Source organism: Grampus griseus (assembly GCF_964374135.1).
Source record: "Grampus griseus genome assembly, chromosome: 14".
Classification (NCBI taxonomy): Eukaryota; Metazoa; Chordata; class Mammalia; order Artiodactyla; family Delphinidae; genus Grampus; species Grampus griseus.
Window position 1 is genome coordinate 37984929 of NC_139008.1, and position 137341 is coordinate 38122269.

General features: G+C 56.4%; 7 protein-coding genes across 7 annotated transcripts; 4 read left to right on the forward strand and 3 right to left on the reverse strand.

Moving 5' to 3' along the window:
* The first annotated feature begins 276 nt into the window (after positions 1-276).
* Positions 277-70817, forward strand: IFT140 (intraflagellar transport 140). The gene is made up of 31 exons (XM_082670544.1): positions 277-310; positions 1072-1130; positions 3914-4091; positions 6472-6693; positions 12846-12967; positions 13099-13241; positions 14786-14961; positions 15869-15960; positions 16550-16656; positions 17340-17485; positions 20687-20890; positions 21024-21096; positions 23001-23092; positions 27947-28074; positions 29635-29752; positions 32084-32214; positions 32613-32781; positions 34100-34231; positions 37922-38121; positions 56946-57123; positions 57692-57882; positions 58172-58267; positions 58468-58600; positions 58676-58819; positions 59179-59307; positions 59386-59568; positions 62784-62990; positions 63170-63382; positions 63454-63620; positions 64935-65076; positions 70318-70817. Exons 3-31 carry the CDS (start codon positions 3945-3947, stop codon positions 70522-70524), a joined length of 4392 nt encoding a protein of 1463 aa, XP_082526670.1. The 5' UTR covers positions 277-310; positions 1072-1130; positions 3914-3944; the 3' UTR covers positions 70525-70817.
* Positions 40183-54146, reverse strand: TMEM204 (transmembrane protein 204). Its single transcript, XM_082670285.1, has 3 exons — positions 53337-54146; positions 48516-48671; positions 40183-40898 (listed from the first exon to the last, which is right to left on the reverse strand). Exons 1-3 carry the CDS (start codon positions 53611-53613, stop codon positions 40654-40656), a joined length of 678 nt encoding a protein of 225 aa, XP_082526411.1. The 5' UTR covers positions 53614-54146; the 3' UTR covers positions 40183-40653.
* Positions 70818-70929: 112 nt separating the features above from the next.
* Positions 70930-84063, reverse strand: TELO2 (telomere maintenance 2). The gene is made up of 21 exons (XM_082670823.1): positions 83945-84063; positions 82921-83256; positions 82130-82407; positions 80097-80165; positions 79754-79901; positions 78274-78376; positions 78035-78103; positions 77709-77850; positions 77483-77619; positions 76908-76987; positions 76586-76687; positions 76280-76368; positions 76096-76187; positions 75783-75899; positions 75601-75672; positions 74243-74407; positions 73703-73794; positions 72997-73096; positions 72755-72819; positions 72422-72537; positions 70930-71647 (listed from the first exon to the last, which is right to left on the reverse strand). The coding sequence occupies exons 2-21, from the start codon at positions 83253-83255 to the stop codon at positions 71541-71543; spliced, it is 2478 nt and encodes an 825-aa protein (XP_082526949.1). The 5' UTR covers position 83256; positions 83945-84063; the 3' UTR covers positions 70930-71540.
* A 5544-nt stretch (positions 84064-89607) lies between these two features.
* PTX4 (pentraxin 4) lies at positions 89608-93207 on the forward strand (the record flags this gene model as incomplete). Its single annotated transcript, XM_082670971.1, is given in 7 exon segments — positions 89608-89748; positions 90378-90467; positions 90469-90688; positions 90691-90881; positions 90883-91015; positions 92565-92624; positions 92627-93207. Coding segments are annotated over 7 exon segments (1416 nt in total).
* A 4531-nt stretch (positions 93208-97738) lies between these two features.
* CLCN7 (chloride voltage-gated channel 7) lies at positions 97739-122293 on the forward strand. The gene is made up of 25 exons (XM_082671546.1): positions 97739-97899; positions 105455-105526; positions 108695-108766; positions 108861-108926; positions 109317-109449; positions 109682-109791; positions 110441-110521; positions 111393-111455; positions 111570-111653; positions 112161-112254; positions 112519-112583; positions 112977-113093; positions 113779-113833; positions 114171-114231; positions 114826-114964; positions 115771-115864; positions 116997-117166; positions 118654-118705; positions 118943-119070; positions 119257-119342; positions 119587-119716; positions 120286-120345; positions 120447-120623; positions 120885-120965; positions 121115-122293. The coding sequence occupies exons 1-25, from the start codon at positions 97747-97749 to the stop codon at positions 121199-121201; spliced, it is 2430 nt and encodes an 809-aa protein (XP_082527672.1). The 5' UTR covers positions 97739-97746; the 3' UTR covers positions 121202-122293.
* A 1668-nt stretch (positions 122294-123961) lies between these two features.
* Positions 123962-131800, forward strand: CCDC154 (coiled-coil domain containing 154; the record flags this gene model as incomplete). Its single annotated transcript, XM_082670698.1, is given in 19 exon segments — positions 123962-123971; positions 124086-124305; positions 124394-124568; positions 124756-124802; positions 125129-125224; positions 125575-125698; positions 127625-127726; positions 127799-127927; positions 128007-128131; positions 128481-128607; positions 128686-128688; positions 128692-128823; positions 129846-129965; positions 130040-130116; positions 130489-130606; positions 131039-131122; positions 131413-131472; positions 131474-131601; positions 131719-131800. Coding segments are annotated over 19 exon segments (1959 nt in total).
* A 714-nt stretch (positions 131801-132514) lies between these two features.
* On the reverse strand, positions 132515-133312 carry PERCC1 (proline and glutamate rich with coiled coil 1; the record flags this gene model as incomplete). Its single annotated transcript, XM_082669837.1, has 1 exon — positions 132515-133312. The coding sequence occupies one exon, from the start codon at positions 133310-133312 to the stop codon at positions 132515-132517; it is 798 nt and encodes a 265-aa protein (XP_082525963.1).
* Positions 133313-137341: the final 4029 nt, after the last annotated feature.

The following is a 137341-nucleotide window of genomic DNA, read 5'->3' on the forward strand; positions in this document are numbered from 1 at the left end:
TTATCAGCTTCCCTTCTCTGCTTAGAAAGGCATATCTGGCCTCTTGACCCCCCTCTAGAGCTAGCTTTTTTAAGTCTAGACAGCGGCTGCGAAGGGTGTAAATTGCCCTGCAGCACCGCGGAGCTCGCCACCCGCTGGAGGAATCCTGCCCTCGGCTCCGCACGAACATTCCCGATCGTCTTCGGCTCTTTCCGGCCTCTCGTGGAGTTTCGGGCGGCCTCGGCGTCCGCTAGCTCAGCTTCGGCTGTATCCGCCTTGGGCTCGCAGCCGTTGTCCCGGTAACGCGCGGCGGCGCTGCGACCAAACCAAGGTGAGTGCGGTCCCCGGCCCCGGGCCCAGGAGCAGAGGGTCTGGGGGCCGGGAGCCGGGGAGGAGGGCGACGACGAGGCGGGGCCGGGGAGGGGCTCGGGAGGCCGGGGCGGCTCGCGGTGTCGGGCGGTTCCGGGGGCCCGGAGCCTGGGGCCGGGAGGAGGGCAACGTCGAAGTGCGCGGGACTTCCTTCGCGCGGCCTCCCGGATTATTTTCGTCCAGAAATCCTGCTTGGGCCGAGCGCCCGAGCGCGTGGCTGGTCAGGCTGAGGCTTCGGGGTGCGGGGCGGGCGTCCGAACGGTCAGCGCGAGACAAGGGCCACCTCCGGCGCAGACAGGTCTGACTGAGGGCCGCGTGGCTACTTGAGGCACGGGGGAGCTGACCCGGTGGCGAGGAGGCGGTGCCGGAGGCGCTCGCGGTAACGCTGGGCCTGGGAGGGAATCAGAAAACCACCTTTCTGCGCTGTCAGTACTGCGGCCCGGGGAACCGCACGCATGGTCCAAACCAGAGATGGCGTTCCTTCTTGTCCATGGGATGCAGCTATGACCCTCCACTGCCGAGGCCCCGGGGGCTGTGGTGGGGGCGGTGGTGAGGCTTTTCGGGGTGGCCCCTAGTGCCTGCCCCTACACCTCTCCACTCTGCCGCCATTGCCTCTAAGTCCTCTGGTTCCCTCCCGCAGCATCTCCAAGCAGTAATGCAACTGAAGTTATCCTTAGTACCACGAGCCGCGCAGTTGAAAGACCGTAACATTTTCTTTCCCAGAAGGTGGTTTAACGGAGGCGTAAAGACCTTGCACCGCTGGAGGTGAGAGGATCAAATCGGTGAGAATAAATGAAATTTTTTCTTTCCCCCAAAATTTATATATTGCCAAATCGCCTTATGTTCTAGAGACCCTGAGGTTTTTTTTTTTGTTTTTTTTGTTTGTTTGTTTTTGTTTTTGCGGTACGCGGACCTCTCACTGTTGTGGCCTCTCCCGTTGCGGAGGACAGGCTCCGGACGCGCAGGCTCAGCGGCCATGGCTCACGGGCCCAGCCGCTCCGCGGCATGTGGGATCTTCCCGGACCGGGGCACGAACCCGTGTCCCCTGCATCGGCAGGCGGACTCTCAACCGCTGCGCCACCAGGGAAGCCCTAACCCCCTTTTTACAACTGTTCCAGGGCTGGGGATGCTCCAATGGCCCCTCACCCTGTGGGGCAGATAATCTGGTAGGGAGTGGAGGATGGTCAGTCAAACACACATTTACAGTAAACTCTGAATGCAGCAGTGGACAAATGCAGGGTTCTATGAGGACTCTGGGCAGAAGCACTAGACAACGTAGAAATCAAGTCCAAGAGCTCAATGGTGGAAAAGAGGCTTCTTGAGTACCCAAAGCAGGGGTGTCGGGGAGAGAGCTTCTGGGAAAGCCCCAGGCAGGAAGAAAGTAATTTAAAGATCTTTCAGCATACTTTCTTATTACAAAGTTATGTTTGAAATAAAAGATAGAGGAAATCAGGTTTAACTTTTTCAAGTGCTATTATAATTCTTTCTCTATCATTACAACAAAATTAATATGTTATTCATTTTTCCAAGGCATATTTTTAGAAAGTAAACTTGTTAAACATGAATAAGAATTTCCCATAGCCCAGAATGTAGACCCTTGATTGGATGCAACACATTAAAACTCACTTTAAAATGTTTCCTTGCTGCATTAGACTGACCAGTTTTTAACCTGATATGTCTCATTGTCAGTGGCTCTGTGTGAACATTTGCATGAAGTCTTTACTCAAGGAAGCCAGAGCCCTGACCAGTGTGCATATCCCCTAAGTGATGTGTGCAGGACCCAGTTCCTGCCCTCTCCCCTGACTCCAGCCCCACATCCCCCTGCTCCTCTGGCCAGTGTCCAGCTACTCTGCTAGGAGTCCTGAATGGGTTGCTCTTCAGCTTGTGGTGGGTATATATTCATAAGATAAACATTTGAAATGTGACTGTTCATTTCTACCCACCTGCCTTCTAGCTTCTGGAAGAACAGGGTTTCCCTCTCTAGACCCAATCTGAGCCTTCATGGCTTCCTCTGATACAACTATTGTATTGCTAAAAGCAAATGGCATAGTCCATTCCCTACTCTAATGATAGAATTTTGCAGGTTCTGGATAACTTTTTTGCACAATTTTTTTCTTGTGGTTAAATATACATAATATAAGATTTACTATTTTAACTATTTGTAAGTATACAGTTCAGCAGCGGCATTAAGTACATTCACATTGTTGTGCAGTCATCACCACCATCCATCTCCAGAATTTTTTTCATCTTCCCAAACTGAAACCTTGTATACAATAAACTCTAATACCCCATCCCTGTCTGCAGCAGGCCTGTCAACTACCAGTCTACTTTCTGTCTCTATGAATTTGATGACTCTAAGTACATTATATAAGTGAATCATACAGTGTTTGTTCTTTTGTGTCTGGCTTATTTCACTTCTTCTAGGTTCATCTATGTTGTAACATGAGTCAGAATTTCATTCCATTTTAAGGCTAAATAATACTCCATTGTATGAATATACCACATTTTGTTTATTCATTCATTTGTTGATAGACATTTGGGTTGTGTCCACCTTTTCACTATGAATAATGCTGCTATGAATATTGTGTCTAAATATCTGTTCAAATCCCTGCTTTCAATTCTTTTAGGTATATATCCAGAACTGGAATTGCTGAATTATATGGTAATTCTATGTTTGATATTTAGAGACCCACCATACTGTTTTCCACAGCATCTGTACCATTTTACACTCCTACCAGCAACTCACAAGGGTTCCAATTGCTCCACATCCTCACCAAAACTTTTTACTTTCTGTTTTTCTGATAATAGCCATCCTAATGGGGATGAAGTTGAATAATTTTAAATGGTAGCAAACCAACTCACAAATAGGCTTTTCTCTGCTAGTTAGCTTCCCCAAACTGACTGTAGGATGTGAAAAAGTGGGCAGTAGTCAGACTGTCATTCCATTCACCTTCCTACCCCTCCCACAAAGGGACAATATGCACATCTTTTCCAGGAAAGAAAGAAAGATGTTAAGTTCATGTAACTGATCAAGTTCATCTTCTCCCCAGTTGCTCTGGCTTTGCTTGACTCCGTAGCAAATGAATCCTTTTGCTCCTGACACCTCAGAGGAAGGCAGGGACAGCCTTGGTTTTCTATCAGAAACTGGGTGCTACGTTTTTTTGTACTTTTCTCTTTTGTGAAGCAGTTTGCTTTTTTTGTTTGTTTGTTTGTTTGGAAATGTTGCTTAATGGGGAGCTATAGAAATATAAATTGTCCTTATTATGATTGGGATAAAAATGATCAAGGTTTACACATGTAGTCTAGTCCACGGGGCTTTTCTTTATTGTTTTGTTGGCAGTATGTGTTATTCCTTTCCATCTTTCAGGTCTAATCCCTTGCCTCTAATTGTATATTTTTCCTGTTAGAGACCTCTTCCGCATAAAATTGCCTGTTATTGGTCTGAAGGGGTGCTGATAAGTTGCCGAATGTCTTGTAGGTCTGTGATGCTTCTTTTTCCTAATTCTATATATAGTAGTTTTGTTTTGTTCAAGACCAACAGGACTTGGTTGTCTTTTCCCTCCAGGTTTCAGCCCTGACCAGGCCTGCGTTTCGTCATGGCCCTCTACTTTGACCACCGCATAGAAGCCCCAGATGCAGTTGGGTCTCCCTCCCACATCAGTTGGCACCCCGTTCACCCATTCCTGGCAGTCGCTTCCATTAGCACAGCCTCAGGAGGCAGTGTGGATATATATCGGGAGCAAGTGAGTGCGGAAAGCAGCAATTCTGACTGCAGTAGCTTCTGGCTCTTGTCTGTCTTTTGTTCGTGTGTGTGTGTGTGTGTGTGTGTGTGTGTGTGTGTTTCTCACTGAGGTCCAAACTCCCAATATTATAAAAGCCCTATTATGTGAATAACTCTTTTACCCCTGCTATTTAGTTTGGGGGACATATTTAGGAATGCTCAAGGCAGAATCCACAGTCAGTTCACGGTCACCAGCAGGGTTGTCTGTCCATCCCTCTCCAGCCTCCCGTTGGCCATTCGAAACTATTTGTTTCCTGGAGGTGCCATAACAAATTACCACAAATTGGGTGACTTAAAACAACAGAAATTTATTCTCTCATAGTTCTGGAGGCCGGAAGTCTCCAACAACAGGTTAGCAGGGCCCTGTCCTCTCTGAAGGCTCTAGTGGAGGATCTGTTCCATGCTTCATATTAGCTTCCAGTGTAGCCAGCAGTCCTTGGTGCTCCTCGGCTGGGACCTGTATCACTCCAGCCTCTCCCTCCATCCTCACACAGCCACCTGCTCTGTGTGGCCATGTCTCTTTCCTCCTCACATAAGGGCACCAGTCATACTGGACTAGGGCCCACTCTAATGACCTTGTCTTAACTTGATCATCTGCAAAGACCCTATTTTCAGATAAGGTCACATCACAAGTACCAGGGGTTAGGACCTGAACACATCTTTTTGGGGTGCCCAATTCAATTCATAACAGAAACTTTCTAGACGCTCCTCCTACTTCACCAAGAAAGATGGATTTCCTTTCCCACTCCCTGCTCTGCCCTCTGCAGTCTCGATGTCACCCCTGAAATTTCACCCAAGCAGCCACACTCATCAGCGATGGCTACATAACGTGTCCTGCTGTCCCTGCCCCCCCCCACATTCCACACTCTTGTAGGGTCCTCCGGAGAGCACACCTGAGGGTCTTCCTCGCCCGGCCCCCTTCATCCAGGCCACCCCCTTCCCCGCCGGGCCCTCCAGCCTTCCCCCCGTCCCAGACAGGCCTGCCGTTGGCCCCCCTCAGAGCACATCCAGGCCTCTTCTCCCTCTATTTCCTCCTCCTGGGGTTGCATTACCATCTATCAGTGGATGACTTACAAGCCTGTGGCTCCAGCCCACCACTCCCCCCCCAACCCCTGAGCAAGCCCTCCCCTCATGCTCCACAAAGGGCAAACCCTCCTGGTATGCTCATCTTGGTCTCATCCCAGGTATGGGTCAGTATTTGGCCCCAGTGCCAAGCACAGTGTCACCAACTATTTCAGAGTAGATGCCTCCCTTCTGGGAGTCAGACAACTCTCCAATATGTATCATAAAATTTTCTTTAGAGTAAGTATTATTAAATCCAAAATAATAGCAATTTTAGATTTTTTTTTTTCTGCACCGTGCAGCTTGTGGGATCTTAGTTCCCCAACCAGGGATTGAACCCGGGCCATGGCAGTGAAAGTGCCAAGTCCTAACCACTGGACCACCAGGGAATTCCCTAGATAAAATTTTAAATTTTAGAAAATTTAAAATATACTATTACAAAACAAAGTGTACTTCCTGTGTTTCTAATTGGCACAAGGAGACCATTAGGATTTCAAAATAATGATTTATTGGATGATAATGAGGTCACAGATGTAGCAGGTGTAACTGAGTTTACTAGGAAGAGCCCAGTAGAAGTACTGAGAACAAACTGAATTAATCTCTGAAAACACATTTATACCTTAAACCTACTGCCTTAGAAAATGCTAGAAAACACAAGAATATACCAGCACGTATTCAATTGGCTGTCACAGCAATGACATCATCACACATCACAGAGCTCCGGAAAACTGCACTGTACACTCATGAGAGAACGAGAGTTAACAGGGCAGATCATATCATCCTGAACATGACTTTGGCGTCACAGACCCCAAAAACGTTCTAGGGTCACCTCACTACACTTTGAGAACCTTGGGTCAACACACTTCACCCGCTGGCCCACTGCTTTTTGTAAATAAAGTTTTATTGAGCTCCCTGGCGGTCCAGTGGTTAGGACTCAGAGCTTCCACTTCAGGGGGCCCAGGTTTGATCCCTGGTCAGGGAACTAAGATCCCACAAGCCACACGGCGTGGCCAAAAAAATAAATAAAAATAAATGGAAAAACATTTTAAGTAAATAAAATTTTATTGATAAACTGGTCCATGGGGTCAGTTGAATGTTTACCTTACGCTTTCATAGTTCAGCTGAGGCAAGATGGGTGTTTCTATGAAAATTAAATAGAATATTTCCTTAACAAACTGCTCATTATGTCCTCTAGCTGATGTCATTCCATTGACGAGGCAGAAATTCTTAGAGTAGCGGCCACTCCCTATAAAATAAAGAATTTACCTCGTGTGTCACAGGGTGAGTGCGTGCCAGACACGCATATCGAGAGGTCGTTCCGGGTCACCTCCCTCTGCTGGCACCCGACGCGGCTGATCCTGGCTATTGGCTGGGAGACCGGAGAAGTGGTCGTGTTTAATAAGCAAGACAAGGAGCAGCATGTGGTCCCCCCTACGCAAACCGCCGACATCACCGTCCTCAACTGGAGCCCCAACGGGAACTGCCTGGTATCGGGGGATAGGGTGAGCAGACACGCTGAGACACTGACTTCAGATCTCTGCATTGCCCTGTACATGCTCTTAGGGACCAAATGATTAGAAACTTGCGGTTGCTGAGTTCAACTGATTTTGTCAGCTGTCATGGCAGATTTTGTTTTATATTGGGAGGAAGGTTTGAATGTTTTATTCTATCATCTCTGTGGCAAAAGTTTGTAATTTTTTAAATGAACATTTCTAGGTAAGTACATTCACAAAGATGGGGTGGTGCTTCATGTACCCCCAAACCCCACCTTCCCTGAGCACACCGCTTCATTGCCTAGGAGTCCCTGGTCCTGATCATCTGGCCCAGGGCTTCCTAAGCAGGTCAGTTTGCCCCCAGGGGACACTTTGCTGTGTCTGGGGAGATTTTTTGTTGTCACAGTGGTGGTGTTGGGGGTTCTTTCTACTGGCATCTGGTGGGTGGAGGCCAGAGATACTGCTCAACATCCTCCGATGCTCAGGGCAGACCCCACAGCAGAGAATTACCAGCTCTAGATCTGTTTGATTCAAAAATGACAGCAGAAATTGTACAATGTGTTTATTTATTTTACACATTTAAGGTAATACATTTACATGTTTCAAAGTTCAAAAAATACGAAAAGGTATATACTGTAAAGACTCTCCAGCCCCACCCCATCCACTACCTCCCCTTCCCTGCCCTCCAGCACCTACAGCTTCTTCAAGTCTCTCCAGTGCTCCTTCAGTACACACAGGAACACACAATGCATTCTCTCCCCAACTTCCAATTTTGAAAAATTTCAAACCTTTAGGGGAGTTGAAAGAATAGTACAAACAACACCCTTTTACCCTTCCCATGAATTCAGTAGCTGTTAATGTTTTGACACATCTGCTCTCTCTGTACATCTGTATTTTTTCCCCGTATATTTGAGAGTTTGTCACAGACATCATACTTCATCCGTAAATGCTTTGGCATCGATCTCCTAGGAGCGTGACCACGTGTGCTGTCACACTCAGGAGGGTGAAGCCCATGAACTGGTTTCCACTGCTGTGCCATCGGTGTGACAGCTTTTCCTGCTGTCCCAGTAATGTCTGTGCTGATTTTGTCCTTACCCAGAAGCCAGCCAAGCACCACGCTTTGTGTTTGGCCGTCATTTCTCTTTGGTCTCCTTTCATCAGAACTGGTCCATGGTCTTGTCTTTTCTTTCTTCTCTCTCATTTTTTTTTTTGGTCTTTCATGATATCAACATTTTGAGGGGTCCAGACTAGTTACCTTGTAGAATGTCCCTCGGTTTAGATCTGTGTGGTTGTCTCCTCATGACTGCCTTCAGGTTAAACATCTTGGCTGGGAGCTTCACACAGAGGGCGTCGTCTCTTTCCTATCTTCCTCGGTCCTTTTCACATGAGGGCAGTGCCCAGTGCACCCTGTTCTGTTTCTGGCTTTTCACCTGATGCTGCATCTTCCAGGTCTTTCCATGGTGGTGCACGGCGAACCTCCTTGCTCTCTTTTAACCTGCGCTTCATTACACCAACGTGTTATCATTTACTTCCCCAGCCTCTGTGGATAAACGGTCTCCAGTCCTTTGCTGGACAGTGACACAGTGGCTGGCCTCATGCTTTTGTCCTTTTGCACGTGTGAAAGTTTAGAGAAATTCCTGGAGGTGGGATCCAGGGCATGCGCTTGTGGTTTGGTGAGTGTCCCTACACCTCCCTCCATGGGGCTTGACCAGCTCCCACCAACCCACAAGCATGTCGTATCCAAGCTCAGAATTTTGCCTGGAAAAGTGCTATCTCGGTCGTGTTCTAGTTTGAGTTTCTCTTCCTCTTGAGGGTGAATATAACTTAGAAGAGCCATTTATACTTCCTTTCTGTTCATATCACTCATCCACTGTTCTATTTATCCTTTTGTCTGGATTTTTCTTCTATTTTTCTAGTCTATTCCCACCTAATGGCATTGCTCTGCCCCCAGATTCCTACTTCTTTGGTGATCTTTCCCACCTCCTTGCTCAGAAAATCCCCTAGAGGAATAAAAGAATTCAGGGTCATTGAATGCCATCATTCTCATCTTGCCTTTATTAAGAAGCAACTAACAGAGTAGATGACTGAGGCATGAAACAAAGCCCAGGTTGGTGCTGACCAAGTCTTGGAGTCAGGATTTAAGAACAGAAATACCTAGCACTTCTCTAAGAAAGTCTACAACTGTGCTGGTCCTAATTTCTTACTGGACTCAGGCAGGCAGAGAAGTAATAACAAATGAACAGACACACTCAGAGCACTAACCTCTGAGACACCTGCTCGCAGGCTTGGCCCAGGGTCTTTTCCACTCTCCCACCAGAGACCCAGTTTGATTACCATGAGACCGACCAAACCTGCTGAAGCAGGAAGACACACGTAATCTGCAGCCCTCAGAGTGCCCCACAGTCTCCAGGGACAGGAGCAGAGCTGGCTTCCGACATCCAGAACCACGAGTGAGGTGTCTGCTGCCAACATCCGCCTCTCAGGGCCTCTTCCTGCACAACCGTCTCTCTCCTGTGCCATCCGTCCAGGAGGCTGCTGGAAACAAAGGAATCTACCCGCTCCAGTTTCACCCCAGAGATGACCTGCCCTTCCTCCTCTGTCCCAAGTCCAGCTCGGGCCAGGTGCCCTCTGTGCAGCCACCCTTGGGCCTGGGGCAGTGGGGAGATCCCTGGAAGAGGGCACCAGGCGAACACTTGGTCGGTGAAGAAGCGGGGAGGACAATGCATGTCCAGGGCTCATCTCCCTCTCACTCTCCTGCTGGACAAGAGCTGAGGGCGAGGAGTAAGTGCACCTACACACAGGAAAGGGCAAGTCGCTTCCTGATCTCTGAGATAAACCATTAGTGAGCCAGCTGTGAAGTGACAACGTGTCCCGACAGTCGTATCTGAGCCCTAACTTCACACTAGTCCCTTAGTACGTTCACCTCCTGCTCTGCATGGGACTGGTTTCCCACCTGAGGGTGAGATGCTCTCACTTTTCTTTCAAGTCTTACTGGATAAAGTTATTTGAATGAAGTGACCTGGAAGGAATGGCAGCGAGTAAAGAGACCACTCTGAACACAAAGGATCCCCCCTCAGGAGTAGTAAGAGATGCAAAAACCACTTAGAATTTAGGGGCAATGAGCAGGAGGCCCCGAAGAGGCATCTGCTTTGCCATCTTCTACTTGGCGTCTGCGTGTCTATCTGGTTACAGGAGACCTGAGGTGACTTCCTGTGGCTTCCCCTTCTTGTGTGTGTGTGTGTGTGTCTCTCTGTCTGTCTGTCCTTGTATCAGAACAGGGGTCTGCAGTCATCTGAGCAGAAACCACTACTCCAGGAACTCCGGACATTTCCATCCTTCAACTTCTTCCCCAACTCAACAGTCGGGGGATCTGGACAGGCCGAGTGCTCATGTTTGTGTTCAGGTGCCTAATGAGCTGTCAGCTGGAAGCTCGTGTATACTAATAAAACAGAGTCATTTACTGTGTTAAAAATTAAGTGCTGGACAGGAGTTCCCTGGCAGTCCAGTGGTTAGGACTCGGCACTTTCACTGCAGGGTCCTGTGTTCAATCCCTGTTTGGAGAGCTAAGGTCCCGGAAGCTGCGCAGCCGGGCCAAAAAGAAAAAAGAAAAGAAAAATTAAGTGCTGGACGATTGTACTTGCAGGGCAGAGCAGAAGGCCATCTCCACAGGGGCCGTGTGTGCCTAAAACACACAGCAGGGCCCAACTTCTGGCTCCTCTAGGGAGGAGGCTAGGTGACGGGGAAGGAAGCCTTCCCATTTCTGCCCTTATGTGTGTTTCACTATGCAAGTATTCTTTTTTAAATTTTATTTTAAGAGTAATTTGTAAACACACAAAAAATAATGTTTTTATTTTTTTTTTATAAATTTATTTTATGTATTTATTTCTGGCTGTGTTGGGTCTTTGTTGCTGCGCGCAGGCTTTCTCTAATTGCGGCGAGCATGGGCTACTCTTCGTTGCAGTGCGCGGGCTTCTCACTGTGGTGGCTTCTCTCGTTGTGGAGCACGGGCTTTAGGCACACGGGCTTCAGTAGTTGTGGCACGCGGGCTCAGTAGTTGTGGCGCACAGGCTCAGTAGTTGTGGCGCACGCGCTTAGTTGCTCCACAGCATGTGGGATCTTCCCAGACCAGGGATCGAACCCGTGTCCCCTGCATTGGCAGGCGGATTCTCAATCCCTGCGCCACCAGGGAAGCCCCAATGTTTGTTTTGTTTTGTTTTGTTTTGTTTTGTTTTGTGGTACGCAGGCCTCTCACTGTTGTGGCCTCTCCCGTTGCAGAGCACAGGCTCTGGACGCGCAGGCTCAGCGGCCATGGCTCACGGGTCCAGCCGCTCCGTGGCATGTGGGATCTTCCCGGACCGGAGCACAAACCTGTGTCCCCTGCATCTGCAGGCAGACTCTCAACCACTGCGCCACCAGGGAAGCCCCCCAATGTTTTTATTCTTATCTTTATAAAGCTGGCAAAGTCAAGAAGAATCTGTATAATAATATAGGATTTGAATTCTATATATACTCATGTTACATACTATTTCTGATCTTATATACTTTTCTTAGAGGTCCACTGTACAAGTTGCTTTTTAAGGCCCACTTTTTTTTTTTTTTTTTGGCCGTGCCACACAGCATGCAGGATCTTAGTTCCCTGACCAGGGATCGAACCCGCGTCCCCTGCAGTGGAAACGTGGAGTCTTAACCACTGGGCTTCCAGGGACGTCCCAAGGCCCACATTATTTGAAAATCATATTCTTATATACAGTAAAGCAATGTTACACCCACTGACCGTGAGCAGGAAACAGACCTTGAGGACTGCTCGGGCAGCGCAGCAAAGCGGCCTCAGGGTTCGAGGGAAACACTGCCATTTGGCAAAGCTTAGCTTGTCCCAGCCAGAAGCCCTCCTGGAAAATTGCTCCTGGACCAAGTCGTCTTCCCCGCAACTTGAACTTTTCTAGCAGTTGTCTGAGCCATTAACTTGAGATTTTGATGACTTTGATGTTGAACATATAGTACACCTGGCACCCAGATCTTGGTTTCTTCCAATAAAATGAACCAGGGCTACTTGGAGAAATGGCTGATCCTCGGGCTGGGGCAGGATGGCAAGCCCGGAGGATCTGTAGGCCAGGACGTGAGGAGGTGCTCACAAACCCACAGCGACGGGTGCATTGAAGGGACAACAGAGCCTGAGGAAAGAGCTCCCGATGGCGGAGCTGGAACAATTTGAGTATCTAAACAAACAAGGGAATATTGGGTCATAACCCAGAGTAGAAAATAAATATTCATGGGTCCATCCGTGCGTCCATATTGATGTAAATCTATGATTTAATAAATCAGTAAATGGTGGACAAGAGGCATATCTCTCCAGATGATCTAGGAGGTGAGACATAACTCCCCTTCCTACGTGTGGGCTGTACACAGCGACTTCCTTCCAGGCAGGACAGGATGGAAGGAAGAAGAAACTCCCCAGTGAGGGAGGTCACAGACATGACCTCAGCAGACAGGTCACGCCAAGGACAGGGACCCCTGATCCGACATGTCGACAGCAGCACTTGACCTCTGGTCTTCCTCTCAAACCCACCACCCCGACAACAATGAGAAAAACATCAGGCAAATCCTGCCGGAGGGACATTCTACAAAACCCCTGATCGGTCTTCCTCAACACTGTCCAGGCGTCCAGAACAGGGGTGTCTGAGCCACCGTCCCAGCCCAGGGGGCCCAAGGAGACATGGCGACCAGATGTCTGTGGGGCCTGGACAGGGTCCCAGGGCAGGAAGAACTGAGGAGAGGTGAATGAAGTACCAACTTTAGTTAGTATCATGCGCCACAGTAATGTAGGGTCAGTAATAGGAGAAGCTAGTTGTGAGGTATGGAGCGTCTCTGAACTATCTTTGCCACTTTTCCTTAAATCTGAATCTATCCCAAAATTAAAGATTTGTTTTAAAAACTGAACATGTGACACTTGTTATCTCCAGGGAGTGAAGATGGGATGGGGCACAGAGAGGAGTTTCTGGTTCCTTCACTGAACACTAAAATTGTTTTGAGTTTTTCATGGTGCACATATAGTAGTAGTATAATTTTAAAAGAAAAAAAGGAGTAAGCCCATGCTCTGTTGCACAGTATCACCCTCACCCTCCACCAGTCACTTGCTAAGAATGTGACCTTGGGTTTTCCAGCTTGGTATCCTGCTCTTATGGAAGTTGGACCAAAGGGGTCGAGTACAAGGGGCACCGCTGCTGAAACACGAGTATGGAAAACACCTCACTCACTGCATCTTCCGGCTCCCCCCTCCCGGCGAGTAAGTAGAGCTTGGGTGGTGGCTGGCGGGGCCGGGGATGTGGCTCCTCCTGACACTGGAGGGGTCTCCTCTGTGGTTATACCACCTTCGTCCAGGGAGCAACAAGGAATCTCTGTCACATTTGCTCTTAGGGACCTCGTTCAGTTGGCGAAGGCAGCTGTGAGTGGTGATGAGAAAGCCCTGGACAAGTTTAACTGGAGGAAGTGTGGCTTTGGAAGTTTCCTGAAAATGGGACCTCAAGAGGGACTCTCATTCTTTGTCAGCTTGACCGATGGTAAGACACTCAGGTTGGGGTCTGGGGACACTGCAGTGTTTCGGAGTGTCTGGGAGATTATAAGCGAATGGATGGCGTTTCTGCATAAAATTGCAGGCTGTGCGCCATTCCCAGATGGATGCCTTAGCCGGCTTGTGCAGGTGTTTATCCAGAATCCAAAGGGTGGCTTCACCTTGACCTGATAGAAACAAATTGAGCTTTATTTGCATTTGAAGGTTTTTCAGGAGGAAGCTGTCCAGGATGTGCAGCCCAAGATGAATCGATGCCAGGGGCACCCGGCGTGGTCTCCAAGCCAGCAGCGGGGCTCAGCTCTGGGGTGGGTGTGACCGGGGCACGCTGGACCAGCAGCCCTGGCAGGGCTGGGCCGTCCGTGCTGATTTAACACGGCTCCCCCGCGGTGTGCTAGGAGGCAGGCGGCGGCCAATAGATGCAGTGTGAGGTTCAGAGAGATAGAGGGTCTCGTACACTCACGAGACATTCATGAGTGCCTTCTCCCATGGGAAAGGGGCCCTTCCTGGGGTGATGGGGTTCGAGGACGTGTGTGGCCAGGCAGCTTAACTGTGACAGGTGACAGCTGGGAGGGGCTGGGGCATTTGTCAGTTTAAAAGTAGAGAGACTTGGCATTTAAGGAGGGGAGTTGGAGGGACCCAATGTGGGCACTGTGGGGGCGGCGGGGGCCCTGAGGGAGGAAGGAGACGTGGCGACTGGAGGCCTGGCTCTGCAGGGGGTGTCAGTGCTGCCCCCGCCCAGCAGCCGTGCAACTGGGGCAGATGATCCCGTGTCTTTGTGCCTTAGCTTCCGAACATGTACAGTGGGGATCGGGATAGTACCTGCCTCCAGAGCCTCTGTACACGGAGCCCGCACACATCTGTGCTCAGTAAATACTAGTTACTGTTATGATTAGCCTCCAGACAACCTTGAACCTTTAAGCTTAATAAGAACTCAAGTTGTCCACTGGGAGTGAGATGGGAGGCGGCATGGAGGGTGAGGAGGCTCCCGAGAGCAGCAGAATGAACCCAATCCCGAGAACTCACAGGAGGTGCTGCCACCATGCTCAGAAGCCTGAAAGCAGAACCAGGAGACAGCTCGGGGGCAAGAGGAGGGTATCCAAGCTGGGAGGGGCCCTGGGGCCGACGCGAGGGCCTGGGGAAGGCAAGAGGGTGCAGGCCAGACGCCAGCCAGCGATACCCGGTACCCAGGATGGAGGGTGCAGGCCGAGGCTCCGGGGAGGGTCATAGTTAAGGCCCCGGCAGACGGGTGATGGACGTGTACCTAGGGGACTGAGATGACCAGAGCATGGAGGCTGTGCATCAGGAGGGTGGTCAGTGTGAGCACTGGACAGTGGTGGAGGGAGGATGGCAGACACAGGGGTCCTGGCTGGACTGACCCAGAGATGGCAGACACGGGGGTCATGTGCCAGTGTTTTTAAAATAGCTTATTTGTAAATGGTTATGATGAAGATGTTTACGTTGAAAGTGTCCCTAAGTAGGTAGAATGGCTTCCAGGGAGTGTCCAGCCTCCATGGACACATCGCTTTCCCGCAGGGACCGTGCACTACGTGGACGAGAAGGGCAGGACGGCCCAGGTGGCGTCCACGGACAGCTCCATTCAGACGCTGTTCTACCTGGAGGAGAGAGAGGTGCTGGTGGCAGTCACCGAGAGCCTGCTGCTGTGTCTGTTCACGGTGATGCCCGAGGGCACAGCCGAGGAGGTGATGAAGGTGAGGAGGTGATGGGGGGGTGCCCCAGGGGGTCTCCAGCCTCTCTTGCCCACCTCATACACCCCTTCGTTTTGGTTGAGGAGTCTGTGTTTCAGGGCCACCACCAGAGCTTTAGCACCTAATTTATTGTGCACCATTGCGGTCACAGGTGGGGGAGACACCAGGGGACGGGGCCTCCCAGAGCCACGGGAGGTACGGGGCTGTGGCGGGGACGCCTGGCTATGTGCAGACCTTGAGGGTTGTCACCAGTGTTCCCTCTGTGACACTACCGCTGGCCCACACATATGCATTGCTTTATCCGAGGGGTGTGTGATAATCACAACTCTGGACACCCTGCCATCCGCGTGGGTGCCTCGCCCCGGGCCAGGGCACTCACTCGCGGGAGGATGCCAGGAAGCCTGGGGCGTTGGTTGTTGGTCAGGCAGCGCGTGCAGCTCCCTGAGGACTGCATGCCACTCTCCTGCCACTTTGTTGGTTTACACCCAAGGATTCTATGGTTCTCAGAGTACTCCGAACCTTCCCTAAGATGCTCTGGTCGATGCAGAAAAGTCGGTGTTCAGGGGTCCTTTGTGCACCTCTGTCTACACAGCAGTTGAAATGTGGTCACTGAGTCCTGTGAACCTGGGTTCAAATCCCCCCTCAGCCCCTTGCTGGCAGGTTTTCTCTGAACACAGGCTGTGACAAGCTGCCTCACCCAACGCGGGGCACCCCTGTCATTAACTACATAGTGTGCAGTGGTCGCTGCTTTGGCCTGAAAGGCTGGGGCTGCCCTTCCAAGTGTCCACAGCCACCCTCACTTCCTCCGCTTGGTGAGTCTGCGGGGAGTCACTGCCAGAGAGTCCAGCTGCTGAACAGGGACCTGGTCTCGACAAGGGCGACGTGCTCCTTTCGGGTTGTTGTTGTGCAGGTAAAGCTGAGTGGAAATATGGGTCGCCAGGCAAACGTCGCCCTGATCAACAGCAGCCTTCTTGTGACCGCCACTGGGGAGGCGGTCCTCAGGTGAGATCCCGACTCTGCAGAGAGTGCTGGGGTTGAAAATTCTGTCCCATACAGTCTCTTGAGTACACTTTGTGTTGGAGTGTAACATACATATAGAAAAATGCACAAATTATGATGAAGTGTTACTAATTGGGCACATCCACGTAACCAGCCCTGAGATGGAAGAGCAGAACATATCAGAGACCCTAGGCATTCCGCCCGCCCCCGCAGGGGTCACACTGTCCTGACGTCTGCCTGCCTTTTTGATCCCCGGGTAGATGGAATCCCATGTTGTGTTCTCTTGGGTCCGGCTGCTTTAGCTCATGTGACATTCAGGGGTTCTCCCTGGTTGGGTGCTTGGAGTTCCCTTGTTCTCATCGTGACCCGGTGTCACACAGGAACCCTCTTTTATTAACAACTGCTCCCTTTGTTATGAACAAGACGTAACACAGGTAACGTAACAACGACATGCTTTTTTCCTCAGAGTCCAAAGGGCCATGTCTTTTTCCTGATTTTTAAAGTTTACTCTGCGAGTTGAACAAGACCCTCACAGCTGAGGGAAGCCCACTAACACAGTCCCCCCCGTGGGACTTTCCTCCTTGCCTTGTAGATTCTGGGATTTAGAACGAGGAGAGAATTACGTACTGAGTCCAGAGGAGAAGTTTGGTTTTGAAAAAGGAGAGAATATGAACTGTGTTTCTTACTGTAGAGTCAAAGGTGAGACTTCCCAGCGTCAGAGGGAGAGCCCACCTCAGGCTTTGCTCTGGGGTGTGCTGTCATGACATGGAACTCAGGGCTGTTCTAAGAACCATACCTCAGTTACAACTATGTCAGTCACTCGAGTACAGTCAGCCAAGAGCAAAAAAGAGGCAGGAAAGCTGTGTTGTCCCACGTAGTGGTCAAGGAGTTTGGTCAGGAATGTGACCAGCCTGGCTGCGTGAATTGGTGTCTGTTCCTCCTGAAACCTCAAGAAAAAGTCAGTGTGAGAAACATTAAATATATATGTGTACATGGATGTGCGTACGTGCACACACACGCACACACAAATATGACAGAAAGAATAGGCAATGCACCAGAGCAGCACTTCCGTGCCCGCTGAGTGCTAAGTGCTGTGTGGCATTGGGAAAGCAGCCCTGAACACAGGCAAGCAGGCTCCTCTCTCATGGGAGAAACCAGAGAGCAAGCAGCACCACTGCCCCAATCCCCCATCCACACATGTACACACTGTGTCACTGCGAGTAGCGAACTCCTGCTAAGGAAGACACGGCCAGGTACGAGGCTGGGCAGTTCCTGGACGGAGGGCCGACAGGCTGGTATTTTAGAGAGGGTGGTCAGAGAAGTGAGCTTGCTGCTGTTTTTATCCCTTTTCAACTCAACGTGAACTTTCTTTTTACCTACAGGTCTTCTGGCAGCAGGTACCGATAAAGGGCGCGTAGCCATGTGGAGAAAAGTGCCAGGCCCCCAGAGCAGCCAAGGGGTGGAGGGCAAAGACAGGTGGACCCTTCAGATCCCCACTGAGCTTGAAGGAAACATCACACAGATAAAGGTATGCCTCGACGGGGCGCTGGGTGCACTCATTTTCTGCAGAAGTGGAGGCAGTAATTGCTCTGAACCTATTTTTGTCAGTTATTCAAATTAAGATAAAAAATAACAACAGTAAAATATTTTTAAAGGCCTTTTGGGTTTCAGAACTACAGATAAGGGATTGTGGATCTGTAGTAATCTATATTTATCTTTTTAAATCTATCTACACGTCCATTTATCTCTATCATCTATTTGTCTTATTTAGTTATTTATTTGGCTGTGCCGCACGACTTGCAGAATCTTAGCTCCCCGACCAGGGATTGAATCTGCACCCCAGCAGTGGAAATACCAAGTCCTAACCACTGGACCGCCAGGGAATTCCCGCCCCAGCTTCCTCTTAATGCTCCAAAACTCCACTGTTTTCTGGTCATCCTGAGGCTTGAACTTGCCCCTATTCTGTTTCAAACAAAGTCATTCTGTTGGGGAGCTTGCTGTTCTTGTGGACTGCCTTTCCCCTCAGGAAAAGATTTCTGAGTCACTGCTCCACAGCCTGGTAGTGGGGAGAGTAGCTGGCTTTCTGGGGTGACACCCTGCTTTGGGAGCTGGGAGCTGGACACAGGAACCTCTGGTCCCGGATGGCCTCTCCCGGAGAGGAGCAAGCTGGGGCAAAGGCCTGGGGGCCCCATGTGGTCTGGCTCCCGCTCCAGATGCAGAGCCTCCCTCCGACCCACCTGGACCTGGCCTCTGTGCCGGAGCTGGGGGAGTGAGAGATGCTGGCAGCCGCCCCTCCCAGGAAAATGCCGGAGGAGAGGGAGCCCTGGTTTCTTGGCCAAACCTGCCTGCCGAGCTCACCTGCCACAGACTCTGCTCTTCTTACCAGACTTAGTAGATTTTCTTCAATAAGTCTTTCTTCATTTACTCTGTGCCCAATTCCCAGAGAAGTACATGGTTGTGTTTTCATAATTTTCACCAGTTATGCCTACTATGTCCTCGGGGCTCCTCACCTGCCTTTCTGGAACTTGCCTCTCAGATCTGCTCTGTGTGATTTTTTTTTTTTTTTTTTTTTTTTTTAATTTTTGGCTGCACCAAATGGTACGCAGGATCTTACTTAGTTCCCCGATCAGGGATCGAACCCACGCCCCTTACAGTGGAAGTGTGACATCTTAACCACTGGACCGCCAGGGAAGTCCCTGAATTTTTTAAGATAAAGTTTACTTAATCTATACTAATCAGGAAATGAAAACTTACATGGTAAACAGTTTATGGATACCTTAGAGCAATTTTGGGAATTACTTTTAGATCCTCATCTCAGGTCATAAATAAACATCGTTTCTGGATGAATTAACGAGTTAAATATTTTTAAAAGTTAGGTCAGGGACTTCCCTGGCGGTCCAGTGGTTAAGACTTCGCCTTCCAGTGGAGGGGGTGTGGGTTCGATCCCTGGTCGGGGAGCTGAGATCCCACATGCCTTGCAGCCAAAAAACCAAAACATAAAACAGAAGCAATATGGTCACAAATTCAATAAAGACTTTAAAAATGGTCCACCTGTTGAAAATAAAATTTTAAAAATTAAAAGTTGGGTCAGAATAACTGGCTAAAAACACAGAATATAATCAGATCTGTAGAGAAAGTGTAACTTTCTTAGATTTTAAGTAATAAAAGAAGTTGCAAAAGCAGAGGGACAAGGTTGAGTCCATAAGAACATGTCACACCGGGCAATGTGAACAGGAAGGCTGGGATGAAAGGAAAACTGAGCTGGGTAAAAATTCACTTTAAAAGGTTAATCTCTAAAACACCAAATTTTCCCAATTTTCAATGCATAATTTTTTTCTTCATTTGAATACCAATCCCAGTTGATGTGTACATTGAAAGTATTTTTGTTTTTTTGTGGGAGAAGAAAGGTGCTGTTTTAAACTGATGGCTCATCTTACCTTTAGTGATATCTTAGAATAATGGACGTGAAAAATACTCACATTTATAAGAAAAATATTAAGAATGCCAATGGAGGGAATTCCCTGGCGGTCCAGTGGTTAGGACTCAGTGCTTTCACTGTGGGAGCCCGGGTTCGATCCCTGGTTGGGGAACTAAGCCTGCATGCTGCACTGTGCGGCCAAAAAGAAAAGAATGTAAATGGATAAGTGATGAAGGAGAGTGCAGATAATTTACCTAAGGGTGGTTAGTAGAATCCATGGAAAACGTGTAACCTCAGTGGTAATGAAAGAAATGCCCATTTTAAATAATAGTAAGAGCCACACTAACTTTCTTGAAAGACGTAAAAGAAAAATTGACTCAGTAGACCATGTTCCTCAAAGAGAAGCCTCAATCTTGTAATTACCTGTCCCATCCATCGCTCTTTCCAAATAAATCTACAAATTACATGTTTATCCAGTGAAAATAAGGAGGTTTTTTTTTTTCCTGAGGGAATTCAACACAATAATTCTAAACTCATTTGGTAGAGCAAATGGCCGAGAAAAAATTTTAAAAAGAATCAGACCATTTCTGTATCCTATACCAGAATATATCTGAAAGGTATAGCAATTAACATGGCATGCTTACTAGGAATGGATAAATATATCAGTGGAGTAAAGTTGGAAATCCAGAAATGGATTTGTATGGATTTGGAAGTTTAATATGAAATTATGAAAGTGGTACTTGACATCACTAGAGGAAGTCTAGATAGTTCACTAGAGTGTGTAAATTTGCTTTCCGTTTATAAAACATAGACGCCCCTAAGTTCATGTCAGTAAAGTAAACTCTAGAAGATGCTCAACCAGTCAGGATAGACATGAGCGAGAACAACCACACAAGTTTACCCGCTGGATCTAAACTCTGAGTGTTGTTATTTTAAAGTTTTTCTACAAATTATACATTTTATACTTATAAATTTTTAAAATCATGTTTTTTTTTTTTTGCGGGACGCGGGCCTCTCACCGCTGTGGCCTCTCCCGTCGCGGAGCACAGGCTCCGGACGCGCAGGCTCAGCGGCCATGGCTCACAGGCGCAGCCGCTCCGCGGCATGTGGGATCTTCCCAGACCGGGGCACGAACCTGCGTCCCCTGCATTGGCAGGCGGACTCTCAACCACTGCGCCACCAGGGAAGCCCTAAAATCATGTTTTTAAACAAGAAGAAGAAATAGTGCTTGGAAATTGTTTATGAATCCTCGTACTTATAACATTGCCCTGACTGCACCTCTCCTTTCTGTCTCTCAACGTGGGAATGAAGTGGGGCTCCAGGAAGAGCCTCCTGGCAGTGAACAGCATCAGCTCCGTGCTCATCCTCCGCGAGCAGGCCATGTCGTCCCACTTCCACCAGCACGTGGCCGCGGTGCAGGTCTCCCCGAGCCTACTCAGCGTGTCCTTCCTGTCCACGGGGGTGACGCACAGCCTGCGCACAGACATGTACATCAGCGGAGTGTTCACCACCAAGGTCACTGCCAGGGTGACCATGGGCTTGGGCGGGATCATCGATACAGACGGAAGACCTGATCGGTTGTTAGGGTCATTCGGGACAACGAGGCCCAGACGGCCGGTTGCTTTTTAATTTCCGTGGTTCTTTGTAGGATGCTGTTGCCGTCTGGAATGGAAAACAGGTGGTGATCTTTGAGCCTTCTGGAGCCACATTACGAAGTGCAGGTAGGAGTCTTTTCAGCCCCACGAAGGGGACTCACATCTAATGCGGGTGGGTGCTGGTGCCTGTGAGGTGGGCAAAGGGCAGGCCCAGGGCCATGGGGAGACCCTTATGTCAGTTCTCGTGCCTGGGCCTGCGTTTCCAGAGCCGGTGCTGCCACTCTAGCCCTGTGCAACCAGGGCCTCCCCAGCCTCCCTACAGAAGCTAGTTGAGGTAGTTAAGTGCAGCCAGATCTGGGGCCAGCAGCCCTCCTGGGCTCCAGGACGATGAAACAGCTCAGAAATAAGTCGGCATGACTGTGAAGAACCACAGTGCTTTCCGGGGAAAGGGATGCTACACACCTGACTTCTGAACTTCCCAGAGCACGCACAGCAGTGAGCCCGTGGGGTCTCGACCAAGGCCAACCTCTGTCTGAAAATTTCAGGGTGGATCTTCAGAGCTGTTCCACCTGTCCCATCCATCGCTCCGACTCTCTGTTTCACTTTATCTTCTGCTCTTTAGCACATGTCTGTATGAGTTACGGGGCTGCTGTAACAAGGACCACAAAACGAGTGGCTGTTTAGGAGTTATTCTCTCACAGTTCTTGAGGCCAGATGTCCAAAATTAGTTGCACTGGCCAAAATCAAGGTGTTGACAGAGCCCCAGAGGCTCTAGGGAAGACTCTGCTCCTTGCTTCTTACAGCTTTTGGTGGCTGCCAGCAGTCCTTGGCTTGGGGTCACATCATTCCAGTCTCTGCCTCCACTGTCACATTGTTCCTGTCTAAAAATCTCCCTCCCTCTTAACAGGGACACTTGTGATTTCATTTGGGGCCCATTTGCATAATCCAAGATAATCTCCCCATCTCAAGACCTTAACATCTTTGGCCATATAAGCTAATATTCATGGGTTTCAGGGATTAGGACCTGATCTCTTTGGGGACATCTTCCCACCAAGCACAGTGACCATCAGGACGTGCTCCTCGGCAAGATCTCCTTCTGCACAGTTCTTGTCTTCACCCATCCTGACCTAGGCCCTCCTACCTCACAGGGGGATTCGTCATTGCACTGTTCCCAGGGTGATGCCCCCACGTGCTTGTTTGAATACCTCACACCTCCCTGGGGATGTTTTTCCACAGGTTATCAACTCTCTCCCTCATATTATTCCCTCACTTTTTTTTCCTCCTCTAACACTTTGTTGCCTAAAGTTCTCTTGGAACACTTTTCCCACCCTGCCCTGTATCGTGCTGATAATTCACGTCTTCGCCTCTCTTCTACCATAGACCCCTTGAGGGGCAAGGGTGAACTTATCCTCCCAAGAGGATAGCACAACAGGTGCTGAGCTATTTTCTGTTTTGTGTGTGTCATCATCTTCCTAACTAGATAAGAACCTGTCTAGAGCCAGAGACTAGAGCTTGTGGTCTCCAAAGTTCCACATAAGATAAGCAGATGCTTGAACAATCATGCTGTCATAGATGCTGTGCTACTGGAAGCACCACTGCTAGATGGGATAAAAGAGGAGAGACCATCAGTGACTGGTGAGGGCAGGGTGCCCAGCACTGAGTCCCCACACCTGGCCATCACCGGCAGCTGTGGCCCTGGCAGGTCCCTGTGTCTCAGAGCCTCACTTTCCTCATCTGCAAGATAAAGAAAACGCACCTTTCACAAGGCTATTGTGGGTGCCAAGGAAAATTAGGGAACACACATGAGAACACTTCTTGACTATACCGCAGCTCCACCCCTTCTACCCGTCTCACCGTGGTTCCTTCTTTATATCCTTAGTTGTAGAAGATCTTTTCTGCTAGGTTTCAGTCTTTCTCATCAATAGTTGCCCTACAAAAAATTCTAGTTTTAGTGTGAGAATGCTTCTTAAACTCTAAGGAGCTATGACGAGACTAGCTGCTGCTGTCCTGACCTTTATCTTTAATTTTAGGTACCTTCCTGTGTGAGTCTCCAGTGTTAGCCATGCACGAAGAAAACGTTTATACGGTGGAGCCAAACCGAGTCCAAGTTCGAACCTGGCAGGTAAATTGCTGCTCTAGAGTGAGTGGCCTGTGACGTTAAAGACAATTAGAACAGAGTTTAAAATGCCATCTCTAAATCAAGCCAGAGCCTGCTTAATGACTTCACTCAACCACATCAGATTGCCCCCACTGGGTGCTTGGTTGTAAAAATGGATTGTCGGATAGCCCCTCCATCGACAGCTCTTGTGACTTCAGAAGTCAGGAGGTGAGGCAGTGGCCTTTTGCAGTGAAAAGGACTACATGGCTGGACCTTGAGTGCATGGGGGTGTGAAATGGGAGGAAATTTTGCTGTGTTTAATGCGCATCTTGAGGACTGAGGGGTCATCAGTTCAGGACATATCTTTAGGCAGACCTTTTTCCCTGCATGTGTCTGAGGGTGAGGCCAGGATGGGAGCAATGTGTGCCTCCAGGATTACAGGCCTTTAACACACCATTCTGTTCCCTCCGGGTGGTGTGCAGTAAGGAAACCCTGCCCACATCCCGTGCACACTTGCTGGACCCCCAGGGCTGACATGGTGTATTAGTTTCCTGAGCCTGCCATAACCAATGACCACAAACTTATGGCTTAAAACAATAGAAATTTATTTTCTTTGCAGTTCAGGAGGCCAGAAGTCCTAAATCTAGGTGTGGGCAAGATTGGCTCCTTCTGAGGCTCTGAGGGTGAATTTGTCCCATGCCCCTTCCAGCTTTTGGTGTTGCCGGCATTCCTTGCGTTCCTCAGCCTGTAGACAGATCACTCCAGTCTTTGCCTCCATCTTTACGTGGCCTTCTCCCTGTGTCTTAGAAGGACACTTGTCCTTGGATTTAGGGTCCACCCTAATCCAGAGTTGTCTCCTTTTGAGATCCTTAATTATATCTGCAAAGACCCTTTTTCCAAGATACATCCAAATGGATGTATCTTTCAGGGGCTACCATTCAGCCCAGTACATGCAATAGTGTTCTGCATCATGGTTGAGGACATTTGTTATGGCACTGGTTTTAGCTCTCAGTATGACTGCTTTGTCCAGCTCTGAGTTCTTTCCTGGGGTCCAGCATTTGATTTCCCAGGGCTGCCATGTCCGTGTCCTTGTACCTCACAGCCTGCACGTCCACTCTTGCATTCAGCAATTCCTGAAAGAGCTTCCATGCAGTTCTACTTTCTAGCAGGAGGGTCAGACAGTAAAGGTGCACACTGAAGTGTGGAGGTGGGTGGGAAGTATTGCAGGGGGTGGCATTGGAATAGAGACCTGACAAGTCAGGGAAGCGCCCGCAGCCCCACTCGCCTCCTGGGGCAAAGTGCAGGTGGAAGGAGCTGGGGCCTGTTGAGATACCTGCCCTGCTTCAGGTCAAAAGGGAGGCAGAGAGGCTGGAGGGAAGGAGGGATGGGCCTTGCATACTGCTGATAGTTGTGTAGGGGCATCAGCTGTGGACATAAAGCCGAGGCAGGGAGGGGCCCTCCTAACAAAAGATGAGGGAGCAGCTGGGTTATCAGAGGAGTGATCTGCGGAGCTGGAGAGTGGAGGCATGCAAGGAAAGAAGGAAAGATCTTCAGGGAAGGGGCGAAAGGCGTACTGGGAAAGAAGGATAGGCCTGCTGGAAAATGGGGGAATGGCATACTGGGAAAGAATGATAGGTCTGATGGGAAGGTGCAAAGAGCATGCTGGGAAGGGGCAAGAGGCATACTGGGAAAGGGGCAAAAGGCATAATGGGAGAGAATGAAAGACGTGCTGGGAAAGGACGAAAGGCATGCTGGGAAAGAAGGATAGGCCTGCTGGAGAAGGGGGAAAGGCATACTGGGAAAGAATGATAGGCCTGATGGGAAGGAGCAAAAGGCATGATGGGAAAGGGGTGAAAAGCATACTGGGAAAGAATGATAGGCCTGTAGGAAGGGGTGAGATGCATACTGGGAAAGAAGAAAAGGCCTGCTGGGAAGGGGCAAAAGGCATACTGGGAAAGAATGATAGGCCTGCTGGGAAAGGGCGAAAGGCATGCTGGGAAAGGGGTGAAAGGCATACCGGGAAAGAATGATAGGCCTGCTGGGAAGAGGTGAAAGGCATACTGGGAAAGGGGTGAAAGGTTTGCTGGGGAAGGGGTGAAAAATCAGCTGGAGGGAACTTAGGAGCGTCTGACCACAGACAGTCTAGAGTTTAGACTTTTTAGTTGATTTTTAGGTTAAGGAATATGTGACCATGGTGATTAGTAAAGTAATGCCAGCCTGTGTAAGGAATCCATTAGCACCTCTCCTCTCGTTGGAAAGCTGGAGTGTGTCTCCAGACCTTTCTCCCTGCCCGTGCATCCATGACACACAAACTGCAGTTGTTGCTGGTTTGTGTGGTGATGGGACAGCCATTATGTACCTCATGGTTCTCGCAGAAGCTTCCTCCAGGCGGGAGCGCAGAGCCCCGCTGGTTCCCGTGCTTCCTGCCAGGCACTGCGAGGAGAGGCGGGAGCTGAGCGGGGGCTGGTGTCTGACAGACACCCGTGGAGGCAAAGCCTCGGGGGACCATGTGGAAGTTGGAAGGCAGGAGGTGTGGAGCCCGAGTAACACGGTGCGTTTTGGCTTGTTTTTTTCTTGGTTTTGTGTTTTCTTCCTAGAAGATCACTTCTGTGTGGGAAGGACTAGGGCAGCTGGTGAGCAGTGAAGGCAGATAGGAGAGGCCACAGGTGAGAGGTCCGGGGGCTTGGAGCGCGACAATGGGCAGGGAGCCAGGCCAGAGTCAGCAGTTAGGGGCGTGGTGAGCAACTGGTGTAGGAGGGAGGAACTGAGGACATTCTAGTTGTCTAGTTTGCGGGTCTGTGCTAATTGTGGAGCCTTAAGGTGGAACGTACAGAAGCAGAGCAGGGCTGGGGGGGAAGGGTGCAAGTGTGAGGTGCCTCGGACACCCTTCAGAGATGTCCCAGTGTTACCTGAAAACGAGGTTCGCCTCTCGGTGGATGTCAGCCAATAGACACAACCAAGCTAAGATCGGGAGAAGGAAGGATTTATTACTTGCAGCCAGGAAGGAGAACACGGGGGATCTTTCCCAAAACAGTGTCTCCTGAACAGCAAAATTGGGGAAGTTTTAAGCTAAGGGCACAAGCATATTCACAAAAGCATTTGAGCAGAGGAGAATTCAGGGTAGAATTGGGGCAAAGGTCAACAGAGTCCAGGCTGTGGATTGAAGTCGGTGGGAGCGTTACTTCCTGCAGAACTCAAAGGTGTATTATTATGTATATCCCTTGAGGAACCAGGACCTGCCCCAAGGCTGCTCCTCCCTTGTTTCTGCATTCCCTCCCTAAGATCATTAATTGCTGAGGCCTGTTCTAGGACCAGCACTGTGGCCAGGCTTAGATCACAAAATGGCTTAGGCTAAAATGGGTCCTCTTATGTCAAGAATACCAGTCCTGGTTTTCTTTCTCCAGGAACCCCCACCACCACCCCGCCCCAGCCTATATCCTTACACCAGAGCCAGCTGGAAACACTGCTCTGGAGGCAGGAGCCCAGGCCACGCTCTGAAACTGGGGTTGGGAATTGGGACATATCATTGAGGCAGTGTGGAAGGAGAGGAGGTCAGGTTTGCACTGCGTACGACGTGTCAGGAGCGGCAGAGGAGAGGTCGAGCAGAGGAGGCTGAGAGCCTCGCTCTGTCCTCACCAGTGAGCCTGTCCTCACCGTGAGCCATTGCCTGTGACTGTTGTTTGCTTGTTCCACAAACGTATACTAACCTCCCTACTGGGTGCATCAACATGAAGATCAGATTCCTCAGCTTGGAACTCACCCCCATGCTGTTTATCCCTCACTCTGAGTTTCCTGGACGGGTTATGCAGCTTCCTGGCCTGCTCCTCAAGTCTCTGTGCCTGGCACTAGGAGTCTACTAAGTTCTGTTGGAACGCCCCCCCATCCCCGGTCGTCCAGCCTGCTCCCCGCTACCCCTGCACTGGGACCAGGCCTCCACCTGCCGCCCACTCACTGTTGGGGTGCCCTGCTCCCAGCCCAGCACCATGCCACGCAGACACTTACTGGGCGCTGCTTGAATTGAGCCAGGAGCCTCTCTCAGCTCCAAGGACAAGGGTCGGTCCATGCACAAGACACACGAAAGCCTAAGCTCTGTGCAGGCCTGACTGTAGTCACTCTTTCCAAAATGCTCTTAAAGTAAGAGTGACACTTTAAAACCCTCCAGAGTCTTCCAACTTCACGTAGAACAAAATCTGGCTCTCCACCTTGGCCTGCACTGATTACCCACTTGGCCTCTGGTCACTGCCCACCTCGGGGGCCACCCCTTGGCCACCACATTCCTTCCTGCTGTGCTGGCTCCTCCTTGTCCTGGAAAGCCAGGCTCAGCTCTCCAATAGGTGGCTCCTTCTCCCCAGTCTCAGTTCAGGTTTGCCCCACAGACAAGACCTGTTTCTCAGGCATTTACTGACGTATGATGTACACACAGGAAAGCAAGCATGTTGTGTGTGCAGCTCAGTGAGTTTTCACAGATGGACGTATCCGTGACGCGACCACCATCCCTTCCACTCACGGCCTCCCCTGGATGTGACCACTTAGAGGACACTAGCCACACAGTCAGTTTCATTGGGGCTTTAACATAAGACCTTGCAGGCAGTACCTCCTGGACCAACCCAAGCAGGTGGAATTCAATGTCTCGCCACCTTGATAGTTTTGTTTTAGCATTCTGTCCGTCACCTGTCTACACTTGCTCAGGTTGAGTTATGTGCGTACTTGCTTGTTGACCTGGCTGCTACCTGTCTCCCCCTCTGAACGTAAGCATCAGGGATCCCCCCGGGGCAGGGCCCCGTCCTCCCCTCCCCGTGTGGGGTGAGACTCCAGCAGAGGGCAGGGCCCTGTGAATAAAGCCTCCCTGAATTCCCTGTTCCCTCCTTTTTTCTTCAGGGGACTGTGAAACAACTCCTGCCATTTTCCGAAACAGAGGGGAACCCATGCTTCTTTGACATCTGTGGAAATTTCCTGGTTGTAGGGACAGACTTGGCTCACTTTAAAAGCTTTGATCTATCCCGAAGGTACAGTGTTTGTCCAAATAAAAGTATTATATTTTTAAAATTAGTCAGGAGGTAGTGTGGTGGGTAGAAAATGGAGAGGAGGAAGCAAACTACTTATGTTCTCATTTCAACATTAATGTGCAGCTTACTTTTTTGAAATGTCTTATGTCTTGATTTAAATTCTTCATCTTTGCATGAAGGGTAAGGGACCAGCATCACTATGTGATGGACACATGACAGTGCCTTTGTCAAAATCCATAGAACTTTACAGCTCAAAGTGAGCCTTAATGTCTGCAAATTTAAAAAATCAGTTCAGGGGATCCCAGGATGGAATGCAGACGAGGCAGGACTACCCACCATTCGTGAGTGTGTGGAACTGCCTCCCTGGGAACCAGGTGCCGCCTGGGTCACCCTGGCACCGAGTGGGACCGTGAGACTAAGGGCTAAGGGGCCGCACGCGGCATGTGCTCTGCAGACGAAGTCAGTTCCCACGGGGCTCGGGGAGCAGTACCCACACTGCCATCCAGGCTGGACATGAGCAGCCGAGGGATGGGATGGGAGCCCGAGGGAGCCAGCTTCTCGCCTGGGTGGGAGGTTCCAGATCAGCAGGGGTGGAGGCTGGAGTGACCCCTGTGCTGGTGCATCCAAGGTGGAGATGTGAGTCTGAAGTAGAGTGCAGCTTCACGTAGACGCAGGTGGATGCGTATAAAGTTACCATGGCTACGAGGATACACACCAGTCAGTATACACACAGCCTTGCTCTGTCAGCCGTGGGGGCCTGAGGGCAATGACACCCCAAGAGCAACGAGCACATCCCGTGCCCAGATCTGGGTCTCTAAGTCCTGCAGTAAAGGGAACTGATCTCCTCGGAGAAATGATGCTGGGACTGATACTGGGACTGAAGCAGGAAATACACCAAATGAGCCTGGAGACTCTGTCCCAGCCCAGAGGGGCCCAGGGAGACGAGACAATTAAATGTCAAGTGGGGCCTGGACAGGGGGCCTAGGACAGACAGAGGACACTAGGAGAAAAGTAAGGAAATGTGAATAAAGCAAAAAAAATCATAATGAGATACCTATACAAGCCAGCGTTGTTTCTAATGGCAACAAACTGAAACAACTAAACAGGGAATTAATTAAATAAATTTTAGTTTGTCCACACAGCGGAAAAGCACACAGCTGTAATGAAGTATGGGCAGCAGAGACCCCGGCCAGCTGTGCTGTGGGGACGATGAAGCAGCCTTAATAAGCTGCTCCTGTGTGAGACAGGGACAAAATACGTGTTCGTGTTTGTTCACAGAAACAGAATTTTAAAACCTCACCCACCAAGTAGCAGATTGTTATGTTGTACAGCTGAAACTAAGATAACGTGTGTGTCAATTATACCTTGACAAAAAAAATGTAAAAATAAAAAATCACCCTATGTCTGAGCTCAGCCCATTTCCTGGGTCTCACATTACCGAAGTGAGAGCAGTTGGGCCCAAGTGGAGCTCAGTTCTCTGGGCCCAGGTTCCAGGCCGCAAGGAGAAGGGGCGCCTGCCATCCCACGGCGGTGCCACTGAGACCGCGTCCCTCCCCGCAGAGAGGCGAAGGTGCACTGCAGCTGCAAGAGCCTGGCAGGGCTGGTCCCGGGCGTTGGGGGCATGGCCTCCCTCAGGTGCAATGCCAGCGGCAGCAAGATCAGCATCCTCCTCAGCAAGGTGAGTCCGCTCGTGCGCACAGCTCCTCCCACCCCTCCAGCTGGCCCTTCTGTGCCCCACACCCCGCGCTCTTGACGTCCCCTCCTCCCTGGCCGGGCGGAGTGGTGGGGGAGCTTTCTGTCTGGCCTCTCCTCTTGCCTGGGGCCACCCTTCGCCTCCCCACCTTCCTTCACTCCCTGTTTCATCAGGAGCAGTGGTTTCTGCTTTGCAGAGACCCTCACCTCTTCCCTTTTCTGCCTCTTTCCATCACCCGACTAAATTCTCTGGGCACCAGGGGTGATGACTGTGGAAGGACCTTGGAGCCTCTTGCTTAGAGAAACACACGACATGGGTGTGAAGGAGGCAGGTGGCTGGGTTGCCTGTTCTGGAGGAGCTACTGCCTTCCCACCTGGCAGTATCTGTTCATGCTCTCCTCATGCATTCACTCACACGTTCATTTGCTCACTCATTCACTCACACATTCGCTCACTTATTTATTCACTCATTCTCTCACTCGTTCATTTAAGAGTGGATTGCTGGTTGCCCTCCATGTACCACACACTTTGCTGGCCACTGTAAACACAAACTGATCGGTTAAATCGGGGAATCGGCCCCTCCCCTCGGAGAAGCAGACTCGAGTAAATTTTTACATGGTGAGAGCTGAGAGGAGAGGTGAAGGGCTGGAGGTCAGTGGTAGGTGGAACAGCTCTCAAGAGTTCCGGAGGCTTCCAGGGGAGGTGGAGGTTGAGCCCAGGTGTGGGCTCGCCAGGTGGGCAAGTGATGGGGGCACAGCCCCACCAAGGCGTCAGAGTGCGACCCCGTGGCAGAAGCATGGCTTCACCAAGGTCTCTGGTCACTGGCAGAGGGGGAGGCCCAGGCTGAGTGGTCAGTGGGCTATCACAAGGTGGAAGATCCCTTGGGCCCCATCACAGCCATACTTGGCTGTAGGGCAGGGAAGGACAGGGTCTGAGAGGAGCTGGGTGAGGAGCCTTTGGGGGACGGAGGGGGATCCTGTCTGGTTGTTGAGTTAAGGGATTTGAAGGGCAGCCTGTGGGCAGTTAGACACAAGCCTGAGTCTCAGCCAGGAGGTCTGGCTGGAGGTGGGGGTCCTACCAGCCGGAGGCCAGGGTGGACCTGGGGAGGCTGAGGGAGGGGAAGCAGCTGAGCTGATGGGGAGAGACAGGCAGGCACCGCACACCAGGCAGTCCTGGGTCACTCATTCCTTCAGTGGCCAGGACACTGCCCGGGTATCCACACACAGGCAGGAGACACCCACACAGGAGGTAGGCAGGGTATCGGGACGTGGTGCTGGGCAGTCCCGGGAAGGGCATTTTCCTTGGTGCTGGGTGTGGACGCTGGTGAGAAGTGCGGACTGCTGAGTGACCATTGTCTCCGGAGGCCTGATTCTAAAGAGCAGAGCGAGCTTGAGGGAGCTCAACGCTCAGACCAGGGTCAGGAATGCTCGCCCTGGTGAAAGAAAAAAATCAAAGAAAGAAAAGTTGAGCTAGGTTGAGGGGGCTTGCAGTGAAAGATAGCTCCCCTGCCCCACTGGCACTCCCCAGGGGAGGAGAGGCTGGGAGAAGCAGGAGGAGGAGGATGGGATGAAGCCCCTCTCCTTGCAGACGGGGCAGGGTGGGCGTGGTGTCTGGGGTGGAGACTGAGTCCTGGACCATCTTACCGTGTCCCAGACACTTCGTTGTTTGTCATTTTGCTTAGGGAATTGTGATGACTAGAAGCTTGCGTTTTTATTTAGTCAAACCTATCGATGATTTTTAATTTGTGATTTCTTCCATTGCTTTTAAGCTTACAGTATTTTCTTTTGTCTAAGATATCGGTAATTTTTCATTTTCTTGCCTTTCTTTTCTTAAGTAAGCATGTCCCTTTACCGTCCCGGTATCCGTGGGGATAAAGGTTTAACAGTCTACATGAGTTCTTGGCATTTTGCCCCAACAACCAAGCTGGTTCCCTTTTCTCAGCTTTTCTAAAGCTTCTCTATGGTGTTTACTTCATTTTTACTCACTTGCGTGAGAATTCGTTTATCAGAATCTCGGTCCCTCCTTGTGCCCATGGTTAATCCACCTCAGGTAAGATGACATCACACTCACGTCTGTATTAAGAACAGCTAGACAGCCATAGTCGACCTGCACAGTCTGAGAATTTGTCTTCAGTTTTCTGAAATTAGAAAGTAGTAAATCCATAGCCATTTCAGCAGGATGAACGTAAGCTGACGTTCGAATTACGAATGCTGGAGGCCCGCTCATGGGAGCGGCTGGGTGGATGACCCGGGCATCTCTTCCAGGCGTGTGACTCTCAGTGGGCGGGTACCCTGAGCTCCAGCTCTCTCTTCCCCAGGCTGACAACAGCCCCGATTCCAGAATCTGCTTCTACGATGTGGAAATGGACACAGTGACCATCCTCGACTTCAAGAGGGGACAGATAGATCAGAGAGAGACGTTGTCCTTTAATGGACAGGAGACTAAGAAGTAAGATTGTGGTTTGGGAGGATTTTGTTGAAAAAAATGTTGAAAACGATGTTCAGTTACTTGTTGGCTTCGAGGCAGGTTGTCGCTAAGTTTACTTCACCCTTGGAAGAGCTCAGAGATCACGAGTGGTGGAAACCAGAGGTGAAATAGAAACAAACTCCCCTGGTCAGTCGGGGTGGACTTGAGTCTCTAATCTGTTTTCCAGGTTCTAAGGTTCTGGAGTCATGGGGTCGGAACTCGAGCTTCTGAAAGGGCTGCAACTCGAGTGTCCACAAGGGCAGCCTGAGTCTTGGGGCACAGAGGGCCCATCAGCATCTCTGTTGGCATGGAGAGTGTTTCTGAAAACACAGTGGGGCATTGATGTACCACGTGTGTGAGGGTCTGTCTCTCTCTTTCAGAAGCCAGGCCCTTGCAGATGAGAGGCTGACGAATCTTGTGCCTGTGAGCCACTTCTGGGATCAGAGTGAGCCCAGGCTGTTTGTGTGTGAAGCCTTGCAGGAAGTGCCGGGCGCCCCGCTGCAGCCAACGGACAGGAAGGCCCTGGACGAGGCCAGCACAGGCCCCACGGTACCACATGCTGTCGCCTTTGTGTTTAGATTGGTGGGGACGTGGCAGGCTCTGTCTTCCCAACATGGTCCACAGGGAAGTTCTGGGGAATGGATTCAGGAGAGCAAGCGCTCACCCCCAGGATGCCGGGGGACACCTATCCCCTCTGGGTTGACACTGAGGGCTGGCCCCACCCTCTGTCATGTGCCATTTTCTCTCGGCAGCTCAGAGCTCTTTATCAAAACAGTTAACGTGAACTTACCCCTTGATGTCAGCTCATCCTGTGGGGTCCAGTTACTGAGGCCGACTCCTCAGTCATCCCCCGAACAATTGGCCCCCTTGCCCCTGTCTCCACCCCAACCCCCGGCTTTGCAGGGCGTCCCTCCCCAAAACTGGTGACTCTCGGGCCCAGGACTCCAACACTTTCCAAGTCTTGGGTCCTGCAGGACACGCAGTGATCCCTGAGAAAGCCCGGGGGCTGCATGCGCCTCTCTGTGACCCAGAGGGATCTTTCGTAGGGTCCTCAGTAGGTCAGCAAAGGCCCGCCGGCCCTAGAGCTTCAGGTGACTTGTGTCCCTGCCAAAGGGACTTCCTTCCAGGATATGAGAGGCTGGATCCCCTGAGGCTACCAGCAGCGGGTTTCCACACCCTGATGTTTTCAGAAGCAAATCGGTCTCTGGGTCTGAAACATGAGTGGCGAGAGGGGCCCTGTTGGCATCTGTGTCACTGGAGTGGAGACTCGAAGATGAGAGAGAGGATCTAGTGACGAGCAAGTTGGGGGCACTTGCTCCCACTTGGAGGGTGGGGGCATGGCCGGCGAAGGGCTCCTGGTCTTGGGTGAAGTTGGTGAGGAGACGCAGGCACTCACACAGCAGGGCAGCCACCAGCCCCTCGGCCTCCGCGTCTCCTGGGCAGAAGGGTCTGCGGCCGAGTCCTGCAGGACAGGGTCCCGCCGAGCATCGGCCTCTCCACTGTCCCTGCCTGAGAGCAGAGCAGAGTCTCCATGTCAAAGTCAAGAAACTGAAGGGGCTACTCTTGAAGCTCCTGAGCTTCACTCACCAGCGCGGGTGGAAGGGTTAGTTTTCACCACAAGGTCAGCGAGATGGGTCTAGTGGCTCCCAGGCCTGACGAGGTGTGTCCTCCAGGAGGGGCGTCAGAGAATAGCGGAGCCTGGTGTCGTTGCTGTGTGCCCCTAGGAGGAAGGGGGTTATCTGTGTGCCTATGTGTTGGCCCCTCTACTTTCTTTGTGTTTTATGTAAATATCCCAGCAGTGAAAATGGGATTGGACGAGATTCAGGAAAGTTATTGCCAAACTAAGACAGAACGTCTCCCTCTGCAGGCAGACGTGCTGGTCCTGTCTTTCTTCGTCTCTGAAGAGCACGGCTTCCTGTTGCAGGACAGCTTCCTCCGGCCTCCCGTCTTCCAGGCGCTCCTGGGAATCCAAGTGCCCCATTATTACTTCATGAGAAAGGTGGGAGCCTCTATGTGTGCGGCCGTGTCTCAGGCCCTCCTCCCCACCGGGGCTCTTCCGTTAAACAAGCAAACCGTGTGCCCTGATTTGTCACCTGAGATTCCCGCAGATCCGAGTTTCTGTGTGGGGAAAGGCAGGCAGGCAGCAGTGCTGCTGAGGGTTGTCCCTTCTGGCGTCCCCCAAAGGCACCGTACCCTTCCACTTTCCTGTCTTCTTTTTAAAAATTCTAGCTGTTTTTTTAAAAGTACGTATTCCTATATTCACTGTAGGAAATTCAGAAGCTTCAAATAAAGAAATAAAGACCAAGGATGCTGCAAATCTCCGTGGTCGCAGCCCCCAGAGATGGTTGCTAGGAAAGGCTGGCGGGCAGCCTTTCAGGAGAGGTCTTGTCCTTTGCCCACGTGTGTGTGCGTTACATACACTGGTTGTTTTTATTTTTATTTATTTTTTTGATGTGGACCATTTTTAAAGTCTTCACTGAATTTGTTACACTGTTGCTTCTGTTTTATGTTTTGGTGTTTTGGCCCTGAGGCATGTGGGATCTTAGCTCTCCCACCACGGATCGAACCCGCACCCCCGCATTGGAAGGCGAAGTCCCAAACACTGGACCACCAGGGAAGTCCCACGGGTGTGTTTTTAAATTTTTGATCAAACAGGGTTGTTTTCAGCACACACCACCCACCCCCTCCCCCACCGCCAACAAGGGTATTTTGGATGAGTTATTTGCCTTCCCTGGAACCTGGTCTCCACGTCCCCACGGTCCCTCCTGGACCTGAAATCAGCCATCCTCTGCCCTGAGATGCCGTGCTGATCACGGGGGTGGGTGCATCTGGGAGGTAGGGGTGGCGGAATGTCCAGACGAGTTGAAACACTGGCTGAGCCACCTGTTCTCAGCCGGGCGCCAACACCGCCTGCACAGAGGAGGCGCGGCTGCGCTGGGACCTGAAGGCTGCAGCCTGTCGTTCGTGCCTTCCGTTCTGCAGGACTGTGAATGTGCTGGCCGCTGCTGCTCCTATTCTCGTAAAATCTGCAGACTCCTCCCCGTCGTCAGCTCTTTGGGCTCCCCTGCCGCGTCTTTCTTTACTGTTGTGTCAGAAGAAGGACTGAAGTATGTAGACTTTTACTTGGATATTTTTTGGCTCTTAGCGTAGGGTGATTTAAAATCAACCCTAACATGAACTCTGTATTTTTTGCTGTTAGCAAGTGTTCTTTTTTTAGCCAGGGGTAAGGGCAGACCCCAGAGGACCCCCAGAGATGGTGGACATGCCATCTGAGCTTGGCTATCTCTGCCAGCTCCAGAGCTGAGGCCCCTTGCCTGTGTGAACGGCTGTCTGCTCAGAAGCCAGGACGCAGGTCTCCCCGGGCCCCTCCCAGGGTTATTACTGACCTGAAGAGGTTTGGCAGGAAGGCCCAGGGTGGGCTCTCTGCTCTTTGTTCTGTGACTGTCATGGGCGAGCCGTGTGGGTCTGTGGGTCTCAGGCTGTGCTGAAGCCCTCGTGCAGCGTGCCCCCCTGAGACCACAGGCCAGGGTTGCCCCTGGGAACAGTATCCCCAGCCATCGAGGTCGGCAGCGAATAGTCTTTTCTGCACTTTGACTTGTGATCCGTTGCAGTGAACTTTGTGAGGCTGTGTGGTTTCGATTCCAGGACGCCCTGCGCTCCGTCCATGCAGGTTTTCTGAGTTTCCTCTTTTGAATAGACCAGTGCCTCCAGACCAGCATTTTTCTGAATTTCATTCTTATTTAGTGCTTTTATACGTTTTCATTTCTCTTTGATTTGAGACTCAAAACGTAGAGACAGCCTTTGAGCTCCTTCTCTTGGGCATCTCCCTTGTCTTCACGCCTGGGCTTGTTTCCCTCAGTCTGAGCACCATCCTCCCCTCCGCCAGCCCCTCAGCTCTCTTCCCCCCGAGCATCCACTTGGAGCTGTTGGCCCAGCAGAGGCCTGCGTGATGCTCCTCCCTGTTACCTGAGCTTTGCAGTTGCCCCAAGATGTGGTTTTCTTTGTTTTAAGCGACAGCTGTCTGTGTGCTGACACCTCCCACCTCACATGCTCCAGCTTTGTCAGGGGCCTGGCAGGGCATCAGCTCCTCGTTGGGGCAGCACGAACAGTCTTGTCTCCTAATGCTTGCGGTGAGGAAGTATTTCACTTACCTGTGTTTGCAACACAGGAAGTCTTATTCATTTGATCTCTCAGTGCGTGGGAGGAGGGGCCTACGCAGCCTATTTCCCTGAAGCGCCTGGCGTCCCGAGGTTCCTGTCCGCACACTCAAGGGTGTGGTGTCAGTCGAACAGCCCTGGGCCCCCAGCTCCCACATGTGTCCAGGGCAGGCGGCTCATCCCCTCGAGAGCAGAACCCAAGGTGAATGCAGGCAGGGGGCACCGTGAGCTGTGACCGTGGGTGCACTTGTTTCTGTGAGAATTCCTGCGTGTGCTTGTGGGGAGCAGGGCTCTAATGAGGATGGGGCATCAGACCCACAGCAAGGCTGACGGAGGTCAGGCTGCTGTCTCGTGATTTGTGACACCACAGCAGACAGCAAGTACCACCCCCCATGGTTTTTGTGTCCACGTTTTCTGAAGGTTTCCCACTCAGTGCAAAATCAGCCCAAACTTGAGGACTCAGCTTCCCGCCGGATGTGACCCCACCACTCGGCCACAAACCCTGACCAGGGCTGCTCTTGGCCTCTGCTTATGCTCTGCTCTGTGCCTGGAGGGTCTCCCCGTCCACACCTGGGTCTGATAAATCCTACCAGGGTTTCAAGGCCCAGATCAAGTGCCCCCAAAGTTGGGGGCTACAGTTGAACTTCAGAAGGATCCGTGACACAGGAGCTTCTGGGAACTGAGTCAGAGGCAGGTGGTGAAGGAGTCAGAGTCACAGCAGATACGAAACTGCCAGGGTAGGGGAGTGGGGTCCAAGGAGATGGATCATGAACTCTCTACACGGGGGAGCCTGTGTAATCAGACGAATGGACGCTGCAGAGAGAGAGCAAGCCAGGTGGGAGACCAAGGGGTGTGTGTGCGGATCCAGCCCAGGGGTGAGTGGAGGGCATGGAACCCCGTCTAGCTGGGAGGAGGGAAGTGGACTTGAGAAGGATTTGTGGCTGGAGCTGGTGCAGAAGGCATGGTCCAGACAGTGCACTAAACTGTGCTTGTGCTGGGACCACAGGATTTCCTTCCTCTGCCTGCATTGGGGGTGTGGCAGGGGTGGGGGGTGGGCTGCACTAGGTGAAGGTTCTGAGAAGCACCAGCAGAGGGCTCACCACCACTAATCCAGGTTACATTTTGGAAACTTCTACCTGCAGTGATGCTGGCGTCGATTTTAATACCCTCTGCACATGTACACAGATCTGACTTGATAGTAAAAGCTCTTTCTAGGAATTTTACAAACGGCCCTGGGAGGTAGGGATTTTCATGCCTGTTCACGGCTGTTGAGCAGCTGATGTTAGTGCCTTAGCGGCTGGCAGGTCCCTGTGCGTTGACAGCCTGCATCACCCGCTGTCTGAAGCCAGAGCCCCAAGTTCTGGTAACTTCAGGGGGCCTGCGGACGTGCGTTGTGTTTGCCGAGAGAATTGCTGAATATGGGGTCTGTGTGCAGAGGGTCCCCGCAGCTGACGAGTACCCCCAGGGAGAGGCCCGGGGTGGGCCCTGGCTTTACAGGGATCCACAAATAAACAGTGCCCTTTGTCGTTCAGCTGGGAGAAGTGGACCTCGAGGACCAGGTGGACTCTGGGTCCCAGCGCATCCCCCAGACGGTGGGCAGGAGGCCCCTGCGGGACTTCGTGGGGCTAGAAGACTGTGACAAGCCCACGCAGGACGCCATGCTCAACTTCACCTTCTTCCTGGCTGTCGGGGACATGGACGAAGCCTTCCGGTCCATCAAGCTCATCAAAAGGTGAGGGTTCTGCTCGCGAGGTGTGCCGCACCCAACTCCCTGTGACCCTCCTTCGGGTCTCTTCCCTCCCCACGAGTCTCATCGTCGCTGACTCTTCTTGGTGTTCCTGGTGTCTCATGGGTTTTCACTCAAGGGGATGCTGGTGCTGGTGGAAACCCGGTTGTATATGGGCACCTGGCTGGCCTCGCAATGCTCGGTGTCTCATGGGCTGTGATTTAGTTATTTTGATTTACTTTACAGTGGACACTTCCTAGTTGAAAGTTCTGCAGTTGCTAAATATTTATAACATCTGTCTGTCCAGGAATAATTGCACTAAACAGAAAAGTTTTTTTTGTTTTTTGTTTTTGGCTGCGTTGGGTCTTCGTTGCTGCGCACAGGCTTTCTCTAGTTGCGGTGAACGGGGGCTACTCTTCCTTGCGGTGCGTAGGCTTCTCATTGCAGTGGCTTCTCTTGTTGCGGAGCACGGGCTCTAGGCACCCGAGCTTCAGTAGTTGTGGCACACAGGCTCAGGAGTTGTGGCTCACAGGCTCTAGAGTGCAGGCTCGGTAGTTGTGGCACGCAGGGCTTAGTTGCTCCGCGGAATGTGGGATCTTCCCGGACCAGGGCTTGAACCCGTGTCCCCTGCATTGGCAGGCAGATTCTTAACCGCTGTGCCACGAGGGAAGCCCTAAACAGTAAAGGTTTTGATAGTAAACTCTCAAAACGGCAGGCAAAATGCAATTAAAATTGCTCTAAGTTGTCAATCAAGGGCTACCTATAAGCAGCTTCCTCTCTGTGCCTGTGAGAATTCAGAGCTTCTCAGGAGCATTTGACAGATTTTAATTGCCAAAGAGTAGAAAAACTATTGAAGGGTGAAATTCAAGTGGGAAGAGGAGGACGGGAGATAGGGCACCCCAGCAACCCTCGTCTGCAGTGATGGGTCTGTAACCCAGAAGCAGCCTGAGACCTGGTCTTGGTCCACAGCAGAGGGGCTTTTCCCTGCTGCAGGTGGGCAAGAGGCTTTTGATCAGGGAAGTGAAGAGTGGCTGGAGGCACTATCCGTTTCATAGGAACTCTATCACAGACCATAGGTAAGCACATGGCGCATGCAGTATACGTAGTCGTGTATGTAACACTGCTAAGACTGTACAGCTTGAGGTGCCCAGGGGAGGAAGGGCAGCCCTTTGGGTCCCCTAATGTGCCGACTGTACCTCTGCCCTGAGCTGCGCTTCTATCCGTGGTCAGCCCAGACGTGCTTTAAGTCATTCTCTGTTGCTTTATGTTTTTTTAAAGCAACAACCGGATCTACCTCTTGCTCTGACTAAAGACAAATTTCTGGGGCAGCGTGGCCTTCGAATTCCAGACTGGTCACCGCACATTGTCTGGGTAGCAAAGCTAAATGTTTCTTAAAGGGTTGGCCTAGCGTGGGGGCAGCAGCCAGACAGTGACCACCCCCACACCACGACCACGGACTTTGCACAGTGCTCACCACTGTCCCTCGTTTCCTGGGCTGGAAGATGCGCTTCGTGGCACGGGAACAAGCAGCTGCGCGCTCTCGGGGGACTGTCCTTGCGGGTGTGGCCGGGCAACCCAGCCCGGTCCCAGGGGACGTGGGCTGGTTTTGAGCCCCTGAGGCAGCTCTTAGGTGCTTGTGTTCAGCCTGGGGCTTAGTCCCTGCTACGGAGTCAGGTCCAGGGCTGCTGGCACCAGGCTGGTGCTGGGAAGGTCTTCTGTAGCCCACCAAGTTTGGCTGGATGCACTGAAGACTTTTCTAGGGAAAAAAGTGAATCAATCTCTGAAATTTTTTAAGCCAATAGACTTTTTCCTTCATACTGTGCCAACTGTGGACCTGCCGCTGTCCGGCCAGTGCTTAGGGTCTGTAGAAACGGGGACTTCTGAACGGAAACATGAGTGAGCCATGAGTGGTCCCCAGCGCTCTGCCCCCTGGCCTGTAAAATGTGTCAACCCTTCCTCTGACTGCTGACCCACAAAGCTACAGAAGAATAAGCTATATTCCTTCACCACGTGGCAGTGTAATGGATAAACACAAGTTTTAAACCGTGGTAAGAGGTTTGTGTTTTATTTTAACTTAGGAAGATAATCAGGAGTAAATGGACATCACTAACACAGTCCTGTTGTAAAGCCGTAACCATCTGACTGTAAATTCTGAGTCTCTGGAGGAAGATCACGGACAGTTCAGAACTATTCCCTGTGTTCTGCTTTATCAAAGTAAATATGACCCAGGACGCCCCTCTTGGCAGATACAGAATAAATTACTCCTGGGCCAGGGCAGAGAGCGAGGTGGCTGCCATCCCGGACGTGCCTCTCCGGAGCTGGTCTCCAGGACAGGACGTGCGCGAGCGTGAAGTGGGCCGTGGCGGGGTTGGGGGGGTGGGGGTGGGACGCAGCCAGTATGTGGTCACGCCCTGTGTTCGTGTATAACGTAGTGAATGCGTGTCATACATGTGCTCTCATGGGAAGCCGCGCAGGCAGCGCCCTGCTTCTCAGATGGTCCCTGCGGTGGACGGAGCCCCGAGCGGCCTCCCGCCTCCCTCAGCACGGCGACTCCACGTAGTCATTGTCCAGCCCGCGGCGGAAGCGTGCAGTCAGGGAGCGGCTGATGACGATGACGCGGGGGGCCATGCAGTCCTCCCTCCTGTGCAGGACGTTCCAGATGAGCATGGCCGCAGCCAGGGTGGCCAGCAGGCAGGCCCCGATGTTCAGGTAGCAAGACCAGGACAGGTTGGTGTACGGGCCGATTCTGTAGAACGTCACCAGCCCGATGACCAGAACAAAACCTGCGGACGAAGGACAGGGTGAGACAGGGAGCGGGGGAGGCCGCGGGTCCAGCCGTGGGGCCGCTCCCGCTTCTCCTCCCACCCAACCCTGTCCTCCTGGGGCTGAGAGCCCAGCTCCATTCGGTGCTGATGCCTTGGGGTCAAGCTGAATTTTATGGGACTTTTGGGTCTGGTGGCTGTTGCGGGGGCTGTCTACTCAATCCTGACCCTGGATGGTCATAGGGGCTCACGTGCTTCCTGTGACCTGGCAGGTGTCAGGCCACTTCCTTGGCCGCCCTCCCCATGGAGGTGACACTGACACCCACTTCCCCACCCCGAACAGTCCAGCGGTAACTCCGTGGAAGGTCCGCTCTGGCTTATCAACGCCTAATTCATTCAAAGTGAAAGCAAACGCAGATATTTTCTAAGTCTTACCTGGAAACAACTCAGATTTGTATTTAACTTAGTTTGAATTCCTGTTTTTAAGAGTCTTCTTATTCTTAGTGTTTGCTTCCAGAGGAAATATTTTCTTTCAAAACCTGAGACGGCGGAGGGCCTGCACATTCGGGGTGGGGGGAGTGGGGGGGGAGCTGAACTGTGGCTGAATAGACTCGGCTGGTTCTAGAATGTCCCCCTCACCCACCCAGTCCCCTGCGGGTCTCCCTCCGTCCCCTCCTCTCTCCAGGTGACACGGGGGGGTCCAGGACTGTGCACAGCGTCCTGTGTGGACTCAGTTAAGTCGGCCATGTCCCCTCTCGGTCAGCTGTTAATACCGTCACATCGTCATTTCCATAGTTGTATCTTTAAGGAGCTCCAAAGACTTGATTTTATTAGTTCTTACAATAGGAAAACCAGGATTTCGCACCCAAGATCTGTCAGCTAGGCTAACAGGGCACTGATGTTTGAAAGAGTTCAGGTCTGAATCTGGGCTGGAACCCCTGATGGCTGGGATGAGGCAGAGGCCTCACTCCCATCGCCCCATCCCACCCCGTCCTTCTGAGTCTTGTTGAAAGAAGGCACAACAAGCTCCCTGGCTGGCAAAAAATGCCCAAAGACATAGTGAAAACAAGGGAACACATAAAGTACTTTCATTTGCATTACACAAAACACAGGTCCTAACTCCTTCCCTCACTAACGCAAAACTTGGGGGGCACAAAATCGTGGGCAGAGGATGTATGTACTCCTAGCTGGGAGAGAGGAATGCCAAAAGTTTCTCTTTGCCAGTGTGCATGACAAACAGAATTAGTTATTTTTAACAGAAAGGAAGTATTGAGAAGCTTTCCATGTATAAAAAGCTCCACAAAGTACCATAGAGAATTAGCACAGGGATTAGTCACCATCACCATTGTTTAGGACACGACCGGGGCAGTTAAATGTTTAATTCATACTTTCTGGAAGGCGCAGAAATGCTTCCAGAATGCTTGTGTTTCTAGAAAACTCCAGCCTGTGCCCCAGCACTAAGTCATGACACAGCTATTAGAATCGTCAGCGGGCATCACTGCTGCCCTTTGCTCCGGGGCCACGCCAGGTCATACATGATCTGGTTTCCTGAGGAAAGCCAGGAAGCCACAGGGAGTGGGGGACCAGCATGAACAGATGTGCAGATGTCACAGTGCAGGGCAGGTGGAGGGGCTGTAGCGGGCAGTTCGGCCTGGCCAGAGCCCAGGGCAGGAGACGAGACAAGTCCAGGAGGGGCTGGGAGTCCTGTCTGGACCACGCTGGGCCCCCGAGGGCCTTTGTCCTCCTCAGGCATGTTGGGTTCCAAGAAATTGACTCACCCTGGTCACCACAGCAGAGGGTGGGGCTCCCTGGGCCACCTAGCCAAGGGGTTTGATGACTCGGGGGAGTGGGGTCGGAGGAGCAACAGGCCACATGGACCAGCCTCCTGGCCTCAGCACAGATCTGCAGCGTCGTCCATCAGAAGGGAACAGGCGAAGGAACTGGACTTCCGCACAGCCTCCAGGGCCATCGACTATCTGACATGGGGTTGGTTTGCGTCACTGAGAACAGAAGACCTTGAATTTACTGCAAGGCCGTCCAGTGGAGACTTGGGAATTGTGAGACCCCGACCTGGACAGGGCCTGACTGAGGAAAGCACGGGGCATGCCAGCAGGGCACACACATGGCCCTGGGACCCGCGACCCACTCCCAGGACTGCGCCCGAATGAGACCCTGCTTGTCACAGGTCACAGGAAACATGACCGGGACCCCACATCAGAGCATCTGAAATGCGCGTCCTTGGAGACGAGGTGCTGGGCCACGGGCCACGGGCCACGGGGGAGACACAGCTGCTCTGTGCTCGGTTCAGACAGGCCCAGCCAACGGGCGGCCACCACTGACCGGGGCTGGAGGCAGCGCACATGGGCTTCTCGGTGTCACTTGTGTGTCTCCTGAGTCCTTTGTACATAAGGTTCATAGTAAGGCACTTAGAATATTCTAGAAGTGCAACTAACTTTACAGTCTTCTATTAACAAGCACTTCCTAAAGCGTGTCACGACTCTGGCCACGTGCTTCTCGTTGCCACGTTCCCACGGCTGCGCTGGTCGCCCTGTGGAGGCCGTAGAGGACACGCTTTAGCGTCTCCTGGCCGTCAAGACACGCCTGGCCTTGAGTCTTCTCACGCTGCGTGCTGGTCCCCCTGCCTTTCCTGGCACCACCATCCTGAGCTCCATCTGCCTGGTGGGAGGGCGCCTCCCATCCTCCTGTCCTGGCCCCTGAGCGCTCAGTTGGGCAGTCACCCACCTGTTGATTCAGGCGCCCCTGTTTAGGATGAGGGCTGTGGGGGTGAGGGTGGGGGAGGCGCTGCTCCCTTCAGGTGGGGAACACCCACCCACTTGCCAGCGTCAGGGCTACTATGGTTCTTAAGATCACATCGTCCGTTTTTTTGGAAACGGGGCAGGCTGTTGCTTTGTTGCCGTTTTACTCAGCTTATTAACTTCCTCCGTATGTTCAGCTGTACGGCCTACAATGGAGAAGACTCTTTCTTATGTCACAAGATGAAAGAAGTATGAATTCACGTGTGAACAGACAGCCGGGCACAGCCGGGCACAGCCACCCACGTCTGCAAAACCAGCAGGAAGAGTGGTGGGGGTGACAGGCTGGGGGAGCGCGGAGCCTCTTGGAGGGACTTTTTTTTTTTTTGCGGTACGCGGGCCTCTCACTGTTGTGGCCTCTCCCGTTGTGGAGCACAGGCTCCAGACGCGCAGGCTCAGCGGCTATGGCTCACGGGCCCAGCTGCTCCGCAGCATGTGGGATCTTCCCGGACTGGGGCACGAACCCGTGTCCCCTGCATCGGCAGGCGGACTCTCAACCACTGCGCAACCAGGGAATCCCTTTTGCTTTATCTTAGTTCAACTTGGAACACGTACAGTCAGAGAAGGGATATGCTTCCCTAACATAAAAAAAAATACATTTATTCCTGCAGTAGGAAAATACAAAGAACTGACTGGAACAGTGGGCCCAGGGGCTGGGCCGTGGGTGGATGTCACAGTGGGGCTGGCTCAGGGACACGTGGACTCTGCCCTGGGCCAGTGGGGGCGGTGTGGCCTGAGCAGATGCATGGGATGTGGGGACCAAGCGTGTGCCACGCGGCAATGGCGGAAAGCCACAGAGACGCAGAGAGGTAATGGCTGCCTGCGCTGGCTGTGTGGGCACATCCTCCTGAAATCAAACTGGCCTTTTACTTTGATAAGTTTCTCTCGCCACCGCCAGCCTGAAGTGCAGTTTCTCCATTCTCCTGACGTTCAGGTCCCCTTTCTCCTGAATTTTTCAGTGACATCGCTGTTTGTACAGAAACGAATCTAAGGGGAGAGTTTTTAGCAAATGCACGGACTTCTGCACGTGGAGTCAATTCCGTCCTCATGAACTTGTTGTTTCCAAAGCAAACAGTCCCTTTCTGTGAGCCGGCGGCTGTGGCGCTGTAGTTCACAGCGCCCTCTCCTCTATTCCTTCCTGCCGGCTTCCCAGGGCTCCACTGGCGGTCACAGGCCTTCCTCTGGAGTGGCCATCAAGCACACGCAGGACCCACAGGTGGGAAGACCATGTGGCTGAGCCCTGAGCCCTCAAGCATCACACCTGCCTCAGCATCCACAGGGCAGCGCTGGCCAAGGCCCTGGAACATGTACAGAGCACTCGAGGCTCAGCTGTGAGCAGCAGAAGGTGGGGACAAGTGCCTCCCCCTTAGGGAGAGAATCTAGGGAAGGAGAAGGTGACACTCTCCCCAGGGTGCGGGGGCAGGACTGGGCTTGGGAAGTGGGCTCAGAAGACAGGAAAGCGAAGTGTCTGGCCCAAGCCAAGTGCTGCTTTATAGTAAAGCACAGAAAGTGGTACGTTCCTATGAGCAGGTTTGCAAGAACAGCATGATCTCCACCAGCTCACAAGTTGACAAGACAGACACCGTGCATCACCCCGACTGACCTTTGGGACGATAAAGTCAGCCTTCTCACGGCGCGGAGTAAGCGGCCCTTAGGGTGTAAGTTTTTCATCATACGAAAAAGTCTTAGGACTTCCAGAAGTGGAGAGAGAAAGCCTGCAGATGTGAAGCCCACAAGGTCCACGAAATGCCGCTCTTGAAATCGTCCTGCTGGGTCTGGGGGTGGTGGGCCAGGCTGGGGCTGGTGGACAGCTGCTGTGACCCCAGCGAACACAGTGCTTTCACAGGGTGTTCAGTTTATGGGTGGGGGTGGAATAAGGGACTGAAAGGACTTTTTTCAACTTTAAGGTAAATTAAAATCACACTCGGAAAATTCTGCAAAGAAATTGCAAACTATTGCATGCGGTGGCCTGAGTTCAGTAGAGCAAACCCGGTGAAACGGCTGGTAGTCACGCTGTTGCCCTGCAAGAGCAGCGTTTCCTGGGTTCTCCCTGGTGTCTGGGACAGCGTCCTTTGGAGCCACAGCCCTGAGAAGCGGGGGCCGCCCTTTCACAGACCCGGGCTGGGCATCACGCAAGCGTTGTGGAAACGGCCAGAAACGGCCGTGGGATGAATGGGCAAGCGGCCGGCCTCCTGTCTCCTCCCGCTGGGGTGTTGCTCTCCGGCTGGTCCCGGCCTCCTGGGGAATCCGTGTGCTTCCCCCCTTCATGAGCACCTCTCTCCCCCCGCCCACCCTCTGGCCCCAGCACTGGGGACTCAAGGTTCCCTTGCATAACAGGTACCAGCAGGCATTTCCCCCTCCTGGGACAGGATATCCTGGCGCCCTTCAGTCTCTCCCTGACTGTTTAAAACAGACCAGAGCACAGGAAAAAACCTAACTCTAAAATTAGCAGTGTGATAGAAGAAAGGCACAGAGCTATGTTCTGTACTGTTTGTCAATGAAACAAGTCTAAACAGGGCCAAATGCATTTCCTTTTTGGGCACAGCAGACCCACTGGGGGTAACCGTCGGACACCACGGGGAGAGGGGGCCTGCAGAGGCAGAGGGACCATCTGAAGTGCCACAGGTGCTGCTCGGGCCTTCTGGCTTTTTCCGTGGGCCTCTGCCTGTCTGACGGTTTTTGGACAGAACCTGGTCCAACCTTTCCAGAGGCTGTGCTGGCCTGGAAATACTCAGGAAAGCAGCATGTGCCCCCAGCCCCCACTTGGCCAGGACAGCCCCTGACCCCCAGACCTTTGGCAGTGCCCCCCAACCCCCACCGACTGATGCAAGACAGTTTGATTTTAGTTAATGGGGGTTCCCCTGTTTCCATTTTTTTTGTTGTGTTATTTGGAAACAATATTTTGTTCTGAAACAAGAGTTTACAGAAAGTAAGATGTCAGTTTTGACACCAAACCCACAATATTTTTTCTAATAATTCTGAATAAGTGTCTCAAAGAAGTTTCTTAAGAAATGCAATGACAGATTTGATCATCCTGCTAGGAGGAGTTACTTTCAGAATCAAGAGCTGTTACTTTTATTCCTTTAATGCCACTAAAATATCTGTTTCTAATCCAGCTTTTCCAATCACGTTGCAAAATCTTCCACTTCCTTCTTGAAGGGATGGAATTTCAGATGATCCCACGTGAGAGAGGTGGGTGGTTTCAGTGAGGCGAGGAAACTGCTTGATTTACAGCCCTAAGGTCAGCAGAGGGCAGGTGGGTGATTTTCCTACATGTGTGGCATTGGAATGTCCGTGTTTTTCCTCACAGTCCTAGAGGAGGGAGGAGGTGGAGGTCCGAGGTCCCGCTTCATGTACCTGGTTAACTCTCAGAATTGCCCCAGGCAGAGTGGGCATTACCCCATTTTGCAGTTGGGTGAACTGAGGTGTGGCTTTGCCCCGTTCACATGGCTGGTAAGCCGTAGGGCCGGACACAGTTCTGTTCTCCTGACATCAAAGCCTGCCCTCTTTCCTAGGCCTTGGCGACGCCCTCCGTCCTGCCTGGCCACAGGGAAGTGACTGGCCTTCTGTGAACAGGGCCTGTTTCCGAGTCCCACCCGGCACTTTCCAGCACGAGTGCTGCCAGCCTGTCAGCTGCATTCTGGAAATTGTGTTTCTCCAGGACGATGAGGGCCAGGATCCATTATTCCCCAAGTGATTCACTCGTATTTCCTGCCGTTCCTCCCGCCGCGTGTGTTGAAACTGCACCCTCATGGTTGGGACACTGCCTTCTCCACCGAGCCGGAGAGGCAGGCGGTGGGCTGGTGACGTCCTGGCCCTTCCTCTGTCCCATCAGCCACCCATCTGACCTTCCCCATAGGCAGCAGGAAACCTGAGCTCCCAGGTTGCCGTGATCGTTAAACCTGGGCCAGTGAGGCAGGCAGAGGGAGAGGGGAAACCAGCACAGACGCCCCTCCGCTCTCTGGGGTGCCGGGTGGACGCTTTGGGGCTTCCGTGGTCATTGTGCAGAGCCTCCTGGAACAGTTCCATTCATCATCCACGGCGCTGCTGCACTCGCCCTGTGAAGACTACAGTGTGCCCAGGCCCTGCCCCATTTCAGCCTGCAGTCGCCCCCAGAGGCCGAGGTGGCTTCTGGATTGTTTGCTGCTGGCCAAAGCCTCGCTGCTCTCCTCCACACTGCCCCCATCACGCTTTTCTGGCCCTAGTGTTGCATGTGCATCCCTGTGTGCTTGGCGGGGTCCTCCACGCTTTGTCTGTGCTTCTTACAGGAGGGCCCTGCTCACCCCAGCCGGGCCCCAGGAAGCTGCATTTATAACCGAGCATGCAGGTCGCCGGCTGGGAACCATGTGTGCCCAGAACTCCCCGTCTGCTAACCGTTAGCCAGGAAGGCCATGGAGGCAGGCAAGGGGTCAGAAGGGCGCCCCCCTCTGCCCATGTGCCCAAGTGCCTGCAGCAGGCTGCTGCACCCTCATGGGAGGAGCGTGAACCCAGGCTGCCTGCCACACAGGCTACAGAGGGGCAAAGAAAACACCAGATGCCGAAGACTTTGGAAAGCAAAGCAGGTCACCGTGAGCCTCAGCACCTTGTCTTAGATGGGAAGGGCCAGGAGGCCTTGAGCAAACAGACAGAAACCCATCTGGTTGCACCTCAGTGCTCCGCCCCTGTGTGTATTTCTGTTTTGCTGCTGCCCACAGTGACGGGTGGGATGGGAGCGTGACCCACAGGGGTCACCATGACTTTAGAAGCCACAGCCAACCTGCCAGCCCTGACAGGAGCTGGGGATGCGGCTGCTCAGCCTGGCCGGGACCCGGGTGAGGATACTTACTTGCCAGCTGGAACGCAGCGGCCATGGCCTCCTCCCAGCACTGGGAATCGGGTGACATCAGGGGCAGGCCCGTCAGCCCCAAGACGAAGGTGAGCTGGCCTGCGGCAAGTGCCGCCGTGGCCACCAGGTTGCAGGCTCGCATCATGTCGAACTGCACTGTGAGGGGCCGGAGGGAGAAAAGCAGGCGGTCAGCACGGGCGAGACCGCTCGAGACTGGGCTGCCTGCCCCTCCCGGGACTCCTCCCTCCGTCTCAGCGAGTCTCACCACTCCCTTCCCAGCCCCCACCTGCCCCTGGTCCTTGAGCAAGGCATTTGGAGGCTGTGCACACAGGGCAGAAGAAGGATGGGGCAGCCCAATGCTTGGACTGCAAAGGTGGGGGCCATGGAGGTATCATCAAGGGGCCATCAGGGGAGTCAATTTTCCCACCCATGTGCTGGAGGGCAAAGCCATCCACCATGAAGTCAGGCCCCTTCCCTGTGGTCCTTCCATGCTGTAAAAGTGCCCCCCGCCCCCCAGGCTTCAAGTGCAGCGCTGTCTGATTCATGCTCTGCGGGCAGGTGGCATTCACATTTAGCGCTTGTGGAGTCCAGAGTCTCGTGGGGGCGTTGTGCCGCTTCCTGCCACGGAGGGTCAGCTCCTCCTGCCCAGGGGTCTCGACCTGCTGCTTCCCGCTGGCCTCCCTCCTGCTGTCCGGAGCTTGAGGGGTTTCACCCTTCCCAGATCCCAGGCCTGGCTCTGGACTGTGGTGCAGGAGCCTCGGGCTGCTGCGAAGTCAGAGCAGCCCTGAGGGTGGAGGGGCAGAGGGCTTCTGGAAGGAGAGCCTGGCACTGAGGGCCAAGGAGCATTCCCAGGCAGACGGATGGACGGACGGCGCCTCTGCCAGGGCTTGACGCTGCCTGTGACACTCTCGCCTGCTCCTTGCGCGGCCGCACATGCTCCGTGGACCTCACTGCCGGGTGACCGAGCGCTCATGTTCTGGGTTCTGTAGTCTTCAAAGTTACCACAAAGCATAGCTGCAGTCGCTGGGAACCCTGACCCTTTAAAACTCAGGGAGACGAGGAGCCGGGGGTGGGCGGTGCAGCCTGGTGAGCGCAGGGCTTCTGGCAGTGGTGTGGCAGCAGCTCCGGAGCAACTCAAAGAAAGGACAGAGGCTGGGCCGGAGAACAAAGTGGGCTCCCCGCACACAGGCTCAGACCCCTCCTCTCCCCCAAGGCTGGGGCGGCAGGGCTGCTAGCGCTCGAGATTTACAGAAACCTTCCTGGCTGCTCATGAGGTCTCGCGTCCCCGTGACCACACGTGGGAGCAGGAGGACACACGGCTTCTCTGTCAGCACGGGGGCTCCGGTTGCTCGGGCCACAGACTCTGGAACACCAGCTGGCTTCCCATGGAGGCTGCTGTTCATCACACTCTTCCTGCCTTTTTCACGCTGTTTTCTTTGCAACAATTTTTACCCTTCAAACGCCCGTACAGAAGGTCCTGCTACTCTAAGAGGTCATAGAGTTTGGAAGTGGAGGTGGCCTCAGAGATGAGGGCTGTTAAAACGTGATGGGTGTTCACAACACAGGGCAGAACCTGGATCCATTCTGGGCCCAGGAATGTCCTTCCGGTTCCGGGGCCCAGCCTCACAGGCAAGGAAAGACGTGCACCAACGGGCTGGCCATGCTGGGAGTGTCTGCGCTGCAGTGTGTTGGTGCTGGCACCACGAGGCCCTGCCCTCCCGGTGGCCCCAGTGGCTCTGAGCACTCAGGCCCATGCCACACACCCTGGCAGCAATCCACCCTCCAAGCATTCGAGCTGGGCCGCTGCCTAGTACCCAGTTGCCCGAGGCTGTAAAGGCTGAGGTGGCAGACTCTCCCCTTGGCCATGCCCCCTTTCCCAGCCACCCAGAGGGGACCAGTCCTCACTAGCACCCACCAAGCCTGGACGTTTGACGGGTCCTCACACTTGCTGTGTGCACGGCCTGGGCAGCAGCACTGGGCTTTGAGGAGCCATGAGAACGTGGCCGTGAGTGTCTGCTGGCTGGACAGTCGCTGTGCCCCTTCCCACCCCAGTGCCCTGTGAGGCTGCCTCCCAGGAGACAGCAGCGGTCACCCCAGGAGATTTAATTACGTGTTTATTCACATCCCCCCTGGCTTCAGGGTAAGGACACAGGTGCCCGACAGAATACACAAAACTTAGAGAGATGAAAAGTGGCAGAGAGAACGGGGGCCAGAAAGCAAGACTGACCCCGTCCTGGGCTGTGAGGTACCTCCAGGCCCCCACCTGATGAGTAACAAAAAATCACAGCCGCCGCACACGCCCAGTGAGCCAGCGTGGGGAAGGGCCTTGTCCTCGAGGACGGGACCTGGCGTGACATGGGGGCAGCTGGAGGGCCTGACCCAGGGTCGTCCCCTGACCCAGCATGCTCGGGACACCCTCACTAGAGCTTGTTACATTGGGGGACGGTGGTGTTGGCCCAATGTGCCAAGTGGCTCTGGCTCAGCTCTGCGGGCTCTGCCAGGACTTGGGCACAGAGCCGGCAGGAGCATGGCTGCTGTCCCTGAGAGCTGCCCTGGCCACCTGCATCATGTCTGGAATTCTAGGGTGAAGCAACACGAGTCTCGCCCCCTCGGTACCCCCACACGGGGCTCGGGATGGACAGACGGAGGTGATTCCATGGTCGAGGCCACCCACTCCTTCTCCCTGTCCCTAGCCTGGCTGGAGGCTGGACCATCGGGGGCGAAGCCTGGGCTGGGGTTTTGCATGAGAGCTGATGAGACTGGGAGCTGGTTTGATTGAAGGGGGCAGCCCAGAAACCAGGCCAGAAGCCCCCAACTCTGGAACCCCCAGGGCAGCAGTGCTCCGTCCCTGGGAGTTGGTGAGACATCTGCCAGCCCCTCTCCCTGGTCTCAGCCTCGTTCACGAGAAGCTCCAAAGACATTTCCCTTGTTCTGGGAAAACCTCTGATGCTCAGGGCATCATTAAAGGTCAGCTGCCACAAATGCCGTGTTATGGCAGGAGGATGTTTTAAAAGTTGTTCAGGGGACTTATCAGGTGGTCAGGGAGGGACAGCAAACGAGGGCAGGTGAGCGGGGCGCTCGGAACATGCAGCAGGGTGGCTGTGCGGTCTGGAGGCAGAGAGCGTCCCGGCCTGTGTCTTCCTGGCCTGACCTGACCCGACGCGGCTCAACAAGGGGGCGGGGGGGACGGATGCCCGGAGGGGGCACCTGTGCGGCATTGGAGGCCTTGAGCCCAGGGCAGGGGCTGGGCTGACGTGGGGCCTCCCCCCGGGGTGGGGGGTTGCTCTGTGGCGGGGGGTGGGGGGCGTGCAGTGCACTTGTGGGGTGGGAGAGGCGTGGCCTGCGCGGAGCCCACGCTAGAGCCCCAGTCACTGGCTTTCACTGCTCCTCAGGACAGACCTAGAGCCCAGAGGGACCAGTCTGACCGGCAGGTCACAGCGACCCAAGTTCAGCTGACCTACCCAGCCCCCCACAGGCCCCTGATCTGAGAGCTCACAGAAGCTCATTGATTCATTCAGGCTCTTCGCCCTTTTTTGTTTGTTTTGTTTTGTTTTTTTGCGGTACGTGGGCCTCTCACTGTTGTGGCCTCTCCCATTGCGGAGGACAGGCTCCGGACGCGCAGGCTCAGCGGCCATGGCTCATGGGCCCAGCCGCTCCGCGGCATGTGGGATCTTCCCGGACCGGGGCACAAACCCGTGTCCCCTGCATCGGCAGGCGGACTCTCAACCACTGTGCCACCAGGGAAGCCCCGCCCTTTTTAAGGGAGGTTGTGGCTCTCTGCTTGCAAAGGGGGGGGGCGGGCTGGCAAGCCAGCCACTCCCGATGAAAGACACCCCCAGGCTGTGCTGCGAGGGGGTCCACGTGCAAAGATGGGTTCACATCCCCTCGGGGACCTGAACGGAGCCACACGCCTCCTGCAGCCTCAGTCTCTTTGCCTGTGAAGTGGAGGCAACATCCCCCCACTCCCATTCCCTCGTGGGTCAGGATTCTGAGGGCCATCACGCCTGAGTTGAGTGAGGCGTGCCCTCTGGAGCAGCCAGCAGAGGCCTGGCCAGAGCCACGTTTTCCTAAGGACAAGTGGTGTATTCAGAACAGGTGATGTGGTCTACATGTTAGACTCTTGTCTGCAGTTTTAAAGGGTCGTCACTGGGGAGACCTTTGCCCATCGGCTGCTGTTGCCATGTGTCTACACATTAGGTGACAAGCGTTTTCATATTTATGAACCTTCCTTCCCGTACACTCAAACCCTACCCCCCTTTCAAAGTCAAGTTCCCACCTTTCAGAGCTGTAATGGACCCTGTGCCGGATGTGACAAACCAGACAGGACCACTGGGCAGAAGGGAGCCAGGCCCCTGCTCGCAGGAGTCGGCTCTTCTCTGCCCTCTGAAGGCCATCAGTCTCCCAGTCTCTCCTGGGCATCCCACCTACAGGCGGTTCCTGGAGCGTCTCCCTCTATGCTGCCCACTGCATTAACGACCCTGACAACTGTGGAATGAAGTCCAAACCCAGCCGCATGTTTTTAAGCTTCTTGTTTATTTTACTCATTAACAATCTTTATTTTCCACCAGGAAAAACATATTTTCCTTGCTTTGGTTAATGTATCCGTACTGTAGCTATGCATGACGGCAGAGAGAAAGCCCCCTCCTGCACAGGAAGAATACTGTACCAAAGGGGCCGGAGCAGGGTGGGCTTGGAGCTTGGGGCTCGCTTGGGTCCCCAAGAGCCAAGGTTGCCCCTGTGAGCAGAGCACCCATCACCCGTCAGCAGATGTGCCTGCATCCACAGCCGCTTTAAAGGAGGAAGGAAAATAAGCAGACTTACGTTTGACGGTGCCTCGCGACTCCTGGAAGCCCGCCGCCTCGGAGCCCCAGCCCAGGGCCTCGCAGTCCCGCGCGTCCGCCTGCCCGGGCCTGGCCCCCAGGCTTGGCCCTCCCCTGGCCCTGTCCAGCCAGCAGGACCGCCACAGCCCCACGCTCCGCCTGCGCCCGTCCTCCAGCGTCTGGTACACCCAGTTGGGGGTGAAGGCCGCCGCGTTGTTGAGAATGAGAGAGACGAGGGCCACCAGCACGGCCGTGGCCACCACTTTCTGGACAGTCATTGCGGACTGCGGTGCCGTCCCCTTGTCGTGGAGAAAGTCCCAGTCGGTCAGCTGCTGTCACCAGGGGTGGCTAGAGGACATCACCGCTCATGCTTGGAGGTGTCAGGAAGGCCCATGCGACAGGTGCGGGGGCGCCCGCCTCGCGGCCCTCCTTACCCTCCTTCCTGCACCTGGAGCAGGGCCAGGCCTGAGCTGAAGCCTTCCGAGCTGCCCATCCCGGGGAGGAAGCAGGGGCACCAGCGAGAGTCCAGAGTCGTGAGCGCGCCGTCTTCCTGGGAGGAGGAGGAGGCGAAGAGAACAGAAATCACTTGCAAGGCAGGCAGCAACGCGGGGTGCCTGGGCCTCACTCTCAGGACCAGTGCGGAGCAGGGCTCTGAGCAGGGCCGCTGGGAGCAGCGCAAGTGAGCCACTGGGGCCTCCGCTGCCTGAGCCCCTTCCCGGTGCCTCCGCCACCCAACAGCTGGTCCTGGAAAGCAAACGGGTTGCTGCAGGGATGCGCGTGCGTGTGTGAGTGAGTGTGTGTGTGCCTCGCGCCTGCGTTTTCCCCCTGTCTCTCAGCAGAGAGGAAATGGTTGTTTTTGAGGCTGTTTTTGGTGAGCTGGAGGGCGTAGCCAACTGCAACAAATAGCAGCCAGACACTAACAGGATGTGTTTCCTGATAGGAAAGGCAGGGGGGCCTTCTTCTGGAGGCCTGCTCCGGGACCCTCCCCCGCCCTCCCCACCTTCCCTGAAAGTGGAGGCCAGGGATGCCGGCCTGGCAGGCCCACAGGCCCCGCTGTCTGCCTCGACCCGGTGGCTCGGGGCAGGCAGGGCGCTGGTGACCAGTCGCCCACCTTGGGGACTGGGCGTCCCCCAGCCATCGGTCACTCCCCCAGCATATGGGTGCCACGCACCCATAGGTGCACAGCAGAGAAGGGCCAGTGTGGTGGGGAGGCCCCCTGGACTCCTCCACCTCCCAGCTGAGACCCTCACCCATACTTGGAGACCCGCCAGAACAGGCCATCGTCCTTGAGGTGCAAGAGGCTGGGTTCTGGACGAGCCGTGCACCCGGCGAGGCCTGAGGGCCTGGGCCCTGTCTGCTGCTGACGGGGTGTGTGTGGGCAGCAAGGGCCCAGGTCCTGCACTGGGTGCCCTGCCCTGTGTTGCATAAGCCGTCAGGCTGAGGGGCGCTCAGAGAGATAGTCATCTGCTCTGCTCAAATCCTCTGGGCTGCGACTCATTCAGCCCGGGCCTGTGCTGAAACCAAACTGGTCGGCCCTGGAATTTCCCGCCCCAAGTTTACATTCCTAAAAGGCAGGGGGTCTTTGGAGAATCAAGGTTCTCAAGAAACATCTGTCCATCAGCTCCCGGAGGAATTTTATGTCCTTTGGATTTTTCCCACCAGAGCTTGTAGCAAACGTGTCAGCTGAGTTCTTGCCACTTTCCCTCTTCCCTCGGCTGTGCCAGAAGCGGGGTTGCCCCCCTGCTCCCCCTGCTCTCACTCCAGCCGCTCTGTGGGTGGGGAGGCATCTGGGGGTCTGTCAGCTCAGAAGACCCTGTGGGAGGGCACCCACTCTGAGGACTAGGGCTGGGGCTCCTGTGCACACAGTGCAGTAGATCGCCTCGAAAAGGAAGTTTTCCTCAAAGTTTCCATTAAAAGAGCGTTGATTTCCCTCCTTACTCATTAGAATCGCTTATCCTGAGCCAGTCTTTAAGTGGCTAATTTCCGTTGAAAAGCAAGCAGGGGGTTTCAGGAACTGTAGCCCCTGCTTTGCTTGTCCTGGGAACAGCCCTTGAGCCATCCAGCTCTCTCCCAGGCTGGGCGGGGAGCAGGCCGGGCCACCTGCTGGGGCTCCTATCGGACCAGCCCCCAGCCTCGGGCTTGGGTGGAGTGGACAGCTGGGCTGGGGAGGGGGAGGGTGGCCGGCCTGGGAGCAGACCTTGAGTCAGGATGACCGAGTCCTCCAAGGACCCCCTCATCCATCGTGTGCCACCCCAGGGGCCCTTCCTGTTCTCCGCGGTCCAGGTCTTTGGCCCTGTCAAGGCCTCCCCTGCTCCTTCACGCGGACCAGCAGCAGTGTTGTCTTAGAGCAGAGACACACGGGAGGTTTGGACACAGCGTGTGTGCCGCTTGGTGGGACGTGAAGCTGGGAGTAGTCAACCACTGCTCTGTCCCACCAGGGTCTCCACAGAGCAGCCCAAGAGGAGGGTCCTCTGGCTCGCTCTGGGAGCTCCTCAGAGGACAAGTCTTTCCCAAGCGTCGGGCCGCTCGGAGCCCATCTGCCCCTCACTTGACAGGGTGCAGACGCTACCAGACAGCAGGAAGCGCTCACAGCTCTGGCGGGGACTAGGCGGGTGTCCACATGGACTTTCGGTTGGATGCACAGACCCCAGGACTCACATGGGGTAAAGCTGCCCACGGAAAGGCTGTCGGGAGTGGCTGGCACCCTGCTTCCACGCTGCTCACCCAGGGGCTCCTTGAGAACGGACGGGTGGAGTCCGCAGTGACTCACGCATCCTGAGGGCCACCAGCCGCTCGCATCCCAGAAGTTACTTACTGGTCTGTTCTCAGGGCTCTGGGGTCATCAGGGGATGAAGCCCCAGGAGGAGGGGCCCCAGAGCATCCTCCCTCCTGCCAGCATCTTTTCTCAGGGAGGCCGTCCTGGGTCTGAGGTTGTCCTGGGACCTGCTAGGGGACAGGCAGGAGCCCCCATCAGCATTGGAGGGAGAGAGATGCTAGAAACCTCCAAACAAGGAAGGAAGAGCCCGGCCCAAGCCTGTGCCAGGGGTGTCAGAGGGCAGCTCTGCAGGTCCGCCCCCGGGCCCCCCGCCTCCATTCAGCACATGGCAAGGCCCACCTGGGTGTCATGCTTGTCCTTGGAGTTGGGGGACCCCACTCCCCGCCTGACCCAGGGGCTCTGTGTGAGGGTGGAGGGAGCACTAGGAGTTCAGCCTGGGACAGAGGTGCCAGGTGCCGGGGGGGAGAAGCAAGTGTTCACTGAGGGGCACGGTGGGGCCTGGCAGCCTGCACAAGACACTCTCCGGGGCCTTCATGGGACCCCTTGTGGCCGAGGGAGGGAGCCTGCTCAAGGAGCAGGCCCCAGGGCCAGCTGTGAGAGGTACACCAGCCCCTGCACCCCTGGGACACGGGTGTCTCACCCGTTTTCTTCCCGGGAGGCCATGTGGCCCCAGTTTGCCACGTTGCTCTGTGGGTGAAGCTGTTGGGCTCGCACACGGCCCCCTTCTCGGAGACCATGTGTCCAGCCAGGTCCCCGTGCTGCCTGGCACGGGTCTTGCTGGGGCCCGAGTCATGGGAGCGGCAGCTCATTGGAGCCACGTGTCCTTCACTGCAGCGAGGCTGTCTGGGAGAACATGGCGCGCATGTGCGTGAAGACTCAGCGGCTGGATGTTGCCAAGGTGTGCCTGGGGCACATGGGCCACGCGCGCGGAGCCCGAGCGCTGCGGGAGGCTGAGCAGGAGCCAGAGCCAGAGGCCAGGGTGGCCGTGTTGGCCATACAGCTGGGCATGCTGGTGAGTGGGCACCACCCCGATGGGCAGGCCAGCCTCCCACATACAGTGTGTGCTTGTCCAGGCCCTTGGGTTGCCGGGAACAGAAACCCCCTCAAACAAGCTGAGTCCAAAATGGGGGTGGGGGGGAGGGAGCCCCCTGCAGAGCCCCCGAGGCCACCCCACTCCCGCCGGTCCCCTTCCTGCCTCCTGCGTGTTTGCGGAGCTCACGGCCCCTTGTACCCCTGTGGCCCAGAGAGGCCGATGGAAGTCGCAGGAGATGCAGGCCGAGTGGCCGGGCACAGCTCACTGTCGGGCTGGGGACAGTCGGGAGCAGACACCCACAGGTCTGATGGGGTCTGGGTGGAGCTCAGACCCACTGGCTGACGGGCAGGCCTGCCCTCTCCAGTGTCGTCTTGACCATCCCCGCCCATGCCCCAAAGTGTCCATCCCACCCAGGGTGTGTTGTGGTCTCAGTCGTGGGCGGGTTGATGGCCTGGCCGCCCTGCCGCCTGCCACGGTGGATCCCTGGTGAATTTTGGCTGCCGTTGGGGGCATCGTCGGTGCCAACAGGCACACTTCCTTCCCTTAGGAGGACGCGGAGCATCTGTACAAGAAATGCGGGCGCTACGACCTCCTCAATAGGCTCCTGCAGGCAGAGGGCCAGTGGCAGAGGGCCATTGAGGTGGCTGAGCGACACGACCGCGTGCACCTGCGCACCACCTACTACAATTACGCCCGGCACCTGGAGGCCAGCGGGGACTGCAGCCTGGCCCTCAGCTAGTGAGCACGGGCGGGCAGCCAGGACCTCTTGCCTCTGCTGCCCCAGTGAGGGGGCCTTGGAGGTTCTCAGAGGAAGATCCGGACCAGCACCATCTCGGTGGGAGGGCTTTGGGGGGGCCTGAGCTCTGTGCTTTAGGAGGACCTGCCAGGCTCTGGGTCTCTAGGCCGCAGCGCTGGTCGGGCCTGTGCCCCCCGGACAGTGCTAGTGGTGGAGCTCTTAGTCGGGTGCACAGGCCATTGAGCTGCAAGCTGAACCAGGGAGTGAGCGGCGCTTTCTCTTCTCCCGCAGCTACGAGAAATCAGACACGCACCGCTTCGAGGTGCCACGGATGCTGGCGGAGGACCTGCAGGCCCTGGAGCTATACATCAACAAGATGAAGGACAAGTGAGTGGCTGGGCCTGGGAGGGCTTCCCCCCAGAACCTCACACGTGAGCTGGTCCCCAGGGCACCGGGCGGGGGCCTCCCCCAGGGACCTCACTCGGGCTCATCCACCCAGCGTCCATGTCTCCTGGCTGCTGGTGTGGGACCCAGGGCTCACTTCCGGCGGGAGAGGGGCCTGAGGGAGCGCATGCGGCTCTTCGCAGGACCCTGTGGAGGTGGTGGGCCCAGTACCTGGAGAGCCAGGCCGAGATGGATGCCGCACTTCGCTACTATGAGCTGGCGCACGACTACTTCTCTCTGGTCCGCGTTTACTGCTTCCAGGGCAATATCCAGAAGGTAGGAGCCCCGGAGGGAGGCGGGCTGCTTGGCAGAGGAGGCTGCACGCAAAACCCCTGTCCCTGGTGTCTCTAGGCCGCAGAGATAGCCAGCGAGACCGGGAACTGGGCGGCCTCCTACCACCTGGCCCGTCAGTACGAGAGCCAGGACGAGGTGCGGCAGGCCGTGCACTTCTACACACGCGCCCAGGCCTTCAACAATGCCATCCGCCTCTGTAAGGTGCGCGCCCAGCCCCTGCCAGCACCTCCGGGTGGGGGAGGCTGCTTCCCACCTTCTGTTGAGAGAGTTTCAAACAGAAAGTCAGAGACTCATGTCGTGAGTGTCATACCCCTACCCAGGCAGGTGTCTACGTCTCACGCCTCACTCTGCCCAAGTGCGCTCGGGGACGCTCCCTGCTATCCAGGCTCCTGAGCAGCAGGGAGGCTGTTCACGCCTCGTACTCAGTAGACCTACCTAGGAAGCCATCGGACGCTCTGCATCCATAAAAGTGTTCCAGCCCAGGGTCCCACTTCAAGAAAAGTCGAAAAGGCGGAGAGCCCTCATGTCAGGTAGTTCCCCAACGTTCTGTGCTCCCACAGGAGCACGGCCTGGATGACCAGCTTATGAATTTGGCCCTGCTGAGCTCCCCCAAGGACATGATCGAGGCCGCACGCTACTACGAGGAGAAGGGCGAGCAGATGGACCAGGCGGTCATGCTGTACCACAAGGTGAGGCCACCCGCTCCAGGCCCCGGGCACAGTGGGGCGCCCAGACGGTGCTGCTCAGAGCTCCCCCGCTGTCCACAGGCCGGCCACTTCTCCAAGGCCCTGGAGCTGGCCTTCGCCACACAGCAGTTTGTGGCCCTGCAGCTTGTGGCAGAGGACCTGGACGAGAAGTCAGACCCCGCCCTCCTGGCCCGCTGCTCCGATTTCTTCCTGGAGCACAGTCAGTACGAGAAGGCGGTGGAGCTGCTGCTAGCCGCCAAGAAGGTACGGGCCCTGCGGGCGGGCGGCCACCCTCACCAACCACGCTCACCAGGAAGTCCAGGCCGGCCTGTGCGGGACTCGCCGCCTGTTTCCAGTCATAGCTAAGGAGTCCACTTTCTTCTGTGTGTGTGTTGTAAAGAGCACATAACGTGAAAGTTACCATCTTAGGGGTTTTTGAGTGTACAACTCAGTGGTGTTAAGCACATTCACGTGTTCGTGCAGCTGATCTCCAAGACCCTACTGGTCTCGCAGAACTCAAACTCTTCCGGCCCCTGGCACGCACCCTCCGCCTTTCTGTCTCTCTGAGTGTGAGTCTAGGGACATGTGTCAGCGGAGCCGCTTGTCTTTGCGACTGGCTTTTCGCCCGAGCATAGAGTCCCCCAGGCCGTCCACGCTGCAGCGTGTGTTGGAAGGTCCCTGCTGTTTGAGACTGAACCGTATTCCTCTGCACGGACAGACCACACCTGGCTTGTCCAGCATCCACAGGTGGACGTTCGGGTTGCTTCTACCCTTTTTTTTTGGCCACACCAGCACAGCTTTTGGGATCTTAGTTCGCCAACTAGGGATGGAACCTGGGCCCTCGGCAGTGAGAGCGCAGCGTCCTAACCGCCAGGGAATTCTCTCTACCTTTTGACCGTTGTGAATGAGCATGAATGTGCGAACATCTCTTCAAGACCCTGCTTTCAGTTCTTTGGGGAATTTACCCAGAGAGGGAAGTGCTGGGTCACATGATAACTCTGCTCTAACATTCTGTGGAACTGCCACACTGTTTCCACGGCGGCTGAACCGTTTGATGCTCCCACCAGCAGAGCACCAGGGTCCCAGTTTCTCCACATCCTCCGCAACACTCCCTGTCTTCTAGTTTCTGATAGTAGCCGTCTTAATGGGTATGTGCACTAATCTTCCTTAAGGAGAAAAATTCCCCTTGATGGAAACTGAATGGAGATATAGAAAATGGTTAGTCACCCAGAATCAGCCTGTCCTAATTGGAAGATCTTTTTTCCTGCAGCCAGAATCACACGTGCAGTGTCGTCTCTCATTATGAGTGATAGGAGAATTCCTGAGCAAGTGAAAAGGCACACACACCACGTACTTGGTTAGAGAAACCTACTGACTGGCCTCCCTAAGGCCGCTTCAGACTGACTCTGACCCCAGGAAAAATACCACAGGGCTTCCTCTAGTTAGATAAGTGGATTCTGTAGTTTTACAGTGAAAACCAGATAAGCCAGAAGAGCCAAGAAAAATCTGGAAAGAAGAGTATAGCAAGAGGTGATTAAACCTCCCAGATCATAAACTATATCAGTGCTAGAATAATTGGGGTTTAGTGCGTGATCGGGCCTATAGATCAGTAGGAAATACTAGAAAATCCAGAAATAGAGCTACATACGGATGCACATTTACATGTGGTGAAGGAGCATCTCACAACAGTGGGGATGAGCCCTTCGGTGAATGGGGTTGACACAGCCAGGTGGCCACTTGGGAAAAGTGAAGTTAAACCCTTCTCACCTGCTGCGTCTGAGGAAACTGCAGGCAGGTCAGAGATCTAAGTGCATAGGGAGGCGGCCCAGTGCCACCAGAAGCCACATGTGTCTCGTATGACCTTGAAGGAGGGAAGGCATTTTCTAAATACAACTCAAAACCCAACAGCCATAGTGGGAAAGACTGATCAATTTGACCAAATACAGATTTGAAAATAGCACATGGAAAACACAGCATAAACAAAGCAAAGATGAATAATAAAATGGGAAAAAATGTATTCTACCTATATCCCGAAAGGCCAATCTTCTTAATATGTATAGAGTTTCTATAAACCAATAAGAAATCTACCAACAGCTCAAGAGGAAGGACAAAGAATATGGTCAGTTTGTTTTAAAAAAAGGAAATCTGGATGGTTCCTGAATGTCCGATACACAGCCTCACTCATATCAGGGGAATACAGATCAGACGTGAGGAGATGCCATTGTTTGTGAATTAGGCTAGTAAAGTAAAAAGGCTAGAAAACCCGCCAGGTTGTAGTGGGAAACAGTTGTGCTCAGGCTGCGGGTAGGAACATGGCAGTGGCGCCTGCCACAGGTGACAAGCACATCTTCCTTGGTCCAGTGCTTCCTATCGTCAGCAGTCATGCTAACAACACACTTATACACGAGTGAGTGGCATAGGCACAAGGACCTCCGCACCTGCAGGACCACCCCTCTGAGTCTGGGCAGGATGCCCTGCAGGTTCCCAGCACAGCCGTCAGCAGGGCAAATCATCTCCAAGATATAGTTCTTTTTCTTCCCAAGACACATTCTTTTTTATTAATCCACAATGGGCTGTTTTATTTTTTTTTTAATTTATTTTATTTTTGGCTGCGTTGAGTCTTCGTTGTTGCGCACGGTGTTTCTCTAGTTGGGCGAGCGGGGGCTACTCTTCGTTGCGGTGCGCAGGCTTTTCATTGCGGTGTCTTTGTTGAGGAGCATGGGCCTAGGCGCGCGGGCTTCAGTAGTTGTGGTTCGCGGGCTCTAGAGTGCTCGGGCTTCAGTAGTTGCAGCGCGTGGTCTCAGTAGTTGTGGCGCACGGGCTTAGTTGCTCCACGGCGTGTGGGATCTTCCCGGACCAGGGCTCGATCCCACGTCCCCTGCATTGGCAGGCAGATTCTTTTTTTTTTTTTTTTTTTGCGGTACACAGGCCTCTCACTGTTGTGGCCTCTCCCGTTGCGGAGCACAGGCTCCGGACACGTAGGCTCAGCGGCCATGGCTCACGGGCCCAGCCGCTCCGCGGCATGTGGGATCTTCCCGGACCAGGGCACGAACCCATGTCCCCTGCATCGGCAGGCGGACTCTCAACCACTGCGCCACCAGGGAAGCCCCGGCAGGCAGATTCTTAAGCACTGAGCCACCAGGGAAGCCCCCCAAGACACGTTCTTAAGTGAAGAATATATAATTTTTCTTGAATTTTTAAGGAAAGTTAATTAAATTAATTAAACTCCTTACTTTGAAAACTTGAAAAGAATTATAGAAGGAAATTAGTTTCTGGTCTCCTTTTCCTCCCACAATGAATATAACTTCCTTTTGGGCTGCACGTTTCCTTGGTTGCCTCTAGAGTATCAATAGCAAGAGAAGGTCACGTGCCCCCACCTGGCCGCACTGTTCCCCCCACCCCCACCCCAGGAGGCGGGGAGGTGTGGCTCTCCCCCAGGCCACAGGTGACTGCCCCTTGGTTTCTGTGGCCCTTCCCAGTATCACGAAGCCCTGCAGCTCTGCCTGGAGCAGAACTTGACCATCACTGAGGAGATGGCTGAAAAGATGACGGTGTCCAAGGACTGCAAGGAGCTGTCTGAAGAGTCCCGGCGTGAGCTGCTGGAGCAGATTGCCAGCTGCTGCATGCGCCAGGGCAACTACCACCTGGCCACCAAGAAGTACACGCAGGCAGGGGACAGGCTGAAGGTGAGTGCGGCCCGGCGCATGGGTGCCCTGTGGGATGAGCTTCTGGGCAGGGTTCCGAGGGCGCCTGCCAAGACTTTGCAGCCCAGAGCTCGCTTGTCCTGAAGACACACCTGCAGCGTCGGGCGGGAGCTCTGTCCACCTTGCCAGGAAGGGGCCAGCCCGGCTCTTTCTCTGTCCAGGCCATGAGAGCACTGCTCAAGTCTGGGGACACTGAGAAAATTGTGTTCTTTGCGGGCGTCTCGAGGCAAAAGGAGATCTACATCATGGCAGCCAACTACCTGCAGTCCCTGGACTGGCGGAAGGACCCGGAGATCATGAAGAGCATCATCAGCTTCTACACCAAGGGCCGGGCCCTGGACCTCCTGGCCGGCTTCTACGATGCCTGTGCCCAGGTACCGACCCCCCACTTCCAGGGGCCCCGGGTGGGTGGAGGACCCATGGGTCCTGACGCCTCCTCCTGCAGGTAGAGATCGACGAGTACCAGAACTACGACAAGGCCCACGGGGCACTGACTGAGGCCTACAAGTGCCTGTCCAAGGCCAAGGCCAGGAGCCCACTGGACCAGGAGGCCAGGCTGGCGCAGCTGCAGAGCAAAATGGCACTGGTGAAGCGCTTCATGCAGGCCCGCAGGTGCGTCAGCCGTGGGGCAGCATGGCACTTCCAATGGACATTCTTCTAAGGAACTCCTTGGACAGCTGGACGGGAAGGGCAGGGTGTGCCGTTGCTCTATGCACGTCGGGGCTCCTCTGGTTCCTGCAGAACCAGGCCGACTCTTGGGAGGTTGTTCCAGAAACAGCCGAGACCTTTGAGGGAGGAAAGTGGTGGTCGGGGGAGGCAGGTTGGTGTCAGGAGAGGCTGTGTCTGAGGGGAGCCCGGGGCCTGCTCAGGTGCGTGCAGGGGTCCAGCAGGTGGTTCTGGGGAGGGGGCCCGTGGGGTGGAGGCTCGGGCAGCATGCCGCCTGTTTTAGGACAGGCCACAAATCCAAATGTGTATGGGGTCTTAGTTTTTACTTACTGGCAGCTAGTCCAGTGCTTCCAAGACCCTTGTGTGGACAGCAGGGCTCAGCTTCTGCCAAACCAATGAAAGCACTTTGCTTATCTGAGAAGAGGCTTTCCAAAGACTTCCAAAAACATTTTGAATGCTGTTTATGGAGTGGGGCTCTTTGAAGGGTGCTCCCCCACTCAGATGTGTAGCTTCAGGAACGTCAGGGCTGCAGGAGGGAGGGGGCTCAGCCACAGGGCAGGGTGCTTGGACAGAGGGAGGGGAATGCGGGGGCCAGAGGGCCAGCCTGTGGGGGACTCACAGGGCCTCCTGGTCCCACTCCCGCCTGCACGCACCGCACCAGGCACTGCGGAGACCCTGGGCGTCACTGCGTTGGCCTTTGCCTGGGCTGCCCTCCCTGACGCTTCCCCACAGTGACGCACCCCCTCCATGCCCTCACCTCTCTGCCCCAGGCTGCTCCCTGGGCGGGACTGGCATTGACAGGCCGTGCCCTCCAGAGTCTAGTGCAGCACCAGTACCAGCCCTGCAAGCGGTCAATACGTTTTGTTAAAACAAATTAGTGAATTTATGAATTGACTCAATAAAGAATTAATTTAGTTCACGGGAATTACCTTCTCAAAAGCTGCATCCTTGGGCTTCCCTGGTGGCGCAGTGGTTGAGAGTCTGCCTGCCGATGCAGGGGACACAGGTTCGTGCCCCGGTCCGGGAAGATCCCACATGCCGCGGAGCAGCTGGGCCCGTGAGCCATGGCCACTGAGCCTGTGCGTCTGGAGCCTGTGCTCCACAATGGGAGAGGCCACCACAGTGAGAGGCCCGCGTACCGCAAAAAAACAAAAACAAAACAAACAAAAAAGCTGCATCCTCCAGGCCGAGAGCCTGCCCTAACCCCTGACGTGTAGCCGTGCCCTGGGTTGGGGCTCAGAATGTCCCTGCTCCCAGCAGGACATACACCGAGGACCCCAAGGAGTCGGTCAGGCAGTGCAAGCTGCTCCTGGAGGAGCCGGACCTGGACAGCACCGTCCGCGTCGGGGACGTATACGGCTTCCTGGTTGAGCGCCACGTGCAGATGGAGGACCTGCAGACGGTGAGGCCGCACCTGGGGCTGATGGGGTTGCGGGGTGATGGGGGTATCCCGGCTGCAGAGCCCCCTGCGGAGCTCGCAGTGGGGGAGGCACCTCCCCAAGTTTTGATTTTCTTTTTGACTTTTCAGCCTTTCTTTTTTTTTTTTTTTTTTTTTGCGGTACGCGGGCCTCTCACTGTTGTGGCCTCTCCCTTTGCGGAGCACAGGCTCCGGACGCGCAGGCTCAGCGGCCATGGCTCATGCACCCAGCCGCTCCGCGGCATGTGGGATCTTCCCGGACTGGGGCACGAACCCGTGTCCCCTGCATCGGCAGGCGGACTCTCAACCACTGCGCCACCAGGGAAGCCCCAGCCTTTCTTATTTTGAAATAATTTCAAACTGAGAAGTTACAAGAATAATAGAACCCAACCCTTTACCAGATTCATTTTTTTTAACATTTTGCCACATTTATGTATTCATTCTATGTTTTAAATTTTCTATTTTATACATAAAATGGGTATTTTCTGAGCCATTTGACAGGCACAGACATCCTTTCCTGTCCCTTCACTCCTCAGTTTGCTAATAACACTTGGGGTGCCCACCTCCTGGAGTTGAGAGAGTGTATGTAAGATGGGTGTCACTTCCTTAAATGTAGGATAGAATGTGTAAGTGAACCCACTGGTCCTGGAGCTTTCTTTGTGGAAGGGTTTTGATAATTCAGTTTAACAGAGCAGTTCTCAAACATTTTGGTCTTGGGACCCCTTTACGCTGGGGAAGTTATTGAGGACCCTAAGAGCCTTATGTGGGTTATATCTACGAATATTTACTGTATTAGAAAATAAGCTAATAAATTTGTAAAATATTTGTTAATTTACTTAAAAATAAAATAAACCCCCTACATGGTAACATAAGTAACATTTTCATTTAAAATAACTGTATTTTTCAAAACAAAGACATTTAGTGAGAAAAGTAACTTTGTTTTACATTGTTGCAAATCTCTTTAATGTCTGACGTAATACAGGACAGCCAGACTCTCCATGTCTGCTTCTGCATTCAATGTGGTAAAATAAGTTTTCACTGAAATATGAAATCTGTGATGAAAACGCAGCTTCACCCCAATGTGTAGGTGAGAAGGGGAGGACCTTGTAGCAGCCCTGTCAAGTATTCGTGGGTCTTAGACACCACACCACACTCCACAAGTGGTGTTTCCTAAGTTAGTTGCAATGAGCAATCTGAAACCATGTCAGCATGCTTTTTGTACTTGTTACCTTAAAACCCGTTGGTCTACCTTCCATCTTTTACACATACATGATTTTGTAACATCATGGTGGTCGTTTGGAAAATACTGGTTCACTGGGTTGTGCAAATGTCAAAACATTTCATTACACACAAGAAATCCTGTTGGCAGCGATCTCATCAGGAAAGTCCAAGTATTGAGTGGACACGCAGCTGGTGGTGGCTGCGATGTAGGTAGGTGTGTGGTGGTGTCTCACTGTGGTTGTAACACACCCTGTCTGCGTGGCTGGTGGCAAGCCCCTGCTCAGGTCCCCTCCTGCAAGTGCTCACACTGCCCCTTGCTTCATTGGGTGTTTGTCTTCTTATTGAGTGTGGCCTGCACGTTGTCTGCATCAGATGTGCGAGCTGCCGTGTTTTCTCCCCGTCTGTAGGGAGTTCCCTTTCATCCCTTGCCCTCCCCCTCCTTCTGGACTCCAGCCACTTGTATATATTGGCCCCTGGCTCAACTGATTCTTTTTCCCAGAATTTTTCCTATTTTCATTTGGGGCGGTTGCTTTGCTGTTGCTGCAAGTTGACTGTCTTCCTTCTGCAGAGTCCGCTCTGGTATTGCTCCTTCCGTAGTTTCACCTCCAGTGGGTCTGAACCGGCTCTCCTCCCTCCGTCTCCTGTGTCTCTTTATTCTGCTACTTTTTCCTCTGCCTTACTGAGCACGTGAAATATTTACTACTGTAAAGTCCTCGGCTCCATGTCAATTCCGGTTGTCCCTATTGGTCGATTCTTCTCTTTGTTATGGTTCGTATTTTCCTGCTTCGCAGGCCTGCAATTATTTATTGGATTCCAGACACTGTAAATGTTTTAGGTTGTCAAGTGCTGGAGTCTGTGTGTGTGTTCTTTTCAATATTGTTGAGTTTTCTCCTGGGATAAGGGTAAGTTACTTGGAAACAAATTTGATCCTTTTGTGACTGTATTTGGGAAATCTGTAATTATTTTTCCTTCAAATATTTTTTTTCTGCCTTATTCTCTCTTTCTGGGTCTCCAGTTGAGTGTTAGGCCTTTTCATATTAAGTGGATACACATTTGTAATTGATGTTCATTGTTATTAATCTTTTCTTCCTATTACTTGAATTAGGTAACATAACTATCTTCAAATATACTGACTCTCTCTGGCTATCTTCAATCCGCTGTTAACCTGTCCAGCAGATTTTTCATTTTAGATTTTGTATTTTTCTGTTCTAGAATTTACACTTAGTTCTTTTTTTTTAGTTTTCTGCTAAAATTTCCTATTTGTTGATTCATTAAGAATGAACACTTTATACTCCTGAACATAGTTGTAATTGCTGCTCCAAAGTCTGTGCCACTAATTCAAACATCTGGACATGTTGAGTTGGTCTCCATTATTTGTCTTTTCTCTTGAGTATAGGTCAGGTTTTCCTGTTTCTTTTTATGTCCAGCAGTTTTTTGTATCCCGGACATCGTGGATAACACATTGTAGAGACCCTGGCTTCTGCTATGTCTTCTTTCTGTCCTGCTTTCCTTAGGCAGCCGTCTTTGTTGAGCTCAGAGTGTAAGCCCCCCCACCGTGGTGGGCAGCGGGGCTCTCTGCTCAGTACGTGGCTTTGCTCAGGCTCCTTGGCGTGTGGCTGGTCCCCACCACATGCAGAGTCAGGGTCAAGCAGAGGTCAGGGCAGAGCCCACACTCAGAATCTGTCTGCTCCACGACTGTCTTCACCATTTCCTCACATGCCAGCTGCTGTGGTGGATGCAGTTCTGATTCTGGTTCTTTTGGCCAGTTTCTTTGTGCCTTTTACTTCCCCCAGTGGCCCTGACTGGGCCTCCCCGAGGCAGAAGTTACAACAAGCAGAAAACTCACCCAAGTGTCGGCTCCCCCTGCCCACCTGCCCACGGTTGTTCTCCAGAGCCTTTTGCATTTTGCCCAGTTTGTCCTTGTCGTTTGGGAGGGGGGCTGGTCTAATGTGAGTTACCCTGCCCTCACCAGAAGCCTCTGTCCTCGTTCTTTTCGGTCTTCGTCCTCTGAAACCAGCAGCAGAACCCCACCTGGCTGCATTTTCCCTTCATCTTTTAAAGGACAGCACACAGACTGTGCTATAGTCCACGTGCTCTGCCCACGGCCTGTCCCTCGCAGGTAGTTCCTGGTGAGGCTGCAGTGACCCCGAGGGACCCCCGCTTTCCTTTCCCAAGTGCTGGCAAACCCAGGATTGACAACTCATTCAGAAGCGTTGCCAGTGGGCCAGGCTGGCCTCACGGGGCGCAGTTCCCAGATTCCCAGGAAAGCCAAGCGTCCGTGGCCCAGGTCTGGGGGGTCAGCACCATGAACTCAGACTTCCCGGCCAACTTGCTCACATCCTCCCGGCCCTGCCACTTCCACTCACCGACCCCTTTTGTTGTTGGGGAAACAGCTCTAAAGTGAATCCCAACAGGTTCCCACTTTTTTGGAGAATAAAACAAAAGTGGACTGCAGAGATGCTCAGACCACTGAATCCTCAAAATTAACAGAAAAATCACATTTCAAGTATTTCACCAAATTCTTTGTTGTCTCAAGCCTTGTTTGAAGCCCGTAGGATTTAGTAATTTTAAATTTTAAAAAATCTATAAATACATTGAGAAAGGATAGGCCTGCATGAGTTTCCTCCCCGGGTGTGGGCAGGGGACACAGAAGCCCCCACTGCTGCTCCAGGGTCTCCCCGTCCCTGGGACGTCCCTCCCGCTCGGTCCTCATGGCCCCATCCTGAGTCCAGTCCTGACAGACTGCCGACCCTCCTTCTGGAGACGCTGCTTCCCTTGCCCCCAGTGCGCCTGGCTGTGTCGTTCCTCGCCCCCAGGTGTTCTCTCTGGCTTCCCCGCCGACTCCCACCCCCTCCCCTCTGCGTAGGCTCTCCAACCCAAACCCCACGGCTGCCCAACTCCCTCTACCCTTGCTGGGCCGGGCTTCTCACCGAAGCGCCCAGTGGCCTGGCTTGGTCCTCCCTTGTACCTGTGTCCTGTGTGCCCAGCACGGCTCACAGCTGGCCCTCAGCAGACACCGAGGGGCGTCCCTGGTGCCTGGGTATCTCCTTCCATCGTTGGAGGGCTCCTGGGCACTTGCACGCTGCATCCCCCATCCCTCCAAACACCCTATTTTATCTTTATGATCTTTATTGTTTATATCAGAGTTATATCTGTCTGAAATAAGATCAGTCTAAAATTTTATCATCTTTAAGAAATGCTAAGATGTGATTATTTCCTCATAAAGTCAAAAAGCTCCTGGAAATTTTGTTCATATTCTGAATTGATACTCAGTGTACCCGTAGAAGCCACGTGAGGCCCTGTTCCAGCTCCTTGTGCTTGCACATGACCCTCCCTGTGGGTGAGCAGGTGGAGCAGGTGTAAGGAGGTGTGGGTGGGTGCAGGCAGGTGGAGCAGGTGTAAGCACACCCGTCCTGCCTCAGACCCCACCCCAAGCTGCTGTGCGGCCCCCATGCCCCCCCCCACATATTCCCACTGGTAGGACCAGAGGAAGTCCTACAGGAAAACCACTGACAATCCCATAGTTCACCAGCCCCGGGCCAAGGACCACGCACACATGAGACTCACTAACCACAGGCCAATTAACTGGGGTAAATTGGAGGCCTGGTCAAAATACACAAGACAAACCATTTGTATGTTGCTGCCAGCCCTCTGGCCCAACAAGCACACACCCCAGAGTGAATGAAACAAACGGGAGACATGAATCCATCCTTTCCTCGAGGTCTCCCTGTGTGTATCCAGGGTGGGCGGACCCTCTGGGACGTGGTCCCCAGACACACAGGGTCCTGGTAACAGGCTGCCCATGGGACTCCCTGGGGGAGCTCACAGCACTGACCACCGGAGCCTGAGCCTCGCTGTCCGCAGATGCCACCAACGCTTGGGAAGGCCGGGAGGCCACCCGAGCCCCTTTACCAAAGGTGTCCCTCCCCTATTCACTCTGCCCCCGGGCTGGGCCCCTTGTTCCCACTGTGCGCTGACCGGTCACGGCTGTTGTGTGTGACCCAGGCCTACAAGTACCTGGAGGAGATGCGGAAGAGAGTGCCCTCCGCCAACGTGTCGTACTACGTGAGCCAGCACACTGTGGACGCCGTGCACCAGGGCCTGGGCATCCCTCTGATGTGCACCATGCCGGAGCAGATGCGCCACAACAACATGGAGGATCACAAGGAGATGGACGAGGAGGTGATGGAGGAGGTGGAGAATGGCCCCTGAGGGCCTGCCGCTGCCCAGGCTCTTCTGGGACTTGCCAGTCATTATCAGTAGCAGGAGCTTGACGTTCCTGGTGAAAGTTTTGTGTCTGAGTCCGTAGGTAGAGCTGCGGGAAAATGCGCTAGCCTCCGAGGGGCATCAGGGGGAGGGTCTCTAAGCCACCCCTTCTGAGTCCCTGACCCCTGCAGGATTTTGTTTTAGCCCCTTGGCAGTCAAGGGAGTTGGTTCATTTTTCCCATGACATTCCCCCAAGTACAGGGTGTAAAGCCTAAGAAACTGAGGGTGTCCCCATATTCCCGCCCCCCCACTCCTGGCACCCACACAGGTTGCCCAGCAGTGCATCTGACTGGTTCCCACAGGACACCCCGTCCTGACCACCGGGAGACAACGGTTGGCACTGGGCTGCAGCGGGAGGCTCTGTCCACCTAGGCCATGCCCTTTCCGTCACCAGCTCCCACCATAAGGGGCCAATCAGGGACAGCACCATGATGGGGGCGGGGGGGGGCTGCCTCATGCTTTCCCACCCCCAGCTCCACCCACCAGCTGCCGAAATTCTCCAAATAAAGTCTGTTTTCTCAGAGGCCCGTGTCCCCTTCCTGCCCCCATTTCCATGTCTCCCCTTCAGGGGGCCGTGTGTGGGCACCAGGCTCCCTGCAGGAGTGAGAACCATAAAGAGCTCCTGCACCTCTTTTATTCTTCCTTTTCTGTTGTTCTTAAAGTCCCTGGCCTTTTCGGTGAGGAAGGGGTGGGGGCACATTGCTAAGAAGCCCCCAGGCCCAGTGGCCCCAGCTCTGCAGTCTACAGGCTGCACGGAGGCACCGGGCTGAGCAGCCATCCTGGAGCCCAAGCCTCAGAGGCCACATCCCAGTCCCAGTCTGTGGGGGGCAGAACCCGAGGCCCTGATGCAGAGTCTTCGCTGAGCCGCAGACACTCCAGGCTGTACCAGCTGCACCTCCGCCCCACGTGCTGGCCCCCAGCCCACACTCTTCCAGTGGGACGTGCCTTCCGAGGGTCGGGGGCTAAGGAGAGGAGAGCGGGAGGAGCTTATCTCGGAGCTTCTCCAGAAGCAGTAGTGCCTTCACCGCCAGCAGCCTGCAGTCCTTGTCTGGGTCCTTCTCGGCCACGTCTGCAAAGAGAGAAATGGAAGCGTGGGCAGCGTCACAGCACTGAGCGGGCCAGCCCTCTTCAGCTGCTCATTTGAGGCCTCCTGAATGAGCCCCGCGTGGCACCAGAATCTCCTCAGACGCCGGCAAAGGGCTCCTTAACACCTAGGGCTAGGAGCCCGGCCGGGGAGGCACCTGCACCCACAGCACAAGGCCCCGAGCCGTCCCAACACACCGAATGCAGATGTGCTCAGACACCCATGTAGGGGGGCTGGCCTGCAGGAGCCTAGGAGGCTCATGGGCTGCCTCGCCGGGCAGGGTTGGCAGAAAGGGAGAGAAAGGCCGCCATCAGAACCACCGGGCCTGCCAGTGTGGATGCAGATGAGCTGCGAGCCCTGAGGGTGGACACGGGCACGGTGGCTCTGAGGGCCATGGCTCAAGTGCCCACAGGTGGGGGTACTACTGGCCACAGAGACTTTTTAAAAAGAGCACGTGTGTGGGGAAGGGGTGGCCGCCAGAGAAAATGTGGCAAAATGCCAATCACCACTGTAACTCTGCTGAGGATGGAACTTTCCAGCATATACAGGTGCCACCCCCACATCTGGGCGCCTTCCCTGCAGGACTCCCCAAAGTCAAAGTGACCCGACAGCAGCCATGTCCCCACCCCCACACTGAGGACACTCAGCACACAAACGGGAGCCACATGACGCTCATGCTGGGCCGGGGACTGGGCCATGCTGCCCACGAGCTGACGGCCTCCCGCCGCCTGGCCACGGTGACCCCGGCCTAGCACTCACCTCCCAGCCAGGACCGGGCCTCCAGCAGCTCGTCCAGCAGGTCTGCCAGCAGCCGCTCAGCCGGAACGCTGAGAAGGACGGCGGAGACAGCAGACAGCAAGCCCTGGCGCACATAGCTGCGGAGAAGGCAGGAGCCTGAGCCATGAGGAGCCGCAGCCTGGCGCCCTCCACCCACGCCAGGCAAGCCCTGCCAGCCCTTCCTGCTGCAGGAGCGCCCAGCCAGGCTGCCTCTCAGCCACCCCGGAAGCCGCCACCCACCTCCCACTGTCCACTTTCCAGCAGGATTCAGGACCCTCACCCCACCCGACTCCCCTCAGCCCTGTAGCTACTCACGCATCACCATGGAAACGAAGGGCCCACACGAACTCCAGCAGGGCCTTGCCCATGGGCACAGCCACCTGAAACAGCAGAAGCCAGTAGGCAGGGGTCCTGGCACACAGCAGTCCCCGCCTCAGACCCCATCCTCGGGTCCAAACACTCCTGTCCCAAGGCAAGGCCCACAGGGGGACAGAACATGGCGCAGACCCCACAGGAGGTGAGCCATCAGATGCCAGAGGAACGGGGTCCCAGCTCACCGTGGTGTTCACAGCCAGGTACATCAGGGCCCCTAAGGTGTGGGCCAGTCTCCCAAGAACCAACTGGTCATCTCCCAAAAGGTCGAAAGTCACTAGAGGCCTACAACACAGAACCCAGTGAATGGTGCAGGCCAGGCACTCAGGGCCGGCTCCCCAACCTCGTGGGCCACCAAGGGCACCCCAAGCCCCTGGACGCCCCTCCTCACTGCCTGTCCCCACATGGCGCCCAGAGCCACAAGAAGGTGTTGGACAGACTCCCCGTCACTTTGCAAGGCCACCTGGTCAAGCCCGGGCCTGGATCAGGAAGCAGGACCGCTGCCTGCAGGGCCTCTGCAGCAAAGGGCTCCAGGCCCTTCCCTCTGTCCACAGAGCCTTGCACCCACGTGGCGATGGCTGGGGGATATCTGCACCCCGCTCGGGCTGAGGCAGGACAAGGATGCGCACGGGGGCGGCAGGGCACGCCGGGTCGAGGCACGAGGGTGAGGCTCTGGCCCCGGCCCCACCATGAACCCAGCATCCGGAGATAGCGGACACCCTGACGCCTAATGCCCTCACGTCACTTGATTTAAGCTACAAACAATCACAGCCGAGTTCCTGACCCCCCTGAACCCAAATCCCACCTTAGCCCCCACCCTAGGGACCCTCCCACCCACGGATGCCAGGGCTCCTGTTCCCCAAATCACAGGCCTCCAGAAAACTCTCTCACCTGTCAAAATGTTGAAGGAGGGGGAAGAAGAAGTAGCCAGCCACCGAGTTGAATTCGTTGGGGCCAACGGCTGGTGCCCGCCCCGCAGAGCCCTGCCAAACACACGTGCTCACAAGGCGCCAGGCAGGGCACAGGGCACAGCCTTGCCTGGAGACCTCACACCAGGGACACTCGGGGACACGTGGGAGGGGTGGTCCTGAGCACCAGAGGAGCAGGCACCACCCCCCACCCCCGGTGATGACTGAGAATGTCTCCAGACATGGCCCAACGTCCCAGGAGAGCACATTCAGCCCCGGCCTAAAGGGACCCCAATGACCCAGCACACGCCAGGCCAGTTGTTGCCGACAGAGAACCCTCAGGGCTGTTTTCACACGTTTTAACGCTGCATTCACGTTTTAAAGTCACTTCAGTGTGATGCCCTAACAGCATGTGTCACATCACTCAGTTTGTACCAAAAACCCTCCCTTCACAGGACACTGTGGTCACTGTCCCCTCAGGGCAGAGGTCCCACCCAAGAGGCCACCCCAGGGCCTGGCTGACCTTGGAAAACCGCCGGGTCTTACGTCTGACGCGCTCCTCCACCACCGCCCGCCAGGCCGGGACCACAGCACCACCAGGCTGGGAGCCGGGGTCTGGGGAGCCCCGCTGGGGAGCCTTCCCAAGGCGCCCCGGCCGAGACAGCTCCTGGGCGGCCAGAGTCAGGACCTAGAAGAGAGGAGACACCCGGGGTAGCCGCCATCCCACTGGGGAAGGATGACATCTTCCAAATTTCAAGGTGAATCAGGTGCCCTCGAAGGCCCCAGCAGTCCTCAAGGAGGAGGTTCTGGGAACCCCATGCTAGTCAGTTAGAGTCCCTTAGGCTCGCTTCACTTTGTCGGGTGACAGAAAGGAGGTGGGCGTGCTCCCTGCTGACGAGCCTGAAACCTTTGGTCACTTCTCCCGAAGCCCATCCAATCCCGCCACCCCCACCTCTCAGGATAAGGGAAGGAACCCCAGCCCAGGCCATATGTGAACGGAGCCGGACCCGGAGGCCACACGTGCAACCTCGTTTTTAGGAAGCACCCAGGACAAGCAGATGCACAGACAGAGCAGACTGACTGCGGGGCTGGGGGTGGGGAGGGAGCGTCTTGGGTTCTTTTGAGGGTGACATGGGACGTCCTGAAAGCAGGTGGACGTGATGGTCACATGACGTCGGGAAAGTACCAAACGCCCCTGAACTGTAAACACAGAAACGCTGAACTTTTTTTCAGCTTTGTCTTAGTCTCTGTGTCACTGTGACGAACACACGTGGTGTATCGTTCACCATGGTAATCGTTGTTCAGCGCGGCTCAGCGGCACCAGGTAAACTCATGGTGCCGCCGTCACTACCAGCACCTCCAGAACCTTCTCATCCTCCCAAACTGAACCTCTGTCCCATTAAACCCTGACTCCCCACCCCTCCCTCAGCCCCTGGCACCCACCATCTGCTCTCTTCCTGTGAATCTGATGGCTGCAGGGACCTCACGTAAGTGGAATCGTACGCTATTTGTCCTTTTGAGTCTGGCTTATTTCCCTGAGCACGGTGTCAGAATTTCGTTCCTTTTTAAGACCAAGTAATATTCCACTGTATGAACCCACCACGTTCTACTTATTTTAGGACTGAATTTTACGGTGTGTGCATCATACCTCAGTAACGCTGTTATCTAAAACAAAGAATGCAGCCCCTGAAGCCCATGCTCTGTCAAGAAAACATCAGACAGACGCTGGTCCCAGCCTCTCAGGTCTGGCAACAAGGGGCTTGGGGAGGCCTGTGGTCCCATCCCTATAGATTCTGGCAAATGCTTGCTCCCCCTCCAGGGGCTTTGCACCAGGCCTGCCAGTCCAGCCCTGATGAGTGGGACAGAGGCCCAGGCACTTACGTCCAGAATGTCCATGCGCTGCCGGAGGCTGTAGTTGAGGGCGTAGAACTGTGCGGTCAGGTACTCCGCCACCTAGGCCGGGCGGACGAGAGGCCTCTGAGGACCACAATCCCGGAGACAGGGTCCCAGCACAGCCCCTGCTGGGGGCACAACCCGGGCTCCACTCAGCCGCGGGGACTCACCTGAGCCGGGTCTGTGACTGTGAGGGCCACCAGGGCCCTCTGGCGCAGCCCCTCGAACCCCACCACGGCTGTCTTCTCCTCCAGGTGCAGCAGCACCTTGGCCAGCTCCACGCTCACCTGCGCACAGGGTTAGGGTGCTCGACAGAAGGGGCCTGTCTTGAGGAGCCTGGGCTGCGCCCCCCGCCCCCCACCCCGGCAGAGGCCCCGCTGCCAAGGCCCATGTGGGCCACATGGGGCTCCCTGAAGACACATGCCCTTGCCAAGCCATCACCCACCTCCTGCAACCCTGACAGCCCAGCCCTCATGCGCTCACCTCCTGAGTGGCAGCCGGGCTCCTGAAGATCAGCCCCTCGAGGGCCCACAGGGCCGCCTCCCAGCGTTCCCAGTCCTCGGACCCAGTCAGAGCTGCCCAGAACCCACATGGTGCCTGAGTGAGGCGGAGCCGGCGGGCAGGGTGGGCAGCATGCGGGGGACCCGGGGCAGGGGCGGGGGCATACCTTCCAAGCAGCCCCGCACATACGAGGGCGCCTTGCTGCTTCTCTGCTCCCTGTCTACCGACATGTCGTAGGGGACAAACTCATCATCGCTGAGGAAGAAGAACAGACACGCAGACCTGCCTGTCACCCAGGACTCACCCCCAGTCCCTGAAGCTTTGGGAATGGCTGCCGGGCTGAGAGTCCTGTGGGCTGATTTCCAGGTGGGAGGAGGACTCGTGAGGCAGAGGGAACCGGCGCCGCAGGGCCCACACCCTGAGGTGGGCCCCGCCAGGACCCTCGTACTCTCCCCCGTGGGGCTGCCCCCACCTGTCCAGCTCGGAGTCGGAGCCCTCAGGCCCAGTCTGGGGTCCACTGCGGTCCACAGTCTCTCTGTCAGGAGTCTCTCCACTGACCGGAGCGAAAGACGGGCTTTGGGGACAGAGAAGGATCCCTCAGGGGTGCCCCACAAGTCTCTCATCCCAGAACCCATGCTTCCCGAGGAAGCGCTCTCACCGCCCCCGCCCTCATCTTAGCTTCTGCCTCAGCGATAGCAGGACAGGAGTAACAGGTGTGCAGCAGCCACCCCACCTGGCCCACCATGCCCAGAGCTCCAGGTGGGGACCAGGGATCGGGGCACAGAGACCCTCACCCCGCCTCTGAGGGGCCGTCAGCTGCGGGCCGGGGCATGGCCAAAGCCAGCATCTCGCGGGTCAGCTCATCCTCTTCATACTGCAACGCAGATGTGCTGGAGTTGGCTGGGACGGGAGCAGTGGGAGTGGTACAGCTGGGCCCCTGCGAGGCCCTCCCATCACAGCCCGCAGTTTGCGCTTCTGGCCTCTGGCAGCCAACGGTCTTTCAAGAGCAACTGTCCAGGTTTCCCCCTCTGCAGAGGGTGGCACTTGGGGGGCTGAAGGCTGGAGGGCCTGGGAATCCCCCAGACACAGAGCAGATGTGGCACCATCTCCAAGGACATCCCAGAGGGCTCGGCAGATGGAGGGGAGGCCTGAGAGTCCCGTCTAGAGAATCCACCTGGGGACACGTGCTCAGGCACCAGCTGAGGGGCTGCGCCTCCCCTCCCCGCCCAGCCGCGGCCTCAGCAGGGCCACCAGGTCCAACTTGACACCAAGCACAGATCTCTGGTCCTGGACACAGGCAGGCAGGGTGACATTGGGGCAGGAGTGTCGGCAGCTCAGGGAGAGCATGGCAGGCGCAGCCTTTGCTCACCTGGAACTTCAGGGGAGGCCCCTCGGGGTGGATCCGGGCGCTGGCCACCTCAGCCACGATCATGCCCAAGCGGCGCACAGGGGGTAGGCTGCTGTCCAGGCGGCTCTTCACTCCCTCCATCAGGCTGGCCAACAACTCTGAAAGCACCGATGTGCATGGGCTGAGCTGGGGGGAGGATGGGGCTCCGGCGGGGGCAGTGGGGATGGGGCACCCACTGCGTGCTCACCGTCCCGGCTGTCCCGGAGCTCTGCCTCCCCCAGGTGTGCCAGGCAGATGAGGATGGCCTTGCTGACGTAGCGCTGCTGCACCAGGGGCACATGGCGGATGGCACTGCTGCTGCCCCACGTCTCCAGGAGCTCCTTCAGCGCCTGGTGGGTGGTAGGCTCGGCCTGGCAGACAGCCCCCGCCTCCCCAGCGCATCCCGGAACCTCGTGGGCCTTGGTGCCCATGTCCCCACAGCCCCAGAGAGGCTCCAGCCAGCGCCCTCCACCCCAGGCAGGAATGCTCTCCCGCAGGGACTGAGGGTCCCTTACCTGCACAGGCAGCGCTTACCTGCATGAGGAGTGAGCGCCGCTGGCTGTCCATGGCCAGGTAGCCCAGCAGGCTCTGCAGCATGGGCATCTGCGACAGAGCCGGCGTCCTCTTACCGTCTGCCAGGCAGACACCACCCGCCCGGCCCGGGGAGCCCAGGGGCGGGACGAGTCTGGGCTGAAGGACAGCGACATGTCCGGGCGCCCAGCACTGCTCCAGCCCCGCCTGCCGCAGCTACCACCCCCGGCCGGCACCCTCACCGTGCAGCTGTACTGTAGGAATAGCAGCTTCCGGGTCATTACAAACTGGGCCTTCTTACTCTTTGTCACCACATTCCCCAGCAGCCGTGAGAGGACTTCAGGCCTGCGAGGCATAGCGGTGGGGAGAGAGAGAAGCACAACTCCGAATCCCATGGATCCGCACTGGACCCCCGGGCTCCGCGCTAACCACCAGGGAGCCGCGCAGGTGCTTCAGCCCTGAGTCAGTCCTAACTCTCCCTCCTCCCAGTAAATGTGGAAACCAGGGAGCCCAGCGACTAGACACAAGAGGACATCCCTTGCCTGCCCCGACCAGTCCAGGTGAAATGCTCTGCCTAGACCAGGGCAGCCAGCTTTCTCTGTGAAGGGCCAAGCTGACAGGCCATCAGGCTCTGTAGAGACACGGTAGCTGAGAGCAGCGACGGCAGGTAGGTACACGGCTGAGTGTGGCTGTTTGCTGATAAAACTTTACTTACAAAAACACAGTAAGCCATGTTCGACCCAAAGGCCGTAGTCTGCAGATCCCAATCTAGACTGAGACCCCTGCTTCCTTTAGCGAGTGAGAGCTCAACACACGCTCACGCCAGCACGGAAGGAGGTGAGGCTGTGTTCCCCTCCTCGTCCCTCAAATCAAAGACGTGAAGGTTAAAAGAAAAAGAAAAAACAAGAAAACTGATAAAGTCGAAGAGAAAGACCCAGGCAAAGTGACCTACAGCCCTGGGGCAAGACAGCACGACAGCCCCGGTGACAGAGAAGGCTGAGCCCTACCCAGTGACCCACGGTATGCTGGGCTCACAGGGCAGTTAGGACGTCTCAGAGAAGCCAAACCAGTGGTGCGGCCAGGACAGACCCAGGCCTGTGTTAAGGTGGGGGCCCCCCCTCACGAGGAGCCTTCACACAGGCGAGTAAAAGACTCGATCAGATGGTTCGTGATGCCTTCAAAACACACACCCTCAGCCAGGATCGAAGAAATGTGAAGTCAAACAGGGAAGAAACGTCTTTGGCAGAGAAACAGGCCCTTCATGCCGGGAGACGGTCTGAAGGAACGTCGATGACAACCAAGCGACCCAGCACTGCCCTTTCAGGAACATGGCCCGTAGACCCCCTTGCTCACAGACACAGAGGTGGACGGGCACACAGGAAAGTCACCACAGCCACCAGGTGGGAGGAAGCTGTGTTCCCCGCACACCCTCCTGCATGATTTGGGTTTTCTGAGAACAGGGACCCTCAGGCTGCAGAGAAGCTGCAGCCTCCGTCTCGGTCCAGCCAGGTGTGGACTGGGGGGCCCAGCCCAGCCGTCAGGAGTGGGAAAGATGGGCTTTTGCACAGCCAAACTCTACAAAATGACCGGCCACCAGACAAAGGGGCCACTGCCCACGTCCCGTGAGTGTTGACCCCACATAGGCAGGAGTCGTTTGGATCCCCACTGCCCGCCCTCCTGGGGGAGAAGCGTTTGCAGCAGGAAGGATGCCTTACTTCTTACCCTGGGGCAGCCTCCACGAACCCCTTCAGCACGGCCTCCATGGCCCAGTCGGGCACGCGCTCCACCAGGCACCAGCAGACCCGCTGCCAGAGGCAGCTGCCCTGGGTGAGCACCGTCAGCCGGGGCACAAGCACGCCCAGGACCTCCTCTGAGGGGAAGCACACAGGGGCCCTGAGCCCAGGGGCCATGGGGCGTCCAGTGTCTGCAGCCCACAGGCCCACCTGTCACAGAGCCAAGCCCCTACCCAGGGGCCCAGCAGGGCCAGACCCAGGCAAGGGGACCTCAGCAACTCCCTGCACCCCTCCCGGGACGTGCCGCAGCTTCTCCCACGACGAACACTCACTCTGTCTCCCGTGGACGCAGGCTTTCCCCAGGACCTGAGACAGGAAGGAGACGGAGCAGTCCAGGCCACCTGGGACAGGAAGGAGACGGTGGTAAGGCCATCAACGTGCACCTGGCTGAGCAGAGACAGACCTTGTTCCAGGCAGATCCCACGTTGTAAAACTGCCAACTTGTTCAGTCTAATTCCAACCGCACCAGCATTGTTTCCAACTCAAAGAGCCAATGAAAATAATCATTTAAAAAGCATTATGTTCACAGTGATCCTACAAAGCAGGGACCACTGCGGGGCACCAGGAGGCGGCAGCACCAGAGGGGCCCAGTGAAGAGGAGGGGCTCTAAGCGCCACAGGGAGGAAATGAGGATGGAGGAACAAGGAGAGGGTGGGTGGCGGCAGCAGCCCCAGAGGAGCCAGGGGTGATGGGACCGACCAGGAGACAGATGGCCCCGCGCATGATGCAAACGCAGTATCTGAGATCTAAAGATGGGCGTTTGGGATCCTGCCAAGACAGAATTCAACGCAGCCACTCACAGGATGAAGGGGACATTGCTCCGGAGGCATTCAGGACACCCGGGCAGGCCGCCCCTCCCAGCCAGAGCAGGGGCTGGGCGGCCCAGCTGGAACCCCGCTTGGACACTTGGGCTGGAGAAACGCAGGCGCACACCTACCCCGGAATGGTTCCCTCACCCAAGACAGTAATGCTCAGGGACACAGCAGGGCAAGCAGGGGTGTGCAAACACAAGGGGGCCCCACAGAGCAGCACAGGCCTCACCCCTGCGGCCCCCTGCCGAGTGCCACCTGGCCGTCTCCCAGGGCAGCCACTCGCCATGTGCGGTTAACCGTGGGCAGACAGGCGACCCCTCACGACCCGCGTCCACGAAGGCAGAACAGTCTGCGAGATGTGGGCACAACTCCAGCCCCAAGGACACAATACTTAGGTCTATTTCTCTCAACACCCGTGAGGACCACCGGCCTGCATCAGCCACCACTCTGAGCGCTGGGTCGGCGGTGCGCACAAGCCCCAGCCCACAGCTCACTCGGGGGCGGGGGGGGGAGTCGGACAACAGGGCGGGGCCCCTCTGAGCACCGTAGAGGATGGTCAGTTCCAGGGAGAGGACAAGCCAGCAGCTACGACACTAAACAGGGTGACCAGAAAGGCGGCCCTGAGAAGAGGCACTTGAGGCCAGAGCATGGGGCATCCCAAACAGGAACGCCCGCCAGTCCAGAGCTGGGAGGAGGCGGGAGCAGAGATGCTGGAAGGTTCTGAGTGTGGCTCATGGTAACAGCATCATGCAGTTGCTCAGCTCAGACAAGACAGGAGGGCACGTGGGAGACTGTGGTAAGAATCCAGGCGAGATGAGGGACTCGGGCCGGGGTGGGGGCAGTGCAGGGGCCGGGGCCGCAGGGAAGGCAGGGCCTCACTGGGGGAAAGGGCAGTGGCTCGGACAGCCCGCCCGCTGTTCACCACCTGACGCCCACCCCCACTCAGGCCGCCATGGCCCCTGGCTTCTCTCGGCTCTTGGAACACACACGTGGGGAAGCCACGTCCCTAATGCTCCAGAGATCATGATTAGTGGAGAGGGTGGGCAGGAAGCTGCTCCCATGGCCCCCAGGTACAGAGAGCTCCCTCAGAGTCGGCCCCCAGCACCGCCACCAGACACCAGAGCACCGAGGTCCTCCACCCACGATGACAAGGCCATGGGCACCGCAGCCGGCAGCCACCTTGGACGGACCCTCCTCACAGCAAGAGCTTTTTGGTTTCCAGACTGTGGACGTTCCCTTATTCTGAGTGAGGGGCCGGGCGGTGAGCAGCCCCACCTGGACATCCAACCAAGGACTGCAGGGCTTACGGGTCAGCTCCACCTCCCAGGCAGCAGAGCTGTGGGTGAAACTTCACGGCTGGGTGGCTGCCGCCCCAGACATGTGATAACGTCTGACTGGATGATGGCACTGCCAGAGATGGCAAAGTCCCTGGAGCCCTGGGAGGGAGGGAGGGGACAATGGCCTGAGGAGGCTATTAGAAGAGGGGCTCTCACCTCGGAGAGAGTCCACGACCACCTGCAGCACCCGCAGGACTTCCTCGCCCAGCAGAGGGAAGTAGTTCTGAGGGAGGAATGTGGCCAGGTTCTCCCGCTGCAGACGGTTGCCCAGGCGATCGGGCAGGCCCACCACCTTGGTGAGAAGTGTCTCCTGGAGCAGGGGGAAGGCTGGCCCTGCCTGCTGCCGACACTGCCCCTCCATCACAGCGGCCATCCTGCCCACGCTCAGGAACCTGGCCAGCAGTTGCGCCATCTTCATCAGACAGAAGCTGGGGCTGAACCAAGAGCAGGTGTAAACAGCCTCGCTTCCTAGGAGGGGCATGAAAGCCTGCCAACCGCACGCACCTTCCCCACCTTGGAATCACCTGACCCACTGACTTCCACAGCAACTGCTGAAAATCCAGCTTCCCAATGACACAGCTTCCCCGCAAGGACCGTGGTGGGCTTGATGTTGAGGGAATGAGTTTGCTGGGGTGCCTCACACAGAGCTGGGGGCCACAGAGTTAAGGGGCCCCAGGAGGATGGCCATGCCCACTGCCTACCTAGACCACCTAAGCCCGGATGCAAACACTCCTGCTGCCCCCTGGCCCACATGGCAAGACAGAGGGCTAGGGCCTTCCCATCGCAGGAGATTAACGCAACCCGCTTTTAGTTCAGTGCTCTGACATGCACAGGTTTTATTCTCTCACCTTTCAGGATGCCAAACTCTCACAGAATTTGGAGAACCCGTTGGTTCGAAATCCTTCAGGTGTTAAAGCAACCCCATAATCAGACCCAGCCCAGCTCACCTGGCAGCACCCTCGATGGACTCCATCAGCACCAGGAAGGCTTGGTCAGCCGGGCCCTCCAGGAAGAAGCTGGCCCACAGCTCCTCCATTTGGCCGTCAGGCAGCAGCTCCAGCCAGTCGGGGCTCAGCTTGCTGACCAGACATCTGAGAAAGGTGGAAAAGTGGATCCTGACAAACTCCTCCTGCTCCTCAGGGAGGGCTGGATTCTCCGTTGCACCAAGATAGCGCTTCAGGGACCCCAGGGTACGGAAGATGCGGCCCCCATCCTCAGAAGATGAAAGGATGTGAACAGCCTCCCAGACGGTGAGCCGGACGGCAGAGACCTCAGGATCCATCCTGGAGTTCACAGGAAAGGCACGTGAGAAAGGAAGTCCAGGGACCTGTCATCATCCACGTGGGACTCAGTCTCGGATAAGGAAGCACTTTTCACATATTCTCAGAAAGCCCGCTCTCCCGCCCTCGAGGAGGGAAGGTTTCATGGTCCAAGGCTTCCATGGTGCCCTCTGCAGAAGGGCAACGACGCCCCAGGGACCCATGTCTGGAGACACCTTAGATGTCACAACCGGAGGTGCTAGTCTGCCTCTAATGGGTGGCTGAGGCCAGGGATGCTGGTAAACATCCCATATACCCCATTACGCAGGACAGCCCCCAAAACAGGAGTATCCAAACCCAAATGTCAAGGGAGCTGAGGTTGGGAGACCCATCAGCACTTCTAACTCCCTGACGTATCCACCTGTGGTTCACCTTGCCAAGCTCCCTTCCTTCCCAGAAACCAAAACCATCTGCAGGTTGCATTTACTTCGGGTCGGGCGCCCCTGCAGCACGAGCGCCATTAAGTAGACACCTGTCTGTCACCAGTGCACCCAGCCACTAGGTCGGGATGCACTAGGGGCCCAAGAAGTGTCCCCACTGGCCTGGGCCTCCTCGCCCAGCCCGGTCCACGCGCGCTCCTTCTCGGTGTGTGGAGACCGGCTAGCGATCGCCCGGCACCGCGCCCGCTCCCCAGCGTGCGCCCGGAGCCCACCTAGTGGCGCGGCGGGCAGCGGTCCTCGGGGGACGGGATGGGGTGTCGGGGCGGGCGGGGACCTCCGGACGGGCAGCGGTCACAGGGAAGCGCGCACCCGCCGGGTCCGCAGAGTCGCCACGGCGCGCTGCGTCCCGCTCACTCCGCCAATACCGACCCGTCGCCGATTCGTCACAGCCCCCGCGGCCCAGCTCTGCGCTCGGTTCGCGGTCCAGCTCACGCGGCCGCAGAGCAAAAGTTCCCGGGGCCCTGGTAGAGCTGGTGCTGAATTTTTTGAGCCTGTGGCGCCGGTACTAGGGGCAGCTGTTGACGAATCTGCGGCGAACCTGCGAGCCGGAAGACGCGCGGGACAGGCGGCTGTATCTGCGCCTGCGCTGGGGCGGGGCAATGGGGGCGGGGCCCTAGTGGGCGTGGTTCCTGGTGGGCGGGGCAGTGTGCTTTGGGCTGCGCGGCAGGTGGCTTGGAGTCCAGCACTTCTGCGCCCGCCTGCCTTCCCTCAGCCTCCGCGTCGGTCTTCCCGGAGTGACCTCCTCCCGCCCTTCCCCCGCTCGCGAGCCCCAATCTCTCCTGAGCTCACACGTGCGTGCCTCCACAAACTCCTACTGGGCACCAAACGCGTGTGCGGCCTCGCCGCCCGCCCAGAGGTATGGCCCGCTCTCCGCAGGCCACGACCTTTGCAGGGAAACGGGCCACAGACTAGGAAGAAGTCGCAACTGGGGTGATTTCGGGTATTGATGGATGTCCTGGGACAGGTGCTTCACCGTTCAGCACGGTAGCCATCAGCCACCGGGTCAGTTCCTTGGTTGCACTGTCCACGTGTCAAGGGCTCGTTAGCCACCTGACACAATGCACAGCGTAGATATAGGACCTTCAGTCTTGGCAGAACCTTGGGGAGCGATCTGGGAAGACTTCTCACAGAGGTACTATTTCAGCCCAGAAGGCCGTTGAGGTGACATGGAAAACATTTATTCATTCAACATACATTAACTAATTGCCTGCTGAGGTAGCAAGCACTCTTCCAGGGCACAAAATGAAGCAAAGTTCCTGTTCACACGTCAAGGGGGCAAATAAAGTACACGTACAATACATCAGATGGCAGATAATGGTAAGAAAAATTAGGGAGAGTAAGAAAATGAGTGACCAAGAGCGGTCTCCTTTTAAAAGCTCCACCCTGGGTGCAGTTAGAAAAATGGACGGTAGGGGGCAACCGCGGATGCAGAAAGCCCCGCGGGGCGTCCGGTGCGTGGACAAGGGTGGGCCAGGTGGTGAGAAGGAGCTGACCTGGGCTGGACCGGATGGGTTGGACGTGGGTGCGAGTGAGCGAGGAGCGGAGGATGATGCCTTGCTGGGACTCTCCGAGAACTTCTCCCGGGCCGCTCCTGGACTAGGGCTCTCACTCCCGGTTCCTATTACAGCTTCCTTCTCTATTCCCCACATTTTCCTGAATCCTGTTACCCAGTAACTTCTCAAGAGATCCTGCACAGAGGATAAATTTCTTAAGCCTTTGCATATCTGAAAAATGCCTTTATTCTTTGCTCCAGGTGGATTCACATTTGAGCTAGATGCACAATTTTATCAGCACTACGCTCTAACCATCTGGGCTAACCACCCACTCTGACTGCTTAATTTTAAATGAAAATCACTTTGCTCCTCTGTCTTTGGCAGCCAGCTTTGCTGCTGAGGTGGCCCACAGCCCTCTGGAGAAAGTCCCAATCCTTCGCATGTGACCAGGTTTTTCTCTCTGGACACGTTTAGGATCTCATCTGTGGTGTCTGACACTTGGCAAGATGAGCTTTGGAGTCAGGCCCCGTTCCTTGACCTGGCGCTCTCTGCCATGTGGTCTTGAAATGATGGGTACCCTTGTCTGCAGCACCTTCCTGTATTGTCTTCCTAAAATTTCCTCCACTATATCTTGTAGTCTCACTCTCTAAGATTAATCTCAATCCAATGTTTTCTCTCTTCTTTTCTATCTCTTTGCCTTTTTGCCTTCTTTCTGACAAATTGCCTTAACTTCGCCTTTTAGCTTTTTTGTTATACTTATCTATTTGTTTGCATTTTATTTTATTTTATTATTTAGTCATTTTATTACTTTTTTGATTTGGGGGAAAATCATAATTTTCATTTCCAAGAGCAACTTCTTCTTTTCTGATTATTTCTTTTTTCACAGCATCGTTTCTTGCCTTGTGTTTTTTTGTTGTTGTTTTGTTTGTTTTGGCTGGGCCATGAGGCATGCGGCATCTTAATTCCCTGACCAGGGATCAAACCCGCACCCCCTGCAGTGGAAGCGCCGAGTCTTAACCACTGGACCGCCAGGGAAGTCCCCGTTTCTTGCCTTGTGGACACAAAGCTTTTCTTATCTCTCTGAGGGTATTATTTAGAATGCCTTTGAGCCTTTCCTTGGCCCTCTGCACGTCTCCCAGTTTCTCTTCTGTTTGGGCAGATTTCTGTCTCACCTGTGGATGGGATTTTGTTTGGTGGGGTGCAGGGAAGCTCTTGCCTGTCAGTAAGTGCAGGTTTTCTGCTGGGGCTAAAGAAGCTCCCTCCCCTCTCCAGCCTGGGGGCAGGTGCCTGGCTGTGGCTGCTGCTTTCCAGAAGCTGGCAGAACCCTCAGACTTTCACAGTCCAATAGGTAGACATTTATTTTAATACCTTGTTGTTAGCATTACACTTCAAATGAGTGAATTTTATGATATGTGTGCTTTCCACTAAATTTTTTTAAAAAAGAATGGATGATGAAAGAGATTGAAAGGAAAGCCCCTGTCTCTGTGCCCGGGGGCCTGCAGACCTGGAGTCTTTCTCCAGTGCAACGCTGTCCAATCCAACTATGACGTGAGTCCCATATTTAATTTTAAGTATTTTATAGCCATACTAAAAAAAGTAAAAAGAAACAGGTGAAGTTAATTTTATTTATTTATTTATTTGGCTGCTTTGGGTCTTGGTTGCAGCACGCAGGCTTCTCTCTAGTTGAGGCGCGTGGGCTCCAGTGTGCGCGGGCTCAGTAGTTGCATTGCATGGGCCCCAGAGTGCATAAGCTTAGTTGCCCCGCGGCATGTGGGATCTTAGTTCCCCAACCAGGGATTGAACACACGCCCCCTGCATTGGAAGGCAGGTTCTTAACCACTGGACCACCAGGGAAGTCCTGAAGTTAATTTTATTTATTTTTTATTTTTAAAAATATATTTATTTATTTGTTTATTTATTTATTTATTTTTGACTGAGTTGGGTCTTTGCTGCTGCACGTGGGCTTTCTCTAGTTGGAGCGAGCAGGGACTACTCTTTGTTGCAGTGCGCGGGCTTCTCATTACGGTGGCTTCTCTTGTTGCGGAGCATGGGCTCTAGGCTTCAGTAGTTGTGGCATGTGGGCTCAGTAGCTGTGGTGCATGGGCTTAGTTGCTCTGCGGCATGTGGGATCTTCCCAGACCAGGGCTCGAACCCATGTCCCCTGCGTTGGCAGGCAGATTCTTAACCACTGCGCCACCAGGGGAGCCCCTGAAGTTAATTTTAATAATGTGTTTTATTTAACCCAGTCCATCCACAATACTACCATTTCAACATGTAATCATGGAACTTCCCTGTTGGTCCAGTGGTTAGGACTCCACGCTCCCTCCCCGGTCAGGGAACTGGATTCCACACGCAGCAACGAAGATCCCGAATGCCGTAACTAAGACCTGGTGCTGCCAAATAAATAAATAAATAAAATTTAAAATGTAATCACACATAAAATCTGTTGATAGTGAGGTATTTTACATTCCTTTTTTGTACTAAGTCTTTGAATCCAGTGTGCACTTTTCACCTGCAGCAGATCTCCACTCAGACTAGCCTCATGAAGGGCTCAACAGTCGCATGTGGCTGGGGCTCTGGTATTGGATAGTGCGGCTCCAGAGAGCCAGCGGACTACGTGCTGGGGCTGGGCTGGTGTGCAGGAGCAGTCGCCCAGCACAGGGGGTCAGGGAGGAGACAGGGGTCCAGCAACTCTGTATCCAGACTGACATGAGTCTCTTCACTCCAGCCTGCACCTCGCCCCAGCCCCCCACCATCCCTGGACACCCCCCAGCCTCTCAAACCTCCCTGTAATGGGCTGAATGGTGGCCCCCAAAAAGACACGTCCAAGTCCTAATCCCTGTACCTGTGAATGTGACCTTATTTGGAAAAAGGATCTTTGCGGACGTACCTAAGTTATGGATCTCAAGATAAGATCACCCTGGATTATCCAGGTGGGCTCTGAATCCAATGACTGGTGTCCTTGTTAGACAGAAGAGGAGAGACACACAGGGGAGAAGGCCATGTGAAGACAGAGGCCAAGGTTGGGGTGATGCTGCCACAGGAACAGCAGGAGCTGGATGAGGCAGGAAGGATCCTCCCCAGGAGCCTTCGGATGGAGTGTGGTCCTGCTGACACCTTGATTTCTGACTTGCGGCCTCCAGAGCCGTGGGAGAATGAATTCCTGCTCCCACCCCCCAGGGTAGTCATCGGGTGCAGCAGCCCCAGGACACCGACACGCTGCTTGCCCCTCGGGCTCCCCTCTGCAGTTCTCTCTGCTCCGCCGGGTCAGTTCTCCTTGCCTGCTCTCCTTGCCCTGTGTCTCCTTCAGGCTTTATTCCTTTGCTGCCATCAAAGTGACGCTTGAGGAGTGAGAGGAGACCAGCTTCTCTGCACAGCCGTCTTGTTTAACTGCAAGTCTTGGCCTTGACCATGGTTTTATCCTGCTCCCCTCACTGGGTCACAACTGTCCATGGACCTGGCCCTAGAATGAGGTCCCACGCCCCCTATTTACTTAGACAGCCTGTGTTTGTTTCCAGGGGCTGCTGTAACCAATGGCAACAAATAGGGGAGCTTAAAACAGCAAGAACATTTTTCCCTTGCATCTCTGGAGGCCAGAAATCCAAGATCAAGTTGTCAGCAGGACCACGTTCCCTCCAAAGGCTCCTGGGGAGGATCCTTCCTGCCCCGCCCAGCTCCTTGTGCTGCTGTGTCAGCTTCACCCCAGCCTCGGCCTCCATCTTCACATGGCTTTCTCCCCATGTGATCTTCTCTTTGTCTCAGAAAGACATTTTAGGACTCATATGGATAATCCAAGATGACCTCATCTCAAGATCCTTAATTACATTTGCAAAGACCCTTTTTTCAAATAAACTCCCATTCACAGGCACCAGGGTTAGGACTGAGACCTACCACTCAGCCCACTACACAACCTGGGCCCCAAGACAAATGTAAGTGGCTCCAATCCCATTTCCTTTGCCTTGTCCAAGGGCAAGAGAGGGGCCTCATCGGATCTGCTGTCCCTGATGCAGACTTGGCTCTAAGGACTCCCCGGCCCCCACTGGGATCCGTGTCCTGCTTCAACTTCTCTGGGAACATGAGTCCGTGTGGTCCTGCTAAAACAATCGCCCCTGTCTGCCTCTGAGCCAGCTGGACCAGAGCTTGCACCCAGTAGAGTTATTTTCCAAAGAAACTGTTCGCATCTGTTTTAAGCTTGTGTCCTTGGGAACCTCCAAGTCTTCAGAGCAAATGCCTTTTGTTAAGGTGTCAGGAGGTACCTGACTGCAAGCCAGAGAGGAAGAAGGAAAACCACTGCCCAGGAGAGGTGGGCAAGCGTGGGGGAGGCAGGAGCTCCAAGCAGATGGCTTCTCCTGCAGCCGGGGTGCCTCTCGCTCCTTCTCAGAATGGGCTGCCTGGGGAGGAAAACCCTGCCTTTCTTCCTCATTTTTGTGCCCATATATCTATGTGGGGCTTTGTTGCAAGAAACCGCACCTGAGAGGCAAAGAAAACCATTCCTTGAGAGGCTCTGTAGACTAGAAGCACAGGTGAGTATACCCACTGTTGGGGGCAGTAGAGTTTTTTTAACTGACACCAGACAAAGCACAGAAGTCATAGAAACAGTAGTAAGCTTCTGTGCTCTATGGGCTCAGCGTAGAGTTTGCAGGTCTTATCGGCTGCCTGTTTTCACCTATGGCTGGAATAGCAAAATGGGTTTGGGGAGTTTGTTCTAAAGCCGAGCCAGCTGAGGGTGGGTGGAGCTGGGGGCCACCTGAGGAGTGTAGCTGCAGGTGTGCTGGGATGGTGGGGGCCAGCCCGCTGGGCATGGGGAGCAATGTCCCGGGTCCCCCACAGAGCAGAGACTCCTGTGCGGGTCCGTGGCCAGTTCCCGGATGCCCTGCAGGCATCAGGGCTGCGCCAAGCACTCCCCACTTTGATCCCCATGCACAGCCATCTCGCTGGCAGTTAGGACCCTGAGGGTCGAGGGGTAAAGAGTGTGGCGCTCGGGGAGGGATGGGAGCCGCCTGTGGCACCCTCACCCACTGCAGCACAGACCTGGGGCTGTCTGCCGCTGCGAGCTCTAGCTTGGTGCGAGGGGGCTAGTGGCAGTGATCAGCCGCCTCACCACGTTGCCCTGAGGATCTAATCCCCAGGAGTGCCTGTGTCCTCTCTACAGTTTTGGAGGTTCCAAGAGGCAACCCTAAAGCACCTGCAGGGCATCGCCAGCAACTACAACCTGTCCTTCATCATGGAGGCCTGGTTCTTGGAGTCTGGCCCATGAGAGCCAGGCCGTGGCCCTGGCACTCAGCCAGCTGCAGGCCGCCATGCAGGGCGACCTGGGCCACCTCAAGACCTGGGTGTGGAAGACTCAGTGCAGAGGCCAGAAGGTGGACAACAGGCTGCTGGCCTTGGGCGCCGCCCTGAGTGAGAGGAGCAAGCAGCGCGCCCAGGAGAGGAAGGGGCAGGAGGAGCAGAGGAACGCCCTCTCTTGCTGGCCCTGGACGTGCGGGCCGTGCACGGCATGCTGGCTCGCCTGATGCCCCTCGTCCAGAGCCAGGGCGCCAGGCTGGCAGCTTTCAAGGGGCGGCTGCAAGTAGCCAGCCCTGGCACCGCCGCCCTGCGCATGACCCCGGCCCCACCTAGACCATCGAGCCCAAGCTCCCCACAGCTGCAGGCAGGCAGGCAGGCAGGCACCCAGAGCTCCGCCTGAGCTCAGGGACCCACCTCTGGACTTCGCTCGCTGTCTCCAAGAGACGCAGGAGTCCCCAGGCCCAGGCAGCCAACAGACGTGGCCCACCGAGAGCCCAGGAGAGAGTAAGCACCGTGGCCTGCCCTTCCCCATCAGTGTCCACTTTTCCCTCTGGTGCCTCCTTAGACCTCCAGTCCCCTCCAGGAGGACTTCTCCCCAGGCTTAGCGGAGAAGACACTGCTTTACACCCCACAAAACCCGCCCTCAAAGAAAGGAACCGTCCAGGTGATGACCTGCCTGCAGGTCAGGCCACCCAATGCACACACCAGTGAGGTGCTGCCCGCAGGCAGTAAATGCCCACTCAGAGTTGGTGATCACCCTGGTCAGGGCTGGTGGGGTCCCAAGGACGTCCTCAGCCGTAGCCAGCAGGAACCCTCTCTGCAGGGCCCTGGCCTGCATCCCATGGGGTCTGTGCCCACCAATGGAGGCCCCCCGGCCTTTGCAAAGCCGGTTCTGCTTTGCCACCTCTCATCTCCAGGTAAGGGTTTCTCTATGGCGGCACTACTGTACTGGCGTCTGGGGTCGGGTAGTCCCTAGTTGTAGGAGCGTCCAGGGCATTGAACGGTGTTAAGCAGCATCCCTGGCCTCCGACTACTAGATGCCCGCTCAGCTTGAACTCTCAGCTGTGACCAGGCTGCTCCCTGTCTGGCCTTGCAGCCCACAGGGCCCATTAATCTGAAGCAGGTCCCTCCCCATCTGTGTGGTTCTAGGGGCCTCACCAGTAAGACAGGGCTGACGGGCTGACCTGGAGGGCACCACCAGGGGTCCCGGGAAAGGGGGGCTGTAGGTTTGGGGGCCACCAAAGTTCTGACAACCGAAACTGTCCGCAGACACTGCTAGATGTCCCCCAGGGGCACAGTCATCTCCAATTGAGGACCACTGCCAAAGATTATGACAAAAGCCCCCAGGTGAAGAGAGGAGGTGGGGGCTGGCCACAGAACGCCCTCCACCCTGGAACCCAAGGGGCCAGTGGCCTAGAAATGTGCGTTCCCTGGCTCTGCCCCCAGCTTCTGGCTGGGTGCCCCACCCCTGCCCCGCCTACTCTTCTGGCAAGCAGATCTGGCAGGAAGTCTGGTCAGCAGGAAGCCCCCAAAGATGTCCATGTCCTGGTTCCAGACCCTGTGGATGTGTCACTTCACGTGACAAGAAGACTTTCCGGTGTGATTAAGGATTTTGAGATGGGAGCTGATCCTGGATTATCCCGTGGACCAGTGTCATCACAGGGTCCTTATAAGAGGGAGGCAGGAGGCTCAGTGTCAGGGATGCAGATACAAGGGCAGGAGCAGACATCAGAGGGCAGCAAAGGGCTTCTCCTTGGAGCCTCCAGAGGAACCAGCTCAGCCCACACTGTGATTTTAAGCCCGGGGAGACCTGCAGGGACTTCTGACCTCCAGACTGTGAGATGCCAAATTTGTGTTGTTCTGAGCCACTGTGTTTGTGGGGATTTGTTCCAGCAGCCACAGACACTCATCCAGGGCCCCCTGCTGGTGAGGAGTGTGGCTCAGCCAGGTGTCCTTCTTCTCAGTCCTCCCACCGGTAAGAGGCTGATCACGTGAGAATAAGTGAGCCGCTGCCCCTTGCAGTGTGGGCTGACTCTCGCCCCTCTGTTTCTAGTTTGCAACGTGGGCCCTGCACTCATCTTTCCGAACGCGTCCACTGTGAATGTGATCTTCTTCCGCCCGGCTTCTTCACTGGCCTACGGGCCCTGTCTGTCTGCAGCTGGGTCTGCACAGCCTTGGGCCACCTGGGCACCCTCCTCTCGTACACCAGCAAAGAAAATGACAAGCTGGTTCTGCATGGCCGAGACTCCCTGCCCCCCGGCTCCATCCACTCTGTGATTGGAGACCCGGCCTTCAGGGAGCTGCCCCTCCAGCCACTGCCAGACAGCTGTTGGCACCATGTGTGTGTCATCTGGACGTCCATTCTGGGCCTGGGCAGGTACTGGCTCCACATGGGCCGAAGGCTAGTGGCCACTGGCTCCCGCTTTGGGGAAGGCTATGAGATTCCTCCGGGGGGCTCCCTCATGCTAGGCCAGGAGCACGAGAGCATTGGGGGCGGGTTTGATGGCCCTGAGGCCTTTGTGGGGAGCCTAGTAGGCCTGGCCATATGGCACCGGGTGCTGGTCCCCAGGGAGGTCTCAAACCTGGCCACTGGGAAGGAGTTCCTGATGGGTGCCATCCTAACACTGGCCAACGCCGCATCGGTAGACGGATTCGTGCAAAGGGTGAACTGCACCTGCCTACAGCTCTGTTCCTGAGGCCTCGCTACACAGCAGCTGTGCTCACACGGTGGGCCGGCGGGAAGAGCAAGTCTTCAGCCACTCTCGGCCACCCCCGACCCCAGCACACTCCATAGAGGGCCCCCCACCCACACTGAGGATCAGGCTGCTGCCTCCGGCCTGGGCCAGGCACACCTGCTCTCTAACATAAGATGTGGGTATTCCACAGGGTGGGGGGAGGGCCCACAGGCAGAGCCGGGCCTCAGGATCCCCACGACTGCATTCTTTCCCTCTCTGCGGCATTCTTACACCAGCCAACACCCCCCCATAGTAGGAAGTCATTTCAACACAGCCCAACTTGCCACATGGCAGAGCTGCGCTTCAGCTCTGCCTCTCCTTGGGCATGGGATTGGGGCAACCACAGGCTGGCTCCTGGAGAACTCTTATTTTCCTTGCATTAACTTCTGTGGTCCTCTCTCCATGTGGCTTGAGAAAGTTTCTCTTTGACTGCTCCTTGTTCCAACATCTCTCATGAGAAGGGCTGGGGAGTCCATTTCCTGGCCCCACAGCTCCTTCGCCCTGGGGGTTCCATCAAGGTTCTGTAGCAGCTGGTAAGGCCACTAGAGCTGCTGGGAAGGGGGCCTGCAGAGGGAGCAAGCTACTCAGAAACACACATTAAGGATGGGTGGGCAATGCTTTTTTTTTTTAAATTATTTATTTTTAGCTGCATTGGGTCTTCATTTCTGTGTGTGGGCTTTCTCTCCAGTTGCAGAGAGTGGGGGCTACTTTTCATTGTGGCGCGTGGGCTTCTCATTGCAGTGGCTTCTCTTGTTGCAGAGCACGGGCTCTAGGTGTGCAGGCTTCAGTAGTTGTGGCACACAGGCTCAGTAGTTGTGGAGCACGGGCTTAGCTTCTCCGCGGCATGTGGGATCTTCCCGGACCAGGATTTGAACCCGTGTCCCCTGCATTTGTAGGCAGATTCTTAACCACTGCGCCACCAGGGAAGCCCGGGTGGGCAATGCTTTTAAAGAGTCTGTATTGGGGTATAATTTACATACTATGAAATTCACCCATTTTAAATGTGCAGTTCAAAGATTTTCAGTAAATTTGTCGAGTGTGCAACCATCATCACGATCCAGTTTTAGAACATTTCCATTGCCCCCCCCAAGAAATCATGCCTGTTGGGGTCACTCCTGTCCCCACCCAGCCCCTCCCCCAGCTCTGCACCCACTCACCTGCTTTCCGTTTCTGTGGATTTGCCTGCTCTGGACGTTTCACATAAATGGACTCATTCACTGTGTGATCCTTGGTGTCTGGCGTCTCTCACCGAGTATCGTGTTTTATAGTTTCATCTGTGTTGTTGTGTGTCAGTGCTGCGTTCCTTTGTATGGCTGAATGACCTTATGTTGTAATGGACCATGTTTTGTTTTGTTTGTTTTGTACATCAGTCAATGGAAACTTGGGTGGTTTCCAGTTGGGGGCCCTTGTGAGTGAAGATTCTGTGCACAGTCTCATGTGAAGGGTTGTGTAGGCATATGCTTCTGTTTCTCTTGAGTGGATACCTAGCCATGGAATTGCTGGGTTGTACGATAGAATCATGTTTTTTTTTAATATTCTTTTTTTTTTAAGCAAATTTATTTATTTTTATTTTATTTATTTTTGGCTGCATTGAGTCTTCGTTGCTGCGCGTGGGATTTCTCTAGTTGCGGCAAGCGAGGCTACTCTTCGTTGCAGTGCACGGGCTTCTCATTGCGGTGGCTTCTCTTGTTGCGGAGCACGGGCTCTAGGCACGCAAGCTTCAGTGGTTGCGGCATGCAGGCTCAGTAGTTGTGGCTCCTGGGCTCTAGAGTACAGGCTCAGTAGTTGTGGTCCACAGGCTTAGTTGCTCCGTGGCATGTGGGATCTTCCCGGACCAGGGCTCAAACCTGTGTCCCCTGCATTGGCAGGCGGATTCTTAACCACTGCGCCACCAGGAAGTCCCCAATCCATTTTAAAAGTGAGGAAACAGGGACTTCCCTGGTGGTTCTGTGATTAAGAATCCGCCTGCCAATTCAGGGGACACGGGTTCGAGCCCTGGTCCGGGAAGATCCCACATGCCGTGGAGCAACTAAGCCCGTGCACGCCACAACTACTGAGCCTACGCTCTACAGCCCACGAGCCACAACTACTGAGCTCACGTGCTGCAACCACTGAAGCCTGCATGCCTAGAGCCCTGTTCACCACAATGAAGAGTAGCCTCCGCTCGCCAACTAGAGAAAGCCCGCGTGTGTCAACGAAGACCCAATGCAGCCAAATATAAATAAATAAATTAATTTTTTTAAAAGTTGGAAAAGATAACTTTTTAAAAAAAAGTGAGGAAACAAACTAGAGAGGTCTGACGGAACCGCGAGGGGCCTGGTTTCAGCTCTGCATTGAGGAGGTGGCTGGAGGGCACTGCTCCATGGAGAGGGGCCTGAAATCAGTCTCTGGGGCCTCTTAGCAGTGCTCCCATCTCTGCAGAGCTGTCTGTGGCCCCAGCAATCCCAGGCCTTCAGCTCAGAGACTTGGCCAGCCACCACCTGCCCGCCCCCCAACCCCCACCCCCACCCCCACCCCTGGTCTGTGAGTCAAGGTCAGGGGATGCATCCTAGGTCTGGAAACACCCCTGGGTGGCCACGGGAAGGTCCTGTAATCACGGACTTCTGCTTCCCCTGGCACTTCCCCAGGACGCATCCATCTTCATGGAGAGCTGCCCTTCTCAAAGCGTCCTCTTTCCCAGGATCCTCTGGCCTATTTTGGAGCCCTTGCTCCGTCTCATTCTATTGAGGTGGGAGAGATGACATCTTTTGGGGGGAAGACTGTTAATTTGATTAGGAAGTGTTTCTTGAGGTCCCTAGCACTAAAAGACCACACAGGGTATTTCCCACCCTCCCCTCCCCCGCTTTCGGGTGCTTACAACACCATGGGGGACCCAGGATATTTCACTTCTACAGCAGCATTTCTGCCAAGGTTCACAGACCCTAAGACAGTGGGTATTTGGCAGAAGCATCATGGCTGTGGGCGGCCAGCCGCATCGCATCTGAGAGTCTCCACGAGGGCAGGGCAACCTGGGAAAGGGCTTGGGGAGGAGCTTCGTGGGAGCTCAGGTCGATAGGAATTTGGAAAGGGCTGGCTTGTCCAGCTGAGGAGTCTGGGCTCTGTCGAGGGCAGCCCATCCAGGTTTTGAGCAGGGGAGTGTGAGCACGCATCTCATGTGATCCACCATCCCCACTGAGTGAGTGGCATGAGCCACATCCACCTTGAACCCCATCAATCCCACCTTTGACCTGCGTCTGCTGCGTTCCTGAGTGGGGGGAGGACAGAAGGATCCAGAGGGGCTTCCCCAGCACCACCCCTCCGTCCCCGGGACTGTTCTCACTTCCCCATCGCTGTGTGCAGCTCTCCTCCTGCCTGGACGGTTTCACGCAAACCACACTCGTCCACTTTGTTCAGTCAAACCAGCCTGGGACCAGCCCTGAGGCTCGTTGGAGCCGGTGCCAGCTTCACTCTGCAGCCTCCAGGCCCTCCTCCACAGCCAGGGCCATCACATGCTTGTCAACATCCCTCGAAAGGGCAAAGCCAGGTCACACTAAGGAGAAAACACCTTTTCTGAAAGAACGTTGTTCTTAGTATTTTCAAAAAATTGTTGCACAGTGATCGTGGGAAAACTTAATCCTGTTGGGCTTCCTTCCTCTTATTTTAGTTTCAATTTTGGTTTTATTTTGAAATATGTGGAGGAAGAGCCTATAAAGAACTTCTAAAATCTTTTTATTTTGAAAAGTTTCAAGTTTAAAGAAAAAAGTTACAAGAGGACTACATTGCACGTCATTTATATTTACCCCATATTCATCACCTGCTAACATCCTACCACATTTTCTTTCTCCCGCTATCGGTAGCTACGTATTGTGATTACCATTAGCTTGTGAATCATCTGAGACTACGTTGCAGACATCACATCACAACCCCTGAATATCTCAGTGTATGTCTACTGAGAAAAAGGACTTTTCTGATATGACCCCCAGACAAAGATCACCCTTGGGGGACTGGGCGCAGCTATAACACCGCTATGTAATGTACAGTGCAGATCCAATCTTTGCCAATTGTCCCCAAAATGCCAGGCCCACGAGCAGCCTTCAGTTGCCCATCTCTTTATCTTCCATCCAAGGCAGTCACTCAGTCTTTCTTGGTCTTTCGTGACGCTGACACTACGGGACGAGCTGGCTAGCTGTTTAGCAGGTGTCCCTCAATTTGGGTTCATCTGCATTTTCCCCCTGGGATGGGATCAGTGGAGCGTTTTCCGCAGGAAGGCCACAGGGCTGTGTTGTGTCCTCAGCACAACCGTTTGCTACGTGGTGATCGGGCCTGACAGGCGAGTCCACCAGGCGACGGGACTACAACTCCCAGAAGGCCGCGCGCGCGCGCGCGCGCCCCGCAGCCGCCGCCGGGGCACGCGGGTGCCGTCTGGGCCACGTGACGGCCGTCCGGGTCACGTGGCCGAGGCGCGGGTCACGAGAACAAACACGGCCAAGGCGCTGCCTGGCTGGTCCTCTGCGGCGGGACATGGCCAACGTCTCCAAAAAGGTGTCGTGGTCCGGACGCGACGTGGACGACGACGAGGCGGCGCCGCTGCTGCGGAGGGCGGCGCGGCCTGGGGCGCCGGCCGGGGAGGCCACGCCGCTGTTGAACGGGGCTGGGCCTGCGGCCGTCCGCGCGGTGAGCCCAGGGAGAGGCGGGCCGGGTCGGGTCCGCGCCGCGGTTGCCGGTGCCGGGAGCCGGGCCCGCGGGGACGCGGCGAGTCCGTGCTCGGGCAGTCCTAGTGGCAGAGGCGGGAACGCGCCTCGGGTACCGCTTGGTAAACGGCAGGGCGAGCTCGGAACCTGGGACCCGGGGTTCTGGAGTCCTGGGAGACGCTGGGAGGCGCTCGGCCCGGTGACTTTCGGGGTCGAGGAGCCGGCCCATTATCTTGGTGTTAAGGAGCGTGGGAGAGCCCAGTCGCACGCTGCTGTAGAGTCCCGGTAGCATGAAGCTAATTTATCTCCTCACAGTTTATTTCTTAGTGGATTTAAAGGGAAGGCAGATGGTCTTCTGCTTAGGTAACCTTTTCCTTTTCTTTTTTTTTGGAACACTGTATACACGAGCAACTATTTTTACTGCTTTTGAACCCCAAGAGATTTTAAGAGCTTAGGTTGCAGAGTTTGCTTTTGCAGTGGGAATATCTGGGGGGCTGCATCTTTACAGGGAGCGGGACAGGCCTTCAGGGCGACCTTAGGAATGACAAATATGTGCGTTCAGTTTCCCTTAGCAGTTCATTGAAATTGAAGCACAGTGGTTGAAATGTGCTTTGCAGGTCAGCACAGAAGTTTGCGTCCTTAAGTGAATTTCCGTGTGTGTTAATTTTGAGCTAATGAACTTCTTTTGTTGATTGCTTGGCCTTACTCGGTTTTGTGATTGTTTTTTCGTTTCTCTCCTCCTATCCTAGATCTGTCCATTAAACACTTGTGTGGTGTTTAATGAGGAAGAATTCAAGTATCAGGCTGTTTGTCTAGAGCTTATCTAGGTTTCCCCAGCCCCCAGAAATGCATCAGACAATGAAGGTCAAAGTCTGTTTCTTGAGTGGGATTTTCTGTTGAAGTGCTTTCTGTGTCTGCCTGAGAAGTGACGTGAAAGGGGAGAATTTGCAGTGGTGGGGATATGGATGCTTTGTTGTTTTCTTCTCACAACATTTGCTTCTTTTTTTACTCTTTAAAAGAAGGTAATCTGAAGTTTACAAACCAGAAGTATGAAACTGGCTTGGCTTTAAGGGTGACAGGTAGAGAGATTGGAAGCTTCGAGGTTGAATTGGGGTTTATTTCGGGACTGAATGTGCTCAAGAGTTTCCCCCTTTTCTTTATGCATAGACACAGGAGTTGGCTTTTTTTGAAATAACCTGTTGATTTCTTCCCTTAAAACTCATTCCCTTAAAAGAACCTTTGCGACCTTTTTTGTTTGTTCATTTGCATTTAATAACAAGTGACTAGCTGCTCTTAAGTGACTTAAAACATAATTTATTGTGTGCGTGTCGTGTCCTCGGCTGCATGCAGTTTGCCTGGGACTCAGAGGTACATGATACAGCTTCCTTCCTCCTGGCTCCAGGCTCCTGGAAAACCAGGCCCAGTGCTCTGTGAGGAAGGTGTGAGGGACCCCAAAAGCAGGAGAGGTCACACTAGGTCCTGTCTTGGAAGAGTGCATGATCCTCAGACGGGTGGACAGAGGGGAAAGATAAAGGGAGTGAGCATTTGGGAAGTAAGTCGGAGTGGGGAGCGGAGGCTTGGGGGAAGGATCCGGGGTCGACCTGCAGGGGACAGCTGCGGGCTTCGAATTTAGCTTTATCTTGTGGGAGAATCCTTCAGAAGCTGGAGAGTCCAGCCTTGAAGGATCCTTAGACGGCCTTGCGTGGATGGGGTAGGGGGGCACTGGAGGCATTGGTGCTAGGAACTCTGCTCTGGACCAGCAGAGGCAAGTGCTGCAGCCTCCTGTGCCTCAGGCTCCTCACCAGCAGGAAAGCTAATATGCTTCCAGCCCCGAGCACCACCTGTCACAAGGTGGTAAACGCTAGTTACTCTCAGAGGTATTAAAAACGGCAGCTTGGAAGTGATCATCTCTGAGTTGCTGTTCCTGGGGCGACTCCCGTGCAAATGACTGAACTCCTCGAGGCCGGCTTTCTTGCAGGAGGGTCGGCTCTGGACCAGAGGGCTGAGTTCGCTGTAGCAGACGGCGGCTTGTAAGCTGCTCTCAGACCAGGGTCGTTTGAACTAAAGTGACAGCCCAGGCCAACAACCGCTCTATGAGAATGTTCTGGTGAGCTGGACAGGAGAGCTTGTCTTGCCACCTCCTGGTCCTTCATGGTTTGTTGCAGGGCGTCCAGAGTTGGAGGCTGGTGTTCTTGCACCTGGCATGGGAACCTGCCAGGCACCATGAGGTGGCTGCTCTGGGCAGCCCCAGGCAGGGTGGGCTGGGGGCCGGCCTGAGCTCAGCCTCCATCTGGCTGGAACCAGGCCATTCAGGGTTGCTCTACCCTCTCTCCGGCCCTCGGCCTGTTGTGCCTGAGTGTGGGGTGAGGGTGGGTCATCCAGCAAGTTGCTGCCTGTCCACCCCTGGGGCAAGGAGAGGGTGAGGTCAGCCAGCAAGTCATGGTCATGTGGGCAGCAGGAAGCAGAGCATTTTGAAAACTTACAGAGGGAAATCTGAGCCAGAAACAGAGGCTGCGGGTGTGGGGGTGGGTATTTGCAGTGTTGTAAGTGCGGGTCCTTTCCAGGGACCTCAGCTTCAGGAAGCTCCGCCTGAGGCAGCCTGAGGGGTAGGACCCTCAGGTTAGTGTTTAGTATCAGTTTTGGGGCACTTACTCCTCTGGGAACTGGGGTGTTCTGCCCTGGTGACCTGGAACCACGGGCTACGGTCGGAGTATGGGGGGCCAGGAGGGGGTCATGTGCAGGCAAGCTGCAGGGGCAGGTCATCACCATCCCCACTGGCCCCTTGAGCTCTGCTCAATGTAAGGGAGCACCCCATCTTCCTCGTAGCTGGCTCCCAGCCCCAGGGCAGCCCCTCCAGGAAGTCCCTCTGCCTCAGCGCCCTGTACTATCCTCCTCCTCCTCCTCCTTCCCCCCCTCCTCTCCCCCTCCTCCCCCGCTTTGCAGAGTCCAGGCCTGCCCCCTCAGCTGACCCTCCCCTGAGGACTCCCTCAGGCCTTTAGTGGTACCTGCCCAGGTCTAGCGTGAGGGGCTCAGAGTCTGGGGGAGGGCAGGAGAGGATGTGGGTACCACCGGACAGTGCAGAGAGCTGAGGACCAGGGTGGGCCCAGCCTAGTCAGAGGGTCCTGGGAGGCCTTCCGGGCAGAGGCTGCAGCACTCAGAAAGTGAGGTGCAGTGGCAGGGCTGTTCCCATCCGGCCCCCTCTGCACATTATTCATCAGGTCTCAGCCTAATGCGCCTCCCCAACCCCGAATCGGGCAGGCCTCTCCCTCAGGCTCTGTCATCGCCCTCAAAGCCTTTCTCACGGTTTACACTGACTTTTGTTTATGGGAAGCTTGGTTTTTCTGACTGTAAGCCCCTGGCTACGGAGGCCCTGTGCCCTCAGTGCTTGGGGGCATTGGGCTGGGAGGGGCGGTTAAAATGCAAAGTGGCAGAGTGGGCGGCAGGCGGCCTTTAAATTGTCTGTGAACTTTGTTTTAATGATGGTAAAAGCACATAACACAATTTACCATCCTAACCATGTCTAAGTGTACAGTCTGGCAGCATGAGGTCCATCCACAGTGTCGTGCCGCCATCACCCCAGCACCTCCAGAACTTTCTCATCCTCTCACACCGAACCTCTGTCCCAGTAAACACTGACTCCCCACCCCTCCCCCAGCCCTTGGCAAAGGCCATTCTGCTTTCTGTCTCTGTGAATTTGACGTCTCATAGCAGTGGTATCATAGGGTATTTGTTTTTTTGTTGACTGGCTTCTTTCTGTTAGTACAACGTCCTCCAGGTTCATCCATGCTGTAGCATGTGACAGGATTTCCCTGTTTTTAAGGCTGAATAATATTCCATTGTGTGGATGGACCACCTTAGGTTTATACATTCATCTGTCGATGGGCATTTGGGCTCCGTCCACCCCTTGGCTACTGTAAAAATGCTGCTGTGCACGTGGGTGTACAAATACCTCTTTGAGACCCTGCTTTCAGTTCATTTGGGTAGATAGCAAGAGGTGGAATTGCTGGATCATAAGGTAATTTCTATTTTTAATTTTTTGAGGAACCGCCATACTGTTTTCCACAGCAGCTGCTCCATATAACACTCCCAGCAATTGTGCACAAGGGTTCCTGTTTCTGCACATCTTCACCAGTGCTTGTTATTCTGTTTTTTAACCCTGGCCATCCTCACAGCTGTGAGGTGGTATCTCATTGTGGTTTTGATCTTCATGTCCCAAGTCTTTGGCCTGTTTTTTTAATCCGCTTGTTCGTTGTTGTTGGGTTGTAGGGGTTCTTTACGTATTCTGGATATTAACCCTTATCGGTTACATGATCTGTAATTTTCTCCCATTCTGTAGGGCTAGTTCCTTTTCACTCTGTTGTTTCCTTTGGTACACAGAAGTTCTTCACTTTTTCTTTAAATTTTTTTTGCGGTACGCGGGCTTCTCACTGTTTTGGCCTCTCCCGTTGCGGAGCACAGGCTCCGGACGTGCAGGCCCAGCGGCCATGGCTTACAGGCCCAGCTTCTCCGCGGCATGTGGGATCCTCCCCGACCGGGGCACGAACCCGCGTCCCCTGCACCGGCAGGCAGACTCCCAACCACTGCGCCACCAGGGAAGCCCAGAAGTTCTTCACTTTGATGTAGTATCATTTGCGTTTAAATTTTAAAATAATTGTAGACTTACGGGAAGTTGAAAAGACAGTACAGAGAGGGCCTGTGTGCCTTCCTCCAGTTTCCCAAGATGGTTCCATCTTACTTCACGGTAGTACCGTGCCGAACCCGGCATTGATGTTGGCACAATGTGTGTGAGTAGCACCCTGCCATTGTCACACGTGTGGATGTGTGTGAGCACGTCCATCAGTGCCGTTGTCCTGCCTCTTACAGTCACCCCCTCCCCCCCAAATCTGTCCTCCCTCCGGGTCTGACCTTACGAGCACATCCAGTCTCTGGAGCCACATGGTCTGAAATCTTTCAGTTCTTTCGAAAGCATGGAGATTTCATCCAGGCTGTTGTGTGTATCAATAGTTTGAGGAACTGCTAGTAATTAACTTGCATTTAAGAAATGAGAAAGGAACAGACAGAACAGATGAATCACTGAACTTCCAGTAAATGGCTTCTTTCATCACAAAAGATATTTCCTAAGAGATGCCCATAAAGTTCAGAAAAGAGGTGATGAAACCAGGAAGGTGCTGGAGGTGGGAGAGGGTGTGCCTGGGAGTTGTAATGGGGGGCGCCATCTCCGCATGAGCGCATTTCCGGGTCCAGAATGGAGCTGTCTGGTGCAGATGTGTGCTCACCTGGCGTCCTCCCGGCCGGGTGCTGAGGACCCGTTGTCACCTGAGCGAGTGAGTCCGTGCCATGTGGACCGTTCTGCCCCCCTCTCCCCCAGCCGTGTGCGCGGTTGCAGCCTCAGCCTCGGGGACTGTTTAGGTGGCAGAGGCGCTGCTCTGCGGGGGCTGACTTGGTGTGGCGGGAGTGATCATGGGGTGCAGTCCATCAGTGAAGAGTGAGGTACAAACGGCCAGACCACCTGGTCTGTGGCCTCCGTCTTGGGTTGGACGGCAGATGGGTCTTCTGTTCTCACAGTCCGACTTTCAGTTCTGCCTGTCTTTGCACGCCGTCTTCTCCGTGGAGACGTCCTTGTTCCGTGTTGCTGTGGACGGGCTGGCGACTGGCACACCTTTCCTGATGACTCGTGTATGCATAGGGAGCAGAGGCTGCAGCTCCGGGCCCCCTCCTGGGTTGAGTTCACTCTGGAACTGGGATCCTTTCTGGGCCAGCGGGCCAGGCATTCCTGCCCGTGCTTGGAGCTGGAGGGCCCGCCCTGCCTTTCTCATCAGATTCAGCAGTTTGGGGGCATTGTCGATTGTTTTTAAGAAAGAAAATGGCTATATTTCTCTCCTCACCCACCTATTGTACCGACATTTGCTGTATATACATAGAGAAAAGTGCAGTCACACGGTGGAGCAGGATGATGATCTAGTGAACACACCTGACAAGTTACCACCTGCCGTGGGGTGCGCAGTGCCCCCCGGAATGTCTCCACCCCTGACCTGGAACCCGTGTCTGAGACCTTTGCAGCTGTGGTCAAGTTACGATGTGGTCAGGCTGGTGTCCTCATGGGAGAGGAGAGACATGCGTGCATGTATACACGCACACACGAGGCCGGTGGCAACGGAGCAGAGATTGGAGTGATGTGGCCACAAGCCAGGGAATGAACACTAAGGATTGCCGGCATCCATCAGAGGCTGGAAGATCCTCCACACGACCCTGAGAGGGGGCCCTCCCTGTTGACACCTCAAGTGTGGACTTGTGGTGCAAGAGCTTGGAGAGAACACGTTTCTTGTTTTTCCGACGCCTAGGCTGTGTGATTGGGCACAGCAGGCCCAGGAGGCTCGACATCCCCCAGAGGAGTCACCAGTGTCCCCAAAGCCCCCTCATCCCCCCTACCCTCTGGTAACCACCAGTAGCCGTAGGGCTAGTGCTGCTGAATTAAACTTTCTGTGCTGGAGTCACTGTGTGCTCAGGGCTCTGGCATGGCGGGCTCTGTGGTCCTTGTTCCTGCACTGCTTCGTGGTTTCCGCCAGAGGAGAGGCAGGGCAGGGCGCCAGGCTGCGTTTCAGAGGAGCACCGGGTTGTGTTTTTTGTTTGTTTGTTTTTTTGGTTTTTTTGTGGTACGCGGGCCTCTCACTGTTGTGGCCTCTCCCGTTGCGGAGCACAGGCTCCGGACGCGCAGGCTCAGCGGCCATGGCTCGCAGGCTCAGCGGCCATGGCTCCCAGGCCCAGCCGCTTCGCGGCATGTGGGATCCTCCCAGACCGGGGCACGAACCCACGTCCCCTACATCGGCAGGCAGACTCTCAACCACTGCGCCACCAGGGAAGCCACGGGTTGTGTTTTTATGCCGTATGTTCCACACAGTGTTTGTGTCCTGCAGCATGACTTGTTTCTCTGAAATGCATCTGTGAGCAGCCTGTGTTTTGTTCCCTAGTCCTGGCCTCCACCATGCCTGGCAGCGGGCGTGAGGGCAGTCATGTGCCAGGGTGTCCGTCCTCTGTGGTTGACCTGCCCCTGTGCCCAGGAGTGCAGCCCCGCTTCAGAAAGGTCCTGCCCCGGAAAGGGGCACATATCTGGGGGGCCTGCCTGGAGGCCTGTGATGGGTCCCCACCTGGTAGCCACTCAGTGTCATGATGGGGCTGAACAGAGAAAGATGGGGTTTGGAGGTGGGGGGATAGAAAGGCTCCTGGAGGAGGGGCCCTCAATCACCAGGGTTTTCCAGGCCGGGGAAGGAGGGTGGCCAGGAGGACACTGTAGAACAGGGGAGGGTGGGGCTTCCCATCTGGAGGTTGGGCTCCTCAGTGACAGGCTGTGGGTCATGGGGATGGGCCTGGGGTCCAGCACTGGCCCTGCTGGAGTCTCCCACACGGCAGGTGCGGCTCTGTGCTCCACAGGCAGGGCCAGGCAATGGGGTAGTGCACAGTGCAGGGCCAGGCAATGGGGTAGTGCACAGTGCAGCCCGGCCCCATAGCTAAGCGGCCTATGATTTCTCTTCTGCTTCTAGTCACCCCATTCAGCATTTTTCCGGATCGGACAGATGAGCAACGTGGAACTGGATGATGAGCTTCTGGACCCTGTGAGTGGTCGTCCTTTCCCATTTTTGGAGCTCCTGCTCATGCCAGGCCCATTCCTGGGAAAGTCAGGCCTGCTCTTGTGGAGCCACAGCCTAGCAGAGGGCAGACGGAAAACCTGAACAAGAGGATGGCAGACACTGGCGGTTCTGTGCAGAGCATGGGGACAGAGTGACGTGCAGACAGTGGGGTCTGCAGAGTCTGGGCGACCAGGGAAGGCTGCTCTGCGGGGCCCTGTCCCCTGAGGCTGCCCGATGAGCAGAGGTTGGGGAGTACATGTCAGGCCAGGACCGTTGAGCTAGCTGCTGTGTGCGAGCTGGGGGTCAGGTGCCGTGGGCAGGTGTGGGGCCTGCAGGAGGGCGTCTCGGGGTGGTGGGCCCTTGGATGGGTGATGTCCACTTCTCCTGCCCCTGTGCTGGGATCGAACTGTCCAGCAGCTGCCAGGGGAGCATTTCCCGAAACCCCCTCCCCCAGACTTGCACTTGACTTCCTCCTTGGAGGTGGCTCATGGTTCCGACTTGCATTTCCCTGAGGCTGCTGGTACCGTGTGTCCTTCATGTCTTCTGGAGGAACTCTGTTCAGACCGCGTGCATGTTTCTTAATCAGGTTGTGTTTTTATAATGAAGCTGTAAGAGGTCTTCATATACTTTAAACACAAGTTGCTCATCAGTTACAGGATTTGCAAAAACTTCCGCTTGGTCCATAGGTGGTCTCACTTTCTGCCAGTGTCCTTGGAAGCACAAAAGCTTTTAATTTTGATGAAGTCCATTTAATCTGTTTTCTGTTGCTTGTGCTTTGGGTGTCATGTCTAAGAAACCATCACCTAAGCCAAGGTTACAAAGATTTGCTCGTCTTTTCTTATAAGAGTTCTGTAGTTTAGATCTTTGATCTGTTTTTTGCTAATTTTGTACATGGTATGAGATAAGGGTCCAAATTCATTCTTTTGCATATGGATGCTCAGTTTTCTCAGCACCATTTCTTGAGAAAACTACTCTTTCCCTGTTGAATTGTCTCAGCACCATTGTTGAAGGTCAGTTTCTGTGGGGTTTTTTTTCACTTTTTAAAAATTTATTTATTTATTTTTGGCTGCATTGGGTCTGCATTACGGATTTGTTTCTTGGCTCTCTGTCTGTCCTTGCGCCCGGGCCACACTCTGCTAATGACTAGCTTTGTAGTAAGTTTCAAAAGTAGGAACTTTGAATCATCCCACATCGTTTTTCTTTCTCAAGGAGGTGTTGGCCTTTCGAGATCCCTTGCGTATCTCCGTGTGGGGTTTAGGCTCAGTTTGTCAGTTTCTTCAGAAATGCCAGCTGGAACTTAGAGGTGGCATTGACTCTTAACATCAAATGTCCCGAGCCACAGTATAGTTTTCCATTTATTAACGTCTTCAGTTTTTTTCAACAATATTTTGCAACTCTTGGTGTACAAGTCTTACACTTCTTTTGTTAAACGTGTTTTAGGAATAAGTTTATTTTCTGTATCTTTTTATGCTATTGTAAATAGAGTTGTTTTCTCAATTTCATTTTGGATCGTTCATTGCAAGTACGTAGAAATGCATTTGATTTTGTATACTGATCTTATATTCTTCAATCTTACTAAATGTGTTATTAATACTAATTGTTTTTAGTGTACTTTTGGGGGTTTTCTACACATAAGACCATGTCATCTGCAAAGAAGAGTTTCACTTCCTTTCTAATCTGGATGCTTTTCACTTTTCTCTCTTGCCTAATTGGACAAGGACAGTGCTGAGTAGAAATGCCAGAGCAGGCATCCTCGTCTTGTTCCTGATCTCAGAGGAAGAGCTTCAGTCTTTCACCACTGAGCATGAAGTTACCTGTGGGTTTTTTTTTTTTTTTTTTTGCAGTACGCAGGCCTCTCACTGTTGTGGCCTCTCCTGTTGCAGAGCACAGGCTCTGGACGCGCAGGCTCAGTGGCCATGGCTCACGGGTCCAGCCGCTCCGCGGCATGTGGGATCTTCCCGGACCGGGGCATGAACCCACGTCCCCTGCATCGGCAGGCAGACTCTCAACCACTGCGCCACCAGGGAAGCCCACCTGTGGGTTTTTTATAGGTGTCTTGATCAGGTTGAGGAAGTTCCCTTTATTCCTGGTTTATTGAGTGTTTTTATCATGAAGGGTTGAGTTTTGTCAGATACTTTTTGTGACTACTGAGGTGTTCATTTCATGTGGACTTGGTCCTTTATTCTATTGGAACAGTATCAAACTGTTTTTACTTTCATACCAACTCACCCTCTGATTGTCCAGACACCACCTGAGTGTCCTGCAGGTCAGTTTGTTCAGACCCTAACTTCCCGGCATCCGTGCAGACCCACAGGCTGAGGGCTCAGTCCCACGAGACCCCCCCGACCTCAGATGCCAGTGACAAGTCCAGGCTGTCACCTGTGCTGACTGACCAGCTGTAAATCGGGGTTCCCACGCCTCCTCCTCGGGTTCCATAACTTGCCAGAATGGCTTGCAGAACTCAGGGAACACTTTGCTTATGTTACTGGTTTATCATAAAGGACATGACTTGAGAACAACCAGGTGGGAGAGATGCCCCGGGAAGGTGTGGGAAGGGGTGCAGAGCCCCCATGTTCTCCCTAGGAGCCACCTTCCCAGCACCTCCACATTCACCAGCTGCAATCTCCCTGAACCCCTCCATTTGGGGTTTGTGTGGAGGCTGCATTACACAGGCAGGACTGATTAAATCCTTGGCCGTTAGAGATGAGCTGCTTGTGTCTCCAGCCCGCTAATCCTGTGATGGTCTTCCAGCCCCAGCCCAGACACACTCGTCACCCAGAGATGCCAAGCGGGTGGGTCAGAGGCTGGTGCCAGAACCTGGACGTGGACCACAGACATCTTACACTAATTGCTTTTTTGGGGTCAACCCACCACACTAATTGCTTTTTGGGGGTCAACCCACCACACTAATTGCTTTTTGGGGGTCAACTCACCTTGTGTTCCTGGGATAAACCCGCCTGGCTGTGGTGTTGTGGGACCTTGCCTGCTGGTGTCCTGTGGAGAGTCTGTGTCTGCCAGTTCCTGCCTTGTGCTTGTCTAGCTTTGGGCTCAGGAGAGTCCCCGCCCTGCGGGACGAGTGAGCATGGCCCTTTCCTCGTTCTGCTTCGTTCTTACATATGCTGGGTTGTCAAGCTCTGCCTCTTCCTCCCGCAGGACATGGACCCCCTTCACCCCTTCCCCAAGGAGATCCCGCACAACGAGAAGCTTCTGTCCCTCAAGTATGAGGTGGGCCCCCCTGCTCCCTGCCCTCTCCCGCGGTGGCCGACCTGAACCTGCGAGCTGGGGTCAGTTACTAGTGTTTCTACTGCCCGGTCCGCAGAGCTTGGACTATGACAACAGCGAGAACCAGCTGTTCCTGGAGGAGGAGCGGCGCATCAATCACACAGTGAGTCTGGCGGGCAGCTGGGCCTCATGGCCACGGTGTCCCCACCACCTCCCTCCCCTCTTGGCTCCAGCTGGTGTCCCGGAGTGAGCGCTGGCCGCTGCCCGGCACAGAGACCTGTGCGGGTGTCACATCATTACCACTGAGGAAGCTGTTCTTAGGGGTGGTGGCTGTGGCGGCTGGAGCGTCAGCATCCAGTTATGACCGGGTTGGGGAGTTCTGTCCCACCAGTGCTCCACGGCCTCTGAGATGTCGGTGGGGCTGCTCTTCCTGGGACTCAGGGTCCTGAGGGCAGCCCTGTGCGTGGTGGCAGTCACTAGAGCAGGCCACGACGGGACGTCCCGCCTCTGCACCCTCCTGTGACAGCGCCCCCCTTCATGCCCGCTGCCGCAGGCCTTCCGGACCGTGGAGATAAAGCGCTGGGTCATCTGTGCCATGATCGGGATCCTCACGGGCCTCGTGGCCTGCTTCATCGACATCGTGGTGGAGAAGCTGGCCGGCCTAAAGTACCGGGTCGTCAAGGACAGTATCCTTTGTCTGTGATTGCCCAGAGCCAGCGGGTCCACAGGAGGAGCCCCCACCTGTGTTATGCCATTGGCCGGGGGACGTGACTGGGCGGGGGCTGCATGTCTGGGGGTCAGGCTTTGTGGTGACCCTGAGATGCCCAGTAAGTGCTCCAGGTCCCAGAGTCCAGAGTGCAGCCCACTGGGGAGTGGCGCCTGGGTGACACCACCCCGCGTGGTCCTTGACGAGCCCAGACATTGACAAGTTCACGGCGCGGGGCGGGCTGTCCTTCTCCCTCCTGCTGTGGGCCTCGCTCAATGTGGCCTTTGTGCTCCTGGGCTCTGTGATCGTCGCCTTCATAGAGGTAGGTGGGCCCCTCCACCGCTCCCCACCCCAACCCCCCGCAGCGTCTTCCCGGTGAGACTCACTGGCTAGACTGTAGTGGAATCCTTGCTAGGCATCAGGCGGTTCAGCCAAAACGAAGCCCACCTGGGCCTTCCAACCCTGGCCCTGGCGGCCGTGCCCATCCACCCGCACACTCCCTCGCCCACTTCACGCAGCAGGGAGCAGAGGCAGCGCTCAGCCCAGGGGTCCGGGTGGAGGGACCCACCCGAGGGGTCAGACGCTCCTGGGGCACCCTTCCTTCCTGTGCCCCCTTGCTTTTCCCTCGGGGCGTTGGAAGGAAGAAGGGGCAGCGTCCAGGAGCTTCTGTCTGGGGTGCAGTGCAGTGTCCCCCAGAGGGTGCGACAGTGCTGGCCCCTCAGCGGGTGTGTGACGTGGGCCTCCCATCATCCTGGGCACCCCCGCCTGCCTTGGGGACACCAAGCCTTCCCATGCCCGAGGCGTTTCCTCCCCTCGGTGGTTGCTCTGTGTATCAGTGGGGAGAGGCGAGAAGCCGCTACCCTGGGTGACCTGGGCACTGCGTGGCGCGTCTTCCTGGGCCTGGTGGTGGTGGCGGCGGCAGTGGCGGCTCACTCGGCCTGCGGACTCAGTGCTGGCGCCCCTCCTTCCAGCCAGTCGCTGCTGGCAGCGGGATCCCCCAGATCAAGTGCTTCCTCAACGGGGTGAAGATCCCCCACGTGGTCCGGCTCAAGGTGAGACACGAGGCGGCCCCGCCGGGAGCTCAGGGCTTAGCCCAAGGGGCTTCCTTGCTGGGTGAGAAGTGTGTCATTTGTCCACCTCCGCCTCCAAAACTCGCCCAGACCCGTGCTGTTTGCTGCTGACGAGCCTGCGTGTGGGTGTGCTGGCAGGTTTTATGTGAACTTTCTTTGGAAAATGGTAAAACTGTCGTACGTTCTGAATGACGCAAAAATACTTGAAGGTACATCTGTCACGATTGCAACCACGTAGACATTTTAAGTTCCATACGGTGGTTAGTATTTCAGAATGAGAGTAGCTGTGTTGAGTGGTGAGTTTTTTCAGAATTTTCCTTAATCTCATTGTGCATGATCTTCTGGGTAACACACTGATTCCAAGGGGGTTGGGAGGTCAGGTTTCCTCCCGTGATCATTTCAGGGTGTGCAGCTGGTGTGCCTTGGTCTGGGGTTTGCTGGCAGCGTCTCTCCTGCTCTGTCTGGGGAGGAGATACTCCGGGGAGTGGACAGGGGGGGTGGGGGTGCCTGTGCTCCGTGCCCTGCAGCAGGAGGGCAGGGCCCGAGGTAGGTGCGGGTGCAGGAGCCTGGAGCCCGGAGCCCGAGGACGGAGTGATAGCTGCTGTTTGCGTGTCTTCTGTGTGTACATGACCACCTGGGACAGAAGGGCTGAAGAGATGGGCGTCAGGAGAGCATCAGCTGCCAGCTCCCCCTCCCCCAGGACGCCCACCGTGGATGCCGGCCCCCTCTTTGGTGCTCATGCCTGCCGAGGGCTCACATGATTAGGTCCCTTCCCGTGTGCAGTTTGTCGCTCAGGTTCTTGGACCACGTGTGGCCTTTAATCAGACTTGGTGCAATTTCCTTTGTGTTCCAGACGCTGGTGATCAAAGTGTCTGGCGTGATCCTGTCCGTGGTTGGGGGACTGGCTGTGGGGAAGGTAACAGAGTGCAGCTACCCCTGCCTGAGTCCCTCTGCACCTGTGGGGCCTGGGGCCGGTGTGTCCCCGCCCCGGAGCCGCGCCCATCTGAACGCAGCCGTTTGTGCCTTCCAGGAGGGACCAATGATCCATTCGGGCTCCGTGATTGCTGCTGGGGTCTCCCAGGGGAGGTCCACGTCACTGAAGCGGGATTTCAAGGTGGGTCTTCCCTGCGCCCACGTCCATACCCCCAGGGCTGGGCCCCTGCCTCCCCTGCAGCCTCCTTCCCTTCGCCTCTGAGGGTCCCTAGCATCCTGTCCATGGGGGCATCCTGTTGCCTTGGTGCTCTGGATGAGTGTGCATTTCTGCAAGGAAATGACCTGTAGCTATAGGCTCACAGGAATGCGTGGCCTAGAGAGGTCGGGAAGGTCATGTGTGTGGGCTGCTGGTGCTCAGTTCTGGTCTTTATTGCACAAACCTCAGTGTTTAAATATTGCTGTGAATGGGTTATTTTCTCTGGATGTTGGTGGGCAGGCAAGCTGCCCGAGACCCAACTCTTCAGTCCTGCGGGTTGTGAGCCCCATGGTTGATGAGTGGCTTGTCCAGAGGCCTCCCCACATTCCTCCCTCCCCCCCCTCCTCACTTTTGGGCCCACCTCCCCCCTTTCTGAGAGAAGTGCCCTTGGAGGCACTGGCTGAGACCCTGTCTCCGTCTGTCTTGGTTCAGATCTTTGAGTACTTCCGCAGAGACACAGAGAAACGGGACTTTGTCTCAGCAGGAGCTGCGGCTGGAGTGTCTGCTGCGTTTGGGGCCCCTGTAGGTGAGGAGGGCGGCCCTGCCTGGTCTGAGAGCTTGGTGACTGCCCGTGTAGGGGGAGCCAGGCTCTCCCTGCTGTGAGAGGGGTGGTTTTGGGGTTTATGGACTCAGTGCCTGGTGAGGGTGTGGGGTGGGCTTCTCAAGAGGCCCCGATGGCTGCCTCTGTCGTGGGCTTGGTGTCCTGGGGTCTGGGGGCATGGGTGGCAGTGGGTGAGGGGCTGTCTGTGGCTGGGCGGGCACTTCAGGGCTGGGCCACTGGCTGTTCCAGGTGGGGTCCTGTTCAGCTTGGAGGAGGGTGCATCCTTCTGGAATCAGTTCCTGACGTGGAGAATTGTAAGTGCCTGGGACGGCCACCTTCCCGAGTTTGGGCAGCCCTGGCACTGGGCCTTCATGGCTGGGTGGACGCATGGCTCTTGGCCCACACTGTGGGGTCTGCACCTGAGCTTCCCGTCCAGCTGGTGGGTCCCTGAGCCGTAGGCCTGTTTCTCCTCCGTCCTCATCGGGACCCCAGGCCCCGCACACGTTCTTACCCTGGCCGAGCCAGTGGGGCTCCGAGCCACCTTCCCTCAGCCTTCGGAGGGTCTAGGCACCACCCAGGTGACAGGAGGGGAGACAGCCCTTTTGCTGCAGCCCCTCCCCACCCTCTGGCCCTGGGCTCAGCCGCTGTACACACTGCCGCAACTCATCACCACGGCTCTGACGGCACTCGTCTTTTTCCGCCTGCAGTTCTTTGCTTCCATGATTTCCACCTTCACCCTGAATTTCGTCTTAAGCATTTACCATGGAAACGTGTGGGATCTGTCCAGCCCCGGTCTCATCAATTTTGGAAGATTTGACACTGAGGTAACCCACTGCATCGTCCCCTTTTTTCTCTGGTTCTTTCTATGAGCAGGGCCCAGGTTGTTTACTCAAGGTTCGGCCTGAGAGCCGGGCTTCTGGAAAGGTCTAGCTGTTAGCCGTGGGATAGGCCCCTTGTTTGTGAGCACCTGGAGCTGGAGGTGCTCCAGGAGGGTGCACGTGACCCGGCCACACAGGTTGTGGCGCCCGTCAGCCAGCGGGCACTCCAGGAGTGGCTCAGGTGCCTGCAGACTGTCAGGCAACATCACTAGACTGGTGGCCAGCGCTCCTGCAGCAGTTTCTGGAGGCCGAGAGGCGCAGGCAGCATTTCTGGGGCGGCCTGCGCTGCACACTGCCATTGCTGAGCCCAGGGAGCCTCTCAGGGGCTGGTCCTCACCTGTGGATGCGTCAGAGGTCCTGGGTGGCTAGGTCACCAGCATCCTCTCCCTTGCTCATGGCCCCTCACTTACCCTTTGGCAAAAGCTCAGGCGGCCTCCCGGAGCCACCGTGTGAGAAGGCAGGCGGTCTGCCCAAGCACCCGGCCTTTCTCTCTGGGGACCTCCTCGCCCTGCAGGAAAGCACCAGGGTTCCCGTGCACAGGTGTGTCCTGTGAAACGTCCGATCCCGAGTCTGAGCAGGAGCTGGTGGCAGTTTTCCTCACAGAAGGTCTCCTCTTCCTCCCTCTGCACAGACGATGGTGTACACAATCCATGAGATCCCCATCTTCATCGCCATGGGCGTGGTGGGTAAGGGCCGTCCCCGCGTGGGACAGCGCCGACCAGTGGGGACAGGGCCTGCGGGGCTCCAGGCCTGACCCGGCTTCGAGGGCCAGAGAAGCACGTGGTCTCCACCCCTGCTGGCTGTCCCAGGACCGCCCGGGGCAGTGGGGAGGGAGCCCGACCCTGGGAGGACCGGAGCTGCACTCTGGCTGATGACAGCCCCTTGGGAAGCAGACGGACCTGGGCAACACTCCTTACTCTGAAAGCCCGTGGGACGTGAGCCCTCCACCCAGCGGGCGTTTGCTGCCTGGGCAGCCTGCTTCTCCTCCCGAGTCCCGGACACGCAGCTCCTTCCTTGTCCCAGGTGGCATTCTCGGAGCTGTGTTCAACGCCTTGAATTACTGGTTGACGATGTTTCGAATCAGGTGAGAAACCTGTTCAGGGACTGAGTTGAGAGGTGTGGCCACACGGGGCATCTGAAAACTGACCGGTCATGGGCTCTTGCCCACGGGGCCGTGGGGAAGCCACGTGCCAAGCACACTCCTCCACGGTGGTTTGTACCTGAGGAGACAGACCCACTCGGCAGGGGGACGGGTGGGGCCTGGAGGATGGCCCCTGGCAGGGAAGGCACAGCCCATGGATCTGGCGCGGCCCTGGGTTGATGCTCTTCTGGGCCTCTCATGTCAGCGCCAGCACGGTTTGTACGGGGCCGTCCTGACTTGGGCACGTTTGGTCCAACACAGGTCCTCTGCTGTTAGGAGAGCCATCATGAGAGCTTTCTGGTTTTCTGAAGCCGTAGGGGTGGGTCTTGGCATTCTCCTTTCTTGTCTTTTTGCACTAACATAAAATGAGGTTGGGGAGCATCCAGGAGGCAGCCTGAGAGCGTTCAGGAGCCAGGGCGGGTTGGTCATCAGATGAGCTCAGCATCCTGGACGGCTCTCCTGAGTTGCAGGCTCAGGTTGCCCTGGCTGCCGCCCCAGCCATCCCACAGCTCAGTCCACCCCGGCTCTTTGCTCCAGGTACATCCACCGGCCCTGCCTTCAGGTGATCGAGGCCATGCTGGTGGCCGCCGTCACGGCCACGGTTGCCTTCGTGCTGATTTATTCGTCCCGGGATTGCCAGCCCCTGCAGGGGAGCTCCGTGTCCTATCCACTCCAGGTAGGCAGCCGGGGCAGGGGCAGGGTGAGCCTTCCCAGACATGGGTGGGTGCCACGTCGGCCTGGGGTCTCACCCCGGTCCTCTCAGAGCAGCGGCCTGACAGGTTCTGCAAGGGGACTGTGGAGGTGGGGTTGTGGGCCTGCAGGCGGAAACTCAGCGTGCACACGCTCACCGCGGCACAACTGCCCGCAGCCCCTGTGCCCGTCAGTGACGAGCAGGTGAACACGGCCTGGTCCGTCCACACAGTGGGTTTCCTCAGTTGTAGGAAGAGTTGGAGCTCTGACACGTGCTCCCACACAGATGAACCTGGCAAACACTGCTGAGTGAAAGAAGCCAGACAGCAAGGGCCACACATCGTGTGGTTTCTGTTTATGGGAAACATCCAGAACCGAAAGCGGTTGCTGGTTGCCGGTGGGTGTGGAGTGTGTACTCACAGGCTTGTCACAGATGTGGGTCTGGGGTGCATGGCTGGCTCTGGTGGGGTTGTGGGGTTGACCCACACAGCTTTGCACGGAGCCCCTGCCCTGGTCAAGGCCTGCAGGGACCCACAGTCTGCCCAGTGAACTGTGGGAGCGTGCTCCAAACGTGAGCCTTTGGATCCCCACGTACCCCAGGGACAGACTCGCCATGCAGCCCCTGCCTGGCCGGATGGCTTCTGAAGCCCTCACTGGGCCAGGGTCTGGCTCTTGGGTCCTGCCTCCCCTCCAAGACAGCAGCCTGACCCGCCTGTTGTGTGCTTGGTGCCTGATGCTGTCCAGGCCAGGACACTGTGTCCCACTGGCTTGTTCTCTTTCCTGACTTTGCAGCTGTTCTGTGCCGATGGCGAGTATAATTCGATGGCTGCAGCCTTCTTCAACACCCCAGAGAAGAGCGTGGTCAGCCTTTTCCACGACCCCCCAGGTGTGTGCCCATGCTCTGCACTCTGTGCTGTCAGACGCAGGTCCCCATGTGGGCCTGTTCCCTCTGGCCTGGTCTGCAGCCAGCCCACAGACACTGGGCCCAGGCCTGGCTGATGGCTTCTGGCCGAGCCCCCACTGCCTCCCTGCAGGGCTGAGTGCACTGGAGCGTGGGGGCTGGCAGCCTGGGGTTGGCTGGTGGCCAGTGCTTGGGAGGGGCCCAGCCAAGCTCCCCACGTGTCTCCTTCCCTCCCTGGAGGCCGTCCTGTCATTCATTAAGACAGTCTCACCTCCCAGGATGAGTTTTTCTTCTGGGCGCTGCTCGCAGAGGTCACTCTGTCAGAAAACAGCCTGGTGACTCGTATACCAGCGAGGTGCCTTGCCCAGCTTCATGTTCTTAATAACAAACAGGCTCAGACTGGGCACAGACCTGCTTCCACTTCCCCTGTTTTCGGTTCCGCGGGGTGGGGGCGGGGAGGAGGGGCACACCCCCGAGATCCAGAGTGGCTGCTGCGACGTGCTTGCCCGTCTGTCTGTGGCTCTAGTTGTTTCCTGACATACTAGTTCTGGGAACTCCCTGGTTCTCACATTTGTGCGCGCGCATGCGTGCGTGTGTGTGTGTGCGCGCGCGCGCTGTGGGAGTTCACGCGATTTAGCAGAAAGGCTTTTAAACGGGGGGGAGGCCGAGCCCCCAAAGATGCTGAGCGGGCCATACAGGCCCCCTGGGGGTGCTGGCTCCGGGGTTTGTGTGACGTCTTCCCACTTCTGGAGTCATCTGGTGCAGGGTGGTGGCCGTGGCGGCCATGGCCTCCCTCCTGCACCCTCCCCTGACCCCTGGTGGTCTCAGTGCCACCCTTTTCCATGCAGACCTCAGCAGCCACCTTCCCTTGGCCCAGGTCACCATCCTGCTGGCAGCTCTGGGCCCCGGTGGCCCCAGCTCCCCTCTGCCCTGCCCGCTGGGCTGCCGTGCTCACACTCTGAGTGCTGGGCCCCCAAGACCCGGCACCCTGGCCTCTGAGAAGGGGGTGACTCTGGGGGTCTGGGTGTGACCAGGAGGCTCTGACGGGCTGCTGGGCAGGCAGCTCCGCCTGGGGTTGAATCCGTGTGGCAAGCCCTGGCCAGCGCCCTGTCTGCAGGCTCCTACAACCCCATGACGCTCGGCCTCTTCACCCTGGTCTACTTCTTCTTGGCCTGCTGGACCTACGGGCTCACGGTGTCGGCCGGTGTCTTCATCCCATCCCTGCTCATCGGAGCTGCCTGGGGCCGGCTCTTTGGCATCTCCCTGTCCTACCTCACCGGGGCCGCAGTGAGTGGGGGTCTTAGGGGCCGACTGGGCTGGGAGGAAGGGACGGTGTTCCCGGTGCCCACTAGGGCCACCGTGGGCCAGAGCAGGGGTCGTGCGTGCGTGTGGCCTTCAGGGAGGGCACGGGTGTTGGGAGAGAGCGTGGTGTAGAAGGATGGGGGCAGGTGCAGGAGTTGGGGCCTGGGAGTGCGGTGTCCAGGCCTTGGCCCCGGAGCTGCCTTCTGGCTTCTTCCTCCCACCTGCCTCCGTGGGCTCCTTGGTCTTTATTCTGTGAGTCTTCTATTTGCATCTTAGTTGTTCAAGTAAGACTTTAAAAAACTGTAAGAGGGGCTTCCCTGGTGGTGCAGTGGTTGAGAGTCCGCCTGCCAATGCAGGGGACACGGGTTCGTGCCCCGGTTCAGGAGGATCCCACATGCCGCGGAGCGGCTGGGTCCATGAGCCATGGCTGCTGAGCCTGTGCGTCCGGAGCCTGTGCTCCGCAACGGGAGAGGCCACAACAGTGAGAGGCCCGCGTACCGCAAAAAAAAAACAAAAACTGTAAGAGACGCACAGCAAGCCTCCCCTCACTGGGTCCAGGTCATGGGTCCCAGGTTTCCTTCCAGACACGGTTTTTAGTTTAATTTTGTTTTTTTTTAATTGGTACGTAACTCACGTACCATAAACCAGTGGTCCCCAACCTTTTTTGGCACCAGGGACCGGTTTTGTGGAAGACATCTGTGGACGGGGGTGGGGGGATGGTTCAGGCAGTAATGCGAGCAGTGGGGAGCAGCAGATGAAGCTTCACTCGCTTGCCCACTGCCCACCTCCTGCTGTGCGGTCCAGTCCATGGCCCGGAGGTTGGGGACCCCTGCCATAAACTCTCTCCTTCTGTAAGTGAACGGTTGGGTGGCTCTTTAGCCTGTTCACAGAGCTGTGTAACCGTGATCACTGCTTAGTTCCAGGATGTTCTCATCACTCCAAAAAGAAACCTGTCCCCATTAAGCAGTCACATCTGTGTCCCCCTTCCCCAGCCCCTGGTGGCCACTAATCAGCTTTCTGCCTCCATGGATGCGCCTCTTCTGATTGTTGTAGATTCACGAAATCACGCTTCATGGCCTTCTGTGTCTGGCCTCATCATTGAGCACCATGTTTTCAGGGCTCATCCATGTTGTAGCACGAGTCCGATTTTCACTCCTTTTTAGGCTCCCTGGTGTGGCGCAGGCATTTGTCCACGGACTCCGGTCACTGCACACACGCGGGGTGCCCCCGCCCCCCCGCCCCGGCCATAGTGCATACCCTCCTGTCTTAGGCTGCCGAGTTCTGCAGGTGGCAGAGTTCATTCAGTGCATCCCTGAGCGGGCACAGCTAGGGTATTTATAAACTCAGGTGATGCTGCCACAGACCATTTTTTGTGTAAACTGTAGGATTTCCTCCTGGGCCCAGTGCTGTCAGTGCATCTTGGTGGCTTTGGCTGCCACTTTCCCCCAGCATCCCCTCTGTCTTCCCTGCAGGTCTGGGCAGACCCTGGCAAGTACGCCCTGATGGGAGCAGCTGCCCAGCTGGGTGAGTGCTGGCTGCAACATGGGCATCCGGAGGTCAGGAGGGCCACTCCCCCAGCGTGTGGCTGTGCAGGGTCACTGTCCCCATCTGGTGCTATCTGGGGGGGCCGGTACACAGGGTTGCACGGACAGAGCGGGAGCTGCACAGGGAACACGGCACGGGAACATGGGAGGGGCCGGCGGCGCAGCCTGCAGAGGCTCGTGCCCCCAACCCTCCCTTCCCCTCCCCGCCTCCTGGCAGGTGGGATTGTGAGGATGACGCTGAGCCTGACAGTCATCATGATGGAGGCCACCAGCAATGTGACCTACGGCTTCCCCATCATGCTGGTGCTGATGACCGCCAAGATTGTTGGGGATGTCTTCATCGAGGTGCGGCCTGTGGGAGAGGCCGCCTGCCTTGCTCGCCCTCGCTCTGCAGCCCCTCCCCGTGCCCCTGGCCTCGGAGCCTGAGGCTGGGAGAAAGACTGGCGGTCTTTGGCCGCCGCAGGGGAGGGGGCCCTGTGGAGGCTGCCCCGCAAGCAGCCTCTTGCATGGCCGTACCCGTCCTCTCCCCAGGGCCTGTACGACATGCACATCCAGCTGCAGAGTGTGCCCTTCCTGCACTGGGAAGCCCCAGTCACCTCACACTCGCTCACCGCCAGGTACCCCTCCCCGGGGCAGGCCCGCAGGCTGGGGGGCGGGTGCTGGACGCCCTGGGAGGCTTGGTGGGGGCAGCCTGGAGCAGGACGAGGGTGCAGGGCTGGTTCCCCCAGGGCAGCACCTGGGGGTCTGCGCTCCTGGCCCACCTTGTCTCCAGGTTTCCTGAGTCCGGCCACTTCCTGCATGTTGAGCTGTTCGGGAAGCTTCCTCTGCCCCGTGGTGGATCACAGCGTCTCTCTTCTACAGGGAGGTGATGAGCACACCAGTCACCTGTCTGCGGAGGAGGGAGAAGGTGGGCATTATTGTGGATGTGCTGAGCAGCACGGCGTCCAATCATAATGGCTTCCCTGTGGTGGAGGATGCCGACGGCACGCAGGTACCACCCAGCTGCAGGAAGCCGGGCTCATCATCTGTGCTGGCGAGTGGGGCGTGTTGGGGGCCATGGTTCCCGTGAATGTGGACGCCCTGCTCTGGGGTTTCTGGAAGAATTCCGCTGGTCACACGGCTGTGAAGACAGGTCCATGTGAGCGCTGTTCCCGCAGCTTGGGTAGTTACTGATGCGCCTATGTGTCCTGTGGTCACACCCCAAGCTGCACCCCCAGCTGAGGAGTCACAGCTGTGCCTGTCAGGAGGTCCTGATGGAAGGTGCAGCGACGTCTGGGCCACGGTCCGCTTTTCGCCCCCACAAATGCTATGGTCTCTCAGCACCTCGTGATTGGGGTCCTGCCTCCCCTCCTGGGCGTTTGGGGATCCATGAGCCTGTGCAGGTGAAATGCCTGTAGCAGGGCCAGTGCCCATAGGCAGCCAGCATCGCTGGGGACCCTGGCTGGAGCCCCCAGGCGTCCCGGTGCTGTTGCCTGGCCCCTCTGGACCAGCCAGCAGGGCAGGCCCTAGGTCCCAAGTCCCAGGTCCTCCGCAGACAAGGGTGTTTTGTTTCTTGTGCAGCCAGCCCGGCTCCAGGGCTTAATCCTGCGCTCCCAGCTCATCGTCCTGCTCAAGCACAAGGTAGGCTGTCAGGGGTGGCAGGAGAAGGGGGTGGCAGGAGATGCCGGGCAGGGCCCTGGGCTCTGAGGCGCTGCCACCCACTGCCTGCCCCCCGCCCGCAGGTGTTCATAGAACGCTCTTATATGGGCCTGCTACGGCGCCGGCTGCGGCTGAAGGACTTCCGTGATGCCTACCCGCGCTTCCCCCCCATCCAGTCCATCCATGTGTCCCAGGACGAGCGGGAGTGCACCATGGACCTCTCCGAGTTCATGAACCCCTCCCCCTACACGGTGCCCCAGGTGCCGCAGGGGCGGTGGGGAGCAGGGGCCTGACCCCCACTTCCAGAGCCTCATGCAGCCACCACCCCTGGTGGCATTCTGGCTTCACTGGCCATTGCAGACGGGTGGGGGGCGAGCTTTGTAGGAGGGTGGAGGTGGCTACAGAGCAGGATGTGCTAGCTGAGGCGGGGGTATGGCAGGGGGGCGGCAGGTCCTGGCCCGCTCCTGTCCCGGGGTGGGGCAGGGGCCGGCAGGCGAGCTGAGGCTGCGTCTGCATTGCAGGAGGCATCTCTCCCGCGGGTGTTCAAGCTGTTTCGGGCCCTGGGCCTCAGGCACCTCGTGGTGGTGGACAACTGCAATCAGGTGATGGGGGGAGCCCACTGCCTGCAGCCTACCAACCTGCCTGCCCACCCGCAGGGCTCCCCCAGACTATGCTGTCCTCTGCACACGGGACAGCGGCATCCACAGAGGCAGAGGCTGCTAGATCCCATGACCTGGCTTTGCTCCCACAGGTGGTCGGGCTGGTGACCAGGAAGGACCTCGCCAGGTACCGGCTTGGGAAGGGGGGCCTAGAGGAGCTCTCTCTGGCCCAGACGTGAGGCCCTGGCACCTCCCCCGGGGTGCCTGCCTCGCTCCCCAGGCAGCGGCGGATCCAGCGTCCTCCAGACCTCGGGGACAGCCCAGCCAGCGTGTGACACATGTGGTCTCTTCGTGTTCTCAGTGCCCCCCTCCCCCCCGACCTCATTCCTTCACCCTCCAAGATTTCACACGCCAGCCTCCTGTTTCCTGACTTCGAGGAGTCAGTTTGTAGAACTGCTGCTCTTTTTTCTGAGAGACCGCAAGTGTGCGTATGTATCTGCATGTGTGTGCACGTGTGACAGCTGGCAGGCTGGGCCCTGTGGGTCCGAGTACTGCAGCCCCCAGGACGGGCCCATTGCCTGGAAGCAGTGCACCCTAAGCACCGCCAGCTGGAGGCCTGGGCGACTCGCTGCAGCAGAGGCCTCTGGTCCTGTCCCTCTCAGCCCTCAGCTCAGTTTGCAGCCGTGAGATTTGGGGTCTGGGCAGAAACACAAGCTGAACTCATGAAGGCGAGGGCTCGGGGGAGCAGGACCACCTGGAGAGCAGACCCTGGAGCCGCACTCCCAGACACCCGTGCACCCCAAGCCACACCCACTTGGTGCAGTGGGCTCTGAGCCGGGGTCTGGGCCAAAGGGGAGAGCTGAGACATTCCTGTGGGCCCGGACCCCCAAGTCCAGCCATGCCTCTATCACAGCGCCCATGTGGACGGCACAGGGAAGGCGGGTCTTCTCAGCACACGGGGGCCCCATGGGCCCCTGAGGACCCCCAGCCCCGAGTGATGTTCTGGGGCAGCTTTGCTTCCAGTGTGTTGGGGGCAGGTTGTTTCTGGGAAGAGCTGGCGAGCCCAGAGCAGGGATGCACCCCTCCCAGGCTGGGCAGTGCCAGATTTGGGATCCTGTGTCCCCAGTGCCCCACGGGACTTTTTTTCTAAAGTGACTCACGTCCCCAGCCCACTTCTGTGATGAGGTCCGTGGATTCCTTTGTGGTAGGTTGGCGGGCACTCCACCTGGCTTTTAGCCTCTTTCAAGGGGATGGGGCCGCAAAAGACCTCTTCCATCCTGGCAGGGGAGCCCTCCATGGGGGGCACAGGGGTCCAAGTGTGGGGATCTGAATGGGAGAAATAAAGGAATTGTACCCAGACAACTGGTGCCAGCTTCTCGTTCCCATCCAGCGTGGGCCACGGTCCAGTTTCCCAGTATTCACAGGCCCACTGGTGGGGGGGGGGCAACCCAGGATGCAGCCCTCCTTCATGTGTGGTGCAGGTAGGCAGTGCCCCAGCGGGGACACCGCCGAGAGAGATGCAGGCGAGAGGCTCAGAGACCCACAAGTGGGGAAGCACCTGGGGCCGCCCCACGCCCATGGAAGGGAGGCCCCTGGCCACTGCATCCTTGTCCCCATTGCTCCTGGGGCCGCTGCAGAGCCCTCGGGGAAGGCACTCTTTCCCTCTCCTTGCATCCTGGCCACTGTCCTTGTCTGCAAGCTCAGGTGCACCCAAAACACGGGCCGCCCCGTCAGCACGCAGACCCGCTGGGCTCCAAGGTGTGTGGTGTGGCTGCGGGGCGTTGGGTTTCCTGGGCAAGGGGTTGCCTCTGAGACACTGACCTTGTCACAGGGAAGCCCCCCAACAGCCCTCGTGGGCGGGTCTGGGCAACAGTAGAGAGCAGGGCCACCTGGGTGGGGTGAGGCACCTGAGTGTCAGTGCTGGCCTGAAGCAAGACTGGCCACAGCGCACCCGGCTTCAGGACCCGGTGTAGGGAGAGCGCAGGCACTGTGTTCTCAGCTGCTCAGGTGTTGGTTATGTGTTAAGGGGGTGATATTGTAGTTACACTGGGTTAAATAAAATTCACTCCACCTGTCTCTCTCACTGAGGTTGCTCAAATCACCAGTGCAACTGCTCTGTGGCCGGCACCCTTTCTTGGTGGCTCTGCTCTGGCCATGTCCCCCTGTGGCACCCTGTGCCCTCGGCCTGGTTGTTGGGCTGGCTGTGTTCAGCAGGTCCTGGGCTCCAGCTTCCCTGCTCGGGTTCTCTGACCAGAGGGCCAGTGATTGCTCCTGGGCCTCCCTCCCTTCCTGCCCAGGCCAGGGGGTTCCTGCCCGTGTCAGGCCAGCAGCCATCCCTGCTGGCTGGCCAAGTGGTACCCGCTCAGATCCTTCTAAAAACGGGCAGTTGGGGAGGCCTTGACGGAATGGGAAAGCTGAGGGCTCAGGTTCCACCGGCAGTTGGGCTGTGAAGTCAGGAGGTTCTGGTGAGAAAAAGAAGGTTCCAGAAGAGCCCCCGCTGCCCTGCCTACCTTGGTTTTGTCTTGGAAGGAGAGATGTGAGGGCAGAGCTACCACTCCACACCTCACGTGCTCCCCCTGGATCCCAGAGCCTTCAGCTCTGACTTTTCCTGCCTCTCTCCGCCTTCCCCTATCCCCCTCCTGCAACCGCCCTGGGGTCCAGCTGTGGGCAGCCGTGGGGTGCTAGGCCCAGGGCTTCTTGGCAACGGCCAAAACCACAGGCAGGGCTGTTGGTAAAGCTATATCAGGTGAGTTGAAGCGGAGCTGGGAAGACCACCAGGCAAGAGCCTGCACGAGGGTCTGGGCCACATGGGACGGCTTTGCTTCCTGACCCCCAGCTCTCCTCAGAGCCCAGGCGCTCCATCTGAAGCTGGCCAGGCAGGCACTGTCCCATTCCTGCTGCCCAATGCTGTGTGTCCTCAGGTGGGGCCCTGGACTTTTCTGAGGCTGAGCTTCCTACATGGACAGTGAGAGCTGGGCCTTGCTGTGGGACCCAGCGGGATGAGCCACGGTGAGCTCAGTGGGCGCACTCAGCAAGGTTTTGGATCCCTGTTATCCTGGGCTCCATTTGCGAGCATCTCCCCCCGTTGGCTCTAAAGGCAAACCCCAAGGTACCTTCTTGTAGAGCCGTCAGACAGCAACCTCTCGTTAGGGACCTCGCCACCCTCCCAGCCGGGCACCATCACCCCGGAGGACCTGGAACTCCTCCTGGAGGACGGGCTGGCCAGCTCCGAGCCCTTGAGTCTGGAGGAGAGCTCGGAGAGGTATGAGTCCAGCTGCCTGCCGTCCACCGCTTCTGTCCCAGAGCGGGACACCCCCAAGCACTGGAAGCAGCTGGAGCACTGGTAAGCCCCTTAGAGACCAGGGGCGGGGGAGCCACCTAGTCAGTGCCCCGCACACGCAGCCAACACAGCCCGCTCCTCACCCCACCAGGGTGGCCAACCTGCACGAGGTGGTGTCGCTGCAGGGACACAAGGCCTGCTGTGAGCGTACCACGCTGAGCCTGCTGCAGGAGCTGCTGCAGGTCCACACCTGCTTGCAGCTGCAGGACTCAGAGCTGAAGAGGCTTCAGCAGGCGGCTCAGGCCCCCGAGAAGGAGGCTCTCCAGGTGGGATGCGTCAGCTGGGAGGCGACATCCCCGGGTGTCAGGGCAGCTGTTTCCTGGACCCTGAGCCCCACTCAGCCCCTGCTGCTCAGGCCAGGGCCTCGGGTCCCACTCCGTGGGCCCCCATGTCCGTGCTGGTCGAGCTGGGAGGGCCCCTGGCCTGCACTCAGCTCACCCCTCCACCTTGCAGTTCCCCAGCCTGCAGAACCAGAACCAGATGCAGGCCCTGGACAAGAGGTACCCCTGCACCCTTGAAGCAGGCTTAACAGGAGGGAGGGGGGCTTTGGGGAAGCAGCGGCTGCTGCCAGGCCAGTCTGGGCATCAGCCCCTGGCTTTTGTTGTCTCCAATTTGGTATCTTGCTCAGGTAAGCAAACACATCCACGGCCCAACTCCAGAAGGTCAGGTTGCTGGAGCCCGGCAGCCTGTGGAGCTTGGGAAAGGGGCAGAAGGCTTGCTGCTGGGCCCCTTGGCTGAACCCCCACCCCAAAGGCTGCCCAGCCTGCTCCTGGCTGCCAGGAGGTGGCAGGGCAGGCCCCAGGCAGAAGCAGCTCTTGTGTGCCAGGCTGGTGGAGGTCCGGGAGGCCCTGACCCAGATCAGGAGGAAGCAGGCACTCCAGGACTCTGAGCGGAAGGGCGCCGAGCAGGAGGCCAGCCTTTGGTGGGCCCCTCAGGAGGCTGACTCTGGACCCACCGAGGGGTTGTGTGGGAGTCATCAAGGAGGGCAGGTGACCCTCCAGCCCAGGGTCCCCACCTCTTCCCCTTCCCCATCAGTTACGCTCACGGGGATTCTAGCTCTCTCTGTCCCAGGTGGAGATACAGAGTGGGCTTCTGGCCTCTCTGTGTGTTTACCCGGGCAGGGTTGGACCTCCTGCTAGGTCAGCCTGGGCCCCCCGGATGCAGGCCTGGCCTGAAAAGGATTTGATGTCCAGGGCCCCACCAGCCTCCCTGAGGCTCCCCATCAGGCCTCTGGCCGACTGGGGTGCTGTGACCTGCAGCCGTTGCCCCTAGGTTGTCTGAGCTGACCGAGAAGCTGAAGCAGGAGGAACGGGACCGGAAGGTGGCCTGTGGAGCCCTGCAGAAGAGCCAGGAGGAGGCCAGCCAGAGGGTGGACCATGAGGTGGCCAGGATGCAGGTACCTGGGAGGCCAGGGGCAGATCCAGGCAGGGCTCTGGCATCAGCAGCCAGCAAGCTGCCAACAAGGCAGTCTGTGCAGGAGACCCCCAACTCCCCATCCCACATCTTCTCCACTGCTGGGGTCTTCCTTCACCCCAGCTCTCCTTTTGGTTCCGTTCACATGTTTGGACCTGGTGGCCAACCCCCAAGTCCTACACTGTCCACTACGGTGGCCATTGGCCACGGGTGGCTCTGTTGCAATTTAAAACTCAGTTCCTTGGTCACAGGAGCCACATTGCAGTGCACTGTGGCTACCTGTGGCTGGTGGCTGTCGATTTGGCTGTGCTGAGGTGGAGTGTGTCCTCCATCACAGAAAGTCCATCATTAGCACGAGTGCTGTTGTGGCCACTGCTCCCCCACCTCCCCTTCCCCATGTGATCAGCACCCAGACCAAGAAGTAGAATCTCATAGCCCGAGGCCCCTTCCTCGGCCATTTCCAGCTTCAATGCTTCCCTCCGTGCAAAGTGGAAGTCCCTTCCTGAAGACGCATCTTCCGGTGGCCCTGCTCCCGGCTGGTGCGTGTGGCCTAGAAGGTGGGGCAGGGGCCGGGGTGGGGCGCCTCTGGACCCAGCCTCTTCAGCTCTGCAAATAGAGACCAGGGACTGTGCCGCGTCCCCAGCTGCTGCCCTCATAGCTCAGCTGCCCAGCTCCATGCGTGCCCCTCCCGCTGCCCTGTGGGAAGCTGGTGCCTTGGCTCCACTGAGAGGCAGGAGCCCCAGGCGGCATCGGGGCCCGGGATCCCCGATGCCTGGCTGGCACGCATCTCCCCAAGTGTGCCATGGGGCTGGGGTCAGTGCCCTGCCACTGCTGTCTGGTTTTGTGAATAAAGTTTTATCGGCACATGGCCATTCGTTTATTGTTGCCCACGGCTACTTTTGTGCTGGAACCACAAAGCTGAGGGGTTAGGACAGAGACACTGTGGCCCATAAACGCCAAACGTCTGCCTTCTGTTTTTGGGGGGTTTTTTTGGCGGTACACGGGCCTCTCACTGTTGTGGCCTCTCCCATTGCGGAGCACAGGCTCCGGACGCACAGGCTCAACGGCCATGGCTCAGAGGCCTAGCCGCTCCGCGGCATGTGGGATCTTCCCAGATCGGGGCACGAACCCGTGTCCCCTGCATCGGCAGGCGGACTCTCAACCACTGCGCCACCAGGGAAGCCCTGCCTTCTGGTTCTTTATAGAAACAGCCAAGCCCTGCTCTGGGTCACCCTGCATGGGACAGGGAGGCTGGTGGGGGCTCAGGGCACACCTGCTCTGGGCTGTGGGCAGCCCTCCTGGCCCTAGAAGGACTTGTGGCCGTGGAGAGGGTGCCTTGTGCCTGTGGGCCTAGACCCCCGTCTCCTGCATCCAGACCCTCAGTGCAGCAGGAAAGGAGCTGATGGAGGGAGAAGAGAGAAGGGGTCCCACCCTGGGCCTGGAGGACGAGGGCAGACAGTGTGTGTGTGCACACGTGTGAACGGGGATGTGCACATGTGCATGAGTGTGTGTACATGTGTGAGTGTGTGCTCACATGTACACTCAGCCTCCTTGCCCGGGGCTCCTGGCAGGGGTATGATCCGATGGCTGCTCTGCCGCCTCCCCTGGTGGGGTCTGGCAGTCACTGTGAGGACCATGTGTGTCCTGGGCCCGTGGAGCGTGGCCTTCAGACCCTTCACAGCCCTTGCGCCTGGCTCTCTGGGACATGTGGCCCCTGCCTGCCCTGCCTTCCTTCCTGAGGAGGGTGTGACAGGCCCACCCCTGCAGGGCACACAGGACCAGGGTCCCCTCCGACAGAGATGGTTGGGCAGGAGAACAGCAAGTCCCTGATGGCGCTATGGGTATGGGGATGGGCAAGGGGGACGCCCTTGGGGAGGTGCACGGTGACCATGTGGCCCCCACTCCACAGGCCCAGATGACCAAGCTCAGGGAGGAGATGAGCCTCCGCTTTCTCAAGAGGGAGGCCAAGCTATGCAGCTTCCTGCAGAAGAGTTTTCTGGCCCTGGAGAAGGTGAGTGCCTGCCGGCGGCAGGCCATCCAGTCCCCCTCTCCCCAGCTCATGGCGGGCGGGGTCTCCCCACAGAGAATGAAGGCCTCAGAGAGCGCACGGCTGCCACCAGAGAGCGGCCTATGGGAGGAGCTGGAGAGCCAGTGGCAGCAACTCCAGGAGCTGGACGCAGAGTGCACGTGGGCCCTGCAGGGGCAGAGGCAGGTGGGTGGCACAGTGGGCACCAGCACAGGCGGGGCCCCGGCTGGAGCTGGGCAGGTCTCAGGTTGCCTCTGCCCGGCAGCAGGAAGAGTGCCACCTCCTGGAGCAGTGTCGGGGCCTGGACAAGGCCGTGGTCCAGCTGACCGAGTTCGTGCGTCAGAACCAAGCATCGCTGAGCCACATCCTGCTGGCCGAGCAGAAGGCCTGGTGGGTGTCCGAGCGGGGCCTCAGGTGGGGCAGGTGGGAACGGCCCTGCTCCCCTGACCCCAACGTCCTGAGCCTGGCTCGAGGCCCAGCAGGGTGCCCTGGGGCAGAGAAGCTGCCCTTTAGTGGGGGGCTCCCATCCCTCCCCCAGCCTGTCCCTCGCGGGGGAACTCTGAGTGGCAGCGGTGGACTCAGCCCTGTCTCGGTGGTCCCTGTGATGACCCTCATCCTCTCCCTGGGGCCACCTGGAAGGTTCTGAAGCCAGTAGCCGGGCTCGCTGCCCTGGCACAATGCCAAGGGGTGGGCCAGCCTTGGCTGAGGGACAGTCTCTCTCAGTGGCACCCACCCCTAGGGATGCTAAAGGGAAGTTGGAGAACAGCCGGGCCGGGGAGCTGGCTACCTACCTGCAGGAGAACCTGGAGACCATGCAGCTGGCCAGCGAGCTGGCCCAGCAGGAGATGTACAGTGCCCTGGAGCTGGTGAGACGGCAGGGCCAGGGCCGGGCCTGCAGGGTTCCCTGCTTATGCAGGCAGTACACTCAGCCCAGCCTCCCACAGCTCTGAGAGAAGAGCCAGGCCCTGGAGGTGTCCATGGCTGAGCTGGTCAGGCAGGTGAAGGACATGAGTGACCACTTCCTGGCCCTGAGCTGGAGGCTGGACCTGCAGGAGCAGACGCTGAGCCTGAGGCTGTGCGAGGTGAGTGCACAGAGCAGCCCGGGGAAGGCGCACCTAGGTGGGAGGGGTCCTGCTGCCCCTCAGGGCGGCAGGTCCCAACCCACCCAACAGCTGTCCACAAGGCCCAGGGCCCCAACCACACGGGGGCTCCACTGAGTGACCAGCAAAGCAGCCTACACCTTTGGGTTCTTTTTGCTCTTTTTCTAACAGCTTTATTGAGGTTCAGTGCACCCACCAGACAATTCCCCCTTTCAAAGTGTGTACTTCCGTGGTTCTTTGTCTATTCAGAGTTGTACAGCCACCACCACAATCACTTTTAGAACTTTTCCATCCCCGAAAAGGAAACCCCGTGCATTAGAGGTCACAACCCCTCCCCCAGCCCCTGGCAAACACTGGTCTGCTTTCCGTCTCTCTGGATTTGCCTGCTCTGGACATTTCGTATAAATGGAATCAAATGCTCTGTGGCCTTTTGTGAGCTTCTCTCGCTGAATGTTCCATGTTTGAGGTTCATCCACTCTGTGGCATGTGTCAGTGCTCCTTTCCTTTTTATGGCTGTCACATTTCACTGTGTGGATGGATCATAGCTTATTCATTTGTCAGCTGATGACACTGAGCTGGTGTCCTTCTGAAGCCCTTAGTGCTGCCGTGAACACAGGTATACACCCTTTGGCAGCGGGGCTGGGTCCCCCATCCTGTGCTTCTAGGCCAGCTGCCTGTTCTCTGTCGCTGCCGACTCACAGGCAGCTGGGTCTGGCTCAGGGGAGGGAGCGAAGCCAGGCCTTCTTAGGGATGTGGCTCTGCTTAGCCTGGTGGCCCTGCCTGGGAGGACTGGGGCACCCAGACTGTGCCAGGCCAGGCCACCCGGGCTGTGTCCGGTCAGTGTGGACATGCTCTGAGTTGAGGCAGGGGCCCTGTGCCCTCCAGGAGCTCTGCTGCGTGGGACTCGCCGTCTCAGGTCTGACTATGGCTCCAGTGGAGCCAGTCAGTCGAACTGTCCACCCTCTCTGGGCGGGTTCCAGCCCTCACTGGTGTCTGCGCCCCAGGCACAGAGTGAGTGGGGAGTTGCAGAGCAGCGATGGCGGGAAGGCCTGGCCCGGTGTCGAGAGGAGGCCGAGGCGCACCTACGGGAGGTGCAGCAGAGAGTGGACAGCCTGCCCCGGCAGGTGGGTGAGGGCTGGGCTGGCCTCCCCCTCCCCGCTGTGCCCACCCTGAGCCGCCCGCCGGCTCTGCGTTTCAGATAGAGGCCATCGCCGACACGTGCATCCTTCACAAGAGTGACTCAGACTTCAAGATCCCTGCCGAGGCCAAAGCCAGGTGAGGCCCCCGGCTCCCTGTCATAGCCTGGCAGGACCTTCAGGGAGTGGGCTGGTCCCACTGCAGGAGGGCACAGCTGTCTCAGAATGACCCTGCTGCATCACAGGGCTTCCTGACAGTGGTCCATCCTCCCCAAGCCCCTGCACCTGTGGCAGTCCCGACCCCTCCCCACCCCAGGCCTGGCCCAGCTTTGGGTTTGGCCCCTGCTGGGGGCAGCCTTTCACTCTATCACCTGCTGGGGACCCCCCAGTGCCCACTGGTGGGGCGGCAGTGCCGAGCACCCTATGCTCTGCCCAGGGCCTCCTCCCTCCAGCTGCCCCACCCCCCAGATGCCCGCCAGAGCCCGTCAGCCCCGGCCTCCTGTGCTCACAGAGAGCTCGAGGGCGAGGCCGTGAGGCAGGAGCTGGCTGCTCTGCCGTCCTCTGTGCAGCTGCTCAGAGAGGGCAACCCCGGGCGGAAGATCGCCGAGATCCAGGGCAAGCTGGCCACGGTACCCCTGGGCCCCTGGGCTTGGCACACTCGGTGGGGGGCGGTGGGGGGCTGGCTCAGACAGGGGCAGACCTCCCCCGACCCAGGGAGGCTCAGATCCAGGACACCCCCCTGGGAATGTGGGGGGCGAGGCGCATGGAACCAGCCATCCTGCTGGGCGGCTCTGCACATATCAGCCTCTGGAAGTACCAAGTGGGGGCTTCTGTCTGGAGCCCCCAGATGCTGAGGTGCATCAGCAGCTAGTGAAAAGAGCAGCCCTGAGTTCTGGCCGGGTCCCCCCTTGTCATCGGGCTGAGTGATGCGACCGGCTCCCACTGAGGGGCGAGGACCCATGTGTCAGAGGCCGGCTCCTGCCACGAGTGATTAGGGCGGGGGCCTCCCCCGAGTCTGCAGACTTCCTGCATCTGTGCCCACGAATGGGGGCCGTGTTTAGTTTCAGAACCAAATGATGAAGTTGGAAAGCAGCATCCAGTACAAGACCATTCAGAATCTCAAGTTTAATACAGAAACCAAGCGGGTGAGAGGTGGCCCCTGAACTGGGCCCTGGCCGTGCCCCCGCCCCCACCACCCAAGCTCCAGGGCTTACCAGGCCCTGTGGGTGGGCCGCCTTTCTCTGTGCAGAGCCTGACTTCCAGCTGCCCTCACCACCCCCAGCCTGGCCACCCTGTAGCTTTTTGGTCTGCCCAGCCGTCTGTCTGCGTGTCTGGCCCAAGCAGAGTTTCTGGGCAGATAAGGCCCAGGCTAGCCCAGAGGGAGATAAATCCCGTTGGCTGTCCCGCCCCTCTGGTCTGATTCCCGTGTCCACAGCGCACGGAGGAGATGGCCACTCCGCTGTCAAGCGTGATGCACCTGTGGAGCGAGGGGGGCCCCCTGGGCCCTGACGCTAGGCAGCAGGAGGGTCCTCATGTCCCTGGTGAGGCAGCAGTTCTTCATCAAGGATGTGGCCCCTGACGAGGTGGTCCCCATGAACCACTGGGGCATGTATCAGGCCGTGAGGTGGGCAGAGGGGAGCCGGCTTCCAGAGCCCCCTCCAGGCCCGAGTTCGGGGCTGGGCGGACCCTGAGGGCAGTGGGCGGAGGTGGGTTCCGGGCCATGAGCCGTGTCTCTGGGCAGGTGGCTGCGGTGGAAGGCGGTCCTCATAAAGCTGGCGGCCTGGCGGAGGCCAAGGGCAGTCTCGGAGAAGCCCCTCGGCTAGAAGCCCGCCCACTAGCTCTTGTCCCTGCTCCTTTGCCAGAAATAAACATGCCCGCCCCACGCCTGTCTGAGGCTGGAGTTCCCTCCAGGGGTTCAGGAGGCCCTGGGCGGGGGAGTGGCCAAGAGGACCTTCCCTAGACTCCCAGAACCCCTGCCCCTGTCCTGGCTGCTGAGCCCCAGACCCCACCGCTCCCCAGGGCCTCCCACCCACAGGCACTGCAGCCCGAGCCCCACCCGGAGCCAACAGCACGTTAGCTTGGCCACTCAGACAGTGCCCCCCTTCCTGCCCCTCCAAGAAAGCCGTCACCCCCATGGTAGCTGGCCCTGCCACCTGCGCGGGTGCCACGAGGAAGAGCCACCCTGGGGCCAATTGGATGGGCAGCGTGGAGGGCTGCCCTTCACCACTGACTGGAACTTTGGGGGCTGGTCTTTGAGGAAATGTGGCTTGCCCAGAGGGGAACTCAGCGTGTAGACGCCCTGAGCCCACCGCCTCCAAGAGGCTGCAGCTCCTGCCCCATCCTCCCTCCTGTGGGCAGAGCTCTTGGGTGGCCCCTGCCCATTCCCTGCCCTGGCCTGGGAAGTCCCTACCTGAGCTGATTTGTCCCCTGGTGGCTGCCCTGATTGGAGGTCCCCGAGGGCTCCTCTCAGGACAGCAATAAGGAGAGTCCGGGCCCTTGTTGCCCTCAGCTCACCCCCGCTGATCCTTGCTCAATCACTAGGCCTCGGCCAGCTGCACCCCCTCCAGGGCCTGGCCCCCCCAGCCCAGCAGCTCGGGGCCGGCCTCTGCTGACCAGCTGGCCAGCAGGTCGCTGAAGTCAGGCGTGCCGGGGTGCAGCAGACCCAGGGGGCTGGGTGCCGGCTCCTTCCAGAAGGAGGGGGGAAGCTTCCTTTGGGTCATGGGGGTGATGTGGCCGTACTTCTGCTCCAGCCTGAGTCGGCGGCCGGCCGCGGCCCTGGGTCCCAAGTACTGCCGCAGCCCGTAGTCGAAGAGCTCGGCCAGGGGTCCCAGCGGCTGCAGCCCTTCCCCACCGAGGCCCGGCCCGCACGCCTGCCCCTCGGGGGCCCCAGGGGAGCAGACCCCGGGCTCAGTGGCCTCATTTTCTGGGGCCTCGCCCTGGGCCAGGCGCACAAGGTTGGCGCAGGAGAGCTCCCTGGCTGAGTTGCTGGCCGTGTGGCCATCGGCGTAGATGTCGCAGGCGTCGGGGTCCTGCCCCCGGTCCTTGTGGCCGAAGTACCGCTGGATGTCGCCACTGATGAGCTCAGAGAACCGCAGGAGCTGCAGCGGCGTCTCTGGGCCACCGGGGTCCAGAGGGGCCACTTCTGGGGCCCAACCTGAGCTCTGGGGGGCCGGGCTGTGGCCCTCTGGCCCCTCGACCTCCAGTTCCTCTTCCCCATCCTCCTCCTCCTCCTCCTCAGAAGAATCTGGGGGCTCCGGGTCTGAGGGCAGGAAGGGCCCATGGTATGGCAGAGGCAGCCGGAAGTCACAGAGAGGCCAGATCACACCCGCGGCCATCTCTCCGCCGAGCTTCTGGGGGCTCTCGGGCACTGGGCGCTAGCTGGGGAGGGAGGTGGAGAGGGGACAGGTTAGCAGTCAGGGCCCGCAGCCCTCCTAGGGGAATAGTCACTGCAGGGTTGGGGCGGGCGCTGAGCTCAGAGGCAGGTGACATTTGGAGAGACGGAGGTGGTGGGCACTGTGGCGGGGGGGCATGGCGGGGGGGGCATGGCAGGGATGAGCTGCAGGGTGCAGGCCTCAGTCACCCGCCAGAGGAGGGTACATCTGTAGGGAGGGTGGCTGACAGTGCTGTTGGAATAGTGACTTGGAGAGAGAAAAGCTGGGCAGGTGGGAAGGGAGCTGGCCCAGGGGCTGGGCTTCGGGCAGGTTTGGGGTCTGGAGAGCAGAGCCCTCGCCCCAGCTCAGGGTCGCTGTAGCTCTTGATAAACAGGCTTGTTGACGTAGAGTCTGCCCAGGTGCAGGGTGGGGAGGGACCCCCTTGACACATCCCCTCCCTGAGTGTCTGTGGTTGGCAGGGTCCCTCTGTGCCTGAAGTGACCATGCTGAGCCCGGGAGCCGGGCCTGGCTGCCTCGACCTGGGTGCTCTGTCCCTTGCAGTTTTGGGGGCTTCAGGGGCTTCAGAGGCTTCAGGGGCTGTGAGGTGAGCTCCGGGGATCTTCAGGGGAGGGCAGAGCCATTTCTCTGTCCCCACAGTCGCAGGCTTCCCTGTGCTCCCTGTCGGGGGTGGAGGGTTGGTGAGGTCACCTCTAGCATCTCTAACCTGGGGATGGGGGGGGGGCTGGCAGGACTGTGGAGGGGGTGGGATTAGGGGAGCTGATTGTGAATGTGGGAGGCCCCCCCCCGAACAGGGCCCCAGCTCCTGTACTGCAGGGAGGCAGGGGGGCCAGCCCTTGGACCAGGAGGCCTTCTAGCGGGAGCCCTGGGCAAGGGGGAGGAAGAAAGGGAAGAGGGGTTAGAGAGAAGGGGGGGCTCACAGCTTCAGGAAACCACTCCCCATGTGGGGGGAGGGGCGGGAAGTCCACAGGCCGCCCTCAGAGTCAGGGGGGCCTCTCGGACCTCCCCCTCCTCCCTGCCATCATGCTCTGCAGTTCTAGGGCCCCTCTTCCCTGTTGGGGTGAACCGTGGCCCCAGCGTTGGGCGTTGGCATGGCTGCTGGTGGGGAGCCAAGACTCAGGTGCCCCCCTTTCCCTGGCCAGCCCACCTCAATGACCCAGCCCCGCTCAGCCCTGCTGTTGACCCCTCCCCGTGGGTGGGTGGTCCCCAAAGACCACCAGGGCAGAGGAACCCCACAGCCTTCCCAGGACCTCTGCCACCAGCACCCTCCCGCCCGCCGCCCAGCCTGGCTCCTACCTGCCAAGGCCTGCAGCTCCCGCTGGACAGGCCCACCTCCACCTGGGCTCAAGCATTTATAGCCAAGCTCTGTGGCTGGCCCGGCTGGCAAATATTTGGTGACTGCATTGTCATCGCAGACTGGGCAAATAGAGCCCGTTTGCTTTAGCGCCCGGCAACCAGGGCCCCGCCGGGGGGAGCCTCAGCCTGCCCGGGGGACCGTGGAGTGTTTGCCGCTCGCCCAGCTGGCTCACACCCGGGGCCGAGGACCCTTATCTCCACCGCTGATTGGGGCCTGGACCAAGCCTTGTCAAATAGGCGGAAAATTAAATTTCATGCTATTTTGACTCCTGGAGTAGCCTTCTCTAGAGGACATCCTGCTTCTGCAGCGCTCTGGGTGAACGGGCTCTGGGCCAGCAGCAGGACCTGGGAAGCCCCAGGAGGGCCAGGGACCACCAGCCAGGGCCTAGGTGGTGGGTTTATGCAGGTGGGGACCCCAGAGTCCCTGCCCAGCCCCCTCCTGCCACTTCCCACCGTTCCAGAGCTGCAGGTGCATTTGCAACAAACCCCATTGAATCACTGCTCCCCCAAGGGCTTCATCCCCACGTCCAGGCTGAGGTGACACCTCCCTTCTCTGGCTCCTTTTTTAGCTCCTGTGCCTTCCCCTAAGGGGCTTGGTGGCCCCTCCAGCCCCGTGGGTCCTGCCCCGGGGCGTCCTCACTGTGGTTACCACCCACCATTACAGCCCCTTCACTGTGAGTCCCATGAGTCCAGTCCAAGTTTCCCCGTCCCCGGAAACCGACCTTGGCCACAGCCACAGTTCTGTCCTTATACCCTGGGGTCCAATGACACTTGCCAGGTCCTTGTTGTGGGTCGACCCTGCCCCAGCCTTAGCCAGCCTCTCTCTGACCCAGCACAGCCCAGATGTCAGCCAAGACCTGGGGGAGGCTGGGGGTTGGGGTCCCCGGTGGCTCCCCAGGACTGCTGGGACCCCAGAATCCCTCTTTGCCCAGATACGGCCCCTGCCCCTCTGCCAGCCCAGGGAACGCCCACCATGACCTGCCCAGGACCCAGGGCTGGACCTCAGCAGCTGTTCTGGCTGTAGCTGCAGTGCCCACTGCTGCCTATTGGGAACAGCCAGGGCCGGGCTCTGGGAAGGGCCTGGAGACCGGCTGGGTTGGGGTCAGCCCCGCAGGGTGGGGCCTCAGGGGCCCGAGGGAAGTGCTGGGCATGGAGGCTGGGCTGGGGAAGGTGAGATGCAGCCCTGTCATGGAGAAGGTCCTGGCCTTTGTGGCCAGAGGAGGGGCTTCACAAAGGAGGTGGTTTGCAGGCGCTGTTGGGGCAGGTGCTCACCCAGCCAAGCCGGGGGAAGTAAAGGTGTTCCGGCAGAGGGGACAGCCTGGAAAGGAACCAGATCGCGAGGAGCTGGCACCCCTGTGGTAGGCTGAGTGATGGCCCCAAAGATGTCCACACCCTGATCCCTGGGAATTGCGTCCTCACCCCACTTGGCAAAGGGACCCAGCAGAGGTGACTGAGATAAGGACCCTGAGATGGGAGATGGCCCTGGATTATCCAGTGGGCTTGTGTGTCACAGAGGGAAGCAGGAGGGTCCGAGTGGGGGTGGGGGGAGATGTGGCGACTGAAGCAGAAGGTCACCTTTGAAGGTGGAGGGGCTGCAATCCAAGGAATGGAGCGGCCTCTAAAATCCGGAAGACAAGGAGATTCTCCCCTGGAGCCTTCAGGGCACAAACCTGCAGACACCTTGATCTGGGGCCAGGGAAACCCACTTGGGACCTCGGACCTCCAGGACTGCACAACAAATCAGTGTTGTTTTAAGCCACTCAGTTTGTGCTCCCTGTTTCAGCAGCAACAGGAAGCCCAGAGGTGGAAGCATTGGCTGGAAAGTGGGGTGGGTGGCACACAGGACCTCCTGGCCTGGCCCTGGAGCTCGGACCTTCCTCCTGTACTGGGAGCCAAGTCGGCCAGGGCCTCAGCTCTTCCCAGCATCACTGGAACCAAATCGCAGAGTGGCAGTGGGGCTTTTGCAGGAAAGAGGCCCCAGGGTGGTTTTCACCCCCCACCCCACAGGCCCACTTTTCCATCCTGGCCTCTGCCTCAGGCTCCCAGTCAGTGGAACTGGGGCTGTGGAAGGGGCTCTGGGTCCCAAGAGTGACCCAGCGAGGTGTCCATTCATGCCAGCTGTGGGAAGACTGTCCACAGACAGCCAGACACTTGTCCTCTGGTGGCAGAATCCCAGTGCCTTTTTCTGCCTGACCAGAGACAAGGAGGAAACCCCAGTCTAGGATGGAGAGTTCTAGAGTCGGAGAGAACCCAGAGCAGGCAGGTGTTTGGGGAGAGGAACCTCAGCAGCACAGTGTGGGGTGGGCCTCTGGACACAGGAGGCCTGAGACTGGAGACTTGGGGAGGGTGCCACTGCACCAGTCCTAGCGATCAACGATGGGGCCTAACAAGGCACAGTATGTGGAGGTGAGGGTGGGAGACAGGCGTGAGAGGGATTCAAGAAGCAGATCTTGGGTCTTAGTGGAATTATCCCCTTCCTTGCCCCTCCTGAGTCAGAGCCATGCTCAAGATAGACACAGGAGTCTGGTGGGTGGAGGCTGAACTCCAGCTTTTGTTACAGGTGAGGCTGGGCTGGGTTATGGCAGCCAGGGGGACCCTGGGTAGGTGGAGAGACGCACT

Coding starts and splice junctions, on each gene's coding strand:
- IFT140 (XM_082670544.1), top strand. CDS start 3,945: ATGGCCCTCTACTTTGACCACCGCATAGAAGCCCCAGATGCAGTTGGG. Junction 28,075..29,634: donor AGCTTTGATCTATCCCGAAG/GTACAGTGTTTG, acceptor CCCTCCCCGCAG/AGAGGCGAAGGTGCACTGCA. Junction 59,569..62,783: donor TGCTGCTAGCCGCCAAGAAG/GTACGGGCCCTG, acceptor GGCCCTTCCCAG/TATCACGAAGCCCTGCAGCT.
- TMEM204 (XM_082670285.1), bottom strand. CDS start 53,613: ATGACTGTCCAGAAAGTGGTGGCCACGGCCGTGCTGGTGGCCCTCGTC. Junction 48,672..53,336: donor GTCGCGAGGCACCGTCAAAC/GTAAGTCTGCTT, acceptor GGCCCCTCACAG/TGCAGTTCGACATGATGCGA. Junction 40,899..48,515: donor CGCTGCGTTCCAGCTGGCAA/GTAAGTATCCTC, acceptor CTTCGTCCGCAG/GTTTTGTTCTGGTCATCGGG.
- TELO2 (XM_082670823.1), bottom strand. CDS start 83,255: ATGGATCCTGAGGTCTCTGCCGTCCGGCTCACCGTCTGGGAGGCTGTT. Junction 75,900..76,095: donor GCCCGGCTGCCACTCAGGAG/GTGAGCGCATGA, acceptor CCCTGTGCGCAG/GTGAGCGTGGAGCTGGCCAA. Junction 73,795..74,242: donor AGACCCGGCGGTTTTCCAAG/GTCAGCCAGGCC, acceptor TGTGTTTGGCAG/GGCTCTGCGGGGCGGGCACC.
- CLCN7 (XM_082671546.1), top strand. CDS start 97,747: ATGGCCAACGTCTCCAAAAAGGTGTCGTGGTCCGGACGCGACGTGGAC. Junction 117,167..118,653: donor CCTACCTCACCGGGGCCGCA/GTGAGTGGGGGT, acceptor TCTTCCCTGCAG/GTCTGGGCAGACCCTGGCAA. Junction 119,717..120,285: donor AGGATGCCGACGGCACGCAG/GTACCACCCAGC, acceptor TTTCTTGTGCAG/CCAGCCCGGCTCCAGGGCTT.